The sequence below is a fragment of the Lytechinus pictus genome, chromosome 6, assembly GCF_037042905.1.
Source record: "Lytechinus pictus isolate F3 Inbred chromosome 6, Lp3.0, whole genome shotgun sequence".
In the NCBI taxonomy this organism is placed as follows: domain Eukaryota; kingdom Metazoa; phylum Echinodermata; class Echinoidea; order Temnopleuroida; family Toxopneustidae; genus Lytechinus; species Lytechinus pictus.
Genome location: NC_087250.1, coordinates 6,339,010 through 6,464,678, shown reverse-complemented (window position 1 = coordinate 6,464,678; position 125,669 = coordinate 6,339,010). Strand labels below are relative to the sequence as shown.

At 37.8% G+C, this 125,669-nt stretch overlaps 3 protein-coding genes and 1 long non-coding RNA gene across 4 annotated transcripts; 1 reads left to right on the top strand and 3 right to left on the bottom strand.

The window, feature by feature from the left end:
- Nucleotides 1–21,274: 21,274 nt before the first annotated feature.
- LOC129263005 (uncharacterized) lies at nt 21,275–84,867 on the bottom strand. Its single transcript, XM_064100779.1, has 6 exons — nt 84,812–84,867; nt 76,250–77,832; nt 75,123–75,658; nt 55,557–55,587; nt 53,903–54,393; nt 21,275–21,481 (listed from the first exon to the last, which is right to left on the bottom strand). The coding sequence occupies exons 2-6, from the start codon at nt 77,675–77,677 to the stop codon at nt 21,412–21,414; spliced, it is 2,556 nt and encodes an 851-aa protein (XP_063956849.1). The 5' UTR covers nt 77,678–77,832; nt 84,812–84,867; the 3' UTR covers nt 21,275–21,411.
- On the top strand, nt 63,132–70,323 carry LOC135154512 (uncharacterized). Its single transcript, XR_010293854.1, has 3 exons — nt 63,132–63,301; nt 67,313–67,429; nt 67,967–70,323. It is a non-coding gene; the product is annotated as an uncharacterized LOC135154512 (long non-coding RNA).
- A 4,463-nt stretch (nt 84,868–89,330) lies between the features above and the next one.
- LOC129267190 (uncharacterized) lies at nt 89,331–99,670 on the bottom strand. Its single transcript, XM_064100532.1, has one exon. The coding sequence runs from the start codon at nt 92,966–92,968 to the stop codon at nt 91,958–91,960; it is 1,011 nt and encodes a 336-aa protein (XP_063956602.1). The 5' UTR covers nt 92,969–99,670; the 3' UTR covers nt 89,331–91,957.
- A 22,540-nt stretch (nt 99,671–122,210) lies between these two features.
- On the bottom strand, nt 122,211–123,281 carry LOC135154485 (uncharacterized). Its single transcript, XM_064100684.1, has one exon. It carries the CDS (start codon nt 123,279–123,281, stop codon nt 122,211–122,213), a length of 1,071 nt encoding a protein of 356 aa, XP_063956754.1.
- Nucleotides 123,282–125,669: the final 2,388 nt, after the last annotated feature.

The window sequence follows — 125,669 nt, the reverse complement described above, 5'->3', positions numbered from 1 at the left end:
AAACGAGATATGTCGATGAGGGGACATCCCGATAGACCGCGGGTCCGATAGTCCGCGAGTCCGCAGTGTGTGTAAAATTATGATCAGATACATCAAATGTCATCGAGAGGTCCAAAGGTCAAATGATACGAGACCTGGGGTTCTAACAGGTGCGGATCCATGGGGGCCGAGGGGGAACTGCCTCACCCCCCCCCCACCCCCAGCTCCAAAAAAAAGAGGGAGGGGGGAGGGGAAAAGGGAGAAAATAAAAAGAGAGAGAGAGAGGAAGATGGAAAATAAGAGAATAGAAAAAAGAGTAAGAAGGAAAAAGGAATGGATAAAAAAGGGGGAAAGGAAAGACAAAGAAAAAGGTAGAAGAAAAGGGGGAAAGAAGAGAAAAAAAGGGGAGGGAAAAGGAAGAGAATAAAAAGGAGAAAGGAAAAGGAGGAAAAAGAAGAAGAAAAAAAAAGACGAAGGAAGATAAGAATATTTAAATAGAGAGAAAGATGGGAAGAAACATAACAAAAATAGAGAGAGAGGAAAAGGGGAAAAGAAGAGAAGAAAAAGAGAGGGGGAAGGAGAGGGAGAGAAGAAAAAAAAATTAAATAGAAAAAGGGGGAAAGGAAAGAAAAAGAAAAAGGGGGAAAGAGAAAAAAAAGAGAAAGAGGGAAAAGAAAGGGGGGGGGGGGGAGAAGAAGAAAAAAGAGGAAGGAAGAGAATAATATTTAAAAAGAGAGGAAGATGGGAGGAAAGATAAGAAAAGAGAGAGGGTAAGGGGGAAGGAAGAGAAGAAAAAGAGAAAAGAGACAGGAAAACAGAGAAAGAAAAGACGGGGAAAAAAGAGAAGAAAAGGGGGAAAGAAAAGATGGGGAAAAAGAGAAGAAAAGGGGGAAAAGAATTCAAGAAAAAAGAGAAGAAAAGGGGAAAATAAAGAGAAGAAAAAGAGAGAGAGGGGTGGAAGGAAAAAAAGAGAAGAAGAATAGGGGAGAGGAAGAGGGGGAAAGAAAGAGAGAAAAAAGAGAAAGGAAGGGGAATGAGGATAAGAGAAAGAAAAAGAAAGAAAGAAAAGGATATGGGAAACGAAAGAGGGAGATGTTGACCCGGACGTCGATTTGATGTTCGAACTAGGCGGCGCCAAAATGCCTTTTCGAACTATAGGGCGCCGAACTGATGTTTGAACTGGGAGGGGGGCGCCAAATTGATGTTCGAACTATGGGACCGCCGAATTGATGTTCGATCTAGCGGGCACCAAATTGACGTTCGAACTAGGGGAGCGCTAATTTGAATTTTGACCATAATGCGACAAATACATGTTTCAGAGGGGGGGGGGGGCAAAGTTATATTTCACATGGGGGCGCCAAGTTTATGTTCAACCCAGGGTGCCAAATTGACCTTGAACTTAGGGGGCTTCATGCAAATTTATTTTCGACCGGGGGCGCAATATTGCTCGTATTGCCTGTTTATATTGAAATATATGTCCTGCCCAAAAAGCTATTATTAATGCGGCTGAATTAAAATATCCCCTTTTTACGATAATAGACAAAAACTATGTTTTCGAGTTTGAAGTCTGTTTAGCGAGATAAATATCCTGTTCAGGGTCACAAAAAAGGGTTTTTATCAAATTCAGCTCACGCTACGCGCTCGCAATATTTCATCAATGAGGTATGCATCCTCTCATTAATCTCACATGTAAATGTTAGTGTTTTTCAAGTCAACCTACATAGGCCGATCCAAGGGGCAAATATTTGCCCCCCCCCCATGGTGGCGCAAAAAAGGGTTAAGAAACAGAGAAAAAGGAGAGAAAAAGAACAAGCAATTAGAATAGGAATTATACCTTAGTCCTTTATTAAGTCAGTATATAAAAAAATGAGCTCGCGCTTCGCGCTGGCATCAATAAATTGTTTAGTTATATACGCATCCCGACCTCATAGTTTCTTTTTTATTCAAATGAGAAGCACAAGCTGAAAATATTTGATATTCTAACCTGACAACTAAAAATGTATTTTTCATTTCGTCATTATAAAAGTTTTCAGCTAGCGCTCGCATTCATTTCTTAATAGATATGCATCGTGTTCATCATAACAACTACTAACATAGGCGGATCCAGGGGGCCCGAGGGCTCCTCCCCCTATTGACGGTGCAAATAAATTGGGAAAAACAGGGAAAAAAAGAAAAAAAAAAGAAGGGGAAAGATACGAGAAAAAAAAGAAGGAAGACGAGTGAATAAAGTAAGGTCATGAGAAGACTTGGAAAATGATTTTTGAAAATATTTAATGTCACTATACTAAAATTTTGCTCGCGCATCACACTTGCATTGCCTGTTCGATGAGATGCATATCTTGGTCAATATAGCCTGATATATAGTTCAAAATATGAAGTTTTGAAGTCAATATACAAAACATAATTCAGCTCGGACATCGATCTTTCATTTTTTTTTCCAATTTTTTTTTTAAGTGCTCTGGAAAATGTACGTTTTATGGTGTGAATCAACATTTGCAATATTTTGTGCGCTTGCATTATTTGCTAAGTAGGCCCACCTATTTTTTTTTTTTTTTGGTATTTCATATAAGATTATCTAAATATTCTTTTTCAGGTGTCACGATTCTAAAAATAATGAAGGCCTATGCTTACGCTGTGCTCTCGCATTTTGGTGAGTTATGTTCACCTATATATTAATTCTATAACAAACTACTTAAATTCCCCCCATTTACAAATTTTGGATCGCGATTTGCGCTCGCGCTATTTGCTAAAAATATATCAACCAATGAATCCTTTTTATGATTACAAAAATACTTAAAATTTCCAGTTTTCAGGCCCCATACACTGTCAACAAATTTCGCACACTCATTAGGCTTATTAGATTAAAAAATATGAAATAAAATTTTTATGAATTCATAATAACTAAATTGTCCCTTTTTTAAAATAAATAACGACACGTTTTAGGAAAAGAAATAGAAGATAATCATTATTTTTATATGATGACAAAATATCCTTAGGCCTAAAATGTCACGATCCTAGGTTAAAGTAATAATAAAATATCAGCTCACGCTTCGCGCTTGCATCATTTATTTAGTGCTATCCACATCGACGTCACAATTTCCCTATTATACACAGTGCTGTAAATAGTGCTTAAATTGACTCATTTCATATCGGAATTTCAAATATTATTTTCAATTCGCGCTCTGCGCTTGCATTATTGATTTCCATGATGAAAAATAAAATGTATTCAGAATGCAGATTCTGTCTAACTCTAAAACACGCGCACGCATGTTTTTGAGATACGCAGCTTGATCTTATTCAAAACGTACTAAAATTATCCGGTGAATATCAACAATTTTTTACTCTCGCTTTGCTCTCGCATTATGAAGATACCAAAAATTACCCATCACTTTCTTGATTGACAAAACAAGACTCGAGTGTCCCGTTGGGGGCTTGAAATCTCATCTTTAACAGGTCCCTTTTCTACTAGGCCAGAATGCATATTTAACACTTCTGATCGCGCTTTGCGCTCATGGTAATTATCTAGTTACATAACGCGTTCTGTTCAGGTTCACAAACATTGCCCAGAAATTTCAATTTTCAGGACAAAATACATGAAATTTCATTTTTTTTTTAGCTTGCATAGGGCTTATGAGATTATTACACATTTAGGTTTTTTATAAAGTAAAGCTAGGAAATGACTGTTAGGACATGGGCATTTTGCCCCCCCTCCCTCAAAAAAAAAAATAATAATAATAATAAAAGAATCACGACCAAGAAAAAAAAGAGAGAAAAGGGATCAGGATGAAATATGATATTATTTTCCGAATATTATGTCAAAATATATCACAACCTTGTATGGTTGTAAAAAAAATGTCAGCATATATTTCCTTGCTCGCTTCGCTCACTGGAAACTTCTTATTAATTTTATGTGATACGCCATATCGAACCCCCTTAAACTTGTTGGCTCATTACGCCACTGGAGCAACCCCTTCAAAGAAAAAAAAAAAAAAAAACAACAACAACAACATTAAGCGGCCGATCGAGGAAAATATGGGTGAAACCCCCCCCCCCCTCCTTATTTGCGGAAGCAGGGTCCGCCCCCGAAACTGATCTTTAAGGATAAAATACATGAAGAAAAAAAATACAGATCGCGCTTCGCGTTCTCATTATTGATTTAGGCCTGTGAAATACCTCAATGTGTAAAAAAAAAAAAATCTCAGATATTGTTTAACTTCTACCCCCCTGTTGCACCCACAAATGTAATAACGCCCACAAATGTAATAACACTCTACCCACAAATGTAATAATTTCACCCACAAATGTAATACATTTGAAGGGATTTTTGGCGAATCCGTTCTAAACTAAAATCCTATAGTAATTGCGTTCATATAGCACAAAAGTGCAAAGTCTTTTTTCCAGACCCGGTTAATAAAACATTATAGTACAAGTCCAAAGTCTTTTTTCCAGACCCGGTTGTTAAAAAAATTATATTATACGTCCAAAGTTTTTTTTCCAGACCCGGTTGTTTAAAAAATTATAATATAAGTCTGAAGTCTTTTTTCCAGACCCGGTTGTTTCAAAAACTGTAATATAAATCCAAAGTCTTTTTTCCAGACCCGGTTGTTTCAAAAATTATGATGTAAGTCCAAAGTCTTTTTTTCAGACCCGGTTGTTTGAAAAATTATACTATAGGTCCAAAGTCTTTTTTCCAGATCCGGTTGTTTAAAAAATTATAATGCACGTCCAAAGTCTTTTTTCCAGACCCGATTGTTTTTAAAATTATGATATAAGTCCAAAGTCTTTTTTTCAGACCCGGTTGTTTAAAATTTTATAAAATAAGTCCAAACTAAGATACAATAATGATATTCCAGTGGAAAAAAAAGAGAATCGAGCTTAGTTTTTTCTCCAGACCCAGTTAATTAAAACTGGTGGAATTAATGTCTTTGTTGTTGTTTCAACTTATACGACGTATAAATTTGAATATATGCGCTAAGAGTAAATTGAGAATCAAGCGTAGTCTTTATTCCAGACCCGGTTATTTAAACATTATGAATAACCGTTTAAAAACAGTACAAAGACCCCATAATCTTATTAATGCTGGATAACATGGTTGTATAGCGTAGTCTCTCAGCCCGACCCAGTTTTTTTCTCAAAATAACGCTAATAGTAATAATAAAAAATCTAAGTCTAAGACCAAACAAACCTTCAACCTAAGGACCTGTTTTAAAAAGAGGTTTAGAGTGTTGTCTTTATTCCAGACCTAATCATTAAAACGGTTACGAAAAAAAATCTTCTAACATAAGACCTTATCATATTCTTATTTTTGTGGAATAACACGAGTTTTAAAACGTACTCTTTCCTCCAGACCCGGCTATTCAAAAAATGAATTAAAAAACTTCAAATCTAAGACCAACTTTTCAAAGTTTCACCCAGCAAAAAAATATGTCTTTACCCCACACCCATTTAAAAAAAAAATTATACGACCCCTACAAAACATTGTAATAACGCATGGGTAAAGCAAACATCCTTTCTTCAGACTTGGTTATTATTTGAAAAATTTTTTTACAAATATTCTAAAACGAATACCCAATAATCTAATTACTGTGGATAACATGAAGACCGATTGTCGAAGATCGACTTTCCTCCAGACACAATTATTTTAAGAATAAAAATCAATAAAACCCAACCCCCAACAACGAATCTAAGAACTAACAATCCTCCAAATTAAGACCATGCATGTAGAAAAGCAAATGTTTAGAGCGTTGTCTTTATTCCAGACCCAGTAATTTAAAAATGATTTAAACAATCTTAAAAGCAAAAGACTTTGTCATATTCCTTTTCTTGTGGAATAACACGAGTATTATGCTTAGTCTTTCGTCTAGACCCGGTTATTTAAAAGATAAACAAATATAGGAAAAAAAATCACAGCTTAGACCAATCTTCAAAATTAAACCCACTTAAAATGCTTGGGCTTAGAGTGTTGTCTTTAAATTGAGGAAAGACTACACCATATTTCCATGTTATTCAATGTTGATAAGATGGCAGGGTCTTTGTTTTGCTGTTGTTGTGTTTTAAATGACTTTTATAACTGGGTCTGGAGGAAAGACTACGCTATATTTCCATGTTTTTCAACATAAAGAGGATTATGGGTCTTTGTTTGCTTTTTTTTATTATTACTAATTTATTATTATTATTCATCATTTCTCATTTGAAATATCTGGGTCTGGAGGAAAGAATACGCTATATTTCCATGTTTTTCAACATAAATAGGATCGTGGGTCTTTGTTTGCTTTTTATTATTACTAATTTGTTATTATTATTATTATTCATTTGTTATTTGAAAGATCTGGGTCTGACGGAAAGACTACGCTATATTTCCATGTTATTTATTTTTTATTTTTTATTTTTGTGGGGTGCGCGCGCCTGGTGGATGACCTCCCACATAGCTCTGCTTGTTATCTATTTTATTTGTTTTCCTATATCATTAACTGATTCTTAATTACTATATGTGGTTTTTGTATGTCTTCAGGAAGCTACTAGATCGTTTTGGTGAGATTCTTACTCTTAGTTCCTTTGGTTTTTAGTCGTTAAGATTTTTGGCTTTGCCTATTGCCCTATGTTTAGTGGCCATGTTGCTGGTTTTGTACACACAGTACATAGATAGCTTACTCTTTCACTGTCAGTGATCTGGCTTCACGCCTGTGCGAATCTTCACAATGAAGGTCTCCACTCTCATAGCCTTTGTGTCTATTGTATACTCATGTTGCTATTGTATCACTCTCTCTTGTTCTGAATTGAATGTTAATTGTTGCAATGCATTGCCACTGGCACAACCCAAATTTGAACGCAAGTGCAAATATATAGGTAGACCAGTTCAGCGATATGCTAATGCCCTTTCAAGTTTTCATATTCTTCTACTGATCTCGGGAGACATCAACCCGAATCCCGGACCCTCTTTACAAGTATCAACCCACCCTAATAGTAATGATTCCTGTGATTCCTCTTTACAATCTCACAATTATAGTAATCATACTCTTCATGCCATGAATGCTCATGTCAATGATAGACGTTTCTTTTTAAAATGGCGTAATGAGAACACTGGTGTTTGGGATCGCTTGGTGTCTCTCGGAATCAGTAGATCATGTCGAAGGCGGAGGACACATCGTGGGAGTAGGGGTGGAAGTGATCGTTTAAAGGAGCATTTAAAGTTTGGTTCTCTCAATTCTCGCTCCCTACGCAATAAGTCTACAACTTTCCAAGATTTTGTGTTAGATCATAACCTAGATTTAGGCTGTATATGTGAGACATGGCTCTCACCCGATGCCGATGCAGTAATAGCTGATCTTCGACCAAGTTCTTACAGATTCGAACATTGTCCTAGAGCCTCCGGGCGCGGTGGCGGAGTGGCCTTCCTCTACAAGGATAATCTACAAGTTGCCATTAAACCTACATATAGGTACGACAGTTTTGAATGCATGTGTGGCACCATCTCCAGCGACTCCGGTTGCATCGACGTCGCGGTAATCTACAGGCCACCATGCGGTCAGAGCTTTTCCAGATTTTTGGAAGAATTTTCAGACTTTCTTGATGGCAGCATGTATAGAACTACACTATTGATTATTATTGGCGATTTGAACATACATCTCGACAACGCTTCTTCATCTTACACGCAGAGGTTTGACACTCTTCTCAGTAGCCACACCATGTCTCAGCTTGTCAGTTCTCCAACCCACGATAAAGGTCACCTACTTGATGTTGTAATAGTGCGGGATTCAGATGACCGATCTCTGTGTTCTAAACCGAATGTTGTTCCGGGCATCTCAGATCACTCTGCAATTGTTTGGAGGATTGGTTTCAGCAAGCCCAGTCGGACTCGATCAAGATTTATCTCCCGCAACATCCGAGACATAGATAGAGCAACTTTTGCCCAGAGTGTGGCTGATAGCAGCATTATCCTTTCTTCTACAGACAACGACGATACCGCTGTTCTTCGCTACAACAGTGAGCTTGAGAAGCTTCTCAACATCCACGCTCCACCAACGCCTAGAAAGGTAAAGAGCCATGTGGACTGTCCGTGGTACAGCTCTGACATCACTTTACAGAAGCGTATTCGACGAAAACTGGAGACGAAGTGGCGGAGAAGTGGACTACTGATTGACAGGGATAATTTCCGAGTTCACCGCGACCTTGTCAACTCTCTCGTCAAGAGGTCGAAGCGATCTTACCTCGTAGGTCTTGTTGAGGAGTGCAAATATGACTCTTTGGCTAACAGACTCCTCAATCGTCGTCAGTCCTCACCTCTACCTAATAATACAGATAGCCACGAACTTGCCTGTAAATTCTCACATTTCTTTAAAACTAAAGTTCAAAGGATTTGCAACAGTCTAACTCCTGACCTCACACCTCTACAGTCTTCCACCTCTTCTACTTTGGACATCTTACGCCCTACCTCTCCTGCTGAGATTCTGTCTTTATTTCGAAAATCTCCTCCCAAGTCATGTCAATTGGATCCTATACCTGCTAAGTTACTAAAGGATTGTTCATCCACGTTCGCTCCTATTCTTTCTTACCTTGTTAACTTAAGTTTAGAGCAGTCGCATGTCCCGTCCTCTCTGAAATGCGCTCATGTTACACCACTGCTAAAGAAACCCTCTCTTGATCCCGATTCTCTCCAAAATTACCGACCGGTTTCTATCTTACCCTTCCTCTTTAAAGTCCTTGAAAGGGTTGCTTTCTCTCGTCTTGCTGAATACTTTCACGACAATAATCTGTTCGACCCATTTCAATCTGCCTACAGACCACACCACAGTGTGGAAACCCTTCTTGTGAGCACCTCAAATCATATCCTCCATGAGATGGACAGAGGGCGTGTGACTGCTTTACTCTTACTCGATCTATCCTCCACCTTCGACACAGTAAACCATACTATTATGCTACAGGTTTTGGTAATAATGCAGTAAACGTAGATGGCGCTATAGCTTTTGGTGCGTTAGAACTCAATTATCAACTTACGCAACGCACTGCGTAAGGCAGCTCTCGGAGACTATAAATTGCGGAGTTTCGCAGTGATCTCGTCACTTCGACGCTGGTGGAGGTCGGAGTCGGACGAAGAACTCCCTGCGCTCCTCTCCAACTGGGCTGAATCAAGGAAAGGTTTGGAAATGAACATTGCTCGCTTAATTTCTACTACTGCAAATGCAATTCTGGATAATTGGTGACGGTGTTAATGGTGATAACCTGTACAAATGCTGAACAATGATGTATAATTAAATTATGACCGTTGTCATACACCAAATGTAATCATCGTCTCCAACCTGTGTGATCTATGGAATCCAATTGACTACTACAATATAAGCCTACCCATACAAAGTATACAGCTCCAATAGAAACCCCCTGTTATTCTATATTTCACCTGTTCAGACTACCTCTCAACACTCCACCCCATATATTTTGGGAAAACGGAACACGCCCGGGTCTCTACATAAGGCCATATATACGGAAAGCGCTCGTATTAAGGATGGCTAATAATTCATCAACATATGACGGTGATAGAGGCAAGGGACAAGCCGGCCCCCAGCATCCAGGACCCGTTCTAAGACGGAGGGCCGCCACACAAATGGTGTCAGGAGAGGGATGAAGAATGTGAGGATGTCTGGAACAGATGGCAGCAATTCTACGTCAGGGGATGAATCAGTTTCTACACATTCTGGAAAGTTACCTACCAGTAGGAGGAGGAGGAGGCAGAAGACCGAGGCTCTGATGGAGATCACACAGATGATGAAACATCAATCTAAGGCTCAGGAAGAAATGATGACACATCAATCCAAGGCTCAAAACGAGATGATGAAACAGCAAGCCAATGCCCAGGTCGCGATGATGCAACAGGCACAAGCTATGCAATCACATATGGAGAAGCTGCTTCTATCAATCTCTAATGAGCAGAGTAGGCCTACCAGACGGAGACGAAGAAAACTGAGCACTCAGGGAAGCACAGATAGGTCTACGAAAACAGCATCATCAACTGAGGAGGAGGAAGTTCCATCCAATGCTACGTGGCGGGATAGGATAGGCATTCCTATTGATTCATCAGTACGAAATGCTGCCAAGGAAACGGCATCACCAGCGGTGCAACCAACTGCTGTGCGAGACCCACCAATTGATGACAGTAGGCTCCAGGCCATAATCCAGCAAGCATTGGAAGATACACTCGAACATGGGCAGACGTCAAAACCAAGGTCATCACAGGATACCAAACAGAAGCCTAGAGGTACCCACTTTATCAAGCCAGACAAATATGATGGATGTTCATCATGGATTGATTACAGCCAGCATTTCGACTCATGCCGAGCAGTGAATGGTTGGGATGATGAAGAAGCAGGGAGGATCCTGGCATCATACGAGGTCAGGCACTAAGGCTGCTACGGGAACAAAGGCAGATAGTAGGCTTTAGTGACCTGAAGAGAATGCTGGCCAACCGGTTCTCGGATAATAAACAGGCAGAGAATCATCTACTGGAGCTGAAGCAAAGACAGAGACAGGAGGGCGAGACACTCAAGGAGCTTGCACAAAGCGTCAGGGAGCTCACTGCATTGGCCTACCCAGAACTGGATTATGATGTCCGGGACAGATTGGCGAAGGGACACTTCATGGATGCCCTTGTAGAACCCAAGCTCAGAGAGGCAGTGTTCAACAACCAATGTAAGACATTGGACGAGATGGTACATGCTGCAGTGGTAGCGGAGGCCTTCCATCATTCCGAGGATCAGAGAAGTAGCAGGAAACCCAAATACAGCAGGGCAATGACAAAGGAGGATGAGGAAGATAAACCAACTCCTGAACCAATCTCTGAAGTAAAAGCCATGGTAGCTACCTTGAAGGAAGAATTGGAGGCCATCAGGACCGCATTACAGCCACAACCTCATACTGTGGTACCCAGTGACAAGCAGCAAAAGCAGCAGAGAAATTCAGATAAGTTTGATGGTAGCTGCTACTACTGCGGAAAGAAAGGCCACATGAAGAGGAAGTGCAAGAAGAGGATGAGAGACGAGGCTCAGATTCATCAAGCCGAGCAACAACAGCAGGGCTCAACAAACGAAGTAAGGTCGCCCCAGGGGGGCATGGCGCGGCCGTGGAACCTGGAAGCACCAGCCCCTCAATACCAAATGCCACACAGCCAATAGTTACAACTAGTTACAACTGGAGAAATCGACAAAGGAATTCTGAAGGGCATGTATGTGCCAGTCACTATCAGTGGGACACAGCTGAGTTTTCTGATAGACACAGGAGCAACAGATACATACATCTCCAAGTCAGGCTATGCAAAACTACAAGAGAAACATGCGATTCAAACTACTACAGAGAAGGTTATGCTTGCAGATGGGTCACAACTGGAGGTGGACGGAAAGATCCACACAGAAGTGATAATAGGCCAGGGGAAGGCAAGAATCACCCTGATTGTCGCTGATATCTGTAGCGATGGAGTCTTGGGCATGGATAATCTTCTACAGTTAGGAGCAAGGCTTAACTTGGATACTGCTACAATGGAAACCAAGTGGGGTTCAGTTCAGTGTCGCCATGAAGACAACACTAGAACTTGCTTCCGCATCATAGCTACTGAGATGTACACTATACCGGCTGGCCGAGAAGGCATCATTACAGGAAAAGTACTGGACGGGGTTTCAGATGACGTTACAGGCATTGTTGAAGCATCAAATGATAGACGTCAACTTACACAGAAAGGCATCATCTTGGCCAGAACCCTCGTCAGAACTAGTAATGGAGCAGTCCCAGTTAGAGTGTACAACCCTACAGGATCACAACGTGTGATAAAGAAGGGGACAGAGCTAGGATATTTATCGGCAGTATCAGAACCAGATATCCAATCATCTCAACTTTCCAGTGAGGAGATTGATCTACCAGAGTACTTGACTGATTTGTACAAGCGGAGTATACAAGAGGTGCCAGAGCAGTACCATACACCTATTGCTAAGCTACTGACTACATACCAGGATGTCTTTTCCAAAGGAGACTATGATCTGGGGAAAACCAACCTGGTGAAGCATACAGTTGACACCGGACAGACCAGGCCAATCAAACAGAGGCCACGGAAACATCCGTTTGGACAGAGAGATGAAATCAGGAAGCATGTCAATGACCTTCTGGACAGGGAACTCATCGAGCCTTCAGACAGTCCATGGGCAGCCAACATCGTCTTAGTCAGGAAGAAAGACGGCTCCCAACGCTTCTGTGTTGATTACAGGCAACTGAATAGTGTTACCATTAATGATGCATATCCTCTCCCTCGTATCGACGAGACCCTTGATGCACTCTCGGGAGCCAAATGGTTTTCAACGTTGGACCTTGCTAGTGGGTACTGGCAGGTAGAGCTTGACTCAGATGCTAAGAGGAAATCAGCTTTCCTAGCAGATGGGGGACTGTATGCCTGGAAGGTCATGCCTTTCGGCATGTGCAACGCCCCAGCAACGTTTGAAAGACTCATGGACCAGCAGGGACCTGTCCACGGAGGACTAGTCTATTGTTACTGGGGGTGCTGAGCATTGTCACAGCACCCCCAGTAACAATAGATAATCCTCCGTAGCCAGGTCTATGTGGACCAGGTACTGAGAGGACTGCACTGAGAGACGCTATTGGTCTACTTGGATGACGTGATCGTGTTCGGGGAATCCATTGATGAGGAGATGGCGAGGCTGCAGCAGGTGTTCGAACGCCTAAGACAGACAGGGCTGAAACTGAAGCCAAAGAAGTGCAACTTGTTCAAGACTTCTGTTTCATACCTCGGGCACGTCGTCTCTGCAGAAGGCATATCGACAGAGAAGGACAAAACAGAAACAATCAGGACATGGCCCAGACCCGAGTCAGTGAGGGAGGTCCGTGGATTCTTAGGCCTTGCATCTTATTACCGTCGCTTCGTTGAAGGCTTTGCCAGAATTGCTAGACCTCTGCACCAACTGACAGAGAAGGGACGGAAGTTCGAGTGGAACCAGGAGTGCCAAGAAGCCTTCGAGGAACTGAAGCACAGACTAGTCACGGCTCCAATACTGGTGTACCCTACTGTGGAGGGAAGGTTCATTCTGGACACAGACGCCAGCAATGATGGTATCGGCGGTGTACTCTCCCAGATACAGAATGGCTAGGAACGGGTCATTGTCTATGGAAGCCGAGTCCTAAGCAAACCAGAAATGAACTACTGTGTAACCCGTAAGGAACTACTTGCTGTAGTAGTGTACCTCAAACACTACAAGCAGTATTTGTATGGTCGCCACGTCCAGGTGAGGACTGATCATGGAGCTCTGAGATGGCTGGTGAATTTCCGGCAACCTGAAGGTCAGTTGGCACGATGGCTGGAAGTCATATCAAGCTACGACATTGAGATTATACACAGAGCTGGAAGGATTCACAGCAACGCTGACGCTCTATCTCGAAGACCATGCAGGCAGTGTAAGCGAGAAGAAGGCTGCATCTATGGAGGAGACACTGGGAATATCAACGTCATCACGTTGAGGAATGACAACCTAGCTGACATCCAAGAGGCCCAACAGGAAGATCCTAACATAAATCCGGTCAGGAATGCACTGGTGGAAGGGAGGAAGCCATCCCGGGAAGAGACGACGGCATATCCTTTTAAGGTCAAGGTTCTTCTGGATCACTGGGACCAGCTACAGGTCAAAGATGGTGTTCTCTATAGGAGGTGGGAATCAAGAGAGGACGAGATGTCAGGTGGCGTTATGTACTTCCTAAAGCTCTGATACCGGAGGTGCTACAGGACCTTCACTCCTCTTCCATGGCAGGACATCTTGGTTTGACGAAGACTCTACACAAAGTACAGGAACGTTTCTACTGGGTAGGAATGAAGGAAGATGTCAGATCCTTCATTAGGCAATGTCCAGACTGCGCTCGCCGACAGAAGGCAGGACCAGGGAAAAGAGCTCCGCTACAGCAGAGGCAGAGTGGATATCCGATGGAGAGGATTGCCCTGGACATTATGGGACCATTGCCAGTTACTGATGATGGAAACAAATACATTATTGTGGTAGCTGACTATTATACCAAGCATGTCGAGGCATATGCAATACCAGATGAAAGAGCTGAAACAGTGGCACGGAAGCTTGTGGACGAATTCATCTGCCGCTATGGAGTTCCTAATGAGATGCATAGTGACCAGGGCAGGAACTTCGAGTCCAACATCTTCCAAGAAGTGTGTTATTACTGGGTGTCAGAAAGACAAGGATGACACCGTACAACCCAAATAGTGATGGGATGGTTGAAAGGTTCAACCGGACACTGATCAACATTCTTGCTATTCTACTGGATCCAGAGAAGCACCAGCGGGACTCGGACAGGTACATACCCTATGCCGCAGCTGCATACAGAAGCTCCACGCACGACACAATCAAGGAGGCTCCAAACATGATGATGTTTGGCCGAGAGGTTTCACTGCCTATCGATTTGCAATTCTCCAAACAGGATGGAAGTGAGTGGACTGATTATGCTCAGCAGCTGAGGGAAAGAATGGACGAGACGTACCAAAGGGCCCAGGAACGTAAGGGTGTTGAACTGAGACGCCAGAAGAGGAACTATGATCGGAAATCAGATGGGAAACTCTATGAAGCTGGACAGTTCGTATGGCTCCGCAACAACGCCAGGAAGAAGAGAGTCAGCCCCAAATTAGCACCCAAATGGGAAGGTCGCTACCAAGTGGTGTCTAGACTTTCCGACGTGACCTATCGTATCCAGAGATCCCCCAGGAGCAAACTAAGAGTGGTCCACTTCGACCGCCTGAAGCTCTACAATGGATATGATGTACCAGAGGCCTGGAGGACTCAGCCAGCCGACCTAACAGACGAGGTGAATATCGATTGTGAACCAGATGTAGTGAATGATGGACAACCTACTCAGGCTTCTACTGAGACTACAGTAGAACCAGGAATTCCATTACCTGATGATTCCAGTGACTCAGACGTCAACACTTCACGCTATCCAAGAAGGCAGAGAAGACCTCCAGACTATTTCTATTGAACACTCATAACTTTCCATTTGCAGATAGATGTGGAACTGTATTCTAGATGTTGAACTGTTAATATAAATCTATCTATGGATCTACTGCGTGGCATAACAGAAGACGCAAGGATTCTGACTGTTAAAGAATGAACTATTCAGATAGAAGCACTAATCCACACGAACTGTTGAACCAATGTGGAAACAAACTCAATTTCTACTGGACTTGTATATATATACATTTTTCGCCATATTTATGTCGTAGTGTAAGTCATTTATTTGTTTTGTGAAACACCACACCATTATCTTTTCGGATAATATTGTTCAAGGAGGTGTCCTAGTTGTAAAAATGCTTATGAAAATGATTTAACATGGAAAGCACTCGCTGTAATGTTTATATTCAGAGTTAATGTCCACAGAGTGAATTCATTCAGCTAATGAGAATGATGATTATGTTGCTATCAATGAGAGTTTACAGAAATAAGTTATGGAAGATGCAGAGAGACCGATTGTACATAGTATCCATATAAGGAGTGTATACAAGAGGACATAACTCTCAGTATGATTAATACAGCGATGCATATAATTCAATACATTTTGGTGGCTTTGTCAAATTGTTTGGAATCCCTCTGCTAATGTGAGGATAAAACAAATGTGAGGACACATTCCTTGAAGAGGGGGGCTGTGTAGCGAACCAGTCCGCTACAGTTTTTGGTTATAATGCAGTAAACGTAGATGGCGCTATAGCTTTTGGTGCGTTAGAACTCAATTATCGACTTACGCAACGCACTGCGTAAGGCAGCTCTCGGAGACTATAAATTGCGGAGTTTCGCAGTGATCTCGTCACTTCGACGCTGGCGGAGGTCGGAGTCGGACGAATAACTCCCTGCGCTCCTCTCCAACTGGGCTGAATCAAGGAAAGGTTTGGAAATGAACATTGCTCGCCTAATTTCTACTACTGCAAATACAATTCTGGATAATTGGTGACGGTGTTAATGGTGATAACCTGTACAAATGCTGAACAATGATGTATAATTAAATTATGACCGTTGTCATAAACCAAATGTAATCATCGTCTCCAACCTGTGTGATCTATGGAATCCAATTGACTACTACAATATAAGCCTACCCATAGAGATTATACAGCTCCAATAGAAACCCCCTGTTATTCTATATTTCACCTGTTCAGACTACCTCTCAACACTCCACCCCATATATTTTGGGAAAACGGAACACGCCCGGGTCTCTACATAAGGCCATATATACGGAAACGCTCGTATTAAGGATGGCTAATAATTCATCAACAGATGAAGGTGATAGAGGCAAGGGACAAGCCGGCCCCCAGCATCCAGGACCCGTTCTAAGACGGGGGGCCGCCACAATACTTTAAGTTCGTTTGGTGTCAGAGGTGAAGCATTCAAGTGGTTTGAATCCTATCTTTCTTCCCATTCACAGATTGTGTGTATAAATGGCTGTCAATCAGCTGATTCACCTCTGACCCATGGCGTACCGCAGGGCTCTGTGGGCGGACCGACCCTTTTCTCAATGTACATGATTGGATTGCGGCAAGTGATGCTCCGTCACGGAATTGACTACCATATTTATGCGAATGACATTCAACTTATTATCATTACGAAAATACCCCGTTTGAGGTTTCACCGCAGTTGGGATCGCAAACTGCGGTATTAGACCCCATTTTTCATTTGAAACTCTCATTTCTCATTTGAACATTTCCGAGCCCCGATAAACCCGTCTTGGCCAGGTAATCCCTGTTGTCTCAATTTCACCTCCACAGGCCAGTAAAGCCAAGGACGAAATGATAAACAACAGCTGTGCTATTACGTAAGACTTCTCTGCCTGTAGAAGGAACTTCGGAATGAAATTATTGTCTTCGATATTTAATCACGTTTTCAAAGGCATATTGTATTCAAACATCCAATATTAGTCGTTTTTCAATTTCGAACGAAGAAAATCGACCTCGAAATAAGGAAAATAAGCGAATAAAAATTAGGGTATGCTTTGCATGCAGGGACTGCCCTCAGCGCTGCGATGCATCCCATAGTTTCTGTCCGTCCAGCAAGAAAATATGGTATGCATGCCGTTCACTCGCGCATTGATACAGTCCTAACGTTCGAAAAAAAAAACAACTGCCAGACAGAAAGAAAGAAGGAAAGAAAGAAAGAAAGAAAGAAAGAAAGAAAGAAAGAAAGAAAGGAAGGAAGAAAGAAAGGACGAAAGAAGAAAAAAGTTGCACTTCACCGCGTGTATACACGGAACTCCATAGCAGGCTCTTATAGACACGTTGCAATCCATCGTGTGTGGCCCCCTGCTGTGTGTGCTGGACTGTCGTGTTATCTTCGGACCGAAGTCAAGAAACAGGTGTTTTGATACTTAGGGCTTATAGTACTTGGAGAAGAGAATTGGTGAAAAAGAAACTGGGATATAGTGTTCTCAAACGGAGGTTTTTCGTCATGTTTCTTTTGATTCAACTCAGCAAGCAGCTGATAATGCTATTCGTCGTCTTCAATCAAGTATGATTGATGTTCACGACTGGATGCAAACCCATTCCTTGAAACTAAACTTAGATAAGTGCGAATTTCTTTTGTTTGGCTCTAAAGTGCAGCTCAACAAAATTGATGTCAATTCCTTTTCATTTTCTGGCCACACAATTTATTTGTCTCAAACTTGCCGTAATCTTGAAGTAACTTTTGATTCACATATGACAATGTCTTCCCAAATTTCAAATATCTGCAAATCAGTTCGGTATCATCTTCGCAATCTCGGATTTATCCGGAAATATTTATCTAAGTCCACGACCGCAAAGATAGTACATGCCTTGATTTCCTCCCTCCTTGATTTTTGTAATGCCCTTTTGTTTAATTTACCACAGGCTCAGTTACATAAGCTTCAGAAGCTTCAAAATGCAGCCGCTCGCATTGTCACTCTGTCAAGTAAACACTCACATATCACCCCCATCTTGTATTCGCTGCACTGGCTCCCTATCAAAAACCGGATTATCTTTAAGATTTTGTTGCTTGCCTTTCATAGTATTCGTGGATCAGCACCACAATACAGTCTTTCACTTACCAATCACTACAGACCAGGCAGATCTTTGAATTCATCCACCTCTGGCTTCCTTGTCATTCCGAAAGTTTCAAAAAGTTGGGGGGGGGGGAAGATCATTTGCTTTTGCATGCCCCACTTTGTGGAATAGCCTTCCTGAAGACATAAAAAATGTACCTCTATCGAAACTTTCAAAAATCTTCTAAAAACTTTGCTATTTAACTCTTAGCTCTTTATGCGCCTTTAGCACTCTACAGAGTGGATTTGGCGCTTTACAAGTCTCATTATTATTATTATTATTATTATTCAACATAATTAGGATCGTGGGTCTTTGTTTGCTTTTTTATTATTACTAACTTATTATTATTATTAATATTCATTTGTTATGGGTCTGGATGAAAGACTATGCTGTATTTCCATGTTATTTAACATAAATAAGGGAGTTGGGGTCCTTGTTACTTTTCCACCAGTTTTAATTAACTGGGTCTGGAGAAAAGACTAAGCTCGATTCTCATTTTTATTCCACTAGATATCATTATCGTATCTTAGTTTGGACTTATATAATAATTTTTGAAACAACCGGGTCTGGAAAAAGACTTTGGACGCATATTATAATTTTTGAAACAACCGGGTCTGGAAAAAAGACTTTGGACTTATATTATAATATTTGAAACGACTGGGTCTAAAAAAAAGACTTTGGATGTTTATTATAATTTTTTAAACAACCGGGTCTGGAAAAAAGACTTTGGACTGATATTATAATTTGTGAAACGACCGGGTCTGAAAAAAAGACTTTGGTCTTGCATTATAATTTTTGAATAAACCTGGTCTGGAAAAAAGACTTTGGATGTATATCATAATTTTGGAATTAACCGGGTCTGGAAAAAGACTTTGGACGTATATTATAATTTTTGAAACAACCGGGTCTGGAAAAAAGACTTTGGACCTGCATTATAATTTTTGAATTAACCGAGTCTGGAAAAAAAGACTATATTATAATTTTGAAACAACCGGGTCTGGAAAAAGACTTTGGACTTGTACTAAAATGTTTTATTAACCGGGTCTGGATGAAAGACTGCACTTTTATGCTATATGAACGCAATTACTACAGGATTTTAGTTTAGAATGGATTCGCCAAAAATCCTTTCAAATTTATTACATTTGTGGGTAAAGTCATTATTACATTTGTGGGCGATCAAAAATTATTACATTTGTGGGTAAAGTGCGTTATTACATTTGTGGGTGAAATTATTACATTTGTGGGTAAAGTGTTATTACATTTGTGGGCGTTATTACATTTGTGGGCGTTATTACATTTGTGTGTGATTATTACATTTGTGGGTGTAACAGAACCCCCCCCCCCCCCACCCCCGGTGCACCCATGCTGAATTGATACGCCACTAATGAGGAGAATGAGTCGAGTGCTTCGAAATTGCATTATTCCCAAGAAGTTATCATTAATATTATTGAAGGCTATTCTAAAACAACTAGTAAAGAAACTACAGCTCCCGTTCACACAATATTCTAGTAGGGCCTACTCTCACTGGTGAGAAGTTAAACCAAATTGAACCCCCCCCCCCTCCCCCCAAATCGCTCGCGCTTCGCGCTCCCATTGATATTTCATTATATATTCATGGATTTTTTTTCAAGAACACATTAAAAGAGTGGTCTTTAATTGCCTTTTTTAAAATGTGATTATAAGATAATTCAAAATCCATTTAAGGCACTTAAGTGAGCCTGGCTGGTAGGGAGTGGGCGCCATTTTTCGAAAGGTACACATGGGCGTCAAGAATCAGGTCAAATTTGGGCCGCCTTCTCACGAATTCTTGGATCCGCGCCAGGGTTCTATAACACAATAACCCAATTAGGACAATCATCCCCTGACAACTACTTCAAGGAAAATATGATCCCCATATTTTTACCGCCGGGGACTGTTACCCCCGGAAATTTATCCTCCAGACAATTACCCCGGCTCAGTACCTTTAGTACTGAGCCTTTAAAATGCCATCGACGTGACGAAATGGCGTGATACTTTATCTTGCCATGTATAATTAATAAGCTTATTATTTCGACATGGCGATATATTCTATCTTGTCAAGTCGATATGTCGACATGGCGAGATATGAAGTGTTCAAGTCCTGGCGAGAATCCCGATATATCGCCATGTTGACATATAACTTGTTACAAGTCGACTTGGCAAGATAACATATCTCACCATGTTGACGTATAACTTTTTATATGTGGACTTGGCAGGATAATGTATCTCGCCATGCGGACATAATAAGCTTATTTAGTCGACATGGCAAGATAAAGTATCTCGCCATGTCGTCAAGTCAATGGCATTTGAAAGGCTCCGTACTAGGGGTAATTGGCGTCTAGAGGGTAAATTTCCGGGGGGGGGGGGAGGGTAACCGTCCCCGACGATACAAATATGGGGATAATATTTTCCTTGAAGTAGTTGTCGGGGGGGGGGGGGTTGTCCTTTGGGTCATCGTTATAGAACCCCATGGACTCGTATCATTGACCTTTTGACTTCTTGATGACATTGGATCTCACTATATCCTGATCATAATTTTACACACACCACGGACTATCGGACCCGCGGACTATCGGACCCGCGGTCTATCGGGCCCGCGGTCTATCAGGCCCGCGGTCTATCGGACCCACGATCGGGCTGTAACCGTGGATGATTTATCATAACTTCATCACAAATACAATAAACTAATAACTTACCACTGTGAAGCTTATAATCTCCACTTTCCCCTGAAGTTATTTACATTAATACTCATTTACGCATGAGTGAGCAAAACAATTTGAAGAAGGGATACCAAAAAGTCACTTGGCGGGCTGTATCTGGGTTTTTAAAAAGAAAACCACATGTTTAAAAAGTTGAACATCTGCTCTTTAATTTGATACCTCAATTACAAAAAATGGGCTATAAAAACCAAAGTTTATGGTTGTTTGAAAAACATGTAAGGCTTGAATTTCAAGTTTTTCAAGCTAGCGTTCAGGCTTACTCTACACTTTGATGACGATCAGTCATTCCTTAAGTCTTTTTTTAACCGTGTAATAGCTTCTGTGGGAAACCGATGAAAACACGTTTGTTTAATGCAATTATGGAAATACAAGCATTATTTTGAGGGAACATAACTTTTTAGTTCTTGACCATTTTTTTTTATTAAGGTATCAAATGAAAGAGCAGATATTAAACTTTTTAATATTTCCTTTTCTTCTTGGACTGCCAAGCAAAAAAAATAAATAAAATGATGACCTACATTTAGGAGCCGACCCCCAATCATCTTTACTTTATAAGTGACCTTTTTTCCTTGTCAAATGACCTTCAATTTAGAGTGAAACTATACTTCTTCGATACTAGACACAACTCATGCTCACCTCAACACCAGACGTTGTTTTGAAGTCGAAAGACCAGCCATCGAGAAATCTTTGAATAAAAGGGAAAGGGCGATTGATGACAACATTATGATGAAAATACCTGCCGCTGGAAACGTAACGATAGCCTCATAACGTTTAAAGCTGTTTTAATTGTGCTAACAAAGAATATCCAATACAAATCCCCCACTTCAAAGAGTTACTGTTTTAATAGATCCCATAGCATGTATAATATCAAGGAAAAGATGGCCCGTTGGCCCCTTTAATTCAAACCCCATTAAAACCTTGTGGTCAAACGTTTGTTAAGGTCTTAAAAGCGACCTTGGCTTATAACGCAACTCGACGGGTAAGTTCGCGAAAAAGTGTCCTATTGCAAATATAACGTACGCGCGCACACTGAATGGGGAGTTTATGCGAGAAAATCACTTCAGTACACGGCACCAATTTTCCATAAAATACGTGAGTATTATTGATAGAATCGTACTTTATCAGTTATGTATTGTTAGGGAATAATTATAATTGGCGTGAATTATACAATTTTTTTTTCTTCATTTTTTTTCTTCATTTTTTTAAATATGTTTTATTGATTTTCAAAGGTTTACAATCATCGAATCAATATACATGTAATAAAAAAAAGTTAAGCAGCAAAAAAAAATAACAATAATGATAAGAATAATAATAAGATATATAAAACACCAAAACATAAATACTGCAGCATAATATACCAAATAAGCATTACACACCACTTGTAAAGCAAAACCCAAAGAAAAGTCAATCATTAAAAAAAGAAGACAAAAATACTCCCATAAACATGATAAAGTACATTTAAATGAAGATGGAAATGTACACATGGTACATGTATAAATTTCATGTGCTAAATAGCAATATCAGTGGTCATATGTTAAATCTCCATTTCCGAAAATGCATGCTAAGTTTATTATTTTTTTTTGGCAATACCATATTCAAGTTTTTTGTTAACAGCAATAAAGGCTTTATAACCTTCAAAACTTAGTGGCTTATTTTGAAATTTGCATATATAAATATAATATTTAAGTAAGAGAAACCAAAAAGTTACGAATTTGTCGGACTCAAAACCAAACATTTTTTTCAAATATAGAGATAGTTTGTAGTTTATCACTTTTCTTAGCAATAGCCTTAATAGCTTCAACCCAAATGGGTTTAACAACAGGACACTCTATAAACAGATGGACATACGTTTCAGGAGCAGCTTTACAAAGAGAACAGTTAGGGGAGTCTTTTCTTTTAATTTTATACAAAAAATCATTTAAACCTATTGCTCTGTGAAATAACTTAAAATAAAAAGAACGAATGCGCATACTAATAGTACATTTGAAATTATTTAGATGATTTTTTTCCCAACTGACCTGACCAGTATCATCAAGGTCTTTTTAAAAAGTCATTTGTTTTTCTGAAAGACATGGTTCTAATATAACTCTATATGCAAATTTGGGGACCTTGTGAGTTTTCAATAGTTGGTTTCTTATTTTGTCAAATATCTTATCCGTGGTCAGGTCGGATGTGACCAACCAATCAGATGGTATATTTTTCAATAGAAAATTGCATTTCCTCCTATCGTGTTTACTGATATCATAATCTAATACAAGTTCTTCAAAGAGTTTATGGCCAGGATGGGGAGGGTTAAGCAAATCACTATTATAAACTATTCCATTGTCAAGCCAGTCTTGGTACAAAAAATAATGCTTTGATTTTGAACAGATATTTTTATTAAACCAAATGCACTGGCAAAAACCTATTGAAGAAAATGTTACATTGAATTCAGTTTTGACAAAATATTCTCTGAATATATACCATGTATGGAGTGATTCAGCCAATTGAAAGGATGTTAATTTATTCAAAATACTGAGAGGAGCATAGGATTTCCATAAAATATCACTTTTATCATTAAAATGACTTAAAGCAGACATTTCAATTGATTTCCACAAGCTTTCATAATTATCATCCAGGAGCTTTTTGACCCATGACATTTTTTGTGCCACAGAGAAAGCATATGGATCAATCATTTTTAAGCCACCTCCACTAAAATCATTCCATATAAATTGTCTTCTGACCCTATCACTGCCTACACCCCATATAAATCTAAACAAAATTGCATTCAATTGTCTAAACAATTTATTGGGTATTTTGATACACAATACTGAAAAAAATAAAGAAGTTGTGGCAGCAATAGGGTCTTTATGACACAGATCTTCCCAGCTAGAGATACATTTCTAGCGCGCCAACAGTTTAAAGTACTATCAATGGATTTAAGTTTCACCTTATGATTAAGATCATATAATTGTTTTGTGTTCAATGAAAAATGTATACCCAAAGTTTTAAAATAATATTTGTTCCATTTCAAACCATTCTCAGAAAATGGAGCTAAATGTGAACCCTTTTTAGATCCGATCCATATTGCTTCTGATTTGGAAATATTGAGTTTACACCCAGAACATTCAGAAAAATTATCAATTGTTTCAAATAATGATTTAAAGGATTTTTCAGAGCCATCAATAAAACATGTAGAATCATCAGCTAGCAAAGAAATTTTCAGTTCAGTAGATGTACTTTCAATAGGAATTCCATTGATGTTTTTATTTTGTCTAATAGCAAGAGCCATTGTTTCGATCACTAATAAAAACAAGTAAGGGGAAATGGGACACCCTTGAAAAATTCCTCTTTCCATGTTTATGGGGTTAGTCAAATGTCCATAATTAGTGACATAGCTTCTCCTGGAACAGTAGAATACTTTCATCCATTTAATGAATTTGTCGCTAAAATTAAACTGTTTTAATACATGGAAAAGAAAATCATGGGAAACACTATCAAAAGCTTTTTGAATATCCGCTACTCTGGGCCAAAATTTTGGAACAGTTTACCAGCCCGCCTACAAAACTCTCGTTCTTTGCAATCTTTCTCTTATAAAATGAAACTTTATTTAAATGCTAGCACTGACAGAGATAATCGACATGTTGACATGCTTGAACTACCTTCCATTTCTAATGTTAATTAATGCACATGCCTTACCTGTTGCTCTGCTAGACAAATGTCACTCAAGCTCTTTATACATGTACCAATGTTACGTAATTGCGACCAGTTTACTCTGTTATTCAAATGAACTTATCTTCTAATGCCTACATTTCCTCTCCCTTTTCTCCATCTGTGTTTCTTTTTCTACTCTTAACTTTCTTATTTATATGCAATTACATATTATGTCATTACAGTACATAACTTGTTATTTATTTGTATCTGGCGACCCCAACTCAAGCTCTGCTTTCCGGGTTTTCGCCTCCTTCAAAATTGTGTCGAAATATATACTGTATTCGTTACTATGTCAAATATTATTTTGTATCTGTTTGAAGAAAATAAATGTGATTTTCAATCCAATCCAATATCCAAAAGGAGAATTGTACCTGCAGTTTGGTTAAATTCTGTATTTTCTATTATATAATTAATTAACCTGATATTGTCCCAAATATTCCTGCCCTTTAGGAATCCGGATTGGTCAGGGTGAATCAAATATGTGAGACATTTTTTCAAACGATTTGCAAGAGTTTTGGCTAAAATGTTATAATCTACTGTGAGCAAAGATATAGGTCTAACATTTTTCAAATAGCGCCATTAATTGTGTGTTGCGTATTTTATGTGATAGCGCCACCTTGTGGTCGCTTTGGCTTTTTGAAGTGTTTTCACTGTTTTTGCTTTGTATGCACTTCGGTAGCATCTCCTACCTGCTGCGGTTCGTGTTAAATAAATAGTTCAAATTGTACGCCTTGTCTGTCGACTTGTTTGTTCTTTCGTGGTGGCAGCTTCAGAAACGGATCCTAGCCTTTTCACTGCCCAAACGGTCTTCGTGCTGGCTTAGCAGTCAGGCATCCAACTCTAGCTGGTTGGGGGTAAGTGTACTAACCTTCACTCACATACACGGCTCGGCATAACGGTACGGTATATCTATCAAGTATCATAGTCCCATCTATCCAATTTCGTGTCACTAATAATAAAAGTAAACTATGGCTACCCCCAGAGCACCCAAACAATGGTGTCTCACCAAAAACGAATCAGTCACATCTTTTGAGAATTGGAAGCAGAATTTGATTTACATCCTCACCCTCGATCCCAACTTTGCAATATTCTTAGGCACCGATTTTACATGGCATAAGAAAACCAAACGTGACCCACTACGTGGTATGTCAAATGACCCCATTTCCGAGCCGCCAGAGACAAAGCGGTCTGCCCAACAGAAAGCGAGCATGTTGGAGCTAATGGTTGGGCAAATTGCGAATTACTGCCCGATAATATCACGTAATTCTATAATCCGTGATTCTACTTCACTGGGTGACATTTGGGGCAAGATCAGGCTACATTATGGCTTTCAAAGTAGTGGTGCCCACTTCCTTGATTTTTGCGTTATCAAGCTAGAGGCGGATGAACGCCCAGAAGATTTGTATCAAAGGATTCTTGCCTTTGTTGATGATAATCTCCTTAAAGGAGAATGAAACCCTTGAAACCAGCTGAATCCATATCAAAGAAAAAATTCAAAGAAACATATTGTTGAAAGTTTAAGGAAGATTGAATGAATAATAAGAAAGTTATGAGCATTTAAATATTGAGATCACTAATGCCATGTAGATCCTCCCATTGGCAATGCGACCAAGATCTGTGATGTCACACACGTACAACTCCCTCATTGCTTAGTACTTATTTCACTTATATTCTCACTTATTATAGAATCTATCACAAGGTGAGGTGTTCTCTTTATGAGAGGACAAGTACAGAGGTTTCACAACATTATATCATTGATGAATCGTTTGTCATATGATAAGAATGAGCAAAAATAGATGTTTTGGGGTGTATTTTCAGTGTCCAAAAGGGGAGAGTTGTTCATCTGTGATATCATAGATCTTGGTTGCGTTGCCAATGGGAGGATCTCCATAGCATTAGTGATCTCGACATTCAAATGCTCCTAACTCTTCTATTGCTAGTCCTATTTTACTCAAACTTTTGTTGATCTTATTCTTTGATTTTTCTGCTTTCACAAAAGCTAACTTGCTCCAAGAGTTTCATTCTCCTTTAAGGTTAATGCTGGTATATCTCACCATGGTGAATTTATTTCAGAAGATGAAGAGTTGACTCCTACACTTGATAATTTTTTAGTCCTCCAATGGTTACAATTGATCCATTCTGATCTCCCTCGTCTGGTAAAGCAGAGGTATGGCACTGAGCTGCGTGCTCGATCTCTCTCGTCTCTCAAGCCAGAGATTTCTCAAGCCCTCAACAGCCTGCTCGGTGAGATTTACTCCACCGAAAACTCTCGTGCTATGCGTGCTACTGCCTCTTTCCCTCAGCGGAAGGGACGCATGAGCAAGTTTCCCACTCAGGCTCAACCACGCCGCACAACGAAATCACAGTATTCGAATAAACCACGTCATAACAAATACCGCCCTCTTTGCCGCGAGGCGCGCTGGCCCGATACTCATTACCTTAGCGATTGCACATATTTGCCTGAACAAGATCGTCGCTTCATAGCCAAAGCCCGTCAAGTCGCCAATATCTTTGGAGACGAGGACTTTGACGACGACAGTGATGCCAGGGAGCCTGAACGATCTCCATCAACCGTCAGCCCCACAGACGAGAATCCTCAGCAGTCTCAAACTTCTGCCCTGCGAGTACAGATTCGCCAGTCTCCGTATTTTGATGCGTTTTTTGGACACCATGCCACCCGTATTACGGTAGACAGTGGTGCCACAGGTAACATGATTCGTGCCGCAACTGTGCAAGCCCTTGGCGGCGAAATAAAACCTAGTTCGCAATCTGCACATCAGGCGGATGGTGTATCTCCCTTGGAATTACAATGTAGTAGGGGAAACATGTCTCACCTTCTCACGTGAATCTCGGCAACTTGTGTTTGAGGGCCTTTTTGTTCATGAGTTGGATGTTGAAGTTCTCGCTGGGACTCCTTTCATGGAATTCAATGACGTCTGCGTTCGGCCTGCTAAGCGCCAAATATGCATTGGCGATGACTTAGTGATTACTTATGGCTCAAAACCCTTGTCTAACAAGAAGTCACATTCTGTTCGTCGGGCACATGTCCTTCGTGCCCCTCCGCAGTCCACCGTCCTGTGGCCTGGTGATTTTGTTGAATTGACAGTTCCTGCTGATTTGTTATCCCATGAGACTGTTGCCCTCGAACCCCGTGTTGTCAGTTCGAAAGTTCCTTCTAGCGCTCGCCAGTCATGGCCCAATCCCTTTATCGTATCAAGCGTGGCAGGAAAAGTTCGTATCCCAAACCTCTCGGATGAGCCTCGCCTTCTCCGCAAGAACGAGCATTTTTGTCAAGTTAGGCCTGTGTATGTTAATGAGCCAACTAAATCTGGCACACTTGTACCTGAGCCGGTCAAGCCACAGCCCTCTGTGCCTAGAGTAACTAAACACTCTGATGCTATCTCTTTAGATCCGGATAGCGTCCTCTCTCCTAGCTTACGGCAGTACTTTGTCATGCTCCATTCTGAGTTTGATGACGTGTTCGATCCTGCTTTCACAGGTTACTACGGTTCTGCTGGTCCATTTGAGGCAGTGGTGAACATGGGGCCGGTCCAGCCTCCTCAGCGGAAGGGTCGCTTGCCCATGTATGCCCGCCCATCCCTCGTTGAACTTCGGTCGGTGTGGTGTGTTTGCCCACCCAGAAGATGTAGGCATTACTGTAGAGTATCTCAATCCCTCTTTCTTGGTGAAGAAACCCAATGGTGGTTTTAGACTCGTAACAGCCTTTGCCGATGTTGGACGTTACTCAAAGCCCCAACCATCCCTCTTACCTGACGTTGACTCAACCCTTCGCCATATTGGTCAATGACGATACCTTATTACCTCAGACCTTGTCAGTGCCTTCTACCAGATACCCCTTGCGAAGGTCTCAATGAAATATTGTGGTGTGGTAACCCCGTTTCGCGGAGTAAGGGTTTACACTAGGTCGGCTGTGGGAATGCCTGGATCAGAAACAGCTCTTGAGGATCTGATGTGTCGTGTTCTTGGTGATTTGTTACATGAAGGTGTTGTTGTCAAATTAGCCGATGACTTGTTTTGTGGGAGAAATACCCCCGATGAGCTATTGGATAATTGGACTCGTGTCTTACATGCTCTCCGTTCTGCTGGACTTCGCCTTTCCCCAAAGAAGACAGTCGTTTGCCCCAAGTCGACTGGCGTTCTTGGTTGGATCTGGTCTCAGGGCACTCGTCGCTCTAGCCCCCATCGTGTCGCAGCCCTGGCCTCTTGCGACCTACCCAAAACTGTCAAGGGTCTGAGGTCATTCATTGGTGCCTACAAGATGATTTCACGAGTTGTTCCTCATTGTGCTGTGTTGCTCAGTCCCTTAGATGCTGTTGTTGCTGGCCGTTCTTCTTCTGACCGCATTGACTGGTCTGATGACTTACACGATGCCTTACAGGCTTGTCGAGATGCCCTTTCCTCTCCTCGTACCATTACACTCCCCCATCCAGCTGATCAGATTTGGATCGTCACGGATGGCGCTGTCCGGAACCATGGAATTAGCTCTACTATGTATGTTACCAGAGCTGGCAAACATCATCTGGCTGGCTTTTACAGTGCAAAACTGCGCGGGCGACAGATCACATGGTTGCCCTGTGAAGTCGAAGCCCTGTCCATCACGGCTGCTTGTACTCATTTCGGCCCATATATGGTCCAATCCCGTCACCGCTCGTGTATTCTCACGGGTAGCAAACCCTGCGTCCAAGCCTTTGAGAAGCTGTGTCGTGGTGCATTCTCTGCAAGTCCTCGGGTATATACCTTCCTCTCTAATGTCAGTAGGTATCAGTGTTCTATCCAGCACCTGGCTGGTGCTGTTAACATCCCTTCTGACTTTGCCAGTCGCAATGCTACTCCTTGCACTGATCCCTCGTGTCAGATTTGCTTGTTCATCCACACAACCGAAGATTCCGTTGTCCACCGGATCACACCGAGTGAAGTCCTTGCTGGCCGAGAGAAACTACCCTTCACGTCCCGGTCGGCCTGGCACAGCATCCAGGTCGAATGTTCTGATCTTCGACGCACTCATGCCCACCTCCATCAGGGGACGCGTCCATCCAAGAAATTGACTGACATCAAGGATGTCAAGCGATATCTTCGCGTCGCCACAATAGCACGTGACGGTCTCCTTGTGGTGCGTAGAGAAGTTCCCCTCCTTTCCCCCACGTGAATGCATTATTGTGCCTCGGAACGTCCTTGCTGGTATCCTCACATCCATTCACCTCCAACCTGATCACCCAACACAGAGCCAGCTCAAATCTGTTGTCAACAGGCACTTCTTCGCCCTGGATATGGATCATGCCATCAAGCAAGTCACTGATCGATGCCACCAGTGTGCTTCTCTCCGCACTGCTCCCTTTACAATTGCCTCTCAGTCCTCTGGCGATCCCCCCGAAGTTGTCGGCGTTAACTTCGCAGCAGATGTTCTTAAGCGGGCAAAGCAGTTGATCCTTGTGCTCCGTGAATCTGTATCCTCATACACAGCTACTTGCCTCATTGCTGATGAGCGCCGGGATACTCTTCGTGAAGCTCTCATTCGTCTATGTGTTGAGCTCCATCCACTCGATGGCCCCCATGCTGTCATTCGAACTGATACTGCCCCTGGTTTTTCCTCCTTACGGGATGACCACCAGCTTGCTTCACTTGGCATATCCATCGAGCTCGGCCGCCCCAAGAATGCCAATAAGAACCAGGTTGCTGAGAAGGCCATACGCGAGCTTCAGGACGAGCTGCTCCGCCATGCTCCTCGCGGCGAGCCCCTCTCTCCTTTGACGTTGTCTCTGGCCACAGCCCGCTTAAACAGCGGTCTTCGTTCGCGAGGCCTGTCAGCGCGTGAGATATGGACTCAATGCGACCGATTCTCCCATGCCCAGATTCCCATTTCTGACGAAGAACTCATCGCCAGTCAGCATCACCAGCGTATGGCTAACCACCCCCACAGTGAACGTGCGAAGACCCCATCCGGCCTCCTTCCGGGTGATGTAAGTATTGAGGTCGGCGACCTGGTCAATCTTCGTGGTGATCGCACCAAGTCTCAGGCACGCCCCCGCTACCTTGTCGGCTCTGTTGACGGAAATTTGTTGGCTCCCAGCTCCGTGACTCATCTTATCGTGTGAAGACGTCAGACTGTCTGAAGGTGCCTGGTTTCCCTTCCCGGCCTCGATTGGACTCCGCGGATCCCCAACAGAGCGACGATGATGAGGTTGCCACTGGTTCTCCACCTGTGACAACGCTCCCCCCTCACCGCCCAGTAGCCCCCCTGTCCTGCAACGCCCCCAGCGTCGTCGACGCATGCTAGCTCGTTTCGAGGACTTTATTTGTGACTAATCGACCCCCCCCCTCCCCCTCCCTTTGCCCCGTTTATATGTGACGTTTACCTTTTTGGACTTACGCTTAGGATGTCACAGTTGGTTGTCGCGTTATTTTCCAGTATGACGGTTATTGTTGCCTTTCCGTCATTCACCCGTTCTTTTTGCTTGTGTTTCCAACGAACATTTTGTGTGAAGCATTCCCTTCTTCGCCAGCTCTATAGGTGATGTACCTATCTGGTGGTTATCATGGACAAACTGTTTTTCAATTATGTCATATTCCCTTTCAATATTGTGGTCATGATTGTACCTCATGCTTGTACCGGCTATAACTCACTCTTACAGGTTTTCATTTTTTCGGTTTATCTGTGTCTCCGCAATCTCTGTTATATCATACCCCCCCCCCCCCAGAAGGAGTGAAGAAGGGAAAGTGATCACGCCATTAATTGTGTGTTGCGTATTTTATGTGATAGCGCCACCTTGTGGTCGCTTTGGCTTGTTGAAGTGTTTTCACTGTTTTTGCGTGCTTTGTATGCACTTCGGTAGCATCTCCTACCTGCTGCGGTTCGTGTTAAATGAAGAGTTCAATTGTACGCCTTGTCTGTCGACTTGTTTGTTCTTTCGTAGGAAGTGTCCTTATCCTTCTTGGGGATCAAAGTAACAACGCCATTTCTTAGAGAGGTCGACATTAACCCATTTTGTAAGGAAAAATTGAATGAGTCTAATAGCATATCAGACAGATCCTTCCAAAATACAATATAAAATTCTGCCGGTAAGCCATCAAGACCTGGTGATTTGTTGTGCTTCATTGATGTCAGTGTATCATATAGTTCCTTTTTAGAAATAGGCTTCTCAAGAAAATCCTTATCGACATCACTTAGCTGTGGAATTTCAATAGATTGCAAAAAATGATTAATTACATTACTTGATTCATCTGAATTATCAGCATTGCATGGCTTCCTATACAATGTGTCGTAAAATGAATGAATTTCTTTCAATATAATGGGTTGATTGACAATAATATCATCGTTTTCGTTTTTTAATTTAAAAATACTTTTCTTCTCTCCCATTCGTTTTTCAAGATTACAAAAAATATTTGGAACTCTTTTCTCCTTCTTCAGCCCATCGGATTCGAGACCGAACAATTAAACCTTGAGTTTCTTCATCTAAGATGTCATTTAATGCTTGCAGTAAAAACTCTTTTTTTTTAAAAAAAGCTCATCATTGTCTACATCAATACTTAATTTATTATCTTTATCCTCTATTTCTTTCAAAAGATGTCTTTTCGCTAAATTCTTTTCTTTCTTTTTGCGTGCACAGTATTCTATACATGCACCGGTAATTGTACATTTAAGAGAGTCCCATAAAATATTGGGGTTACAATCACTTGCAGAATGAACTAATTTAAACTCTTCAATTTTCTCTTTAACACTTTCGATAAAATTTACATCATTGTGCAAGTACTTGCAATTCAGTTTCCAGAAGCTTGGACCCCTTACTGGCTGAGCGTCTTTAAATTTTAGAATAACAAGAGAATGATAAGATTGAATTCCTGGAACTATTTTAGATTACACACAATTAGTGACAAAATTATCTGAAACAAGAATGAAATCAAGTCTTGATAAAACTTTAGGGGATTTTTGATGCCTCGTATACTGCTTAAGGTTTGGGTGAAAATTACGCCAAATATCACAAAGATTAAACTCTTCTATCAATAATAATAACATATCACTTGCTTTCTTGTTTGATTTGGTGACCTTACCCCCTTGATAATCCAGAGAACCTAAGACCGCATTAAAATCGCCAGCACAAATCATTGAAGTGTAGTTAAATTGTTCTATCTTACTAAAAACTTGAAGAAAAAAGTCAGGGTCATCATTATTCGGACCGTATAAATTGACTAAAATAAGGGGCAACCCATTTACTTTTGCAGATATTATCAGGTATCTCCCATTAGGATCAGAGTAAAGTAATTCTATTTCCATGGATACATGGTTCCGGATCAAAATGGCTACCCCTCGACTATTTGATGCATAGCTAGAAAACCATGCTTTTTCACCCCATTGCTGTTTCCAAAATATTTCATCTGCTTTTAACGAGTGGGTTTCTTGAAGAAAAGTAATGTCACTTTGGATGGATCTTAAATAATGAAACACTTTACGTCTTTTCACATAATCTTGAATCCCTCGACAATTAAAAGTACATAATTTTAGATCCATAATTTTAGAGTGGGGCATAATAGTGAAATATTATTACCATTAAGCAAGATCTTACAGAATATGGGGATAACAGGACTGCATGAAACAAGATGACTGTCAACATACAAATAAACATTTCTTTGGGGTATACTATCATTTTGAAGCTGCATGCGATCGTAAACTGTGCAAAAAAATTTGAAATTTCAGTAAGAAACTACAAACGTATAATAAATGCTGCACTTTATTCAAAATCCATGTCATTTTCACCAAAATTTGCAGAGTTGTAGAAGAAGGTATGCCTAAGAGGTACAAACATTAAAAAATGGGGGTTCATGTGCTTGTTTTTAAACTATCAGCATTTTTATTAGAGCAAATGTGCTTTTTAAAACACCAAAAATGCGCCGAATTCTTTGTATCTATGTGAGAAAAAATCAAAATCACTACCATTTATTCAAACTCGGGGTAATATTCGTGATTCTTGGCAGCACTACAGAGTAAAGTATTTTGAAATTGTATAGATTTTTTTTTGAATGGTCCATGGAATAATTCAATTTTTTAGCTTCATGAAATAACGCAGCGGATCTGCATTTAAAGTGCAGAAGATGAGAAAAATCAGCTCGTACCCGCAGCTAGTTAATCACCTGTTCATCCATTGTGACGTCAGCGCGCAGAGTGTAAATTATGCGCAGATCATATCCGCACAAGCATAACTGTGGAACGTCCTTAAATGTGGAATCTTTAAGTAGATTCTGGAACATTTATGGTGGACCTGAGGGTGGGGGGGGGGGTTGTTACACAGCAAAAACTGTGGTGTTAATTGGCATACATAGAGGACCACACCAGTTATTTTACACCAGTGTTAAATTGGCAGTGTTAGTTTGACCCCTATAGGTGTTATTGCAACACCTTGGTTGTTATATTTATACCCTTTGGTGTTGTATTCAATTTCTAGTGTGTAATTTTAACACTTCAGAGTGTGGTCCTCTATAGACACCTACTGGTGTCAGTTTTAACACCACAGTTTTTACAATGTAGCAAGTTGAAAGTAGAAAAGTAATAGTGAGATGGCACCAGTGATACTTACATGACAATTCAGGCTTTTTATGCCCCCTGCAGACGAAGTCCAGAGGGGGCATTGAGCGTTAATTGCCCATGTCCGTCCGTTCCCCACTTGGTTTCCGAGCAATAACTTGAAAAATGTTTAATGGATTAAAACAATTTTTGGTGAATAGGTACAAGACACCAAAATACAGGCTAAGTTCGAATTCAGAGTCTGCAAGTCAAAGGTTACAGCTCATTAGATATGTGAGTTGGTTTCCATGCAATAACTTGAAAATATTTAATAGATTTAAAAAAATGTTTGGTGTGTAGGTACATAGCACCAAAATACAGGTTAAGTTCGAATTCGCAGTCCGTAGGTCAAAGGTCACAGCTCATTATTAACTATGCAAGTTTGTATCCTCGCACTAGCTCCAAAAATGTTTATTGGATTTGAAAAAAATTGGTGTGTAATCAGATGACAACAACATACAGGCTAAGTTCGAATTCTGAGTCCGCAGGTCAAAGGTCACAGCTCATTAAATATGCAAGTTGGTTTCTGTGCAATAACAAAAAAATTTTTAATGGATGTTAACAAATTTGGTATGTAGGTAGATGACACCAAAATACAGGCTGAGTTTGAATTCTGAGTCCAAAGGTCACAGCTCATCAATATGTGAGTTGGTTCAGAGATTTCAATCTGTTCATTGGTTTCTGCACGATATTAAGTTCAATCATATATATTATTTTATTTTTTTTTTAAGTCCACACCTAGTTTCCCAGAATGCATATTTTTTTTTTCTATTTATCCTCAATTGAGGTACTTTATCATTCATAAAATATCAAAAGATACAGGTTTTTACATTAACAAAATCACATCATATCACACAACACTATTTTACAAGAAATACAAAAAAATACAATAAAATATGGTACTTACACTACCAGTCACAATTCCTCGGGCCGCTGTCACCCGTCGAGAACCAGAGAACAATGCACTGTTCTCCGGCTCCAACAAGACAGCCAACAGCGGACCAAAAAACCGCGACTGGTAGTGTATTCACTCAAAGTAAAAACGTATCTTCCGCAACTCAGTTTCATTAAATCTTTTCTGATTATACTTTAAACTTAGGTGAAATCTTATTTCTGCTTTCAAATCTTTCAATAGATAGTTTCCATGTAACACATGTTTCTTTTGATCATTACATTCTTTGACATAATTCTTATATACAGTATATTGGGCATAATTAAGGATGAAATTGACGAGTTTTGTTTTTCGGTTGCCTATATCATATCCTATAATAATAATTTTTTCATTAATGTCAATATCAAGGCCAAAAATATTCCGAATAAGACACGAAACTATTTTCCAAAATAACCTCAGTTTTTTGCACGTCAATAAAAAATGACATATAGTTTCCTTGCAATTGCAAGTACGACATAAATTATCATTCGAAATTCCCCATTTGCATAAATTGTCTTTACTGGGCAATATTCTGTGAAAAAGTTTAAAATTAAATTGTTTTATTTTATTGTCATTAATTTGCTGAAATTTGAATTTAAATACTTCACTCCAATCAAATTCGTTTGACAAGTCTAAACGGTCTTGCCAAAAATGTAAACAAACGGGTTCTTCTTTATATTTATCCACTAACAAACTATAATAGTGTTTAGCTGACATTTTCTCGACATTTATTAAGTCACCTGTTGCTAACTCAATCACATTGGGTTCTTCTTTTTGTAGCCGTGGTGGGATTCTTGTATTACGTAATTTCTCTAACCAGAAGTGTGGAAATGCCTTTTTGAGTTTTGACAATTCGAAAGAAGTAAGCAATTGTCTGCGGTTAAAATAGTTGCTAATAAATGAAAAATCTTTCCAATTCCCATCTTCTATAACCTGTCCCACTGTATAAATCCCCTCTTTGATCCAGTTTTGAAAAAATAACGTTTCTTTCTCATGTTTTATATTACTATTATACCAGATAATTTCTTGGTTTACATTGCAAACATTAAACATGTGCATATACTTTATTTCAGACCACGATCTAAAAAGGTCAATGTAAAACACTGGTAATTGTTTTCTTTTGCATATTCTTATTATATCATTTTTTTGGCAATTAAATTTCAAACACATAGGAATGTCAGAAATTTTACTGATCCAACAATTGAATAAAATTTTCCATGGTTTTTTTTCACCTGAGATATACTTTTGAATCCATGATAAACGAAGAGAAGAAAATTTGTAAAGTAAATTGACCATTCTGAGGCCTCCTTCTATTTCAGAATTACAGCATACATTTCGCTTGACCTTTTCAACTTTGGAATTCCATAAAAAAGAGTATATTAATCTAATAATCAATTTGATTATTTTCAATGGTACTGGGACTGCTATTGCTGTATATACTAATTGAGAAGTGACTAGATGCTTTATGACCGTAACCTTCCCATACAAAGTTAGTTTTCGCATTTTCCATAAATCTAAAGTACTTTTTATTTTGTTCTCTTTTCCTTCCCAATTTAAGTTTTCAACTTCTCTATGAAATTTTCCAACATAAACCCCGAAACATTTTATAGCATTTTCTGTAAATTCTAAATCCTCGGTGTTTTGGACATTGATATTAAATCTCATGAACTTAGATTTTGACCAATTAATTTTGGGACCGGCATTTCTACCAAAATTTTCTACTTCTCTCCTTATTCTTTAACAGAGTTGACAGAATCTGCAAAAAATTGTAGTATCATCTGCAAACTGAACTATGCGAATATCTATGAAATCTGGACAATCTGATTCAGGGCTAGGTACTTGAATACCTCTAATTTTTGAATTCTGTTTAACTTTTGCTGCTAAAACTTCTGCCAAAATAATAAACAAAAGGGCAGACAATGGACATCCTTGTCTTACACCCCTGTTAATCGAAAACCTTTTAGATATCCAACCATAATTAATTATTTTACCACTGGCGTTATTATACAAAGTCTTAATCCATTTAATAAACGAATTTTTAAAACCAAGTTCTTCTAGTAAGGTGAATAAGAAATTATGATTAACGGTGTCAAAGGCTTTCTTAAAGTCTAATGACATAATGATACCAGGTGTCTCAGTACTTTGACAAAAATCAATTGTGTCCTGTACAAGTCTAATGCATTCAGGTGCAGAACGATTTTTCATAAAACCAAACTGATCTTCAGATACAATGCAATGAATAATTTTCTTCAATCTAACAGTCAAAACACGAGCTGCTAATTTGTAGTCTATATTAAGAAGTGATATGGGCCGCCAATTATCTAGAAGATTTTTGTTGCCCTTTTTATACAAAAGAGTAAGGATGGCTTGACTTTGAGTTGAGGACAATTGTGTTTTGTCATATCCCTGATTCAGGCTGGCAACTACCATCTGTTTCAAATCCTCCCAAAAGCATTTATAAAATTCAACACTTAGGCCGTCACTACCCGGAGACTTGTTCAGATTCATTGACTTTAGTGCGAGCCAGCATTCATTTTCTGTAAGCTTTCCCTCACATATATTTCCTTCTTCATCATTCAAAACATATAACTTTAAGTTACCTATATATTCTTTAAAATCAGATCTTACATCAACTTTTTGATACAGTTTAGTATAGAATTCATGTATATTTGACAAAATTTTCCCATCTTCCTTAATAATCTTTCCATTTATATCGATACAGTCTATTTCTTTCTTTTTGCCTTTTGCTTTTTCAAGCTGGAAGAAATATTTAGACGATTTCTCTCCAAACTCTAGCCACCTTGCTCTTGAGCGAACATACGCACCTTTACATTGATATTCATACCATTTATTGATCTCACGTTTTAAACGACTAATTTCGTCTACATCTTTGCTACGTTGATCTTTATCAAGTTTTTCACAAAGTTGATTATATCTTTTTTCAATGTGTGTTATCTGTTCCCTCTTCTTCCTTGACACATCAGAAGCATATTTAATGCTGAACTCCTTTATTTTAACTTTACACATCTCCCACTTCAATTGATTATCAAAATTGTTATATTCCATTTTGATCTTTTTAATAACATTTGTTATGCCTTTTTTATACATTTCATCACCAAGTAAGGAATTGTTCAATTTCCAAAAACCCTTTCCTCTCTTTTTTGTTGTCACCTGAAGTTTCATCGAAACAGCATTATGATCACACTTTAATACTGGTTTAATATCGAGAGAATGCACATACGGAATGCATATAGCATTTTCTGTTTATTTGAATACAGGATAAAAGAGCAGTGTCGATTAATTGCTTTGCTCACGGACATAGGTGCCGTGGCCGGGGATCGAACCCCAGACTTTCAATGTATAGTCGGCACCTTAGACCACTCGGTCACGGCACCTCCACATATCATATTCAATGAATTTCTGATCGCGTTAAGCAGGGGCATTTGTGTCCTTTGGACATATCAAATTTCTAGTTTAATTTTCTTGAGCTTCGTTTTCTGAAGATAAACCTGTATCTAGGCTGTTTCCGAGTTTGGTATAGCTATGTCAGTATATATGAATAATGTAAGTTAATCTCTTATAGCACTCTAGTGTCGTGAGCATGACAACATCCCAAACTTTTATTTGAAGAGGGTGTTGTTTTCCTTTTTTTTCCATTTTTGTCTCACCTGCATTGCAGAGTGAGACTACAGGCGCCACTTTTCCGACGGCAGCGGTGTCAACACCAAATCTTATTAAACCAAAGGTTAATTTTGTTTAAATGACAGCATAACTTGTAGTATATGGACCAAGTTCATGGAACTTAGACATAGGTCAATCAAGTATTACTGAACATCCTGCCTGAGTTTCAGGTCACATGACCAAGGTCAAATATCTCTGACAAGACGGTAAACGAATGTGTATTTTTTTGTGAAAAATTATTCAATAGCTGTTTTCTAAGTCAGCACTGCTGCTATATCGAATCGCGTAATGCAAGTGCATTCCACTCGTTTATTGTTTTTTCAAAGGAAATTGTCGGGGACTTTATTTTGACCTTAAACAAGACGAAATTAATTGATTTAAATTAGTAAAATAAAATTATTATACATTTATGATTTTTGGGTAAAAAAACCTACTTGCAATGGATTGGTACACAAATTCACATTTAATTTGCAATTTTGGGTCTGCGTTTAGAAATTATTGCCGTGTATTCGGGGTCTCAATCTTTGTCTCAAAAGCTGCGTGAGACGTGACAATTAAAAGAAAGTAAAGAGTCAGTGAGCGATGCGGTAAAAAAAAATTGTGCAGCAGATTACTCTCGAAAATGTCTTATTAGGGCTACGAAAATGTTACTATTATCATTTTTGCATAATAAATTACCATCGTGGCCTTGGAGAATGACATTTGATGTACATGGATACAATTCATTTTCACACACTTCTGTATAGAGCCAATGAAACTACTACAAATGTTAACCAATATTAAGGATTTTTAAAGAAGGGGGTTCTGTGGTAGTTTATACAAAAAAAATGAAACTCTTAATCTGTTAACTATGAAAGTTTGGTTTTACTTACACTACAGGTAAATCATACAGATTGTGAGAAGAGATAAAGAAAGAAGAACAAACTGGAAGGAGGCAGAAGTCCAGGCACTCTGCTTATTTGCAGCATTGAACAAGAAATCTCTCTTTTGATTTGGGGATCATGTTTCTAGTACCAGGGTGAGTTGTTATATATAAAGTTGTGTTTTTTAACAAGCTACTTGTATACAAGCAAACTGTACTGTGATATAATTTTTTTTAATTTGTTTTTAAACATCCCTATTCATAGTGATGCACACTTTCAAATAAAGATCTCTCGTACAAGTCACCGTAAAAAAAATTACCTCCAAATTAGGGATTAGCAATGTCATGAAAGTTAAGTTTCAATTGCCATTCCATATTGCTAGGTATGTCATTTATTTATTTTTTTTGTTACTTGGATATCTTTGAACCATATTACTAAAAATTGGAAACAGAGACTTGAGCTTGAAACTTCTTTTATAATAGCATTAAAAATATATTCCCCTTAAATTCACCATAAATTAACTGAAAATGGAACATATAATTTTCATGAAAGTTTTTGGAAAGTCTAGATTTAATTACCAACTGAGCTTTTTTTTTCGATTTAATTGTTGGTAATACGATTATGAAACACATTGTTGCCAAGGAAAACCCCTTTATTTCTTATTTGCTTTTCACCCCCCCCCCCCCCATTATCAGCATTAATAAACTTAGCTGATAAGGTCGCTTCTGTTTTAAGGTCATCCCACTATGAAATCTTTGATCTTTCCCATGATCCACTGTGCTTCCAATTTTTTAACTTCCAATCGGCTACCCTCACCCTGACGCCCAAGCAAGAGGGTCCATGAGACTATGCGTCGGGGCGTCATGGTCTAGTGGTTAACCCAAAATAGACTGGGCTATTTCAATGACCAAGAAGACGAGGGGGGGGGGGCTTATTCAGCCCCCCTTTATGATCTCGGCCATCAATCGTGCGATTTTGACGAAAATTGGCATGCATGTTACTGTATCAGGACAACTACCCCCGAGCAATTACTCCCCGATGACAATTATCCCTGGACAACTACCCCTTGGACAATTACCCCCTTGGAAAATTACCCCCCGGACCATTACTCCCCGGACAAAGACCCCGGACAATTACCTCCCAGATAAATACCCACTGGGCAATTACCCACATACAGTTACCCCCTGAGGACAATAACCCCCACCCCCGAGGACAATTACCTAAGGGAACAATTACCCAATTTCCACCTGTTAAGGTGTCTTTTTAACGTTTTATCTATTTGCCTGATTTTTTCCTGAAATAAACCCCCCCCCCAAAAAAAAAAATCAGATCAGTAGGAATCAGAGATTCTCAGCATTTGTGATTGTTATGTCTACTCGTGTCCTTTCATGAATATTCAATTGTTTCATGAAAACTTAGTATGAGGGCCAGTTTACATATTTTGTTATGCATATATGCGTTTGGGGCGCAAGCCCCCCCCCCCCCTCCATTTTCCATGATGCAGAAGGCACCGCTAAACAAAAAGAAAAGGAAGATAAAAGTTGGAAAAGGAAGAAAAAGGGAAAAAGCACAGAAAAAAGAGAGTGTGAGAGAGAGAGAGAGAGAAGGAGAAAGATTAATATAAAAGAGAAAGAGAAAGTTATTTACATAAGATAAAGTAGAAGATATTTCGAAAACCTATACCACTGACCAAGACTTAAATGGGTCCTGCTTGATTCTAACATCGATGCCGGAGAGAAGGGGGGATTTTCCGGGGGTAATTGTCCTGGGGTATATGTCCATGAGGTAATTGTTTGGGGGTAATTGTCCGGAAGGTAATTGCCCTCAGGGGGTAATTGTCGGGGGGGGGGGATTGTCCGGGGGGTAATTGTCTGGGTTTTGATTGTCCTGGGGGTAATTGTCCGGGGGGGGGGTAGTTGTCCTCAGTAGGTAACCTTGGGGGTAATTGTCAAGGGGTAGTTGTCTGGGGGGGGGGGGGGGAATTATCCAGGGGGTAATTGTTCTAGAACCGCATATTACCCATGGCATAATGTACAAAACTATTAAGTCAAATTCTGCTAAAAATCACATTGCTAATTAAGTAAGCTAATTTATGCATGAAATCAAATATTTGCTGTAATTAACTGAATAATGCCCGTAAAAGCTGATTTTGTTTTCTTTTTGTTTCACAGACTCTTTATAGGAATCTGATCAAAAGTATTTTTTTTTAAATTCAACTACACATATAGTTTGTTATGTATTCTATTGTTTTCTAAACATAGTTTTTCAACTTAAAAAAAAAAATTGTCAATGAAAATTGTTGGGGAGTTTATTTTTGCCATTAGTAAGTTGAAATTAATTGAATTTTATCAGTAAAAGGAGAAATAATGACACATTGATGAATTTTGTCTTTAAACACTATTTGCATTGGGTTTGCACACAAATTCATGTTTTTGAGCAAGTTGGGGTCTGCATTCACTTACGATATGTTGCATAATTTCGGAGCTATGTATGTGAGTGGAACAATTTTGGTTTTAAAAGTTGTGTGGGACTTGACAAAAAAGAAAGAGCAAATTGTCAGTGAGTGAAGCGCTCTAAAAAATTTTGCGCGGCAGATTTATTGCAACAAAATTCGAGGGGGGGGGGGCTGAATCAGGACCCCCAGCCTTTTCAGGATTAAGACTCTTGTCTTACAATCTGAAGGACGTGGATTCTATTCCAAGCCATGGAATGTTTTCCTTTTGCAAGAAATGTACCCACATTGCTGCATTTAACCTAGGTGAGGTAAATGGGTACCTGCAGGATTAATTCCTCACAAATTTGTGCGCACCAGAATCAGATCATATATTACTATTATTGTTTATATTTTGAATACATATACAATACACAATTGAATCTATGAACAAATTAAAAGTTAAAGTTGGTCTAGATAGACATTTTTTTTTTCAAAACCTCTTGTGGAGAGCACTGTGCGCTATTGCGATAACAGTCACAAACTGGCTTCAATAGACTCTATTAAGGCCATTGTTTCACCTGCATAGCAGAGTGAGAATATAGGCGCCGCTTTTCCGATGGCGTTTTTGAAATGACAGCATAACTTAAAAAGTATATGGGCCTATTTCATGAAACTTGGGCATAAGGGCACTTTCCCGGTAACTGATGTTACATGGCACAATTTTACACTGTTTTCATTTGTTGTTTTAGAGATAATCATACACACAATGAAAAGTGTGTAAAATTGTGTCAAGTAACGTCAGTTACCGTGAAAATGCCCATAAGGTTAATCAAGTATTACTGAACATCCTGCCTGAGTTTCAGGTCGCATGACCAAGGTCAATAGTCTTTTAGGGTCAATAAACTTTTACCAAGTTGGGGGTATTTGTTGAATTGCCATGATAACTTTGAAAGTTTATAGATATGATTCATAAAACTTGGACATGAGAGTAATAAAGTATCACCAAACATCCTGTGCGAGTTTCGGGTCACATGACTAAGGTCAGTGCTCATTGAAGGTCAATGAACTTTGGCCAAGTTGGGGGTATTTGTTGAGTTACCATCATAACTTTGAAACTTTATGGAAATTATTCATAAACCTTAAACACAAGAGTAATCAGATATCACTGAACATCCTGTGCGAGTTTCAGGTCACATGACCAAGGTCAAATGTCATTTAAGGTCAATGAACCTTGGCCAAGTTGGGGGTATTTGTTGAATTACCATTATAACTTCAAAACTTTATGGATATTATTCATAAACCTTGGACATGAGAGTAATCATTTATATTACTGAACATCCTGTGGGAGTTTCAGGTCATATGACCTAGGTCAAAGGTCATTTAGGGTCAATGAACTTTGACCAATTTGGGGGTATTTGTTAAAGTACCATAACTTTAAAAGTTTATGGATCTGATTCATATTACTTGAACATAGGAGTAATCAAGTATCACTGAACATCCCATGCTAGTTTCAGGTCACATGACCAAAGTCAAAGGTAATATAAAGTCAATGAACTTGCCATTTTTAGGTAATTATTGGTTGCTGTCATAACATTCAAAGTTTATAAATTGCGTTTATACAATGTGAATACAGGGGTAATCAAGTATCACTGACAAGTCTTAGGTTGGATGATCAAGGTCAAATGTCATCTATTGTCAATGAACATATTATTGTATTACATGAATTTTGTTTTTTGTGAATGATTATGTTATAGACAGTAGTATTCAAAGTCAGCGCTGCTGCTTTCTTGAATCGCGTGATGCAGGTGAGACTGCCAGAGGCGCTCCACTTCTTTTACTCTAATCTCGATAGTGCTCTCCAAATCATGAAGAAATTAGTGAGCAATGTAAGTATTTTTATAACACTTTTCATATCCTTTCATCCAACTTGCAGATTTAAGTTATCGGAACAAGGCATTGTTTATGACTGGAACATGAAGAAGGCAAGCAATGCAGAGGAAGAAAAATTATCCCTCATTGTGAACTCTTTGGACATCCTAATACTTTTCAGATGCCCCTAGTTAAGTCAACAATTGAACATTCCAAGGAAAGGGAAGAGGACCTATGGAAAGATATCCACCCATTCTTTGATGAAGAAAAGGCAGATCTTTCAGCACTACGGCCTTCCTGATTGTGGGAGGAAATGGAACACCAAATACATGTATTGTTCCTGATTGAATGGAGAAAATCAAAGAATTGTTTAAAAAAAATTAACTTTAACTTATTATCGTTCGCTGAGCCATGAGAATGATGTCATCGTATTGTGGAAAAGTTGCTGCTTTATCAAATTGTGTGTTAAAGGCAAAAACCCAAAAGGAAATGTGTGGTATATATCCATTTAAGTAAAATTTAAAAAGCAAATAGCTATTCACATCTCTGACTTTTGCTGAAATTGCTGTGTAGAAGAGAGTCAATTTTGATCCCTTTTGTACATGTATCTAGAGTTAAACTCTGACTGGTATTTTTTTATTGAAGCATATGATGTTTACAACTCATTGCCACCAAACATATGTATTAGTGAGATCAGATCCCAGTGTCTTTGTGATATTTGTTAGTTATATTGCCTGTCGTTTTAAAATGTGGAACCAAGTTTTTAGGCACTTAGATTTTTCTTCTTTTTAAATATAGTCACGAAAAAGATATATGAAAGCATAATATTTCAGTTGTTCAGATGATTGGCAGCCATTTGTGAAGTTTTTGTCTCACCTGCATAGCAGAGTAAGACTATAGGCGCCGCTATTCCGACGGCGGTGGCGTCAACACGAAATCTTAATCGAAGGTTAAGTTCTTGAAATGACAGCATAACTTAGAAAGCATATGGACTAGTTCATGAAAGGCCATAAGCTTAATCAAGTATTACTGAACATCCTGCTTGAGTTTTATGCCACATGACCAAGGTCAAAGGTCATTTAGGATCAATGAACTTAGACCATGTTGGAGGAATCAACATAAAAATCTTAACCGAATGTTAAAGCGACCTTTTATTCACATATCATGGGTAAATCAAGGCTTATTTCAGAACAGAGAAGGGATTCTAATCTTTCACTCGGCTGCATGCCTGGTGGTGTTACGTAATAGACGCCGGCATGTCTGGGAGATCTTGAGAGCAATAGACTAACCAACCGGATGTAAACTGTCTTCACTTTGAATCATGTAACTTCACAGTGGTTATTTATTTTGGTTTAGCAATCAAGAGACCTGCCATGAGTCTAGGAATTGGGATTGTTGGAAACTGGAACTGCGATGATCCGAAGTAAAAACCATCACCAGTTCGGTCAAATTCGTGCTGTCCGAACTTTTATCGCATTAGTCCAACGGGCGCTAACGACGGACGGATTATATTATGCAAGTCAATTGGCCTTTTGCAAATTTCGTATTTCCCCTTGATTTGTCAGTTGCTGGGCCCTTTAAGGACGTTCCTCAATATGTTTGTGCGCATTATGATCTGCGCATAGTTTACACTCTGTGCGCCGACGTCACAATGGATGAACAGGTGATTAATTAGCTACGGGTATGAGCTGATTTTTCTCATCTTCTGCACCTTAACTGCAGATCCGATGCGTTATTTCATGAAGCTAAAAAATGGAATTAGTCCATGGACCATTCAAAAAATAATTCTCTACAATTTCAAAATACTTTACTCTGCAGTGCTCCCAAGAATCACGAATATTACCCCGAGTTTGAATAAATGGTAGAGTGGTTTTGATTTTTTCTTCACATACAAAGCATTCGGCGCATTTTTTGTGTTTTAAAAAACACATTTGCTCTAATAAAAATGCTGATAGTTTAAAAACAAGCACATGAACCCCCATTTTTTAATGAGTGTACCTCTTAGCTATACCTTCCTCTACAACTGCAATTTTTTGTGAAAAGGGCATGGATTTTGAATAAAGTGCAGCATTTATTGTACGTGTGTAGTTTGTTACTGAAATTTCACATATTTTAGATTGGGATTTTGTTATCTTTTACGCCATTTTTAAGAACTGACAGTGCTTTTAAACTTAAAATTGCAAACAAATAGCACTATAAGTAGATTATCCATTCTAATGATACAAGTATTAACTCTCTTGTGAAATTTGATGACTTTTTCATGTATTTTGACTGAGTAATAGAGGTTTAAACTCATTGTAGTAGTCTTGGGCGCTCTTAAAATGCCAAATTCTTTTGAATGTGCAATTCTTAAGAACACCAGTTTGGGTGAACTTTGAAGCTCTGTAACAAAAAATCAAGCACATGGACCTATGTTAATTTTTGCACATTTCGAATATTAAAGTTCTAAATTATCTATGTGCAAAGTTTGGTGAAAATGACATGGATTTCACTTTAACTGTGGAACATCAAGGTCAAAGGTCATGTAAGGTCAATGAAATTTGGCCACGTTGGGGGTATTTGTTGAATTACCACCATATCTCTGTAAGTGTATTGGTCTAGTTCATAAAACATGAAAATACGAATAACCAGGTATCACTGAACATCTTGTGCGAGTTATAGTAGTTTTCAAAGTCAGCATTGCTGCTATATTGAATTGCATGATTCAGGTGAGACCGCCAGAGGCAATCTACTTGTTTAAGATGACTACTCTCTACAAGGAACAAATTAGGGCCCATTTCATAAAGAAGTTGTTATGATAGCAACTCTCACTGGAATGTAACGCATAATCTTTTTTATCAATAGGCCTACCGTACATATAGTTTGCGTCCTCTTGGCATGATCTAACCAATGCGGTGATGTCTTTCATACTGCAGGCAACTAGGCCCAGATTACACTGAAAGGTCAGGATACATTTTTTTAAAGCCAGGTTACTGTTTTAAGAAGGTAACACTCTAAAGCATGTTAAACTTTAAGGCCAGGTTACACAATAAACACGGGTATCAAACTCTAAAGCCTAGATTAAAGCAAGATTACTTTTTAATTTCAGGTTACATTATAAGGTCAGGTTACAGTAATACACTATAAGATGTTTCAATTTTAAGCCAAGTTGCTCTTTAATGCTAGCATACATTAGAGGGCCGGGCTACAATATCAGGCCATGTTACACCACGAGAAAGGTTACACAATGGGTTCAAGGGGTGTTTCACAAAGATTTAAGTTTGACTCATACATGATATGCAACGAGCAATATCATTGATCAATACCGTACACAGTAGTGCGCGTCCTCTCAGTGTGATCTTACCAATGCGGTGATGTCTTATACTGCAGGCAACTAGGCCCAGATTATGCTAAAACATTAGGATACATTTTTAAGGAAGGTTACATTTTAAAGCAAGGTTACTGTTTAGTAAGGTAGCTCTCTAAAGCAGGTTTAACTTTAAGGCCAGGTTACAACTTTAAAGCCTACTAAAGCTAGATTACTTTGTTATTTTCAGGTTACGTTATAAAGCCATGTTACATTGTAAGGTCTGGTTACACTATTAGATGTTTCAATTTTAAGCCAAGTTATTTTTTAATGCTAGCTCATATTACGATGCCAGGCTACATTATCAGGCCATGTTGCACATTCATCCCAGAAGCTACTTCTAAATCAGACTTTGTTCTTGTATTTAAAGTCTGGTGATAAAACTGTCTCGGACTTATGCGCAATTTTATACCTAAAAAGCCATTTGTGACTGAGGATTTTTTTTTCTCACTCTTATTTTTTATAATTTTGTTAATACTAAAACATCACGCTGCATCATTTCATGACTTTTTCTGCAAAGGAATACAATAAAGAATAAACCCTCTGCAACATACATATTTCGAATTATATGAAAGGGTCCTGTCATATATAAAACTTCCTCCAAAAATTAATGGTGTATATAGTTTTCATGCAATTTACATGATTTCTTATTGATGAATTTTAAAAAATGATCAATTCCAGGGCGTCACTGGTACCTATCTCCTGTTGGCCGCGAGCTGCTCATTGTTGGAAAGTGAATATTGCGCGTTGAATCTCAAATCAAAAGCTGTTTATTAGAATATCTCTTTTACAGTTTTATTGATCAAATTTGTATATATCCAATATATGGTATTCCTGTGGTAATTATGGAGTCAGAAGACATGAAACTTTAAGTCTGTAACTGTTATTTTGGCTATTTAGATCCATAATCTTTAATTTCAGGTTTCTGTATGTATCAGGATTGGGTTCCCGTTGGGTTCTGGCTTAGTGATCGAGCATTTGGGTTTGCATCCCACCCCACCCCACCCACAAACAAAAATATAATGCTGACTTGCCATATTAATATTGTAATTAAACAACTCGGGTATATGTTTTTTTCTTATTGAAATAATTTTATTTCATACATATTTTCCTTTACATCAGGGATATTATGCTTTTGTCTAGTTTTGTTTTTGGGAGTTTCATGGAGTATTCATTTGCTCTATAGTTTGCTTTATTTTGCTGTTTTGTTCTCCTTAACAAGATATAGCATCGTTTTGCTAGTACTTTTGTTTCTTTTGATTGCTCTTTCTTTTATTACATATATCTTATATAAACAGGCCCACTCCACCTCAAGTTAAAAATTGTCTTGTACACCTCGGATCGTGGCTTTCTAATCAAAATTGTTTGGTGTTCCTTATTACATGAGATATATGGAGTTTAATTTAAACCATTAGTTGAAGAGTTTTGTAGAGTATAGTATTTGTTGCCCATACAGTTAACATGACTTTTGTATTTCTTAACCTAAGAGTTTTATGAAGTATATTGACCACTTGATTTGCTTCAATAAAGTTACATCGGCATTTTATATGCACATGTGTTTCTCGAGTGCTTATGGTATGTACTGTAGTTTAAGCTTAATCATAATGACTTAATTTGTTCATTTTATAATGTTTAAGCCTGGTGATGCTTCAGTAGTTAATGTATGTCAAATTCATAGATACCTTAAAATTGATGTTGGGGTGTTGCAAGAAAATATTTGCGATCAATTGCAAATTTATGATGCAAATTTACAAGTGATTGATCAATGTAAACTAAAGCTAATCAATTTATACTTGTTGATGCAAGAAGCTGACCATCAATCAATTACAAGGCAATGAAATGCATGGATTTCAATTAATTCGGGGACCTGAAATTGATTTGCGATCAATTGCAAGTTTCTTGTGACATTCCATAAGAGTACAGAATATATGAATAATGTGTGTGAGCACTGATATGGGGCAAGTACAATTATTGTGGAAATGAAAAGATGTTGCGAATATGAGGAAAGATGAGCATGAGAACACTTAGAAACATCTAAAATTATCTTTTAACCAGGACGGCGATTTAGCTAATTTATAGAGAAATGCTATTCACTGAGCTGACAATTTTCCGGGGCCAAAAATCAAAAGAAATTACGAGAACGATATCTTTGCAGATCTCGCTTTTCTTCTTTTGCAAATAAACAAGTTTCCCCAAAGAGTTTCCCTGAAAGGGATGGTCCAGGCTAGAGATATTTATATCTCAATAAATAGAGTAAAATTCACTAAGCAAAATGCTGAAAGTTTGATCAAAATCGAATAACAACGAAGTTATTGAATTTTAAAGATTTGCAATGTGCCGGTGAAACAGTTCTAGGCATGTCTTCATGAATATTCATTAGGCGGGCCGATGATGTCATATCTCCAATTATTATTTTGTATTTCATTATATTAAATTGGGTCTATTAAAAAAAAATTATACCAAGAACTAGAACAATTGGATTGACAACTGATCAGTGCATCAGTTATTTACTGCCGCAACTTATTTCCTCATAATGGAGACACATTATTTACATATGTACGACAAAATGAAACATTTCTGATTTCATGTTATAACATAAGAAAAAGGGAAGCGGGATGTGACATCATCAGCCCACCCAATGAATATTCATGACGATGTGAATATAAGTGATTTTATTAACAAAATATTGATGATGGTGATCATGGTGATTGCATTTCATGTACAGACCTACTTTTCCTGTTAGTAATATTTTAAATAATGTTATGAAATGAAATTGAATATTTTTTATATAATAAAAGCACCGGTTGATGGAGCCATCCCTTCCACCACTTGATTTGACACTTTGCTGTGACTGGATGTAGGTTTTGTTAATGATGAAATGTTAACCTGCCCAAGGTAGCAACATAACTTGGTGAGAGGTTATCTGCTCTGAATTTCAGAAAATTAAGGCGACTCCTCCATTTCGAGGCCATTTTGTATTTTTTTTTTCAAATGTTTTGTATCTTTTATATAGGCACTCGTAAATGCAGTTATTATTATTATCAGTAAGGAGTGGTATTTGCTTTCTGAAATATACATTTGATACCTCAAAATATCTTGTAAATTTTGCGAAAACAAGAGAACAGAAAATGGCTGCATATTTTATTTTGCAAAAAAGGGCACTTTCAATTTTGTAACAAGTTATAGACTAGAGTGCGAATCCAAGAATCTTGTCATCGTACTCGCCAGATGTGCCAATTTATTTTCTTTACAGAACTTGTCTGTTTCTTAAAATAATACAAGCGAGCACAACGAACGAGGAAAGATGTACAATCTCTTTCTTGGTACCACACGTTGATTTGATTTAAGTGCATTTTTTTCATTTGATTTACAATTCATAGTAATAACTAGAAAATAATTATAATTTACAATAATGCATACATTATACATACATACATACATGATAAACAAAGAACAATTTTATTCAAATGTTAATTTGAAAAAGTAAATGTGTATAGAAACTTAACAAAGTATTGAATAACTAAGAGCAGTAAATCGGAGAAGGTTCCTAGATCCCGAAAATACGAATAGTAGGCCTATAATTATAATTTGTTTTTCATAAAGTAAAATGCAAAATTAGCCCAACACTGTTTTGATGACTGCATACATTGAACAATTACAATGTTACATATAGGGTGCAAATACAAATGTAACGCACAAATTAAAATTTTTGTTAATGTGCCAACAATTACCAGTGCAAAACTAAATAAAATGTAAAAGCTTATGTTAAAGTAAAAGAAAGAGAGAGGGGGAGAGAAAAAAAATATTCTTCAAGTCAGTCACTGTTGAGGTTTATGTATTTGGAAAACAATGTGTTTTTTTATATTTTGTTTAAAGCTTTGCAAGCTTTGGGGAACCTTTAAGCTGTCATCTAATGAAATCCAGAGTTTAATCCTAATAAACGGAAATATCTTATTTGCAAAAAATATTGTCATTTCATCGTTTAGATACACAAAGAAAATAATTGGATAACTTTCTCCTCTTTAATACTTCATTATCCTTATCATTTGTTATTTCCATAAAATAATCTATAAACAAATACATATTTTCATTGATAATTTAGGGTTTATGTTGATCTTTTTAGTTCCACTTTGAGAAATCACTATATCACAGGGAGGCAGGAGGCACATGCCCCCAAGTGCCCCCTTGTCCCCATCCCCTCAAAAAAAAAAATAACCGTAGGAAAAAGGAAATGTTTTTTCCAAATTGGAGACCTTTTTCAAAATGAAATATGTCTTTTTCTAACAAATATACTTTTTTAGAAGTAAAATAATACACGAAAATCACTAATTTTTTGGCTTGTGCTTCCCGCTTCATCACTTATTATTCATTAAGCTAGTACTTATCATATGATTATGGATTTCAAAATATCCAGAATGTCCAGTATCTAAGTGTGGAATGTTACAAAAAATTTCTCGCGTTCCGCGCTAGCATCAATTATTATTTACAAAAGTATTCATATTTATGGCGACAAAAAATGTTAGAATGTTCAGTTTTCAGGTTGGAATATCACAAAAATTCTGCTCGAGCCTCAGGTAAGCATTATTCGATTGGCGAGATGTGTAGGCCTATCCTATTCATAAGTCACTGAATGCAGTCCATAACAGGTTCCTTTTCTGATCGAAGGCCCTCTCTCTATATATACACACACACACGCACAAACACACACACACACACACACACACACACATATATATATATATATATATATATATATATATATATATATATATATATATGTATATATATATATATCAGCTCGTATACTCTGAGCTTGCATTAATTCCTGAGTTAGGTACACATGTTTTTCCATGATTACAAAAAAATGTTCGGAATGTTTAATTTCCATATCTTATTACAAGAAATGTCCGAATGTTTGAGGTCGCGATTCGCACTTAACTCGAAACAATGCCCTTTTATTTTAACAGTAATTAGCATCATGAAGCGGGTTTACTTCAGATTTGAAAATTTCCAAAGCGCTTGCAGATACTCTCTCGCGGAAAAGAACCTATATACAGTGCGTCCCACTAAAAACGACACCGAGATTTATCGATGATTTATCATAACTTAATCACAAATACAATAGACAAATGACCTACCATTTTAATGCTTAGAATCTCCTCTTTCATCTGGTATTACTTATGTAATTCCTCATTCACGCATGAGTGAGCAAAAACAATTTGAAGAAAGGATACAAAAAACTCATTTGGCGGGCCGTATCTGGGTTTTAAAAAGAAAACCGCATGACTAAAAAGTGCAATATCTGTTCTTTAATTTGATACCTCAATTACAGAAAATGGTCAAGAAATAACAAAGTTCTGGTTATTTGAAATAAGGCTTGAATTTTAATAATTTCATAAAATGAAGAGGTTTTACAGGCTAGCGTTCAAACTCACTCGACACTCCGTTTTGTTGACGATCAGCCATGCATTAAGTCTTTTGTTACCGTGCGATAGCTTCTGTGGGAAACCGGTGAAAACACGTTTATTTAATGAAACTATGGAAATACAAGCATTGTTTCGAGGGATCATAACTTTTTTACTTCTTGACCATTTTCTGTGATTAAGAATTCAAAGAAAAGAGCTGATATTGAACTTTTTAGTCATGTGATTTTCTTTTTGAAATCCAGATACCCCCCGCCAAATTAGTTTTTTTTGTATCCTTTCTTCAAATTATTTTTGCTCACTCATGCGTGAATGAGGAATTATCTAAGTAATAGCAGATGAAAGGGGAGATTCTAAGCTTTACATTGGTAGGTCATTTGTCTATTTTATTTATGATTAAGTTATGATAAATCATCGCTAAATATCGGTTTCGTTTTTCTGGGACGCACTGTATATCTCATAAATCAGTTCAATAAGACTCTCCTCAACCTATAAATTACTACAAAACACCCTACTTTTTCACGCAGATGGTATATGGTGACATGTATACGTTTGCACCAAAATTCAAATCTTGACATACTAAGTACTCTTTTTGTCCCCCCCCCCTTCCCTCTCCAAATGAAAATGTTCAACGCTGCCCCTGTTTCCCTGTTTTAAATTTTTATATCCATGTTATTCTAATTTGTAAAATATTCACGCACTAACACTCTGTTTGTTTTTTCAACTGGTTAAGTTTTTCTTTTTGGGGTGGGGGTTGTAGTCCATTCTAAAAAAATATCTTTCTCATCACAAAATAAAATAGATTTAAGACAAAAAAGTGCAGCATATTTTTCATTTAGAGCAAATCATTGGCGATCGTGTACGTGTGCATGCAGTGGATCCTATGCGTGCATCCGATGCGTTGGTGTACAAACAAATTGTACCAAGCACCACAGAGGTAGTACGCGCACACACTGGACACATTTTCAATAAGCTAGGGAGCGAGTTACTCTATAGCAGGAGTTTACAGTTTAAGACCTTAACAAACGTTTCAATCGTAATGATGACACAGAATGGTGCATAATACGCTATACTTTTCTAAGTCCGCGGTTTTCTCCTGCAATCGCTATGTAAGCTAGTACTATTGGAACTTGGCATAACGATTTCATAATTTGCCTATTCTTAATAGCTGACTAAATTTAATTCAATCTCCACTTCACTTAAGAAACCAACTATTCGTTTTCCTACCACCTGGATGCTTGGAATTTACAATGATTTGTTTGGATTTTATTGTCTAGAAAATAACAACTCACTCCAGTTGAAGATAAGCCAGTGATGCCAAAAATACCAACGACTCGAGGAGTTCAACGCATCCTTCTGCATTCATTTCTCCAGATCCATCCAATTTAATAATTTTCATGCTATCGGTATGTTTTTCGAACAGCAGACCTGGTCTTATCATATTCCGCGTCGGGAGTGATAGCGGAATACTGCGAAGAATGATGCCTTCGAGTCTCTGTCCTCCTGTCCGACGGAGAACGGCCGTAATCTGATGTATGTCTCCCTCTGCATCATCAATAGTGATTTCGATAATTACCAAACCAGGGAGAGATGAGATCAGACCTTCATAGCATTGTGACGTCACTTTCTCAGTTGATAGCTTTGTGACGGATAACAGTTCAATCGAAGATGAAGGGAAACTGAGAGATGAGTCTGAGATGCATAGATGGTTCAGTGAGTTGAAGGATCTCAGACAGGACCACAACCTGGTAGTCATCTCTTCAGAAAGCTTATATTTATTAATCTAATAAATGACAAAATGAAAATGAAAATTATGGAAATGATAATTAAGCTAATATGAAATTAAATAAATAATGAAATGTATTACACACGGAATTATTGTACAACTTATTAAGGGAATTTCTTCTGGTATTGTCAAAATGAGTAGTATATTTAAAAATGTGTTTCTCTTTTTCGGTCGCTATGCAACACCCCCCCCCCTCCTTTCCCCCGCTTGATATTTATAAATATTTTTTTGAGCCAGGAGGCCGGGGATTACCTGGTTAGGCACATCAATATAGTCTCTCACGTACATGTATGGGGATAACGACTTACCATCTCCATTGTATTTTGTATCAACATCGAAAATTGCTCTAGCCCCTTTGTGCACTACCAAGGTTTTGGGGTCTATAACCGCTTGAGTAGGCGAACCAAAATGAACCAAGATGGTATAACCTGAGTATTCAACCCTGATTTCAGCTAAGTTCTTCTCGACGTCACGCGACAGGTCGAAAGCGCCTATACTTCGGTGACACCATTCTTCAGCAGACTTCGTGGTTCTCCGATAACCTTCGACACAAGTCATTTTACGTCATCGGTCTTCAAGGTCATCGGATAACCGTTATTTCGGTCAACGTGTCATTTTTTCATCGACACCTTTCGGACTGCATCCATGGTTAATCAGTGAAGTCCTTTAATTCAATAAACCCTTAATATTGTCCGGACAAATTATTATGTCTCCCATCCACTACTGATATATATTTTTATATTCTAAATCTGAAATTCTAAATTGATAAAATCAAACTTAATTTTTTTAAAGATCTTTTAAAAGTCAATATCATGTATATGTGAATTTATGTATATATTTATTGTTGAAATTTTCATGGAAATTAATCGCACTTGGAGCGAAATGATATAGTTGTAATAAACAACTTTAAACGGGAATGATTATTGTGCAGTAGGTAAGCAAAACCCCAGGCTTGATCCTAACACATACACTTCACACCTTGCCAGATTGCGACAAGGCCCCCAGAATCCTGTCTCAGTACTCCCACCCCTTGTTCACACTGGCATTTTAAGCTAGACCAATTGTAATTTTCTGGAGAGGTGTTTTTAAATGTTGTTTTCATAGGGTTATTTACAGTAACCTTTTGATGTAGATAGTCTGAGCAAACAAAGCATACTTACACAACTGACAAGATGCGTTGAAGCAAGTGAGCTACATTAAAAAGGAAAGAAAACAACAACAAAATAATCATTGGCTTGTCCTTTTGGCAGTTTTTGAAGAAAAAAAATGTGACTCTGTCATGGATTTTTTTACAATGTTTGGCCTCTGACTCGAGTGTTGCACCGTGCAGGTGCAAATGAATGCAAGTTGACTAGATACAAAAGGGGTTCGTTCCACTCCCCATCACAGGCGCAATTACCCTAATTTCCATTCTTCCATGTCGCTTTGTTTTTCACTAGAGCTAGAAACTTCGTCATCATTAGTGGGTTTTCGCCCAGCGTCGTACGACGTAGAACGTACGTGTGCAAAAATCGCCAACTTTCATGGAAACAGAGGCCCGAGCGTTCTTGAGCTCAAATCACGGACGGTTCTTCCGCAAATTAGCGGGCGTCCGCATTAGAACGTAGGATTTGTCAACAGCCGTCAACAGCCAATCAGATCGCTTGTAGAGCGAGCAAGCTGAGCCGATCGATGTAAACACATTCGCCCATCGCGTGCATGCACATGTTGTACTCTACTCTGACTACACTGATAGCTGAAAGCTTCAAAACATGGACTCGAATGCGAGTTTTTCGGTGAGTACCATTTCAATTATACTAAAATCAAGCTAAGTATAATTTCAAAATGTTACAGTAGAAGTTTAAACGAGTATGATTATTGAAATATGATTGAAAAGCCGTTGCATGGCTCGGTCGACGACGCGACTGCAAGACACATGGCACTGCCAGTTGTGTGCACATAGTAGGAACATATACAATGCACATGTTGGCGTGTCAACATTACATGCCAACCATGCCAGCCGGTCGATCCGGCCGCGTTCAGCGATTTGCGAAACTGCTTACAAGCGAGAGTTGAGCGCGACGGACGCACGAACAAAGAGATCGTTCTACGTCGTAGATAGCGTCGTACGACGCTGGGCGAAAACCCACTAATAACTTCTTCTTCGACAACATTTGTTTCGAAATTCAAATCTAGATGTTACTTCCGGGTTTTCTTCCATTTCATGGTCGAACTACTAAGTGAAAGTGTAGAGAAATCGCACGTTCACTAGCATTCGCAATAGGTGGAGCTTGATGTGGGAGAGCCAATCACGTCTCTGGTACCATCATACACGTCATCAAATTCAAGTCAATTGCGAGGCATATTTCGGAGGGCCATTTTAGCGCTTTTTAATTGGCGATTTCCACCTTATGAATTATTTTCAAATGACCTAATGATAAATCCCCGAATCATAACATAATTTTCATTGATATATAATAAGGACATTTGTTCATAATCAATATATCTCTCCTTTAATTATTCAGGAATCATATTTTATTGGTTTATTTCCAATTCGTCTAATGCCAATTCGTCCATCTCGTCTACTATCATTTGGTCTACCGTCAGTTCGTCCACTGACCACATAGTTTACTTTCTTTTAGTATAATGTCATTCTGTCTGGTCCAATAGCTATTTAATTCATATACCATTTTATCCAATTAAACTTAAAGTGTTAATTGCTCAAAATGAATGCAAAGAAAATGGGTATCAGACCAACTGGTTATTTTTTTTTGTCGAAATGGTACTAGATGATCAAGTGATTAGACGAAGTGATGATTGGACCAACAATGGTTATTGGACCAAACGGTTGTTAGACAAAATGTTGACGGACGGAATGGCATAAGACTAAATGAAGGTAGACCATGTAGTCTGGTCTGTCAAAAATACCCTACTTGTAAACAACGTGGACAAAAGCATGATTTTTTTTTCTCCAGACCCCTGTTTATGATTAAGAATTAAAACTAGGATATGCTCAAAAAATCTGGCTGCAGGAACAAAACTAATATGGGTGAAATGTCAAAAGTTGTGATTTCTAATTGGTTTGATTTATAGACTAGTGCCAGTGCAAAACTCAATAGCAGTGCATTGTTCTGTTCTCGCTTAACCATTTGCGTGCGACGGGCTTCCACATAAGCCCAGCGAGTCCTTCACTTAGCTACGACGGGCTTCTACAGAAGCCGAGATTTGTTTGGTTTAATTCGATGAAGTTTTTCAGCTTTTTCGTAATTGTTATGTACTAAAACCTCTGCCACTATTTCCTTTATAAACCTATTTCGATGACCAAATTAAAAATATATACAGCTACGTGGGGAAAAATTCCCAAAATAGGAAATCATTTCAAATTTACCCGAATTTATTGTTGGAGTCAGACGGGGAGGAAAAATTTTGTGACGTGGACGTACGCGCGCGCATTAGACCTGATCACGTGATTTGTTCTGATCACGTGATTTGTTGTGATCAGGTGATTTGATCCATATCGTTGTGATAGATAAAAATCTTTTCTGCAAGATCGTCTCGTAATAAGCTACGCGTTTATTCACCATTCTCGTCTTATTTGTTTCATCAAGGAAATATCACTCTAGATAGAATGATATCGCCTTGGTTTCATCGATCGATTGTATTTTCAGAAAAACAAAAAGTTTCAGAAAAAAACTAAAAGCTTGTAATGTCTTAGTACTTTGAGCTTATCTCGGTGCACTTTTGAACTTTTTCCCTCCCCATCATCCATCTTCTCATTATTTTTGTCTACTTTTCTGAAAAAAAGAGAAAAGAAAGCAGTTAAGCGCACCATTCATCTTATGCTCTTTTCAAAAGGGAAACGTCCATGTAGTTCATGATATCGGCACTACCCAAACAAAAGAATGTCTGGGCGGCCACTCAAACAAATTCCTTCCGAAAAGAGCAGGATACAGATGGTCAACGCCCCGAACAAAAGGAAGATGAATGTTTATCGGCAGGATTACCTATTGAATGCTCTTCGTACTTAGCAATACAAAAAGTTTTTATGAATACCTTTTTTTTCGACCAACATACCGTATCTAAAAAAAAAAAAAGAGAAAAAAAAAGGTTTCAAATACCGACAACACAGGTGCTTATGACATTGGTCTGTGATTCATATTGCATAAAAGTGCTTCCCCTGGGTGATGATGCATATAAGGATGAAAGAAAAGTCATTTAGGGAAATTATAGAAACAAAAATGTTCAGATGTCACGGAGAACGAGAGAGAATGAGAGAGGGAGAGATAACAGAGGGAATAGACAAGTGCGCTTTTGCTAACATTCCATAAATATCTACTTAAACGAATAACAACATGACTTTATTTATTTTTTTTGTTATATTACTTTTTTTAAAAGTCCCAAAATGTTTGTTTGTCGCAGCTCGGTCCTAAGACCCTTGTCAAACTGATGAATTTGTATTATTATTCTTGTTTTTCACCTAGCCCCCTCCTCCCCGATATAAATGTTCTGACCTACACTCCCATATTGCTTATTTGTCCCCTCTCTCTTATTTTCTGTTTTAATTGCTATAGTAACGCGGTAGAAAAGATAAGAATAAAGACCATCCTGACATACACCCCCCCCCCCCCAAAAAAAAAAAAAAAAAAAATATACCGAACCCAATTTTATTGATTTTTCTACATTTCCGCGAATTTTTTTTTTTTTTTTTTTTTACCGGCGATTAGCGTGGTAGGAGAGATTCATATAGAAAAAAAAATGTTCCCGTTACTGCAAACATTTTGGGCACTTAACCTGGTTAGCATCAAAACCAAATTATCTTAATTTCAAAATAAAAAACAGGGGCCGCTGAGCGTTTTGATAATGAAGGGTTGAGCTGAATGTGGGAGGGAGTGGACTGGCCAAAAAAAAATCACAAATTTATGTAGACTTTGGATTTTTTTGTATGTTTGCTGAAAGGGGTGAGGACTGAAACTTCCTACCAATTCCGCAGCTTTTTAAACGGGCCCTTGGTACACTTTTGACCCCCCCCCCCCCGCTTTCTCTCGTTCTCTCATCTTATTGCTCTTTTTTCTTCTATCTTAAAGGAAATAAACAGAAAATAAAGCAATTTAGAACACCGTTTATCCTCTGCTCTTTTGAAAGTGAAAACGTCCACGCAGTTTTTAATCTCGGCACTCCCCAAACAAAAGAAAGTCATGGCGGACGCTCAAACAAATTCATTATAAACAGAGCAGGAGACAAATAGACCAGTTCGTAGTTAAATCAGGGACAATTTTGGTCAAATGACCTTTATTTATTTCATTATGATAGGCAGATTTCAAAGCATGATATAACATATGCATGTCTTACATAGCAGGGTGAAGAAATTGAATTATACCAGGTGACTAGAATAGCACACCATTGAAGACTCCATGAAGGTATTTGTTGCATTTATACTTTGAATGCATATTATTGCATGTTGTACAATGTACTTGGCAAACTGCAGTGAAATACCAGTCGTGGACGCATTTTTGTTCTTTGTGGGTGCAAATGAAAAACACAATTGAAAAGAATATATGAATAATCAAGACACCAAAGTTGGTGCTTATCTCATTAAATTTAAAACAACCATGCCACTTTAGTACAAATGACCTTTCTCTGATCATGCGCAGAATCTTCTGATCATGCGCAGAATGGAACTACGAACTGGCTTTTAGCCAACGCCCTGAATAAAAGGAATATTAGTGTATTTCGTCAAGATGACCTACTGAATGCTTTTCATATTTAGCAATACAAAAAGCACCACCACAGATCCAAATATCAGCAATGTAGCAAAACGGCTCCGCCGCACCCTTATAAAAATCGCCAATGGTATTTGAATGGTGGCGAATGGTAGTTGAATGGTGATCTGAATGGTAAATGGTACGCGAATGGTATTTAAGTGGTGTTTCAATGGTAAGTTCTTAATGGTAAGTGGTAGTTTATGGTAGTTGAATGGTGATCTGAATGGTAAATGGTACGCGAATGGTATTTAAGTGGTGTTTCAATGGTAAGTTCTTAATGGTAAGTGGTAGTTTATTTAATGGTAAATGGTATACCATATACCCAATGGTGTCTCAGTGGTATGTGTCTAATGGTATGATTGGTATGATGAATGGTATACCATACCCAATGGTGTCTCAGTGGTATACAATGGTGTCTCAGTAGTATGTGCCTCTAATGGTATGATTGGTATGATGAATGGTATACCATATACCCAATGGTGTCTCAGTGGTATTCAATGGTGTTTCAGTAGTATGTGCCTCTAATGGTATGATTTGTATGGTGAATGGTATACCATATACCAATGGTGTCTCAGTGGTATACAATGGTATCTCAGTAGTATGTGCCTCTAATGGTATGATTGGTATGATTAATGGTATACCATACCCAATGGTGTCTCAGTGGTATACAATGGTGTCTCAGTAGTATGTGCCTCTAATGGTATGATTGGTATGATGAATGATATACCATATACCCAATGGTGTCTCAGTGGTATTCAATGGTGTTTCAGTAGTATGTGCCTCTAATGGTATGATTTGTATGGTGAATGGTATACCATACCCAATGGTGTCTCAGTGGTATACAATGGTGTATCAGACTCTCAGTAGTATGTGCCTCTAATGGTATGATTGGTATGATGAATGGTATACCATATACCAATGGTGTCTCAGTAGTATGTGCCTCTATAATGATATGATTGGTATGGTGAATGGTATACCATATACCCAATGGTGTCTCAGTGGTATCCAATAGTCTCAGTGGTATATGTGTAATTGTATGATTTGTATCAATGGTATACCATATGCCCAATATGGTGTCTCAGTAGTATGTACCTATATAGTGGTATAATTAATGGATAGTTGTTGGATAATTGTAACGCAATTGTGGCTTAGTGGTGTGTGCCTAATGAATGCTATTTATGTTAATGGTGAATGGTATGCCCAATTGCATTACCCAATAACATAATTCCGAAGATTTAAAGAAAAAAAAGATCAAAGATTAAAAATTAGAATTATTAAAATTTTGAGTTGTGACTTTTATGCGAGCAGCTTCCCCATGCAAATCAGGCCCATTCGCTCATGATGGCAAACATGGTCTGTTGCATTCTTTTAAATTGTCTTTGTCTTTATTAAGTAAAAGGCCTATATGTGTTTAAATATTATTGAACCAGTGCTTAAAATACAATATTATTAATTTGTTATATTTTACAATTGTACATATTACCTTCTAAATTTATATCTGATGCATTGAGTGCAAAAATAAAAGGAGTCAATGAAATCTTATTTGATAAAAAGGGTTTTTATTGTACCTTAATATCAACGGACAAATTATTTCGCAGCCGCTCCCGAAAGGGAAGAATATAATCATCATTTACCGTAAAAATCTTGAAATTAAAACATGCAAGTTTTAAAGAGCATGAACAAGATGTGTATCGTACTAAATAGAAAATTGTACATTTCACCATCCTTTCTTTTCTCTTTTTGTTTCTTGGTATAATTTGAACGGCACACCACCTCTCCTATCTGTACGGTATACAGTTTTTTTATGTAACACCCCCCCCCCCCTTCTTGAAAGTTTTGTTCTATTTTTAAATTAATTTTCTTATTTAATTATGGCCACTTTTTATAAAGAGAGCTATGGGGTGTTGCAAGAAAATATTTGCAGTCAATCCCAAAATTCGGTTGCAAATTACAAGTGATAGACTAATTTCATCTAAAGTAAACCAGTTTATAGATTTATTGATGGAAGAAACAATAAATCAGTTGCAAGTTTGCAATGAAAAGTAAGACTTTCAATTGATTTTGGAGTTTGAAATTGACTTGCGTTCAATTGCCAGTTTCTTGCAATGCCCCATAGGTCATTATTTTGCTTAAAATGAATTTACTATTGGTTGTCTTCCTCCCCCAACCCCTATTGAAATTCCCATCGGCAAACCCTGATGTTGGTCTGCAACGACCAAAGCCCCCTCCCGGCCAATTTATATATCGCTACTACTGCTTTTGATCATAAAACGTTCCTCTTTTTTTTTCTTTACAAATTGTGTTTTAATTATTTTTTCTCACTCATGGATGGTGTTTATAAAGAGGAGAGCTATTCTAGGCCGTTCATTACATGCTTAATTGAAATGATTTGTCTGTTATTGTTATTGCCCCCCCCCCCCCGTATCAAAATTCCCTGCCGCCAGGCTAGTACAATATGTAACAGAAAAAAATCTAATGAACGAAATTCTCAAATGCAATCAAAACAAAAGCGAAATTAAACAAAGAGAGAAAAGGAAAAAATAAATAAGTAAAAAATATATATATCGAAAAACAGAAAAATAAATTTTAAAAAAGAAAATAAAAAGACTAAGACAAAGAAAGAAGAAAGACTGAACAGAAAAAAAGAAGGAAAAAGAAAAAAAGACAATGGAAAGAAAAAAAAGAAAGACATGGAATTATAGAACAGAAAAAAAATTGAGCTAAATGATTTTTTTCATAGATCCTTTCAAAGGATAAGCAGTGGCAAAAATTGACTGCATGGTTAATTGCCAACCCAGAACCAATCAAGAAAAAGACACCCCTGATTTGGTCTTACATGCAATTCACTCCTCCCCCATATCGGGATGTATCTTGGCTAAGAAGCCCCCTCCCCCTGATTTGGTCTTGATTTACCCCCCCCCCCCCAATATCGGGATGTGTTGGCTGCGCTGCTAGCTAGCTCGCTCTATGTATGTAAGTGCATGTTGTTCTCGCACGCGCGCGCGCACGTACGCATGTAACCGCCAATTGCAATATTTGAAAAAAGAACCCGATCAACCACTGTTTTGCTGTTCAGAAGTCCGTCTATAATTCATCATAAACTAAAGGAACACAGGTCAGATTCGGACAACGACTTCAAATTCATTCGCAGAATACGCTAAACAGTAAGTTATATAACAATTTTCTTTGATATTGTTTTCGTAGTTAGTGGCTCGGCCTGATCTTCTAGAATGTTACTGTTAGTGTAACTGTTAGATGTCGTTGTACTGCCACGGGGATTCACTGCCACCGCCACTGCCCCGTTGGCGCGGGCCGGGACGCGCCTGTCTCTGGCGAAATGGATTATGGGGTGCGTTAATATGCTTTGTATTGGATGAGGTGAGCTGAGCCGAGCATTGTCATTGAGTAGAAATTCGCTCGTATGGCCTGATATCTATTGTCAATGTTTTAATTACAAAACCATCTCTGAATACCGGTATGAATTAATGAATGAATGACTTGTTAAACTTAAATTAATGCTGTACAGTGCAGTACTGTCATGACATTGACTGTCAAAGTGTCAATTAGGCCATTGGTTACTGCACAACATTGACATTGTTTCACTGAAATGGAAACCTTGCCGAAAAATATTGCTCTGGAATGAGGCCTATAATTTGTTGTTGTTGGTAGATAATGTTGGTAAATTAAGATGACATGGACATGGTAGTATTCAGGTGAAACATGGTAAGGTGTCCTAAATCTTAAAACATAAAGTAAAGCCTTAAAGGCTACGCAGGCCCTAAAAAGCTACGCACCACTTATTGTGCATGCAATTTCAATGGTAAAATGTGCACTTTGTGTGCGGAACTGTGACTGGAGAGAGTGACAAACGATTCCTATTCAATTTTTCTAGAGAGACTGCGATAATTATTCAGAGAAAACCTACAACTGTTTGGAATTAAAATATTTTAGAAATTGAGGCAGAGAAATATTCCATGATAAATCAAGAAGTGTTCTGAAAACATGGCGGGATTTTGGTATTAGTGAGTTATGTGATATTTTCTTCTTGGTTAGGTCTAAGGTTTTTTTAGAATATTTATTACATATGAATACGATATAATTTGTTCAAATATAAAAATTGGCATAGTTTTCGACGTTTGTAAACAAAATTCGTAGTTTACATTATATGTAAATGTATCCCCCCAAAAAGGGCCTATACTAATCTGAACTCAGCCATGCCAGCTGACTAATATCACAATTTCTGAATTTTTTCCTTGGGATTTTTCCGTGGGATTGGGCGCTAATTTCGCACCGACCAACTTCGAGCAAAATTCACCACCAAATGTTGTTCTCAAATGTCATATCAAGTCTGAATTGCATTTGAATGTCCATATGCCCATCGCTTTTCCGAATATTGGGAACAGCTCTATATCGGCTTCGATCTCTACGTCATTGTTTGAATCCTCATGCGTTGCTTTGCCGTAAGTTTGATATGGACTGAAGTTCGTAACCAAATCATGCAAACTGCCGCAGGCAAATTTTTTGGTCGCTAACTTCAGTCCTTATCAATAATGGCAAAGCCAAGCAAAGTGATGTCTGACTGAGAATTTGAAAGATAACGTAATGTTTAATGTTGGGGCCCGCAAAGATAGCCTGGCTTGAGCCCGGACCGGAAGGTTTAGCAAAAAAAATTCTGGGTCCTGGATCGGCCCGGAACTCGGAGCCACCGCTCAACACCGCTGCTGCAGCCCTAAGAAAAACCTTGCCCCGCTAATCCCGAATGCACTTTCGTACCCTGCGATGTTAGCGAACTAATTTAACCTAAATATTTGTCCGAATCAATTCACTGAGCATCAGGAACATCTTTATTCCGGCTTCCACCATGATTTCATCATTCGAGTTATCAGATTTAGGGTCTCACTCCACCGTATATTTATTTGGATATTTGCTGAAGTTAGCGATTACAACGCGCAAACACGAAGTCAACAGTGTTGCTGCCCTCTGCGTTCGTTTGGCAAAATCTGACTAAGAATTTTAACTAAGACGTCAAGATCAAAGCTAAAATAATGCTGTTTCAACTGCTCAAAGTGGCTGAAATTCATGTAAAGGATAAATTAAGTTAGATTATTCGAGAAAATAGATGAGCTTGGTTCATGAATAGTGGTAAATGGTCACATTATCTTGGTGTTTATTTGGTATTTTTCAGAGACATAATAGCTTCTGATCTTCGCTGTTTTGGCTCTCAACCCGGACCGGCTTGGCCTGGGGAAAATCCCCCCAACTCACTGGTCTCTGAATTCCACCCCGGCATGGCTCCCACCATTACGATAACATCGGGAATGGAGCCAAAATACCGCCGTTCCCGATCGTGATGTTTGGAAAAATGGTGGGCATACTGTGTATTGACCTCAACATTTGTGTAGACAATTTCTGGTGGAAAATTTTGCTCGAAGTTGGCTGGTGTGAAACTGCATTAGTGCGGGAGAATAATCTGAGATCCTTTCATAGGGCTAGGCATATCTATTTTAAAAGTTAATTATATTCTTTTAAATTAAGTTTGTCCTGTGATCACTTTTTATCTGTGTTTATTTATTTACTGATCAAAAACTTGCCCAAAATAATGTCTAGAATTCACCCACTGGCATATGATTGTCCAGGAACGGATCCTGGATTTCTCAAGGGGGGGGGGGGGCACATTTTCCCAGGAAACTTTAACAAGCACAAAAAAAGAGATCTTTACTTGTGTATGAGACAATTACCGTGTTTACACTTGATCAGCTTTTGGTTCAGAACCAAAAGCCGATGCAGAATCGGCTTTTGGTTTACCTTGCACTGCATTTACACGCTGTTACAGCTTGCGGTGCAGAATCGGCTCGCGTGTCAAAAACCTCAATTGATACGCTCACCAACAATATACGTCATAATAAAGACAACGCTGGATCCGTGCGCTTACAATTATGCCACAATGGTAAAGTAAATGAAATGCGCACCAATTGCCGATGCAGAATCGGCTTTCTGTTTACACGTAGTAAAAAAGCCGATTCTGCATCGGCTCGCGGTTCTGAACCTACTACTTTGGTGGTGCAAATTGCTGATTCTGAACCGCGAGCCGATGCAAATTAATTGTGTTTTACACGCTATGAAAAAGCCGATTAAGTGTAAACACGGTATATATTTCCGTTAGAAATATTTGCTGTAACTTTCAAAAGGAGGGACACACTTGTGTAAAGACGCCATATTTACATTAAACACATTGGCCCAAATTCACAAAGGTGGTTTTGAAAACCCACGGTTGAGTCCATGGTGTATGCAGATTTCCTGTATAAATTACGCTTAATTTAGCACGTATCTGGCGCGTGTATAAAAAATTTCCAATTCTGATGCGCGCTTTTGTCGCAGTTCGCCAAATTGACGCCTGTTACCATGGTTAGATACGCTATTTTATTCATGAGTCCACTGTTTGAAGAGTGGACTCATTAATTCAAAACAGTGGACTCGTGATTAAAATACCGTGGATAACCACGGTAACAGGCGTCAATTTGGCGCACTGTGACAAAAGCGCGCATCAGCATTGGACATATTTTGATATACGCTGTAAATAAGCGTAATTTATACAGGAAATCTCCATAAAGCATGGACTCAACCGGAGTTTTCAAAACCACCTTTTTTAATTCGGGCCATTGACTATTGCTCTCAAGGGGGGGGGGGGGGGGGGGGGCACAGGTCAATTGTGCCCATCTGGATCCGCTACTGAGATTGTCAATACCAAGAAAAGAAAATCATATTGAATGTTATCAATTAATTGATTAGGCCTACCTTTTGAAAACTGCTGCTCTGGAAATATGACTTCAGATCATTCTTTTTCTATTAGATAATTTTCTCTTGCATATCTACATGATTGCTGATCAAAACACGTTACGCAGCAGAGTAACTGTGTTATATTGATCTATATATTTCCAGCATGCACACACAGAAAATCTTTGGTGGGGGAATTTTATTTCTGTGACATCAATTTCAAACATATTTTCAAGTGAATTTGCTGCATATGTTGAAATAAAAATGATCATGATGCTGTATATGAGTGAATCATTGCATTTTGGAGCTTAAAGAAAGTTTTACTATATTAGTATTATATTTTTGTTTTTATCTGCACATGCATATTTTCCAACACTCAAATTGATTCTATTTCATTTAAGATTGGACGACGGATACACTGGATGATAATGTAGATGGTCCAGGATTATCTGGGAAGGAAACTACAGGTGTTGAACACAGAAAACCGTTTACAAGAAAACAACTGGAGTTTGTGAAAGGTAATTGTGTAAGAATTCACTTCAGTGGAAAAAATTGCAAAGCTTCCTATAAATAAAACAGATTGTACTCCTGCAGTGGCATAGCTGAAAAAAAAAATTGTGAGGAATGGTAAAAATACTGAAAAAGGCCAAATGTCATCCCCATTTATAGGATTACACGTCCTTTCTAACACCCCCCTGGAAAAAAAATCAAAATGCTGGCGGGGGGGGGGGGGGGTGGACACTTTGGCCCCAGGTATGCATGTGGTATGGTATTTGTCATCATTTGGGCAACCTCCCATTAATATAACGGGTTATTTTCTGCTAATCTATGGTTAAACATGAATTTCTTTATCATATTGTACGAAATGTTTTGTTGATATTTGTTAATTGGTTCTATTCAATTGAAGGGTAGTGTATTATGCAAATTTCTCGATATTTTAGAAAAGTATATCAATTTCTCAAGAAAGCTTGCACGCACGACAAGCATTGATGTTTTGAACCCGTAGCTGACATACTGTCCTTTGCATTGTTTTCATCCCATATTCCTTATTACAGCTGCAAGAAATTAATCTTGCCGGGTACGCATTCACTTCACCTTGGTCGAGTGCAGCACAGTGGATAAATGCAGAAGCGGATCTAGAGGGGGGGTTGGGGGGGTTGCAACCCCCCCAAAAAAAAAAAATCCGGGGACCATTTTTTTAAATCTTATCTTTTTTTTTAAACTTGTAATTTTAGAAAACGCCATTTTCACACACAGATTTTCAAAAATTTTCCCTACTGTGGGAGGGGGGACACCCCCCTCCCACACCCTCCCCCCTCGCTCGCTCCGCTCGCTTGGACTCGGTCGCTACGCTCCTTCGCATACCACCCCAACCCCCCCCCCTTTATAAAAAGCTGGATCCGCCCCTGAAATGTGTTGCTGAATGAAAACACCATTGCTAGGATTCAAACCCACGACACTCTGTTGAAAGGTGAGAGTCAGAACCACTAGACCACGACGCACCCACAATTAACAAGCTGATGTCATACCCCCACTTGTTCTTTTGTATTTTATAACAAGAAGTCATGTTTATTCACATTTTGACCTCCAAGAACTAAAAAGTGGAGTGAAGATTTATTTAATGTAAATATGTTATATGTAAAATGTCCTCATGAATATACAAGATCCCAATTTATATATTTTTTTGACTTATATGAATTCAAATTTTGTCCAAGCTAGGTTGTAAAAAATTACGATTGACTACTGATTTACTGTGTAAGACAAAAATTATATTATTTCTCACACATAGTTGAGTTATTCATCTGATTCAACACAACAAAAATAGACAAAAAAGAAAAAAGTGGGAATCTTGTATATTTGAACTATGGGAAATAGTTAAAAAATAGATGTGCTACTAAGAATTATTTTCTATATGATTTGCAAAATATTAAAAAAAGATGTCGCTATTTTTTTTTTTTCTATTTTCATGATATATTCTTTATTATTCTATTCTATATATTCTATTTTTGATAATGATATTATTTATTTCTTTATGTATCTTTAATGTATTTATGATAAACTTTTGGCATGTTTCTACAGAAAATCAATAAAAACGATTTATCTTTTCCGGACTCGAAAAACCTTATCGCCCTTAAACCAACCTGCTTCTACAAACCGAATAATCTGATTAATTCACTTTTCGCGTAGCAAATACGGCGGAAATAGGAAAATTCAACCTATAACCTCACGTTGCATTGTACATATGTCCAAAATTGCATCTTCTTAGGAAAATTTTCAAAATTTGTGGTAGATCTCACTCAATGTAGCAGGTATACGTGTTGCACGATCAGCTGGCGAGATCGAAAAGGCCAGAATGTACAAATATATGTACTGCGAAATTGCACTTCCGGGATTAAGCACGTCCGCCAGACACGATACGCTATTTTGCCGTGTGTTTTTACAGAAAAGTTAAACGGATTAACATGGCAATAACCACCTCTCAGAGATGGTTATGAGAAACCATATTTTGCTTGAAGCAGTTTATCAATAAACCGCATCGCGTCTGTTTCTACAAAATTCTACAGGAAAGTTTTCCAGGATTCTGGATACTTACGCGGGTAATACCTTTTAACGATTCTATGTAGAAACAAGCCGTTTGATATATCTTTTAGGTGAAAAGAAAATAGAGAAATATTAGGAGGTTCTATTTTTATGGGGGTACTATTTTCCCCCCTTTTGGGGATATTTATTTCCTCTAAGTTTGGTACTCTTTACCTTTAATGAATCATTTGGCCATGTGAAGGCTATCACACATTTTGAGTTTAATCTTCGAAATTTGGTGTTCATCAGTTTGTTGTCCAAACTCTGTCTTACATGTAGATTTGTTTATAGGAAGATTAACATAATATCTATGTGGAGTGCAATCATTGACCTCTTGCAGAGTCGTGCAGTCACATGTATTCATAATGCTGGTGCTTTTATGCCATACATGTACTTGTCAATACTGGGTTCCACTCTTTTGTACTTGAACTTATTAGTAAAAAAAATATTTTATTAATGTCATTGAAGTAGCTGTGTGAAAGCAATTACACACAACAGATTTAAAATCAAGGTTATTGTATTACAAGTATCAGGTTTGTTTGCAGAACAGTGGTTTTGCCAAGTACTCAATCCACGTAAAAAGCCATCAGAGAGAACATGTTTATTCTTGGAAATGTTATTAATTTGTTGTGTTTTTCAATTAAACTCTGTCTTGATACATGTTTATTTTAGATACCAAGATTGACAGAGTATAGATGTCAACGAGGAGCAAAGTCATATATATTCATAACTTATGTGCTTTAATTATAAAGTCTATACTTGTGAATACTGTGTTCCATTTATGCTGTACTTAAACTTCTTATAGTAAAAACATTTGACGTTCTTGAAATAACTTGTTTTCATCATTTTTTTCTTGTGCATACTTAATCCATTATCAAACCTACCATTAACCCGAGCTATATATGCTGTTCACCATTGGTCTACCATTCACTGTACTTTATTGGCCTACTATACATTGTACACCTTTGGTCTACTGTCTATCATTCAGTGTAAACCATTGGTCTACCATTCACAGTACACTTGTGGTCTATAATGTATGGCCAATGGTGTAAATTGAATGGTTGACCAATGGTAAAGAGTGTATGTTATGACAATGGTGTACAGTGAACGGTAGGCCAATGGTGTACGGTAAATGGTAGGTCAACGGTGTATGGTAAGCCAATGGTGTACGGTGATTGGTAGGTCAATGGTGTATGGTAGGCCAATGGTGAACTGTAAATGGTAGGCCAATGGTGTACAATGTATGGTAGGTCAATGGTGTATGGTGAATGGTAGGGCAATGGTGAACGGTGTATGGTGAATGGTACGCGAATGGTGTACGGTGAATGGTAGGTGTACGGTGTATGGTGAATGGTAGGCGAATGGTTTATGGTGAATGGTACGCGAATGGTGTACGGTGAATGGTACGCGAATGGTGAACGGTGAATTGTAGGTGTACGGTGTATGGTGAATGGTAGGCGAATGGTGTATGGTGAATGGTACGTGAATGGTGTACGGTGAATGGTACGCGAATGGTGTACGGTGAATGGTAGGTCAACGGTGTATGGTGAATGGTAGGCGAATGGTGTATGGTGAATGGTGTAAGGTGAATGGTAGACCAATGGTGTCCAGTGAACGGTGGCTGAATGGTAAATGGTAGGCCAGTGAATGGTGGCTGAATGGTGGTCAATGGTAAACCTGTCTATAGTGGCCATAATAGATCAATGGTGAATGGTGTTTGATCAATGGTATATGAATGGTAAATGGTGCTCATGAATATGGTAATAGTAACGTCCCAATTATTTAAATTAGTTTGAATGGTATACCATTGGGGCTTGAATGGTATACCATTGGTGTATGATGGGTGCTGTGCGAATGGTATTCCAATGGTATATCAATGGTGTATGGTGTATGGTATTTCAATGGTATACCATTCAATTTTTTTTATAAGGGCAGAGAGAGGTATCCGGTTTCGCGGGTCCGCACGCAAAGGGTTAATTCTTGAATTCAGACGTTTTTTGAACAGATGTTCTCTATGTCCTATAATCTCAATGCACCAAAAATCTGAATGCAGATTCATAAACAAGCTGAAGGGGTGGTGGAGGGGGTGGATGTTGGTGTGTGTGTGTGTGTGTGTGTGTATTGTTATTTGGGTAAAGATGTGCAAGACACATTTTTTTTGCATGTGTTGGACATTATGTTGCCATGGTAACAGTAAATTATGACACAAAATCGGTAAAAATCGTGCAGTTAGAACTCCTTCCTCTGTTTTTAACTATTTCCTTGAAATTGTGCACACACATTGGGCTTCAGGTGACGATGTGCACGACACAGTTTTTGTGCGTGTTTCAGAAATTGTGTTGCCATGGTAACCTCATATTACATGGCAAAATTTAGGTTAAAACCTTGCGATTTGAACTCATGAATTGTGGCTCACACATTGGCCTTGAGGTAAAGATATGCAAGAACCATTTCTCAGTTTTAGCAAGTGCTCTTAAAAGTTCAAATATGGCACAAATATTCATTTTGGGTAAAGATTCATATTCAATGTTAAAGGGGAAATCAGCCTTTGTCATAAAATGTTGTGTTGGAAAGGGGAAAAATAAGTAAAACAGAATAATGGAAATTTAGAAGAAATCAGAGAAGCAAACTAAAGTTATGGCTGCTTTAAAATTAAGATCATAAATGCTATGTACATTTCAAATTGGCAACTGAGTAAGTAAATTATGACAAGGGGGCAAGAACAACTTTACCATATCAAAATTTGAGGTATTCTCCTAAGTACCCATTCCATTCAGGCCTTAATAAAAACCAAGTAGCATATTGTTGTATATCCTCACGAAAAAAATACAATTTGAAGTAAAACTACTGAAACAGGACATTTTGCATTTTTTTATGCATTCAAGTATTTAGTAGAGTAGTCTTTGCCTTACATCACTACGATATAACATACACAAAATAGTGCACTGCTATTAAGTTTTGTATTGCACTAGTCTATGAGACAACTTTAAACTTATAAATTCTTACATTTTAAACCATTTTTCACTGTTCCTCCTGGTAGATTCTGGAAAAAAAAAAATCTTGCTTATGTAGTTCTTGCCTTACATGACTATGATATCACATATGCAGCCAATTTGAAGTCTCCATGGGAATAGCGATGACTATCATTTACAACTTTTAAATATTCACAACTTTCTTCTTTTTGTCCAATATTGTGTTGAACTTTAACCTACAAACTTGTCTGATTTTTCTTTTTCCTCTAAAAACAAGTTTTTATTTTGGTTGAATTCCCCTTTAACGTCTTTAGGCAGTGTATTAATTCTCTTCAGTGATATTTCTAAATTCTTTTGAGGGAGGAGGAGGTCCTTAAAACTGACAACATATAGAAGGCTAAAGCCCATGACCATTAGGAACTTACATGTGAACACTCTTACAATAAACACCCTGCCACTTTTTTTTTTTGAGGGGGGGGGGGCTCTTTTATAAAATGACCACAAAAGAATAAAAGTTAGGAACTGAATCCCCGTCAAAAAAGAGGAAATAGTTTAAACCTCAAGATTTGTTTTAATTTAAGAACTAAGCGAATACAAAATAATGCACTGGTATTAAGTTTTGTATTGCACTATTCTATCAGACCACTTTAATTTTTTTTTCATTTTCACCTATTTTTTCACTGTTCCTGCTGTCAGATTTTTTGTTTTACATCCTCTGTTTTCAAAGGTCTGGAGAAAAAAATCTTGCTTTTTTCCACCGTGTCCAAATAATTTCACTAGCAGACCAGACTAATGTGGTGAGTGGACGAGTTTGCAGGGAATTTACTTTTGAGTTCACCCAAATCTATGTTTCCTTTCAGGAAGTTATTATACTATGTTCAAGAATCATTAAAATACGTAACAAAAATGTAGCTTATTTCAGATGACTCCTTTATATTTATCATTTTGTCTCGCCTGCATAGCAGAGCGAAACTATAGGCGCCGCTTTTCCTACGGCGTCGTCAACATTGAAATCTTAACCAAGGTTAAGTTTTTAAATGTCATCATAACTTAACAAATATATGGACCTAGTTCATGAAACTTGGACATAAGGTTAACCAAGTATTATTAAACATCCTGCCTGAGTTATAGGGCACATGACTAAGGTCAAAGGTCATTTAGTGTCTATGAACTTAGACCTTGTTGGGGGAATCAATATTGAAATTTTAACCAAGGTTAAGTTTTTGAAATGTTGTCATAACTACAAAAGTATATAGACCTAGTTCATAAAACTTGGACATAAGGGTAAAGCTGTATCACGAAAGATCCCGTGCGAGATTCAGGTTACATACTTTAGGTAAAAGGTCAATTTGGGTCAACGAACTTCGGTCATGTTTTTATTTTATTTTTAGGTAATGTCATCATAACTTTAAAAGTTTATGGATCTAGTTCATAAAACTTGGACAAAAGAGCAGCAATGTATTCCTGAATACCCTGTGTGCGTTTCAGGAATTTGTTGTAGATCAAAGGTCATTTAAAGGTTAATGAACTCTGGTCGTGTTTGGAATATGTGTTGAATTTGCATCATAACGTAAAAAGTTAATTGATCTTGCTCATTAAAAACATAAGGGTAATCAAGTATGAATGATTTTTGCACATGTTTTAGGTCACATGATCATGGGTCAAAGGTCATTTTGGGTCAATGGAAATAATAATTTATTATCATATTAGTTTTTTCCTCGGTAAATAATTATTCATTAACTGTTTTCAAAGGCGGCACTGCTGCTATATCGAATTGCGTAATGCAGGCGAGACTGCCAGAGGCGTTCCACTTGTTTATGGATTTAGTCCATTTTGCATAAAAACTGATTTCAAGTTGTTATGTCAGGCAAAACCTATACATGTAGCTAATAACAAACCAGTAAACCTTTTTCAATATCTTAACTGGCAATATGAAGGGTAGGGGAAACGAAAGGGACTATCATATTAATATCAAACCTTTTACATGTTTTAGAGATCCATTACCACTCTGGACTTTTAATGCAAAGGAACTTAATCCAAAAGTATATAAAATTCATATAAAATAAAAACAGTCTGAAGGACCTTTTTAACTGGCATTTTTGAAACGTATAATCATGATTTTAAGCAAAGGAAATGCTTTCTGAAAGGAAACATTGATTTAGGTGAAATAATAAAAGGCAGCGTTTTATGAAGATTGGGCAAAGGGAGATTGTTTTACTTTTGCATGAAAACGTATATTTCACGTCCATTTTTAATAAAATTCTTGAAAAATTTGGGAGTTGGATTATAATCAGTATGATGAACATGGTGAATGTCCATTAAAACATGCAATAAAATGCCAAATGATAAAAATGGATTTAGTCCCTTTTGCATGTTAGCCCTTCATAATTATATCTGAAAGATGAAACAACGACTTTATCAAAGACAATATCTATATCTGTTAAAAAACAAACGAAAACGAATACTGAACAAAGCAAATTAATAGAAATACATAAAGAGAGTCCACGACACCCACAGAAGCTTTCTCTTAGTCTGTTTGGCTACATTTCACGCATGGAGTAAACTAAGATCTGAATTGGAAAATTAATGTAGATGAGGAAAGGGGTAGGCGAGAATAGAAAAGTGATCTGGTTTTTTTAATAAGAGAAAAAATACTTACGGAGAATTCAAGTTGGTAAGTTGTGTCGTCTTGGCCAACAGGTCAACCAGGGTTTCTCCGTATCTGCCCATATCACCAGAAACAGATAGTAGGTGCTGATTCCGAGATTGTCCCCCAAATAGAAGGGCGAGCCCTCTAGATTTCAATCCCAAATTGACTTCACCCAATGACTGTGACACGCATTGTTGAAGTGTCACATTGATCGTGTTGATATCGTGTTGACGATATACAATTTGTTGCATACGCTTGGTATCGGTTGTTATCTCGAAAGTGTTGCTCGTATCTTCGATCGCGATTGATACATTAAGGCCCCTTGCATTAGGTAGAGACGCGAGTACGTTTTGGTAACAGCTAGGCGTCATTTTGTCGGCTGACAGCTTAGTAAATGACGAGAGCTTAGGAAGAGGTGATGGAACACTTAAAGAAGTGTCTCTGATGCTGATGGTATGTAAGTTAGGAAATGTTTTGAGACAGGACCACATTCGTCTGGTCACGTCAGCCGTAAGCACAGACTCCACGAACCTCATTGTCCTCACCTAGTATGAGATGGGGGTGAGTGAGAAAAACATACATTATGAACATGGTACACTCTAAAAACACTGAGTAGAATTTTACCCAATATTGGGTATTAAGGGAACATGCATGTTTGCTGAGTATTTTTTTTTACCCCACATTGGGCTATTTCAACGCAAAATTGCGTAAAATTTACAAAATATTTGGTATCTTTTTACTCAACCAACATGCATGTTCCCATTTTACTCAGTATTGGGTAAACCTTTTTTAGAGTGTAGTATTAACCCTTTGTGCCCTGATGCTGCAATCTTGCACATTCGTATAATTAAATTCCAACAATCGCAATGATTAGTTTTCTCCCCTACTTTCAAATTAGATGAGTTAATAAAAGGCAATACTTCTTTCATAATATCTATATGATAATAATAACTATCAATGGTGCAATATGAAAATTTTAAATTAAAGAAAATAACATGGAAACAATTTCATTATAATTCCCCCAAAATCATATTCAACGTGCAAAGAGTTAAGGGAAAAGAAAATGTGAAATTAAATGACATTCAGGTTTGTTTTTCTTTGTTGAAAAGAGGAATGTACATTTTGGCTTTAGATACCTCATGTTGCAGTTGCTTCGGAAGGTTTTTAAGCCCAACGACAGTATACATAGTTGGTGACTTCAGAATGATACTCTGTGCAGTGACGCATCTTTGAACCAACGAAGACATGTTTCCTCCACTATCCTTGGACTCTGATGAACAGTCAAGTAGAATGCGGTACCGTTCCTTCCCTTCCAAATGCTCGTTTGCAAGGAGTGCTTCCATTATTCGTATTCCTAGATGCCTGTTTGTGCCAGCAGCAAATCGGATGAGTTCCTCATAGTCTCCGATGTTTGAATTAATCTTCCACAAGATTCGGTCCAACTTAGATACTCTTAACCGTAATAGTAAGCGCCGTGTTGCACTAGCGATGAATTTACCCGCCGAATGTTCTTGTGCTAATTTGTGATAAAATTCAATTTGAGTGGAAGTGGTCTCGTCGGACTGAGGAAGGTTTGTGATTGGCACTGTCGTCTTGGAAATTATTCCGAGCTCGCATGCCTTATCAAGGATATGAGGAATTTTACGGAAATCTGGAAGCGTAAAGATTAGTTTCTTGGCATCATCGAGTAGACCGTAGAGCGCAACTCTGCCAATTTCCTTAACTATCCTATTTAAGTTTTTGTGAGTGTAGGTTAGCCTTGACGTGGTTGACCCTAAGCGAGCGTTTGCATGATGCATTAAAAATTTATTCACGCTGTCAAACAAATCTGTTTGGGTACTGACATCACTACCTAGTTGATCTTCACTCCACAGGTGACAGATCATAAGACAAAAGAGAGGTGTTTTGGCAAGTTCACCGAAGAGTGGTTGGTCTTTGAGGTATTCTTTCAGCTGTTCACCCTTTTCGTCGCTCAAATTCAGTTTGAAAAATCTGTCGATGTACTTTTTGGATCTCTCCATCGAAAATCCTTCGATCCACATCTTAGTGTATACCCTCGGAAGGTCATCTTGATTGAAGTAGCTTTCTAGATGAGGGCGTGTTGTTACAAGCACGCGGCATTGTGGAAACTCGTCACATCGAATGACGCTGACAATATTGTTCAGTGACGAAATACCTGCATATTCATCCAGTCCGTCTAGGATAATGTGACAGATCTCTTCATTTTCACGGATGAAACTCTCTATACCATCCGGTGAGAGATCTTGAACGTCGCTTAAAAGCTGAGTTTTGATGGCTTCCCCAATCGATGTCCTGTGGCTTGTGTTACGAAATTTAACAGCAAATAGAAGTGGCAACTGCTCCAATGCTGATTCTTCTTTTTCTTTTGCCCAGTCATACGCTATCTTTGCAACAGCTGTTGTCTTCCCTACTCCAGCTGGAGCTGAAATGAGGATTCGAGATGGCAGTCTCCCGTTTACTTTCGTAGAAAATATTTTATCAACAGAGCCTTCCAATTCTTCTTTCTTTTTGGTATCTCTTCCACTCGAGTCTTTCCTCATCATTTTTACGACCGTATGCAAATCTTTGAGCTCAGCGTAATCTGATTTATCCCAGGGCTTAAGTTGAATTTTGCACAGTTTATCGAGGTACTTGTGTCTCAATTTCTCACGACATCGTCCAACGGTCAACGATTCTGAGATCTTCTTGCCAAATATATCTGAAGGAAAATACAAAATAACGCGATATGTTAATAAACAAAACACGCCAGGTAAGTACATCTGTAATCTCGGAGCTTGTCTGCAATGAACATAAATAAATTTATAGTTTACCCCGGCGTAACGCTATAGGGAAAACAAACGTTAATGTTATCATTTAATCATTTAGCAAGCTGGTGAGAATATCAATGATAATCACAACAGCGTAGACTTTGTAAATAAGGCAAATAAGTATTATGTTCTATATAGCATAATACATATCAGAATAGCAAATACGACGTCGTCGCGTCACTCTATGATTTTACAATTCGTGAATTCGAAAATGGGAAAAGAAGAAAATAGAAAGGGTAGTAGAGAGAGAGCTAAATAAAAAAAGAAAGGTATGTGTCATAGAATTCACTCGTTCTGGTGCTGCACGTTGTAATGAAATCCTCACATTATTTCATCTAAAATAAATAAAATTAATTACTTAGAATGTGAGGCCATAGCTTTTAAAAGGTCAATGACCCTTTTACATTATACAGTGCGTATCAAAAAAAAGTTAACACTTTGAAAAAGTCCTGGGAATTAAAAAATATACGACATGTTGGTATTTTTCTCACTTGTAATCTATCCCAACTCCCAATTTTACACAATGCATATTTTACATAATTTAAAAGATCATTTAATTCTCTTTAAAATGATACCATGCTTGTTATGATTATGCCATCGTAAAAAGAGCAGGTTTTAAAAGTGTTGGATGAGGTCTGAATTGAAAGCTGCAAAACGAGCAGAAATAGTCATGAAGGGTCAATACAGAACATGATTCTTTTTTCTGTGTCAATACAGAAAAAAAAATCCAGTCAAATCTAGCCCCTGTTTCTGTCGTGATGGTACTGTGAGATAACATGGTTTGAGTCGTGGTTTGAAATACCTATGTTTGTTTGTTTGTTATGTGTTTGCTTGTGCAGAGGTGTGTTTGATTCCATGTTAATGTTGATGGACCAAATGGACCAAAGGACACTCCTGGTGCTCTAGAAACATTACGAGTGTCAGACTTATAAAACTGTGAAGTTAGGATCAGGCTTAAAGTAACTTTACAAAAAAAGTTACTATAATTTACTTTCACCAGTTATATCAATCAATCAAACAAATTCATAAAATAACAATACAATGGATACTTGTTGGAAGTATTTTCTCTGTATATTCGAGTCAGATGCTCACTTTGACTTTTGTATTGTTAAGCAGTAATTTATCTTGAAGGCATAATACATAAACTGTCCCTGCTCTCCTTTTGAACCTGAAAGGGAATTAAATTGAATCCTCTTGTAATTTTTTTCTTAAGCGTGCATTAGTATAAATCTACAATGTTCGTTTTTTATTCAATGTTTTACTTTTTTCTTGTTTTTTCCATACAATCCTATAAGTCTATGATAAAATCTTAACTCTTTCTGAAGAACGAATATGCAAGTTTATTTGTATGTAATTCCATGCATAAATTCATTATTACTTGTAGAATTATAAGCATACTTACAATCTTACTATGTTATGACAGAAAATGTAATTGACATAAAAATATGCACTCTTAACGTGAGAGGGTTAGGCAATTCTTTTAAAAGACGATGTATATTTAATTGGATTAGAATCTCTGATTTTCATCTTATCTTATTTCAAGAAACACATAGCACTCTAAACACTGAAAAGGTATGGTGTCAAGAATGGGGTTATAAAATTGTATTTAGTCACGGTAGATCGGACAGTGCAGGAGTATGTATGTTGTTTAAACCTTCTGCTGCTTATGATATTTTAAATGTTACACGTGATGATTCGGGAAGGATTCTTATAATTATTTTGAAAGTGAATAGTACACCGGTTACCGTGGTCAATGTGTACGGCCCAAACATTGACGATGATGTATGGAGGATGAGGATTATTGTAAATATAGAAATATACCGGGTGTTGCACTCTGTATAGATTTCGAAAAAGCATTTGACATGGTTGATTGGAAGTTTTTGTATACAGTATTACGAAAGTTTGGTTTTGATGAATGTTCTGTACGTTGGGTACAATTGTTATACTCTAACATTGAAGGATGTGTCATCAATAACGGATTCTCCTCAAACCCTTTTCCAATAAAGCGAGGAGTAAGACAGGGGTGCCCCCTCTCTCCCTATCTTTTTCTTTTGGTATTAGAAATTCTAGGTGTAATGATTCGTCAACATAAGAATATAAAAAGGAATCTCCATAGAAAATAAAGAATTAAAATTAAGCCAATATGCAGACGATACTGTGATTTTACTCCATCCCACCGAATCCAATTTGCAGATGTGTTTTAAAGTTTTGAATGATTTTAACTCTATGTCAGGACTGAAAGTTAATATTGATAAATGTAACGTCGTTAGACTTGGTAATTTTGAAGGTTTTCTTTGTCGAGATACTCCTTTCTCATGGCCAAGTGATTTCATTTTGTATCTTGGTATAAAAATTCCACTAAACGATTTCCATAATTATTATGAACTCAATTACAAACAAAACTAAAAGAAGTGAAATCGACACTTCGCATTTGGAATCTAAGAACTCTTACCCTATACGGCAAAATTTGATTATAAAAACGCTTATAATCCCGAAATTTATATACGTATTTGCAGTGGCGTAGACAGGTCACTACACCTGGGGGGGATGACTGGGCTGCCAACGCTAGTGAGGGCGTGAAGCGCCCGAGCGAGGGAGCGAAGCGACCGAGCGGGGGGAGGGTGTGGGGGTGTTCCCCCTCCCACGGTAGGGAGCTTTTGCAATTTTGAACTTGAAATCGTGCAATCTGATGCATACTTAATGAGGTAAAATAACACACACAAGCGCGCATGCACACACACACATACTCACACACACACACACACGGGTGCGCGCACCACACACATACTACGCCTTGAATGGACAGACATACATCGACAAGATCTACACACCGTGGCATATACGAATACAGAATGGACTGACACATAGTATTGCATATTGAACCACACTACGTATTTATTTATCTCTGTGAATTTTGCTGTTACACCTCTTCAGAAAAAAAACCAATGTCAACTGTGTACACGCAGGTATAGTCTTTGTTGTCTTGATATGGGTATGTGGTTATGAATGAAAACAGCCTCTGTGGCCATTTGTGAAAAGAACACATAAACAACAAACAAATAACAATATGTCTGTTCATTATAAAGCATAATGAATACGTATATACTATGCTTTTTTTTTACCTCAAAGAAACAGGCATAGTATCCATAGATGGATATTGGCTGGCGGCTCATTAACATACAGATACAAAAACATAAACAGTATCACTATGATCCATGGAGTAACAATACTGCTTTGTAAGTTTGTGAAGAAATCGGAACCATAACGGCTAATAACAATAAACACAATTACAATAATGATGAGGATTATTATTATCATCATCATAATTATTATTATTATTAATATTATAATTCTTATCATTATTATTATTACTATTATTATCATCATTATGACTTATTAAGTAACCAAATATCATTCCCCAAAACCTGGGGGGATGATTGTACATGCCATCCCCCCCGTTGTCTACGCCCCTGTAAGTATTTGGTATAATACCGAATCCACCACACCCCTTTTTTGTTGAACTGCAACAACTCTTATTTAACTTCCTATGGAGTAACAAGCCAGATAGGATAAAAAGATCTTTACTTTACAACGATTATAAAGAAGGCGGGCTTATAATGCCGCATGTGTTGAATTTTAATTATGCAATAAAAACAGCTTGGGTAAAGCGTTACTTAGACACGGACAATAATGGGAAGTGGAAACTGTTTTTGAAACGGTTACTTGACAGGTTTGACGATGTTTTTTTCTTTCAATGTAATATGAAGTCTGTTGATTTGCATATCAACTTTGATAATGTATTTTGGAAAGACGTTCTTTATGCATGGACTTTTTTATAAATACTACAACCCTGTAAAATTAAAAAAAAAATTATCTCTCAAACTCTTTGGCTTAACTCACATATCAAAGTTGATAAAAAAATTATTTTATACAGAAACTGGTTCCAAGCTGGTATGCGATATGTCAAAGATGTTTTAAATGTAGACGGTTCATTTATGACATATGAACAAATATGTAATAACTTTGGAAATGAATCGTTTTTATGCTATTTTTCTTTTTTACATGCTATATCTTTAGAATGGAAAAAATTAATAAAAAATGTCCATGACATCAATCACGATGATCACATGGTAGATGAAAGATTAGGACATTTTACGAAAAGTAAAAAGGTTACGAAATTGTGTTATAATACTTTTTTAGAAAGGAACATGTCCCTTTCTATGAACCAAGAAATCTAATGGCAAGATGATTTGAGTGATAATTTGTCAGACTCTCATATTTGGAACTCTCGCTTCCCTCTTTTGTATAAGTCATCAATTGACAATAGACTTCGAAACTTCCAATTTAAATTCATTTACAGAAGAATTTCAACACAAGATTTTTTTATTTCAAATTGGAGTTAACGATTCTCTTTTATGTAATTTCTGTGCAAACCACGTTCAAACAATTGCTCATCTATTTCTTAGATGTAAATATGTAATTTCATTTTGGAACGAAGTTCACGAGTGGTTGAAGGCGAAGCATATAAGAAGTACACAATTCAGTGACATTGAAATTTGTTTTGGAGTTATAACCCTCAATAATTTTCATCTTAGCAATATTATTGTGTTGTTTGCAAGATATTTCATTTATTCTTGTAAATACAGAAATATAAAACCCACTCTTGCTCTTTTTATGCTTGGTTTGGAAAAACTTGAAACAACCGAGAGAATTATTGCTTTTAAACGTAATTTGATGAACGTGCATCGAAAAAAATTGAATATTTTGTATACAAAATGAACCATTTATTTGAATTGTTTTAAATGAATGCTATTGTTTTCAATTACGATGCATCCGTGCATATGCTACTTATGTATGGAATGAGTTGAGAAATAAAGAATCTTGAAAAAGAAAAAAACGTAACTGTGGAACGTCCTTAAACCGACATTAGAGAGTTGAAATGAAAATGATAACGACGATAACAGGTGGAACATTACATTTTTTTAATACCACGCTTAGTATTGTACAATATGTAATCTGAACAAATTATTTTTTTACAACCTACATGTATAGTGCTACGAGCTAGGGAGGCCCTAGCTGGATGCAGTATTTTCCTGTAGGGGGGGGGGGTGGGGGTGGGGCATTTGTTTTCTCTCTACCTGGGTCACCCATACCCATTGGTAATGCCGAAAAATGTCTCTGCAGGGAATCAAACCCGGGCCCCAGCTTTGAACGCCGGTGCCTTAACCACTAGACCACAGAGATGGGTTAGTGGCTAGGGCGACCCGATCCGATTGACCGTCAGATAGACAGATTTTCGACACTATACCAATTATAATTTCCTTTGTTGGGTGTAGATAGGTTTTGAACATTCGATTCCCTGCAGATACATTTTTTCGGCATTGCCAATTTTTCTAAAGGGTAGATAGCTCCGGGGAACCTTGATTTAAGCTACGCCTACCATTGCTCTCTTCATCCATCTCTTTCACAAAATATTTAAATAAATGAGTTGCCAAAGCTGTTGTATATGAATAATTTCACACATTTATATATATATATATATTATGAAGAGCTCACTTGCAAAAGGGGTTAGGTCCATTTTTCATCAAATTTGATTTATATGTCTTAATGTATAGATTTTTAGTAACTCTATAAGATGATACCAAAGAAAAGTTGAAATTCAAATAAAAACGTGAATGAAAGTGGCAAAGAAAAATCACTTTTTTAATCAAAAGAGATTTGATTCATTTCAGTTTACTTGCAAAAGGGGTTAGGTCCACAATGATAATTTAAAAAAATATATATAAATAAAAAAGTGAAGACAGGTAGATTTCAAAAGTGGACATAACCTCTTTTGCAACTAAACTTTTCATATATATATATATATAAATATATATATATATATATATATATATATATATATATATATATATATATATATATATATAGAAAATGTCTGCTTCGACTGTTGGCGGTGAGGCCCTTTTCAGATTTTCCTGTTTCAGAGCCGGAGATTCGCCATCGTCATCTTGCAGTCATGGCAACGCGTCTTTAGGTGCGTCTTTAACAGTGCGTTTCTTCCATATTCAGCGCATTGATTTCTTTGAAAGGTGAGTTTCACAATCTGTATGCCCATGAACAGACCTGTTTCAGAAACGGATTTTGAATTCTCTTATTTGTCACATCATGGGCACTGACGAACAGTGTAACTTTACCTTTCATTTTTGAGAGCTATGCTCCTTTTAAAATCTACGATTTTATTTCTACGGCATTTTTTAAACCATTTGTGATTATACACACACACACACACACATATATATATATATATATGTATATATATGGGATTACTCATTACAGACTGCCGCTTTCATTGTATCAATTTCTTTAATTATTGCTTTAAAAAGAATCTAAAATAGGAAGTGCATCAAAAAGTGTAAAAATAAAGTACAAAAATAACATAAAATTGCAGAAGAAAAATACGGCACCACTAACTGATAAGTCATCGATTGTATAAGAACAATGAAGAGAGGTAGATGGGGGGGATCATTTGTTTACTAATCTTCTAAGTTATGGAATAGCCTCCCTGAAAACATCAAATAGTGATTGACCTCTGAAACTTTCAAACATTATCTTAAAACATTTATCTTTAATTCTTAATTTATTTTATTACTTCCTAAAAACCGCCTTGAGCACTCTACAGAGTTGATTTGGCGCGATATCAGTCTAATTATTATTATTATTAGTATTATGTAAAATGGAATGGGGATATATATTCATGATGATGAATATCTGCTTTATCGTAGTGCAAGTTTTTTATTAAAGGAAAGAGAAACGTCCATAAATTTCGAAAAGGAAGGCTAAGAAATGAAAAAGACAGTCTTTCTAGTTTACCTGAATCGCCGGGTACTGCCTCTTGGTTGCTCAGTTCATCTTTAGATTGTAAGTATTTACCTATTAGAAAATAGAACATTAAACATATTTCAAAATTGAATGCCAACTAAGGGAATAAATGACACGTTTTGAAGCAAGTATACATTTATATATTTCAATTGCAAATTGCTAGAAGAAAAAGTACATTTCCAATTGGTATATATCTAGTTATAGCATGAAACCATAGATATCTTATACCTCAGTCACAATTCCCCCGCGGCGTTTTTACCGTTTTATTCATTTTGTTTCGTCTGCATAGCAGAGCAAGACTATATAGTCGCCGCTTTTGACACGGTGGTGACGGCGGCGTCAGGATAAAATCTTGACCAATGGTTAAGTTTTTGAAATCTTATCACAACCTTTGAACATGTTAAAGGTAGATAGGTCTACTTCGTGAAATTTGGACATTATGGTCATCAAGCATTACTAAAGGTCATTTAGAGTCAATGAACTTAGATCGTGTTGGGGAATCAGGGTTAAGTTTTTGAAATGTCATTAAAGCTTGGAAAGTATACGAACCTAGTTCGCAAAACTTGAACATAAGGGTGATCAAGTTAATATAAACGTCTTGTCTATTTAGGTTTCAAGTCACATGACTAAGGTCAAAGGTTATTATTGGTGGTATATGTTGATTCACACCACAACTTTGAAATTTTGAAAAATTCCTGACATATCTCTAATGTTTCATCAAGATGGCTGCTTTGTCCCAAATCTTGGACTATCTGGATACAAATTTTCTGAATGTTCAAAATCAGTCAGCCTACCGACGTGACCATAGTACAGAGACTGCTTTCTTATAGTTCATCATGACATACTCCGAGCGATAGGCAACAAACTTGTTACAATTGTTTTCTTTCTAGACCTCTCTGCTGCATTTGACTCCGTCGACCATGTGTGAGATTTGATTACATCAAGAATTGAATATGCAAACTCTCTGTTAGTTGGTACACCTTCGGCAAACATCCAACGGCTTGAACGAGCTCAGAACCGGGCAGCCAAATCAGGGTACTAATGGATAATTCGTTTTTCCTTTCCAATCATCGCAGAGCAAAAACGGAAATCAGCACCGCGGTTCGGTCTTTGAAAACACAAAAAACGAAATCACAACGAGAAAAACCTGTTGTGATTTCGTTCTTTTAGATCAAAAAGAGAAAATTTAAATCAAAAATACTTTGGGGCTTTTTCTGATTTCTCATTCTAGATTTGTGTTTTTATATATCATAAAAAAATAAGAATACGCTTTCCGCTCGGTGATTTTGTTTGGAAAAACGCACACAGCGAAAACGAAATCGAAAACTTGCGCTCCACTTACTGCTCTGTGATTTTGGTTTTCGCACAGCCAACGGCCATATCGAGTACGGTTTCTGCTCGTCTCTGAGCCGACTTGTCCTTTCTTTCAAGTATATTAAAGAGCGCCCTCTACGTTTAGATCGTTATACACGTGCATTCCTTTATTTCTTTAATTTTGTTAATTTGAGCCCCCTAAATGTGCATGTGCAGGGTCATGGTCATTTTTATCTGGTTGCCCGAATTTAGTTTTACAAGTTAGAATACCTGGTTACCCCGGCTAAGCCGTCGGGATATCCCTGGGTTCCAATGAAAAAAAAAATCCTTTTTTGAATAAAAAAAATGTTCATTTTTTTTTGGTTATTTTTTAGCCCCTAAATGTGCATGCAATGGGTCAAGTTAGTGTTTATCTGGTCGCCCGAATCAAGTTCTATAAGTTAGGATACCTGGTTACCGCGGCTAGGCCGTCGGGATTTTCCTGGGGACCACTTGAAAATTCATTTTTTTTTTAATGCTAAAAATAACCCTTTATTCCTTTAATTTTGTTATTTTGAGCCCCCTAGTTGTTAATGCATCGGGTCAAGCTAGTACTAATCTGATTGCCCGCGCGAATTTCTACAAGTTAGAATACATGGTTGCCTCGACTTGGCGGTCGATTTATCCCTGGGGCCTTTTGAAAAAATATTTTTTCAAGTTAAGAATGCTTTAAATAGTCCTTTATTTCTTTAATTTTGTTAATTTGAGCCCATGCACCGGATCAAGCGAGTGTTTATCGAGTCGAGTTCTAAAGTTATGATACCTGATTGCCTCGTCTAGGCCCTCGGGATATCCTAGTTGGGCCCCTCGAAAAAGACATAAAAAAAGTATGCTATGTTATTTACTAAAGTTGGTCCTCCAAAAATCTCCTCACACTTGGGCATGCCAGTGTTTTTATGGTTGCCCGACACGCGCTTTACCTGTTAACCCCCCTAGCTAGCCTTCAAAACCCTTATTCTTTTTTTGATATATAATATCGAATATTGGTCCAACTTCACACGCATTTTTATATCGAACCTGAATATCAAACTGTCCATCTTTACAGTTTAAATATTGAATATCCAACAAGCCGGTCAACATGCATGTACTGCGCTGCATCTTTTTTTTTTAATAATCTTTTATTCTCTTCTCTCATCAAACAAAATTAAATATAGTAAGATATTAGATTCATAATCATAAATTAAAGAGCGATATCAAATCAAATTACACCATAATTACAAAGCTTGGTTTGAATGTGCATATATTGTGATCAACGCATTCATACACTTGACAACTCTTAACAAAAACGAAGGAAAACATTTTTATGACTAAATTCTAAATAAATTCAATTTGTTCTCAAAATACAGGATATACATCTTTTTCTAACAAGATTGATTCTTTAATTATTTTAAGCTAGGAATATATATTCTTGTTTTATAAAATTTATATACATACATAATATATATGTCTAATTGAAAAAGAGTACAACGTAAAATCAAACAAATTATTCACCATTTCTTGATGATTGTATCACAAAAAATCTGTAAAGAAACATGTAAGTTATTAAAATACTACTAGTACGATTCATGAGAGAAGATTTAATATTCACGCATGTTGTTGTTGTTGAATATGATGGCGCTCTTCAATCTCTCCAGATTATACGCGCCAGTCACTTTCGTAAGTAGGACGTCGTCGGCAAAGGCGATCCATACGACGTTAAACCATTGGTGACGATTATATGACATATTAATATAGATTAGTCACCCATCCACCTATTATATTAGTAGGTCCTACAAGATTAAACATCTTCGGGGAATAACACTTCAATACAAATAGACAAATTAAATATCGCGCGTGTAAATGATTGTTCGTGAAAAAGGGCACACCAGCTAACCAATCGGCTACTAGTTATATATTTATAGAATTTCTTAAAATAAGGACACACACCTAACTATAAAAACGGTTAGTGGCATATATAAAACATAGTAGTTCCCGTGTATAATCGGGATTAATTAACAATTGTTTAAGATTCGGGTCATTCATCTTAAGTTTATTAAACATAATGCGTTTCTCCTTTACATATTTTGAACAAAATGAATTATAATTTTCAATAGTCTCAATTCTTTGCACACCTCACAGAGGCCGGAAGAGTGCTGTTTAATTTGAAACATATAATAGTTTAATTTGCACTTACCTACTGTGATTTGATGAAGGAGGCATTCCTCTTTCCGAGAAAAAACCTTTTCTATATGCCTGCTTAAAAACATTATCATGAATAGCATATAAAAATGTACCATTTCTAGACGCATTCCAATCTGCTTGCCAGACACTTTTATAACTTTTATAAAATGTCATGCGTGAGCATGTGAGTTCATTTATAGTGTTTGGTAAAACGATGTTCACAAAATGTTTCGCGGCTCCTTTCTTGGCAGCTTTATCGACGATCTCATTGCCGTTAACATCACAATGTGAGGGAATCCATTCAAAATCAATACAGATATCTTTCAAACTGAGTTTATGAATTTTAAATAAAATTTCATTAACAATGGAGCATTTAATGAAATATGAATCAATCACATTCAGTGATGACAAAGAGTCGCAAAAATTACAACTGAACATGGTTTATCAAAGGAGTCTAACCACTCAAGTGCCATTAAAATGGCCAGGAGTTCCGCTTTCATGATACTAACGTTGGATAACCTGAAATACTTTTTTATTTTATATTGAGGAACATAATATGCTGCCCCCGTTCTAAAATGTTCCTGTTTGGATCCATCAGTATATATATGTAAATAACCATTCCACACAATTCCAATTCTTTATAAAACGATAGCTTTCATCTCGGCCGTTAGCATATCCTTTTTTCTAATTATACGATGAGCACAAAACGACACAGGAGGGCGGGACAAACGCCATTCCGGGATTCTTCAGGCAGAATCATACATTTCACTTCCATAGTCTAAAACAGATAAAATAAGACCTTTGTATATCATCATCAAAATTTCATACCTATTCCCCCAGGACGTACCCTAAACGCAACGTAATAAATTTAATCTTTTCTTACATTTATCAATAATCGCATTAATGTGGCTAGACCAAGTTAGTTTCGAGTCTAACCACATACCAAGAAATTTGAACTGCTCACAATGAGGCAAAACATGCCCATTTATTTTTAAAGTAATATCTTTCTTTTGTTTATTGGTAAAAACTAAAACTACAGACTTTGTGTGAGAGATATTTAATTTCCATCTCCAGCACCAGATTTCGATTTCATGGAGGGCTTCTTGCAGCTTTTGGCGAACCAGATCTAAGTTTGAGCTAGTAAACCAAATCGCGATATCATCTGCATAACATGATAATTTTACTCCACTTTCTTTAATCATTAAGTCATTTAACATCAATGTAAAAATGACAGGACTTAATGAGCTCCCTTGCGGGATTCCGTGCTCTAATACATACTTTTCTGACATACTATTGCTAACTTTCACGTTACAATATCTTTTTCTTAAGAAAGTTCTAATAAAGAAAAATAATTTTCCATTAATATCTAACATTGACAATTTTTTCAAGAGACCTCCTTTCCATAACGAATCATACGCCTTTTCCAGGTCTAGAAAAACTGCCACGGTATATTTTTTCTCCTTCAATGCTAAATGAACATCTGTTTCAATCCTGACTAAATGATCTTTGACGCTACGATATTTGCGGAATCCTGATTGAAGTGGGTTTAACGTTTTCTCATTATCTAAAAACCAATTCAGACGGTTTTTAATCATTTTCTCCATGACTTTAAACAGGGTTGATAATAAAGAAATAGGTCTATAGGACGACACTAAACTAGGATCCTTTTCAGGTTTCAAAATAGGTATTTGAACAACTTCATACCAAGGACAAGGGAAATGTGAGGTTTTCCATATGTCGTTGTACAGATCTAATATGACATCAAGCGCTATTTGGGGTAAGTTTATTAACATAATCGCATGAATATCATCCTTACCTGGCGCCGAGTTTTTCAAATCTTGTAAAACATTCTTCATTTCATTCATGTTAAAATCGTCGTTAATGCAGTCATCATTCGACATTTCCTTACATAAATTATCTTCATTTTCACCATCATCATGATCATTATTATCAAAAGATCTGTCAATAGACTTGAAAAAACGGGCGACCGCATCAGCCTTATCTTTAGATTCACTAATGATATTGCCGTCAACGATTAAATTGTGGAAAATATGAGTGTTCATTGCGCTATCTCTCATCCCTTTTACTTGTTTCCATACTTTTCCGATATCTGTAAATCTATTCATTTTACCGCAGTATTTAGACCAATAGTCATATCGTGCTCGCCGTTGCACCTTCTGAGCAAATGCTTTCCTTTTCAAGTATAGTTGAACATAATTTCTATCATATCTTCGTAATCTGTTTTTAATATGATTTCTCTCCGCCACCGCTTTTTGACATGCTTCGTTCCACGAGGGAGTTACTTTACCTCTGTTTTTTTCCTCCTATTCGCACTCGACGAATACACCTCTTCGAAGCATTCAATATTACCTTAACTAGTATACCATATCGTCCTTGAATATCCAAATTACATGCCGAGTAATGTCTCTTGTAATTTAGATTAAGTAATTCATTTTTAATTGCTTTTCTATACTCTTCCCAGTTTACGTTTCTAAAACTCCATCTAAAACCTATATCTGCGTTTTCTTTAATATTTACGTTATTTGTCTGTATTAATTTGATCACGATTGCATTGTGGTCGCTGCCAAAGTTATTGGTCAATACTTGCCACTCCATACTACAAGCTAGTTCCTTGGAGACTATAGATAAATCCAACATGGAATAAGAACCAAAGTGCGGGTCTAGTCTTGTTGGTGATCCGTCATTGAGTAATGCTAGATCATTAACCTCCATGAAAGATTCAACAGTTCTTCCGTTGGAATCAAGCTTGCTGCTCCCCCATAGAGGATTGCGGCTATTAAAGTCACCTAGAATAAGAAGCTTCCCTGGCACATTTCTAATAATGAAGTTTAATTCTTCTAGTTCAATCTTTTTACAGGGATTATAATAATTGATAATGGAAATAATGCCTTTCTTTGAAAAAATATCTACCCTTTGATATTCGATTAACTCTTGAACTTTCATAACCTGGAAAGCGATGTCCTTTTTAAATACATAGCCAGACCACCTCTCCTACCATCCTGTCTGTTTCTACAAACACAAAAGTAATTAGGAATGAACGACACATTAAAATCATTAAACCATGTTTCCTGAATACAAATAATGTCTGGGTTGGAACCCAATAAATTATTATCAAAAAGAGAAGTTAGAAGTCCGACCCATGCGAAACCATGCCTTGAGCATTCCACTGGACAATTACTAGATCAGAGACAGACTGTTTTACTTTAAGGTGGCACTTGACCATTTCCAAGGTTATGTCTGTCTTTAAGAAATAACGACTAGCATGTACAACAGATTCCAAAAACTGATCATCGTTTTCAGACTGTTGTAACTTACGTATCACAAATAGAATAAACATAATGAAATCCAGGGGTGCTACACTCATTAATGTGTTGACATTATCTTTCTTTTGGTTATTCGAATCAGTTCCTTGCCCCGACTCCTTCTCTCTTTCCCGCCTTCCTTCATTGTTCCTTTGTTCTCGGATTGGGCGCGGAATCTTTGATTGTTGGATTGATTCGTGGTCAGATGGCATTGAATTTGAAATGGGACCAACATTCTTTAGTTTCCTTTGAGTGTTTTCTTTAGTGTCGCTAGTACTTATGGTCTTACTTGCCTCTTCCACTATTTCATTTTTTTAGTGCGATACACCCTAGTCGCTTGTGCGTATGTAATGTTTTCCTTCAATTTAACCTTTTGTATTTGTTTTGCCTCTATGTAAATTTTGCAACCTTGATACGCCGCCGATTGTTTATCTCCACATCTAAAGCATTTTCGATTTTCCTTTTGTGGGCACTCTTCAAAATCATGTTCCCCTCCACATCTCACACAGCGCAATTTACCCTTGAAGTTTTCCTTCATGTGCCCAAAAAGTTGACATTTGTGACACCTTGGCACCGGTGGACTAAAGTTGTCCACACGTTTAAGCTCATACAGAAAGTTTACTGTCTCGGGTTTATTCTTGCCTTTGAAGGTGATGAAAACTGATGGGCTTGGTACTATTTCACCATTAATTTTCTTCATAAAACGCTTAGCATGAATTACCTTCTGATCTTTCAATACTTCTGCAATTTCCTCATTACTTATCTGTGTATCTATTCTGTGAATAAAACCTTTCGTTGTGAAATCATGATTATCTTCATAACGCATTGCTTTAACGTCTATAGCAGCAAGCTTGGTTATTTCCAACAATTTCATGACTTGTATGTCATTCTCACATTTCAAAATCATCATATTTTTCACTTTTACTTTCCCATTCAGATTGCCTACCAGATTATGAATTTCTTTGAACACCTGTACTGGGTTTGCTCTGCAAATATTCTTATTTTCAAGGCCAACAATGACTACCCTCCTGCTTGAATGCGTGGGAGTAGAGAATTTAGGCATTTTACTGTTCTTCGTATTTAAAGTACTATCGCTATTGCTCCTAACCCTTGCCCTTTTCTTAGCCGATCGGATAGAATTTCTGTTGATCGCCGTTTTCCAAGAACAATTCGATTCATCATAACTGTCCTCATCATGGACAGTATGATCATCGGAAGATACCACTAATTCATCTGGCGCTTGCCTAAATCTATTACTCGCTGCTGCTAAATAATCCTCTTCGCCCGAGGATATCGAAAGGTTATTCGCCATAATTGCTAATTTTACAAGAACATAATAGTCTGTAGGCCTATTGATAAATTGAAATTAGTCTCTTACCCGTTAACGTAGTGTTAACAAGGTGAGTATGAATGAAAATGAGTGCATGTCACCATGGGAACGACTATATGGTAACCCAAGCCTCCAACTCTGCTCACTACGGCAACTGGACTGTTCAATCCTCGATCTACTACAACTGGAGATCAATCAGAAATCAATTCCATTCGACAGAAAAGGGGGAGCAGGCCGATGGACTGGAGATGGCTAGGAAGCGGCACAGATGCCGGTGAGGAGCCGGGTGTAGCCGACTTAGTCCAGGATAGAAGAGGCATAACCTTGTTTTTTTATATATACAATATTTTTTGATGGTTTCTTGTCAATTCGAGGGTGCTGATTACGAATCTGGATGATGCCACTCGTGTAGCCTTGAGCATTTTCCGCAAATTGGCAAAATCCAATATGGCCGCCAAAATATGCAAATTACCCATGAAAAGCATAAAATTGTCCACACATTGGCTATGAAATGCATGAAATTGTGTGGCAGGAGTGAAATACTCTCTGATAAAAAAAATTTTGACGAAATATTTATTTTCCTGATATTCAAAATGGCCGCCAAAGGCCCTTGTATACTTTATCATGTACAATATGAATAGGGAGAACTAATTTTCACATAAATGAGCACTAAAGTGCAAAAAATCGCAATGTATGAACGAAGTAATATATGCAAATCATCATTACTAACGAGATATATCATTTATTATGTCATATATGGGAATATTTCTGTATTTTGATATCTAAAATAGCCGCCACTCGCCCAAACAGTATTGCGTACAATGGCAATGGGGGCCAAACAATTCACAAGAGTGATCACTAAAATGCATATTATTAAGATTAAACGAGTGGAATACTGACTAAAAACATAATTGTTAACGAAATATATTATTAATATGCCATGTATGTGATGAATGTTTTATTTTGATATTTATGCTTTTCGTATTTAGCAGTACAAAAAGCTCTTACGAGTACTGCTTTTCATATTACGACAGTAACATTTGAACAATGTAAATGTCTACTTGTTTATTGACAAAACATGCAGGCGCTTAAGAAATGGCAAGAACGTTTTCTTCTTGAGCATGACAGCACTTTATCAAAAAAGAAATGCTTCGCCTTTTTGTATATGTTTCCTGAAGGGGGGGGGGGGTGTGGACTGCCGCCTCCTACCGACTCCAACACCCCTGTACTGTTTTAATTGAACGATTTAAAAGAAAGAGACAAAACGTGATACAAATCTTTCATGATTTATTTATTAATTTTGTTTTCGATTGTGAAAAAAACCCAGAACGGTTAAAAAATGAATAAAATGAAGGAACATAATAAAACACTTTTAATTTAGATGTTACAATTTCATTAGATGAAAATATTTTACTTTCTCTCATTGTGACGAACAGTAGTCGGTAGCATGGTTATTTTGGAGGGAAAAGAAGATAAAGAAAGATGAAACGTAGAACGAGACGAGGAGAGCGTTGGGAGGTATGATTTCAGATCCACTATATAATTTGAAACTTATTTACATCCTTCACTCTTTGAAATTGCAATACAAACCATAATTTATGAAAAGATACGAAAGACAGTATTAAGTGAAACGTTGAGGCCACCGCCTTGAAGCCCCCCAAAAATCACAAAATAGTTTCGGACTTTCGTTGCGCGGTGTTAAATCATCATCATCGCACTTGCAAGGGAAAATTCGCGCTGACCTGTCCGCGCGTGCTGATTGCCCTTACGCATTTTTGTACACAGTGCCGATTGACTTGGGGGAAAAGCGAAGATTTTACAAAATAACACGACCTTTTCCTCATAAATTTCTTAACTATTCTATTGATTTGAGAAGCGAAACCTGTATTTCTAGAAAGAAAAATGTCTGATCTTTTACCTTTACATTTACTAAAAATCCTGAAAATACATCAGTTTGGCGCAATTAGCAATTGATTGGGAAAACACCGCCACAGATCCAATAACCAGCAATGTACCAAAACGGCTCCACCGCAGGGAGAGGTATCGGGATTCGCGGGTCCGCACGCAAAGGGTTAATCATATGATCTGAAACTCGCACAGGATGTTTCGAGATAAACTTGTAAGATTACTTGTATGTCTAAGTTTCATGAATGAAATCCATAAAATTTTAAAGTTATGATTGTAATTCAACATATACCCCAACTTGGCCAAAGTTCATTGACCCTAAATGACCTTTGACCTTAGTCTTGTGACTTGAAACCCAGGCAAGATGTTTAGTAATACTTGTGTCCAAGTTCCATGAACTAGGTCTATATATTTTCAAAGTTATGCTGACATTTTAAAAGCTTAAACTTAGGTTAAGATTTTGATATTGATTCCTTAACATGGTGTAAGTTCGTTGACCCCAGATGACCGTTGACCTAGATCATATGACCTGTAACTCAAGCAAGGTGTTTAGTAATACTTGATTAACTTTTTGGCCAAGTTTCATGAACTAGGTCTATTTATTTTTTTAAGCCATGCTGTCACTTCAGTCTCACTCTGATTTGCAGGTGAGACAAAAATGAAGTGTTAATTTAGCACCTAATTGGCTTGTATAGTGACTGCATATTGAGTGCCGATTTTCTAGTTGCAATATGAATGATTTAATCAGCACTCATGGTGCAGTCACTCTACAAGCCAATGAAGTGCTAAATCAGCACTTCATTTTTTAGAGTGTGAGAGTAATCAAGATTCAGTTAGCATACTGCGTGAGGTGATGCTAGGGATCAGCAGGCTGATCGCCAATCATACTCGGATGCTACGCTAAGAGAGATTCTCGTCCTCGTGCTATTTGGGACCTTTCGCAATCCTCACGGACGCTAATATTAGGGTCCCCTAACACAAAAGTTAACGCTTAATCATAGACTTGATTTTTAAGATTGATTGTGCATTATAGTCAATAGAATCAAACGTAGAAAACTGCTCTACAATCAATGCTAAGCTTTGTGTTACAGGGGTTTACAGGCCCTACAGATCTGCTTTTCGTGTGCAAAATCCTTTTCCGCGACACCCGCACCAAACATGCATGTATATTACGACTGATGGCTGGAGATATTCGAAATGCAGACCTAAAATAGATTATGACATGGATAAGAAAGTGGTTTTTCAAACAAATCGAGTACATATTGAGTGAGGAAAAACTTACTGAATGAAGGCTTAGATATATCATTACAGTCCATCGACTCGATATTACATTTGATGTGGATTATTGATGTATCACTGGCAATTGATTTCATGGGTCAGATCAACCTCTCCATAGTCGAACATTTCGCGTGAGTTGATATGTGCACAACATATGCAATACGTTTGAACTCGTTTCTTTTTGTTTCTTTTGTTTCTTTTGTTTCTTTTGTTTACTCCTTCTACACAAACGATATGCCTCTCGCACACGATGTAATGGGCATTATGTTTTACTTTCCCCAGAAATGGGGAATTAGATTCAAATTCCGGGGGGACCACTTCCATTAATGAGTGGATACCAGGCACGACCATGGGGTTTCGAAAAGTACCCTAAACAAGGGAAGTAATTCTTTTCCAGATTATGAAAATGCATCTCTTAACAAGAATTTGGCTTGTGAAACCCTACAAGTATTTGATATATATCCCTTTTTGTCAGCATTTTAAACATCGTTTTGACACCCTTATAACGTTACATAGGCCTATACGTAACGTACCTGCCCACTCTGTCCCCTTTTAAGCGTGGTCGCTCCTGGTATCCACTAGTCAATGGAAGTAGGCCCCCCGGGCGGCCTCTCGAGCTCCAGGAGGAGTCAAATGTGGCTTTGGAAAGTCGTCCTCAATCGGATATATCGCTGTTACCATAGTAGCAACCAAAATTTTGCACACGAAACGCATATTGAATGTTTCCGTCGCAGATGCGAAACTAAAAAAAAATCTCATGTCACACAATTTGCATTGCAGGACAGAGTTTTACGACTATGATGACGGGCCAAAAAGTATCTTCCAAAATCAACTAACGTCGTAAATAAGCAGGGGCGGATCCAGCTTTTGCCAATAGGGGGGGGGGCCGAAAAATATTTTCATCAACATTTTTGTCGATTGGCCGCTATGATCTGATTTTTTTATTTATTTATTTTTTTTTTTTTTTGGGGGGGGGGGGGTTCAGGGGGTAGTCCTAACTAGAGACTGAAGTTTTAAGTATATGTTAGTTTTTATTGTTATAAACAACATAAGGTATCTCATGTGGTCTTAATATATAATGCGAGCGCGAGCTCAAATTCTTTGATATTTTATGTCCTTAGACCTGAAGATTCTGAGGAGATTTTATAATCATGAAAAAGATAAGTATCCAACTAAACAATGCGAGCGCAAAGCGCGAGCCGAAATTTTATCATAGTAACGTGAAAAGGGACTCAATAGGACTGTTTTTAGTGATTAATGAAGAGGATACAAGTATCACCAATTAAAGAATGAGAGTGCAAAGCGCGAGCTCAAATTTTTTGATATTCCGACCTGAAAACTGGACAGTCTAAGCGCGTTTTTATTTAAATACAGAAAAAGCTGTGTGTCTCAAACAATTAAATGCGAGCGCGAAGCACAAGCTCAATTAATTTATATACTGACATGATAAAGGAGCATTTTGAAAAATTTTGGTAAGAATTTCCAAAGAGGATAGGTAACTCACATATCAAACAATGCGAGCGCGCAGCGCGAGCTGAAAATTTTGATATAAACAATTTGTGTAAAACAAACAAAATAATTAAAGGTTGATGTGCGAGCTAAAATATTGTGTGCAAATTGATTTCAGATCTGGATATATAAGTGTCATTTAATCCTCTTGAATGGGATTCATTGGCACAGGCAATGCGAGCGCGAAGCGCGAGCGAAATTTTTTATATAAAGTTCTTTTTCCAATTCTTCCCCTCACTCTTTTATTGTTTCCTTTCGGGGTCGGGCCGGCCGTTACGAGGTTGTAAATTACACATCCTGGGTATGATACCTCTTTCCTACGTTTCTTTAGTGTTTTTCCTATAGTACACTTTTTCTGCAGGTTGTCAAAAAATAGGGGGGGGGGGGCCGGGGCCGGCTCGGCCCCCTCCTGGATCCGCGCCTGATAAGCGTGCGCGTCCTCAAACGAAAGGTCGGGATTATCGTGAAATTCACCACGTATGAATCTAAGTATGTCCTGATAAAAATAAATGCAAACCAAAAGGTTCAGGAAAGGTGATAGTAGAGAATCTCCAAAAGCACAATATGGACCTACTGAATGTAGCTTCGAGGAAGAAAGAGAAAGTTTGTGTTTCATGGTGCATCGACGGACGTAATGTAGCATTTCTTAATTTCACTGTTTGAAAGAGAGTAATCACATGACTATCAGTCTTGAAGCGTTGGATAATCACTATTCATTTATTTTTAGCTGCGGCCTCCAGTCAAAAATTTCTTTACTAGACTTTTAGCGGATTGTTGAGTGTATTGTCTTTGCAATCAATCATGTAATGTCGATTTGAGTATAGTTTCTCAGATTTAATCACCTATGATTAGAGATGGGAGTTTTGGAATAGAGCAGTCTTTTACTCGCCTAATGGCCTTAATAGTACTTTCTTTTTAATATTCGATGAATTCATCTACCTTCTCCATGATGTATAATAATTGATGGTATCTCTACTTTTTTTTGTATAGTTTGAGTTTGAAAGAAAACTTTTTTTGCGTGTGCAATATTCAAGGATTTCACTTAACTGCTTAAGTTGCATATAATATCAGATAAAAAATGGAAAAGGGTGGGAGTTGGTGCTTTTGTAGGAGAAGACCTGTTTTACAAGCATAAAACTGATTAACATATAAAAAAGAGTACTTCAGAGTGTATTTATTGAAATAGAGAACATAAGTTATAAGAATAAAATGATAGATGTAATTAATAGGCCACCTGATGAGTCTGTAAAAGCATATTTATATTTACCTAATTCAGTTTTTCATTGCATATACTAGTAAAATAAACGCATAAAAGGAGATGTTATTTCTCAATTATTACATGCCACATCTTGCCATGAAGCTAATAACTTTTTGAATTTGCTGGTATGTCTTTCTATGTACCCATTTAATTCATTAACCTACCCGACTGACTTATCATTATATTTCTTTGTTATAATATACAATTGCTACAAATGATGTCATTAAAAAAATAAAATTGTGTAATTTTAGTAGTTTTTAAAGATAATTTTGCTGTATTCACTGTTTGTCTTTTGAAGATTAGATGAAAAAAAAAAAAAAAAACATAAGGATAGGAATACAATGGAATTCAGCAAAGGATTGCAGAATGTCAGTTGAAATTCGATATCAAATGACCCAAACGTGAGTTACGGTTGTTTTTTTCTAAACATACTAGTATTTATGATGAATGTTTTCCGTTTCAATAAGTAAGTAGTAATAAACGCAAACATAAGCAATGGTTTGATACAATTTCAATAAAAAAAGAAGTTGAATAAAAGGGCATTGAGAACTCAAAGGAAGAATAGAATAATAGTCCAGGATAGAAGGGGTCGAACCTTGTTTTTTTTTATATATACAATGTTTTTTTATGGTTTCTTGTCAATTCGAGGGTGCTGATTCCGAATCTGAATGATGCCACTCGTGTAAACTTGAGCATTTTCTGCAAATTGGCAAAATCCAATATGGCCGCCAAAATATTAAAATTACCCATGAAAATCATAAAATTGTCCACACATTGGCTATAAGGCGTCTTGTCAAAAGTGTGTGTGCGTCTTTACCTTTATATTCTACGGCGAACCCGCTGAGCGTGCCATTGTCCATTTTTCTTTCCTACGGGTCAGTGCTCTTGCCATTCAAGACGCCAGCGTGCCCTTTTGCAGCGAAAACGGAAGCGTCCGCTTTTATCTTTTCTTTTGACACCCCCGGTTGGCTCTCCGAGAAGATGTTTTTGCATGAGCGCCCTCTATGTCCACGATATCGGTGTTTTAGGCCCGATCTCTAGTCACTGATCTGAATATCGTTGTGTCCTTGTATCGGTGTGCCTAGTCCAGTGGGGTATATATTTTCCAAAGTTACGCTTTCACAATTTCTTTTGATAATTTTTCGTTTTGGGTTTCAGTACATGACAAAGTTCAATTAGATTTAGATTTCATTTCTTTAATAAAACAATTAAGCTTTAGCCCTTTAGCACGAGCATTTTGTTTTATTTTGAAGAATATACCGTTAAGATATTGACTTTCTAAAAGTAAGTGTTCAGGCGCGGGTGAGATTTTATTTTATCACACTGAGCCCACACAGTCAGCATTGTCGGGTGAAAAATATGGAGTTGTCCTTAACATCTTTGTAAACGAAATGCAAAGCCCCTAACAAAAGATGTAATATAAATCATACCTGGGTCCAAAAATGATGGCATTTAAATTTATACATTGAAACGCTACTGTGACAAAAAAAAATTAAATACATAAGATGCAAGCGTTTTTTTTTTGTGTGTGGAAAAAAGATGAACACTAAGGACATCGTTGAAATTCAAATTTGAGCTAAACATAGGCCTATATCTAATTTAGCCGAAGTGCACATCAATTTTACTCTTATTATACATGTTTAAAAATTGCCATGTTAGAAACTAATATATTCACACATAATACAGATGCCGTGCAAAACAAACGAATAAAATATCATTAATTTTAACTTTAAATATCAAATTGGATGCTCAAGCAGTCATATCGGTCATTGTAGATTAAATGCACAATTCTTGAATTTCATTGCCCGAAATTCAGAACAAAAAGTACTTTCGTTACTTTGTAAGACAATTACAAACATCTTTACCTTCGAACGAAATCAAAAGCACTTAACAAATAAATATTGAAATGATCAAAGTTGAGGTAGTCTTGGCCATGAATTGAGTTGAGTGTTAATAAAGGAATCATAGCGTCTTCTAATGAATCCCATTCTAAACTTTGAATGACCGATAAAAAATATCGCGTGAATTAAAATGCAAATTAACACATTTAAGTGACTCCGACATGATATTGGACATGAAAACCTATATTATCTTTTTACCTGGGATCCGTCTTTATTCTCTTATATAAATTTCCCCTGTGATCTACTATGTGACCTAGTGTTTTTTATTACCATCCAGGAGCCACAGAACCGAAAGGGGTCTGGGGCTGAGGCCTCCACAAGTACCATGATTTTATGCATGATGTAGTGAATCCGGGAGGAGGGGGTTATCCGGCCCGTGCGCCCCCCCCCCCCCCCCCCCATTTAAATCTACCTTGACAATGGGGTAAGCCGTTAAATACAGCTTGCAATGCGCTGGCCCATGTCATTTTCAACGTCCGGCTTTCGGGGAATTAAAGGCATTAAATGTCGCCCCTTTGAGAGCCTTTGAGAGCCATTATCAATTGTGTTAATGTAAATATGCAATTTTTACACAAGACTAGTGTGCCCCCTTTGAAACTCACAGCATGTATTTTAATGAGAATATGTCGTTCATACACAAGTGAGGACCTTCACTTTAGCCTGGTAAACACCTCTTTTCCAAATATATTTGGTTATAAAAATGCACAGAGAGATGGTAGGCAAAGAATATAACTCGAATGTTCATATTAAGAGTCAACCTATCAAGAGGGAAGTTACATGGTTAATTAAAAATGTGTTGATAAAATATCACTCGAACGTTATGTTATAATCTGCTTCGCCAAACAGTTTTTATGTAATATTGCTCTTTATGAAGGCAAGTATTAAACTACATTTAATGTCGAAATGTTGATAATATAATGCACATTACGAAAAGAAACAAAATCAAGGTTCTAGAATGGGGACAAAAAGAGAACAAGAAAACTACCAATTTGATGCTCATTTTAATTCCCCGAAAGCCGGACGTTGAAAATGACATGGGCCAGCGCATTGCAAGCTGTATTTAACGGCTTACCCCATTGTCAAGGTAGATTTAAATGACCCCATTCTTGATTAGGGAGATTACCCTATATTCTTGAACATAGAGGTGGTCTGACTGGTGGCGGATTTCAATAGAAATGACCCCTTGATTGGTGGGGGTATTTCAATGGGAGATTACCACTTTGTCAGCGCGGGTGACTGTCTTGATACTTTGATGTTCCCCGATGTGTCTTCTATTCGAAAACCGTGTTTGCAACTAATCCCAATTATGATACTATTTGGCATCAAAATGAAAGCCTAACTGCACCCTTTTCATAGATATCGTTTGAAAATAAAATGCTTATATTACGTTTAAGGTAAAATTGGAATATGAGAAGGCTCTTTATAATATGTAAACCAAATATGATTTGTTCATAAGCATCTTTATAATAAATGTTACAAAATCAAGTTTCATAGAACAGATGTTATACTCGATTTAGTTACAGCCAAAATATTTCAAAGTCATCGAGAGGGTAAGTATCAGACAAAATAATGCAAGCGTGAATTGCGAGCTTGAAAAGGGATCATTTTTATCAGGGCGGATCCAGCTTTCATCACCAGAGAGAGTGCGCAAAATGCCCCCCCCCCCCCTAATCTACCGCGCAAAGCTTATTTTTGTTGGTTTCTTTCAAGGGGGAGTCCAAACAGTGAAAATTCTTGTTTGGGCCCTGGAAATTAAACTATATTTCAAAGAGAGTTTGTAATAAAAAAAATATGCGTATACATAATTTTCTTTTATTGGCGTGATCATTGGCGTGACCCGTTTGCCACTGGTATGCGAGCGCGCAGCGTTTAAGGTTTAGATTTCTGAAAAGTTTAGACTTGCAGTAAAGCGCTGTAATATTAAGCATTTATTAGGAATAAATTCAAACTGAAACGTAAAAAAAAAACTATAATACATCACGAACCCGGCACCTTAAACAAAAAAGAACAGACCGTGTTGACCATCTAAAACTTAACTCTTAAAGGACTGGAGGGCATGATCCCCCCCCCCCCTCGACGCTTAGCACGATGTTTCCAAAACACAAAAAGAGAGCGCCGCAAACTTTTATGACTAGGTTTTTTTTAAGTCTCGCGCAACTTTTGAGACCAAAGTTTTAACATACGGATATAGCATTGCGACGTCACATGACTTTTTACGAGACAATATCATGCCGAAAATGGCTAATTTTTATACTTTGCGTACTGAGTCTGTGGGAGATGAACTTCATAAAAGGATGATAATTTTTCGTTCTAATGTGTCTGTTTAATTGATTTAGTTGTTAAATGGTCTGTAATAGTTTCCATTAAAAAACGATGAAAAACAAGCGTTTAGATACATATTTTGTGCTTCACTTGTAAGTGGTATACAAATAATGTAAATTACTATTAATGGCGTGAGTTTCCCGATCTCCTTATCGAAATCAATATCAATGAGAGAGCACAATATTGTTCTCACTCTAAAGGAGGGGGGGGGGGTCAGTGTTCTATCAAGCAAAAGACGTAGGCCTATGTGTGCATAAGTTCATACCATTGGTGTAGTGATAAAGAACCTAATGAATTCTGTTTTTGTATGTCGACGTTATTATAAAGTTAATACAAATGACATTCAATATGATTCAGGCGTACACCGCTTTAACTGCATGGTAACATGCATCCAGAAATCGAAATATCCGATGAATTAAAAACGTACGTAGCAGGAATGGCATGCAGTTCGGATGTTACAGCACTCTAAAATTAGAATAATCTCGTATTACAAATGTCAATTTTGCTAAAAATGCACACAAACTCATAACTTGATAGACTCTGGGGGATGATGTCGTTGATATAAAAATCGCATCGACCTCGATATGCAATCATTTTTTGTACTGCATCGGACTTGACAACCCGCAAAATCTTTTCCAAAATTATCTCTCTTTTTAATCTAAATAATATAATCTATGTATTTCAGGATCATGATATGAAAACCCTTTTATAACAAACATGATAAAGGAAAACGCGTCTCAAGTTATACATGGTTCATTGCCCGGCCGCAAAATATACCAATCATCTTCATTTGTTAATAATCATCAACATTATCACTGATATTATTATTCGTATTATGTCCGTTAATATCACTTCAAAATTATGATTATCACTATCATCATCACAGTTATCATCATTATCTACTTCCAATCGTTCTCCAGTATCAATCTTATATTTTATATAATTAAAAATATATGAAAGATAATAGTAATGATTATGGTGATGCTGGTAATCATGACCATTAGATCCGTTATATGAGATAATTTATGCGATTATACACGCTAATCGCTACTCGATGATGTTGAAATAATTCTTTTAAATAGCACAAAAGAAGTCGGGACGGTACATGTAGTTAGTGCATACACGTACTTTAATACACTATATCATTACAAAAGATTCCCCATCAGACGGGCCAACGGTCTTTTGAAGTAGGTTCATCTATTGAAATTACGACAATAATCACGACAGCGGATATGGGGAATTAAAGTCTGTGAGCATCTCTCCCATTGTTTTCTGTGGCGAACCCGCTGAGCATGCTATTGTCAATGATTCTCTACTATACGGGTGAGTGATCTTGCTTTTTCATGATCATAGGCCTGGGCAATGACTAAGAACAGTTCGATGAGTATCAATGCCAAGCAATCCCGAAAGGTCAATAATGTTCAATTCTCTTGATGGAGAAGACTATATCATGGCCCTATTTTCTTTATCTTTCTTTTCCCTCTTCGTATCCTTCCTCATCTCCCATTATTATTCTCATCCCTTTTTACTGCTCCCCCATTCTACATGTACGTCTGCTTCTCCTTGGTAATTCTTCTCCTCCTCCTTCTCCCACCTCATCGATTTATGAAGATAAAATTATAATGAAATAATAGATATGTTAATACTTATAATAGAGAAATGAAGGTGATTGCGATAGTAACAGCGGTGATGACGATATCGATAATTATGGGAGGTCATAGACCATGTACAGCACAAAGTATCAGACGCAATTTCAAATATGATTACATGACGATTTCGATACGAAATATTTATCATAAATCTAGATCTAGTACATTAATATACACTTATCTTTATATTTGATTATACGGCAAACGAGTGTCCGTCTGCGTTTTGTTTGCTGCTAAGTTTGTAAATGTTTCGTTTTACATTCAAATCCTAATGTGAATTTTAATGCCGTAACATTCTGTACATACGTTATGCATTTTGTAAATACGTTTATTGTTATTCAGGGCCCCATGGAAGACCACTTCTTATTGGTGAATGGGCTACCCTGTCAAAATATCAGAAATAAATAGGGGGAGGGTGAATTTTTTTTTCACCCATATTTTCCCTGATCGGCTGCTCAAAGTTGATTTTTGTTTATTTCTTTTAATCGGTTGTCCCAGTGTTTCCCTTTTTTTTTTGCTCCACCTATAGGGGGGGGGGGGCGGGCCCTATGTAAATGTAAATCTAACCAAGAATTGGGTCTATACAGCATAATGTCTAGAGGTCAGGGGCGGATCCATGACAGGGGGAAACAAGTTTCGCTTTTAAGGGGGAGGGGGGCACACTTCTGTTTTGGCGGCATTTTTACATTACAATTTTTAATTGTGCCTCTCATAATGGGGGGGGGGGGGGGCAAGGGGCGGCTTCCCCCTTTGAATCCCCCAGTGATCGAAGGGTACCGGAAATTTGAGGATGCTGATTCATTCATGGCATGCAATTTTCTTCTCTTCTTTTCCCCTCTTCCTCTCTCTCTCTCTTTTTCTTATCTTTCTTCACATCTTCCTCTCTATTTAAATATTATTCTCTTCCTTCCTCTTTTTTTCTTCTTCTTTTTCCTTTCTCCTTTCTTTTCTTCTCTTCCTTTTCCCTCCTCTCTTTTTTTCTATTCTTTCCCCCTTTTATTCTCTCCCTTTTTCCATCTTCCCCCTCTTTTTTTGAGCTGGGGGTGGGGGATGAGGCAGTTCCCCCTCGGCCCCCCCCCCATGGATCCGCACCTGATAGAACCCCATGGTCTCGTATCATTTGACCTTTGGACTTCTCGATGACATTTGATATATCTGATCATAATTTTACACACACTGCGGACTATAGGACCCGTGGACTATCGGACCCGCGGTCTATCGGAATGTCCCCGATGTAAGAGGCCCAGAGGGTTTCCTATTTGCAATTCTCCCTCTCCATTTTTATCACCTATCTTTCACCTCCTCATTTCTTTATCCCTTCCCCTTGTCATGTTTCCTTGCATTAACTCTTCTTCCTTTTATCTTTGAATCTTTAATCCATTTTTTCGCCGCAAATAGGAGCCCGCTTCAACCCCTATAATCATTTTGGTTTTGTTTTCTTTCCTTTCCTGATAATTACTGATGTGGTATAAGTGACTTAGGTTCCTACATTAACAATTCGATATCTATATTTCTTCGGTACACGATTTTCCCTTTCTCTTTCTCATGTTTTTTTCTTAAATCTTTTAGTTATTTATTTCGTTTTCTCTCAATTTATTTTCACTCATTTTCCTTCTATCTTTCCTTTTTCATTCACTTATTTTGCTCTGTATATATTTTCATGAAATATTGCTAGAAGGGGTTCGGAATCAGATTAAAGTTGCGGCCAATTTAATTCCGAGCTTTTAGGTTTCATGTTTTATTCATTCTCTTCTTGTTACCTGAATGAACAATGAACAAAGAATAAAGAACCGTTTCAGCATGGCCACTGCATGTCTTCCCCTCTGTTCATTTCGATATTCCAATTTGTCCCCCTTCTCCCGTTGATTCTCGATCCTAACTTTCTTCCCCTTTCAAATTTCCGATTTTTTTTCACCCTTCCTCTTCTTCCATCCCAATATTATTTTCTTTCTGTTTCCCCTTCCTTTTCTCTCCCTATGACTTCTTAGTTTTCTTCTTCCTCTTTTCACCTTCCCTTTGGTCCCGCTTCTTTAAAACAAGGAGATAAAGAAAATTAAGAGACAATATGTTATCCTCGGGAAATGGTTGCCCGTCCAAAAATTGAACAAACTATTCAAAATAGTTTCTAATACATCTTTGATCTATCTATGCCTAATAGTGCCAAGCTGTTCCAGTCATATTTATTTTATCATTCTATTTCCTTCTCTTTTTATTTGGGGGGGGGGGGGAGTGCTCCCGAAACTTGTTTCAGATGCGAGTAATAATGAATATTCCAAGTTGACGTGAATTCTACGAATGGCTTGGGCCTACGAAACGAAAATGTGTGGAATCTTATTTTCCCACCTAAAACATCATGAATTGACTCTCTTCCAATTGCAAAAAAAGAGGTTTTCATCGTTATTGTAGCAAATTCGAAAGATCAGTAACGATTTATGACACGTGCGTGATTTTTGATTAAGCTACCGTGGCTTTATGAATGCACCCAAACTTCCATTATAGATGCGAACCACAGTTCAGAAAACTGATCCGAACTCTCCGATCCGACAGTCAATATGAAGGCACGCATTTGTTTTGGTCGTAGAGGGAGCTATTTAGAATAGATTCTTCGGTCTTTCGACAGAAATTAAGACATGCAGGAAAGACGAACAAAAGAACGGTGGCGTCAATGGGCCTTTGATGGCGGCCGTTCCTTTGAAGACAAGGGAACGTTGGGCGGGAAAGCCGAAGCGAAAACCCGGATGCGGTAAGAATGGTAAAGAACGGTGCATGGACTTTTGACAAGCTCCCTAAAGTACATGCAATTGTGCTGCCGTAGTGAAATAATATCTGAAAAAATAATTTTTGGCAAAATATTTATTTTCTTGATATCAAAATGGCCGCCATCATAGACCCCTGTACAATATGAATGGGGAAAATTAATTTGTACAAAATTGAGCACTGAAATGCAATTAATTATGATCTATGAGTGAAGCAATGTCTGAAAACATGATTGCTAACGATATATATCATTTCTTATGTCAGTTATGTGATAAATCCTGTATTTTGATATTCAAAATGGCCTCCAAAAGCCCTAAAACTATTATGTACAATGTGAATGGTGACACAAAAAAAATCACAAGAGTGAGCACTAAAATGCATTTTGTTAAGATAAACGAGTGGAATACTGACTAAAAACATTATTGTTAACGAAATTTATTATTTAACATGCCATGTATGTGATAAACCCTGTATTTTGATATTTAATATGGCCACCAAAGGCCCTAAAATTATGATCTACGATGTGAGAGAGGACAAAAACAATCACAAGGTGAGCACTAAAACGTATTTTTTTGTGGTAAATTAGTGGAATACTGTCTTCAAATATAATTTGCAACGAAATATAGTATTCGGAATTCATATTTGTGTTAAATATTGTATTTTGACTTTCAAAATTGCCGCCAAAAGACATTGACTGTATTATGTACAATCGATCTGGGAAACCAATTTTCACAGGAGTCAGCACCATAACATGCATATAATTGTGATTTAAGAGTAAAATATTGTCTGAAAACATAATTTCTAACAAGATATATCATTCATTCTGCCAGGTAGGTGATAAATAATGTATTTTGAAAGTCAAAATGGCTGCTACAGGCCCTAGCGGTAGGCCTATTATGTACTTTGTGAATGGGAACATATAATTTTAACAGAATTTGGCTTTGCTTGACTAAATGGTGTTGCATGTATGAGTGAAATATCGTCTGAAAATATGATTTCTAACCAAATAGATCATTTCTTATGTTATTTAGGTGATAAATGCTATATTTAAATTTCAAAATGGCTGCAATATGTCTCTTCGTGGAAATTATCTTTCCCCATTCAAATTTTACATATTAAGATAAGGGACTATGGCGGCTATTTTTCATTTTTAAAAGGCTGCATTCATCACCTCTATGACACAAGCTATGATATATTTCGTTAGAAATCATTGGGTTTAGACAATACTTAACACATACATCAAAATTAAGCCATTTTCATAGTAAAAATTTTGTCAAAATTATCTGTCCCCAGTTACAATGTACATACTACTTTGGGCTATGGCAGCAATTTTGAATTTCAAAGTAAGGCCTTTATTACCTTCTCAACCATTATGTGATGTATTTAGTCAGAAATCATGTTCAAGATCAAATTTTACCTATACATCACATAGTTACGTGCGTTTTTGGTTCTCATTCTGGTGATGATTAGTTTCCCTATACACATGTTACAGAATTTGTAGGGGCTTGTGCGGCCGTTTTGAAAGTCAAAATACAGTATTTATCACCTACATGGGAGAGAAAATGTTATATTTCATTAAAAAAATCACGTTTTCAAACAATATTTTCCTTATACAACAGAATTATATGGATTTCATAGTCAGGCAAATCCTAATTCTTTCATGGGAATTTATCCCCATTTACATTGTAGATAATACTGTAAGGGCCCATATGGGCCATTTTGAATTTTACAATACAGCAGTTATCTCATGCATGAAAAAGGAAATGATATGTTTCGCCAGAAAACATGTTTTTAGACAATATTTCACTCGTAGATTACAATTACATTCATTTTATTGTTTTTACTCTTGTGAAAATTAGTTTCTTCATTCGCTTTGTTCATAGTACAGATAGGGCCTATGGCAGCCATTTTGAATGTCAACATGCAGCATAATTACCGAAATTGCAAGGGAAATTATATGTTTAGTTAGAAATCCTTGTTGTCAGACAGTGTTACACCAATATTTCGCAGTTATTGGCATTTTAAAGTCAAACAAATTCAAAGGTTGTGAAAATTATTTGTCCCCTTTTATATATTGTACACAGTATAAGGGGTCTATGACAGCCATTTTGAATATCATAATACAGCATTTATCACATTAGATAGTATACAAATGACATAGTTTTGTTAATAGTCATGTTTTCAGACAGTAGTCCACTCGCAGGTCACAATCACATGCAATAATAGTGCTCTTGTTTGAAAAAATATTTTTCCCCATTCATATTCTACATAATAAAGTATACAGGGGTTATGGCGGCCATTTTGAATATCAATAACATAAATATTTTGTCAAATATCGCTTTTCCAATTGGTATTTCACTTCTGCACAACAACTACATGCATTTTATAGCTAATGTGTGGGCAATTTTATGATTTTCATGGGTAATTTGCATATTTTGGCGGCCATATTAGATTTTGCCAATTTGCAGAAAATGCTCAAGGTTACAAGAGTGGCATCATTTAGATTCGGAATCAGCACCCTCGAATTGACAAGAAACCATAAAAAAACATTGTATGTCTAAAAAAACAAGGTTCGACCCCTTGTCTATGGGGCCTATCCTGGACTATAGGTTTCTACAAACAGTACAGAAGCAGGAATACAAACGAAATTAAGAAAACTAAATATGAATATTATAAAAATATATCTAATAAATATTAGGGTAATAGTAAGTTAATTTTGAAGACAATGCTGAACTCGATATGAAATTTGTTAAACAATATGTTGATAAAATTCAAACTACTGGCACCATAATACAAAATATAGAAGCTATTTCTAATCATTTAATTATAGATAAAAAAAAACAGTGTGCAATTTACCGATAGTAATCATAATGATAATAATTCGTTTGTTAATGGTGAATCAGTATACTTTACTCCAACATGTAAATCTTGTAAATAAATCATTCATATTGTCCGATGTTTAAAGAATGGTACCAGTAATGGCTTTGACAACATCTTTGCTCAGTTTTTTTTATTCGCGTTTGACAGCAAGTATGTTTCCTGACCAAATGAAAATATCCAAGGAGATTCCTCTTTTTTTTTTTTAATGGTAAGCCGACCAATGTACAGAATTTTCGGCCTTTTCTGTTTTTCTATTTTCCCCAATTTTTTTTTGGAAAAGCGATTACATTCTCTCTGAATTTCGTGCAAGATTTTGTGTAAATATCAACATGGTTTTCGAATGGGACACTCAACATCGACTGCTCTTCTTATTCGTTTCCATTTAGTTTTTCATGTAGCTGATTATCAGCAATTTACTATTGGTTTAGTAAAGCATTCGATACCCTAGACCACACATTGTTGTTATATAAGCTAGAGGCTTATGCTTTTCGTGGATTTTTCTACAACTGTTCAAAGATTATTTATAAGATCGTAAGCAATTTGTTAATATTCGAAATCATCAATCTTCATATTGAACCATTCGATGTGGAGTGCCCCAGGGTTTATTCATTGCCCCTTTTCCTTTTCTGATTTGTATTAGGGATATTATTAGTTCATCTGATTTGCTCCAATTTACACTACTCAAAAAAAGTTAAGGACCACTTTTTAATGTGTGTATACAATTTTCAAACCGGGTGTTGTATTTCTAGAAATACCCGAATATGGCTGTCTTGAATCTCCTCAAACACCCTGTAACAATTTCACACATGGGTGGTTTCAGTTGTTGCATGATGTCTCTCGCATTATTGCATATCCTGAAAAGTGGGCCCATTGTGAAGTGGTACAAATGTGGATTCAAATGCATTTTCTGTCTTTAGTCTCTACAATCAACAAATTGCTGACAACAGCAATGCCAAGATACAGCTGTCCAGGATGCCATCAAACACAATGAAATCAATTTCACACATGCAGATCTTTCATGTCTCTTGCATCATTGCAGTGGGCCATAAGACAAGTGTCTTCCAAAGCATTTTCCGTCTTTAGTCTGTACAATCAACAACTTGCCTACAACAGCAATGCCAAGACACCACCTAAGTGAAACAGATGTAGCCAGAGCCCTAGGGATGCTGGAAGCTGGCCTCAGTCAGCGAAGAGTAGCCAGAATGATGTGCGTGTCACACAGTGTCATTAGCAGAGCAAATCAAAGACACCGAGAGACAGGGCTATACTCCGAGAGACCCCGCAGTGGCCGACCAGTTTCGACAACCCCTAGAGATGATCGCTACTTGACGAATCTCAGCCTCCGCAACCGCTTTCACAGTGCACGCCGCCTCAACAATGACTTCGCTGCAGCAACTGGAGTGATTGTTTCCACTCAAACAATCCGTTACCGACTTCACAGAGCCAATATGCATGCCAGACGGCCAGCTCAGTGTGTCCCACTCACCCCTGCTCACAGAAGAATTCGTCTCAACTGGGCCCGGGAGCATGTCAGATGGACCAGACAGCAATGGCGTAGAGTTCTGTTCACAGATGAGAGCAGATTTTCCCTTGACCACAATGATGGACGTTCGAGAGTCTGGAGGCGACCAGGAGAGAGATTTGCAGACCCCTGTATTGCAGAACATGACCGTTATGGGGGAGGCAGCGTCATGGTGTGGGGAGGCATCACCTACGCCAACCGTACTCGTCTCTACGTGGTCCCAGGGGGAGCAATGACAGGAGTGAGGTACAGGGATGAGGTCCTTGAACCTATAGTGGTGCCATTTGCAGGAAATGTGGGACAAAACATCATTTTCATGGATGACAATGCCCGTGCCCACCGAGCTAGGGTGGTGACCGAGTTCCTTGAGGGCCAGGGGATTGAGCGTATGGAGTGGCCAGCGAGGTCCCCGGACTTAAACCCGATAGAGCACGTCTGGGACATGATGGGGAGGAGTCTCGAGCAGCTCGAAGCCCATCCACTTGGACTGCAGCAGCTGGGTGTGGCTCTGGAGGCTGCATGGGATGCACTGGACGTCAGAGACATCAATCGCCTCATCAGCTCCATGAGACAGCGCTGTGAAGCCGTTATTGCTGCAGGAGGTGGTCACACTCGTTACTGAACTGCCTGAAAGACACTCAGACATTCGTTTTTACCACTTCATGTCGGTAGCTGATACCCCTCGGGGCCCACTTTTCAGGATGTGCAGTGATGCGAGAGACATTGTGCAACAACTGAAACCACCCATGCGTGAAATTGATTACAGCGTGTTTAAGGACATTTAGGACAGTTGTACTGAGGTATTTCCAGAAATAAAACACCTTGTATAAAATCTTTATGTACGTTTTAAAAAGTGGTCCTTAACTTTTTTTCAGTAGTGTATATTGTGTGCTGATGACACCAGTGTGTTTTTTTCTTATTATAATCTATGTATATCAATCATTTATTTAATTCTGAAATTGAATAAATTGAATAATCGGTTTATTAAAGGTAAATGCTAGTTTTGGTAACGATATCAAAATGAGTTCGTACAGAATCCAATGAAATGACCACCAAAGTGTCTGTTTGTATAAATAAAACGTATGTGCCAAAGGATTCTGGAAGAAATTGTGTAATTGCTGAGAAATCAGCAAATAACCACAGGATTCGGGGAGAGCGTCGGGCACGACATTCAAAGCAATAATTATACACTGTCCCACGTGCGCTTATCTGTGTTGGGGATCTTCAGTCTGAACATTTTCCAGCGTAGATTTCAAGATTTCACGAAGTTCAGTTTATGTAACTTTACCAGATCTAGACCCTCGATGATATACTGACAATTAAGCATTGTTTTACAGACTTTCTCGTGAAATCAGTGTTTACTGCAACTACTGGAATTTCTCTTTAAGTTAATTTTGATCACTGCTAAAACCCAATATAGTTTTTCACCAAACGTCACGTTGATAGTCGATTTGACAGTCCCATAGACTCAGTACACCAACCTAGAAATATTCTTTCCGATTTAGTTTTTTTTTCTTGAATCGTGTTCCTATGGTGTCCTAGAGCAAGTTCAGCTTGGTTGCCCAAACGGCAACTTTTGGCAATTTTGCTAATTTGCATAAATCCAAAATGGCCGCCAGATACCAACTTAAAAAGCTAACTTTTGAACCCCTTGCAGGAAAATGATGAGGAAAACCGCTTTTTAGGGGTTTTAGTGTGTATACATGTAGAATCTATTTCTATTATAATTTTTGCCATATAAGGTCATCTTCAGGTCAAATTCAAGATGGCCGTCAGACGCCATCTTGAAAAATTAGATTTGAACCGCTTGCCCCAATATGATGAGTAATACCTCTTTTTAGGGGTTTTGGGGTGTGTAGAATCCATTTCTGTTATCTATTTTTCAATATAAGGTAATCTTTAGATTAAATCCAAGATGGCCGCCAGGTGGACGCCATTTTGAGAAATTAACTTTTGAATCCTTTGCCCCAGAAATTAGTAATACCTCGTTTTAGAGGTGTTGGGGTGTGTAGAATCAATTTATGTTATAACTTTTACAATTTTTATAGGATTATCTTCAGCATGTTCAGGTCTTATTCAAGATGGCAGCCAGCTGTCATCTTGAAAACTTGAGCTTATGACCACTTATCCCTGACTGTAAATATGTAATTGCTCACTTTGAAATGTTTTAGTGGTGTGCTGAATTTTTCTCGAATAAGTGCGAGCAAGCTCGATAAGTTTTCTCGATTTTCACTCGTCATCAAGGTATTCAGGGACATCATCTTTCTTGTTGCCTTTACCATCCTGATCTAAACTAGGCTAAAAAATCCCTCTCCCTTGACATTCTCCATCTCGACTCTTTTATTATTTCCCCATGGTGCCCCTCCCTTAGATCTGGTCACACCTAATTCCCAAGGACGTTTGAGTCACTATACATTTGGAAAAAGAAGAGTGTTCTTTTCAACTTGTACAAATGCATCTCTGCCAAGGATCGTATAAGAGAACGCGAAGGGCTGCTGAAGTTACTATAGACTATAAGTTCTCCATCACCAGTTATCTGCCTACGAGATATGTCATCACGAAGAGCAAGAACAACAAACGGAGGATGACAAGCGTGTAATTGAGTACCTTCGGTCTAGGCATGGACCTATAGGTCCATGGTCTAGGGTAGCAGCATACAACATTGGAGGCGCTAGATGGTGGTGTGTTTGCTCATGATGAGGTTCATATTACCGTGATTTTGCAGCAAGCTGTGGGCAGAATGTGGTTCGTGAGCTAATAGCGACGATACAGACGTTTTTGTCTGCTTGGTATATTGGGTTTACCAGGCGGAGCTATAGTGCAAGGTACAAATGGAGCGGTGAGGTGGTATAGTACTGGAGGTTACACTTCGTAATTCCGAAGGTTCAATTATCCGAAAACGAAATAAGGATCGATGTTCCGAAGGTTCGTCAATCCGAAAACGAAATAAGGTTCGTTGTTCCGAAGGTTCGTTAATCTGAAAACAAAACAAGGTTCGTTGTTCCGAAGGTTTGTTAGTCCGAAAACAAAATAAGGTTCGTTAATCATTAGTTTTCGGACTAACAAACCTTCGGAATTACGAGCCTCATTTCTTTTTCGGATTAACGATCCTTCGGAATTACGAACCTCACTTCGTTTTCGGACTAACGAACCTTCGGAATTACGAACCTCATTTCGTTTTCGGACTAGCGAACCTTCGGAATTACGAATGTATGCGGTGCTGGATATCAATGAAACCTGTATTGACATGGGACAAAATTTTGTGCATGTTCATGCCCTCAGTTCATGGATGCGACACGAAATCATGCATACGGCAAAGGCAAGATAAATGCACATAACAAACTACTAATTGCCGGGGGTTGCCCAGGTTTTTTTAATGTACTTGGAAATGAGGTGTCAGCTCGCTGGGCCATCTTCATCAAGAAGAGAAAGAATCCTAAAGTAATGGCCCTGCTTCCAACAACTCATAACCTGTTGCTGCCGGGGTTGATGCATGTGCTTTGAGCTCATTTGATAGCTGTAAATCTGTATCAGCCCCTAGATGAGCCGGCGGATATAGCTCACTTTGGATGGGAGATGTGAGATGAAATCCCCGTTCTGTCATTTTTCAATGTGACCCTACTCCGCCTGAACTGATCAGTGTCATTCGCTGTCAGTGTTCGTCACAGGTTAAGAAATGCAGCACTGAGATAATTATGTGGATGCCACAAAGAGCAGTTGTCCTGTTCGACATTCTATAACAGTTCTGGTAAAGTGGAATGCTGCAAAACATACACCGTCAGTCACAATAATAATAATAATAATAATAATAATAATAATAATAATAATAATAATAATAATAATGAGACTTGTAAAGCGCCAAATCCACTCTGTAGAGTGCTCAAGGTGCATAAAGAGCTAAGAGTTAAATAGCAAAGTTTTTAGAAGATTTTTGAAAGTTTCGACAGAGGTACATTTTTTTATGTCTTCAGGAAAGCTATTCCACAAAGTGGGGCATGCAAAAGCAAATGATCTTTCCCCCCAAGTTTTTGAGACTTTCGGAATGACAAGGAAGCCAGAGGTGGATGAGCGCAAAGATCTGCCTGGTCTGTAGTGATTGGTAAATGAAAGACTGTATTGTGGTGCTGATCCACGAATACTATGAAAGGCAAGCAACAAAATCTTAAAGATAATCCGGCTTTTGATAGGGAGCCAGTGCAGCGAATATAAGATGGGGGTGATATGTAAGCGTTTACTTGACAGAGTGACAATGCGAGCGGCTGCATTCTGAGGCTTCTGAAGCTTATGTAACTGAGCCTGCGGTAAATTAAACAAAAGGGCATTACAAAAATCAAGGCGGGAGGAAATCAAGGCATGTACTATCTTTTCGGTCGCGGACTTAGATAAATATTTCCGGATAAATCCGAGATTGCGAAGATGATACCGAACTGATTTGCAGATATTTGAAATTTGGGAAGACATTGTCATATGTGAATCAAAAGTTACTCCAAGATTACGGCAAGTATGAGACAAATGAATTGTGTGGCCAGAAAAAGAAAGGGAATTGACATCAATTTTGTTGAGCTGCACTTTAGAGCCAAACAAAAGAAATTCACACTTATCTAAGTTTAGTTTCAAGGAATGGGTTTGCATCCAGTCGTGAACATCAATCATACATGATTGAAGACGACGAATAGCATTATCAGCTGCTTGCTGAGTTGAATCAAAAGAAATAATAAGTTAAATGTCGTCAGCGTAAATGTGGTATTCAATTCCGTGACGGAGCATCACTTGCCGCAATCCGATCATGTAAATTGAGAAAAGGGTCAGTCCGCCCACAGAGCCCTACGGTACGCCATAGGTCAGAGGTGAATCAGCTGATTGACAGCCATTTATACATACAATCTGTGAATGGGAAGAAAGATAGGATTCAAACCACTTGAATGCTTCACCTCTAACACCGAACGAACTTAAAGTATTCAGCATAATAGTATGGTTTACTGTGTCGAATGCGGAGGATAGATCGAGTAAGAGTAAAGCAGTCACACACCCTCTGTCCATCTCTTGGAGGATATGATTTGAGGTGCTCACAAGAAGGGTTTCCACACTGTGGTTGGGTCTGTAGGCAGATTGAAATGGGTCAAACAGATTATTGTCGTGAAAGTATTCAGCAAGACGAGAGAGAAAGCAACCCTTTCAAGGACTTTAAAGAGGAAGGGTAAGTTAGAAACCGGTCGGTAATTTTGGAGAGAATCGGGATCAAGAGAGGGTTTCTTTAACAGTGGTGTAACATGAGCGCATTTCAGAGAGGACGGGACATGCGACTGCTCTAAACTTAAGTTAACAAGGTAAGAAAGAATAGGAGCGAAAGTGGATGAACAATCCTTTAGTAACTTAGCAGGTATAGGATCAAATTGACATGACTTGGCAGGAGATTTTCGAAATAAAGACAGAATCTCATCAGGAGAGGTAGGGCGTAAGATGTCCAATGTAGAAGAGGGGGAAGACTATAGAGGTGTGAGGTCAGGAGTTAGACTGTTGCAAATCCCTTGAACTTTAGTTTTGAAGAAATGTGAAAATTTACAGGCAAGTTCGTAGCTATCTGTATTATTTCGTAGAGGTGAGGATTGACGACGATTGAGGAGTCTGTTAGCCAAAGAGAAGAGTTGTTTAGAGTCATCTTTGTACTCCACAACAAGACCTACGAGGTAAGATCGCTTCGACCTTTTGACAAGAGAGTTGACAAGGTCGCGCTGAACTCGGAAATTATCCCTGTCAATCAGTAGTCCACTTTTCCGCCACTTCGTCTCAAGTCTTCGTCGAATACGCTTCTGTAAAGTGATGTCAGAGCTGTACCACGGACAGTCCACATGGCCCTTTGCCTTTCTAGTCCTTGGTGGAGCGTGGATGTTGAGAAGCTTCTCAAGCTCACTGTTGTAGCGAAGAACAGCGGTATCGACGTTGCCTGTAGAAGAAAGGATAATGCTGCTATCAGCCACACTCTGGGCAAAAGTTACTCTATCTATGTCTCGGATGTTGCGGGAGATAAATGTTGATCGAGTCCGACTGGGCTTGCTGAAACCAATCCTCCAAACAACTGCAGAGTGATCTGAGATGCCCGGAACAACATTCGGTTTAGAACACGGAGATCGGTCATCTGAATCCCGCACTATTACAACATCAAGTAGGTGGCCTTTATCGTGGGTTGGAGAACTGACAAGCTGAGACATGGTGTGGCTACTGAGAAGAGTGTCAAACCTCTGCGTGTAATATGAAGAATCATTGTCGAGATGTATGTTTAAATCGCCAGTAATAATCAATGGTGTAGTTCTATACATGCTGCCATCAAGAAAGTCTGAAAATTCTTCCAAAAATTTGGAAAAGCTCTGACCACTCGGTGGCCTATAGATTATCGCGACGTCGATGCAACCGGAGTCGCTGGAGATGGTGCCACACATACATTCAAAACTGTCGTACCTATACGTAGGTTTAATGGTAACTTGTAGATTATCCTTTTAGGAAGGCCACTCCGCCACCGCGCCCGGAGGCTCTAGGACAATGTTCGAATCTATAAGAACTTGGGCGAAGATCTGCTATAACTGCATCATCATCGGGTGAGAGCCATGTCTCACATATACAGACAAAATCTAGGTTATGATCTAACACAAAATCTTGGAAAGTTGTAGACTTATTGCGTAGGGAGCCAGAATTGAGAGAACCAAACTTTAAATGCTCCTTAAAACGGTCAATTCCACCCCTACTCCCACGATGTGTCCTCCGCCTTCGACATGATCTACTGATTCCGAGAGACACCAAGCGATCTAAAACACCAGTGTTCTCATCATGCCATTTTAAAAAGAAACGTCTATCATTGACATGAACATTCATGGCATGAAGAGTATGATTACTATAATTGTGAGATTGTAAAGAAGAATCACAGGAATCATTACTATTAAGGTGGGTTGATACTTGTAAAGAGGGTCCGGGATTCGGGTTGATGTCTCCCGAGATCAGTAGAAGAATATGAAAACTTGAAAGGGCATTGGCATATCGCTGAACTGGTCTACCTATACAGTGCGTATCAAAAAAAAGTTTACACTTAGAAAAAACCCTGTAAAATCGTACATTTGTCATATCCTGAAGATTTTTCCACATTTTAACATTGGTACAGATCTATTTTAGCAAACGACGATATAACTGTCGAAAAATATTTCCGCTCGAGTGAGAACCACTTACTTTTGAAAAGTTAGTGAAAAATGATTTGCGCAGAACTTTGAGATAGTTATGCGAATAAAAGTAGACCATGATCATGAAGAACACATGGAATTTTGCTAGTAAAATTGATTTGAAGATTTCTTTGACCCTTTTTTTAACCTGTTTCCTTGCCCAAAACACTTCGAAGAGTGCATTGCACCCCACCCCACTCCCCCACACACCGAGGCCATCGTGACGATATTTGCTTTACGCTGAGCTGGGATTTACATGAAATGGCTTAGGCTAAATTTTCATTTTATTAATCATTGTCAAGCTTGGAAAAAGTGTGGAGAAACAAGTATTAAATGAAAGATGAAATGTAAACACACTTTAAATGAGAAAAACATAGTGAAAACATGCTGGAGATGTCTGATATAAACTTTTGGTCAGATTCAGTTATGTCCTCAGATCCAGCTGGCACAAAAAAAAGATGAAGGTTGTGCTTACTAAGTGTCGAAATTTCAATTAGGGTGGCAAAATTGTTACAAAATGCTTGAATGTATCCGTTTTATTTCAGTTGACTAAAAGTGCAAGGGAAATGTATGTGAAATGTTGTGCAGGGTAAGTTTGATTTCGCCCTTTCCCCTTGACACAGCGTGAAAACGAGCATTTCTGCGCAAACAGATTTCTGCGAGCTTTACAAAAACGGACAATGCTCACTCAAGTGTAACATTCTGTCAAAACTTTTACTTTCATTGGATAGATGAGACCTAAACCCAAGATTATATGTGAACAAATTACCCACATGTTGTATATATTTCAATTCCCAGGGCTTTTTTAAAGTGTACACTTTTTTTTGATACGCACTGTATATTTGCACTTGCGTTCAAACTTGTGTTGTGCCAGTGGCAATACATTACAACAATTAACATTCAATTCAGAACATGAGAGAGTGATACAATAGCAACATGAGTATACGATAGACACAAAGGCTATGAAAGTGGAGACCTTCATCTTGAAGATTCGCACAGGCGTGAAGCCAGATCACTGACAATGAAAGAGTAAGCTATCTATGTACTGTGTGTACAAAACAAGCAACATGGCCACTAAACATAGGGCAATGGGCAAAGCCAAAAATCCTGGCGACTAAAAACCAAAGGAACTAAGAGTAAGAATCTCACCAAAACAATCTAGTAGCTTCCTGAAGACATACAAAACCACATATAGTCATTAAGAATCAGTCAATGATATAGGAACAAGAATAAAATAGATAACAAGCAGAGCTCTGTGGGAGGTCATCCACCAGGCGCGCGCACCCCACAAAAAAGAAAGAAAGAAAAAAAAAATGTCATAGCTGGAAATGACGAAAGTGTCGAAATGGAGGATGTCGAGGAAAAGTTTACATCAGGATGGTGAAGGCTGCGAGGAGGATGTCCCTGAATACCTTAAGGGCGAGTTGGATTAAGAATGATCAAATTCGCTTCATTAATTTGTCAAATTAGAAATGTTATGTTTAAAGGCGGTACAAATATACAACTTTGCGACAGATGTTCGACAAATTGTGAGACACCAATAAACAACAAGTGAAAAGAAGTGCTTAAATCCTTCCAAAGAGGTCCTATCAGCATGCTGAAAAGTTGTTTCAGAAGTTACATTTCCAGCTTGGGCCTGTCAGCCATCGTACTATACATTATAGGCCATTTTCCCTGATTCAGCATACCATTTATTGAAAAAGCGAAAAAAACTTACAGAAATGAATTCTACACACCACCTAAACCTCTTATTGTGGGGCTGTTATATAGTACTATGGGATTAGTGATTCAAAAGCTCAAGTTTCCATGATGACACCTGGTGTCCATTTTGAATTAGACTTGAAGACGCTTTTACATACTAAAATTATTATCACAAATGGATTTTACACCCCCTAACCCCTATGAAGAGGTATTTATTATCATCCTTGGGAAAGCGGTTCAAATTTAGTTTTTCAAGATGGCGTCTGGCGGCCATCTTGGATCTGGCCTGAAGATGACCTTATATAGTAAAAATAATAATAGAAATGGATTCTACCCACCCCAAAAACCAAAAAGACAGGCATTCCTCAGCATTCTATGGCAATGGATTAAAAAGTTAAGTTTTTAAGATGTTATATGGCGGCCATTTTGGATTTATGCAAATTAGCAAAGTTGCCCAAAGTTGCCGTTTGGGCAACCAAGCTGAATTTGTTCCAGGACCCCATGTGAACACGAATCAAGAAAAAAAAACTTCATCTGAAAGACCATTTCTAGGTTCGAAAAATGTCAAATCGACTATGAAGATAACTTTGTAATTTATTTCAAGGGTTAAAATGCACTTCATGTGTAAAACTATTAGGTGTTCATATGATGAATTGATGAATTGATAAATTGAATCCATGAAACATGCTCCGGCGACGATTGCTCCGGTGCCAAATGCTCCCCAAAATGTTACATTTGCTCTGCCGACAGTTAATCCGCCGACATTTGCTCCGCCGACAAATGCTCCGCCGACAGTTGCTAAACCTTTTTTTTTTATCTTTGCAGTTTTTATTCGTCATAAAAATAATCAAAGTATACAAAACATATAGTTGCACTTCAATCAAACAGAACATTGTATAAGTACATACAACATAATCTTAATTTACAAGAAAATTGTACCCTAGCGCTGCCGACAGGACGATCCATTAATCGAAGAAGAAAAGGGGTATTTTCATGAATTAACATGACCGGAAAGTATGACATAAAAAACACCAATACAACATAAACAGAAGATAAAACAAAGTCACAAAAAAGCGATTTTACAGCATATTAATCTACAGTGGTTACAATTTATGCAATGGAAAAATACTTGTTTATATTTTGCCATTTTACATTGTGTTTATAGAGTTTTTTTTTTTTTTTTGCAATAATTTCTTCAGTAACTTTATAAGATAAAATATAATAATTAAATTCATGAAAGTTCATCTGTGTTGGTAAAAGATAACGATTTTGTTGAACTTTGGTTCACAACACAAAAAACAGAAAATAACGAAGAGTTACCTCGAAATTTTCGGCTGCTAACTGCAACCTTCGTCAGCGATGTGACCCGATTTGACCTTAGTGACGTAATGGTCGATGATCGGGTCGTAGACATTCGGAAGCTTGTATCGCCCCCCGTCTCTGTTGAGAGAAGGTCTGAACGCCCGGATGTCGATGGCCTCTTTCACACCTCTCTCGAAGTACCGCGGTTCCCTGTCCAGCACTTGTACCTTGTTGATGTCAACACGATGGCCAGGGGATTCGATGTGGATGTGCTGAGATACCTCGGAGGAAGTGGAGCTAGGGCGTCGGTGTTCAAGGAATCTTGTCCTAAGGGAACGTTCTGTTTCTCCTATATAAGATACCTGACATAGACCCTTAGTCGTCTGTCCTTGACAAGGAATCAAATAAATAGGACCGGTGATATCCTTCTTCTCTGTCTTATCTTTCGGCGCAACCAAGTACTGTCTAAGGGTCCTTGTTGGTTTGTAACACACCCTAATGCCAAATTGACTGAAATTCCTACGAAGGGCTTCCGATAATCCTTTAACGTATGGAAGTACAATCTGTCTTTTGGGTGGCTTGGGGTTGTCCTTTCTAGGCGGAGACTTTCTTTTAGCTGAGTTATCGATCTTGTTGAAGACCCAACTAGGATAGCCGCACTTGGAGAGAGCCCGTTTAACGTGTGCTTTTTCCTCAGAAACGGTGACTGGATCTGTGATAACCGCTTCCGCTCGATGGAAAAGAGTCTTGATCACACCAAGCTTATGTTCAAGTGGGTGATTAGAGGAAAAGTTCAGGTATTGGTCGGTGTGCGTAGGTTTACGGTAAACTTTGATGTCCAAGTTGCCGTCTGGTTGAATAACCGTCAAAGTGTCAAGAAATGCCAGCGACCGTCCTTCCTCACCTTCAGTGGTGAATTGAATGTCCGGATCAATCAAGTTCAGATGATCAGTAAATTCCTGCGAGAATTCTTTCTTGAGTTTAGTGTGTGTATCATCAACATATCGAAACCACCATATTGGAGGATGAGGTGCTGACTCAAGAGCTAATTGTTCAAAATGTTCCATGTACAGATTACAAACAATGGGGGAAATTGGCGATCCCATCGCTGCTCCATAGATCTGCTGATAATATATGCCATTGTGAACAAAATAAGTACATCGCAGGCAAACATCCAACAGTTTCACAATGTGGTCCACTGATAAGCGAGTCCTATCTTTCCAAGTGTTCACGCTCTGAAGTTTGGATTGGATAATCTTCAGGGCCTTGTCAATAGGAACTGAAGTGAAAAGAGCTGTCACGTCATATGATCTCAGTTCCTCGTCTTCCTCAACACGCGCATTCTTAATACATTCAGCAAAAGATTGAGAATCAGTTACATGGTGACAAGTCTGACCAACTAAAGGTGACAGAATGTAGGCAAGATGCTTGGCACAGTTATGAGTAATTGATCCAATACTACTTACAATCGGTCGAAGTGGAATGTTCGGTTTATGGATTTTAGGGAGACCATAATTCCTTGTCAAGGACAGACGACTAAGGGTCTATGTCAGGTATCTTATATAGGAGAAACAGAACGTTCCCTTAGGACAAGATTCCTTGAACACCGACGCCCTAGCTCCACTTCCTCCGAGGTATCTCAGCACATCCACATCGAATCCCCTGGCCATCGTGTTGACATCAACAAGGTACAAGTGCTGGACAGGGAACCGCGGTACTTCGAGAGAGGTGTGAAAGAGGCCATCTACATCCGGGCGTTCAGACCTTCTCTCAACAGAGACGGGGGGCGATACAAACTTCCGAATGTCTACGACCCGATCATCGACCATTACGTCACTAAGGTCAAATCGGGTCACATCGCTGACGAAGGTTGCAGTTAGCAGCCGAAAATTTCGAAGTAACTCTTCGTTATTTTCTGTTTTTTTGTGTTGTGAACCAAAGTTCAACAAAATCGTTAATAATTAAATCGTTTTAAACTAGGGAGAGTCTCTTGGTATTTACATCGCAAAATGAATTGTTTACCAAGTAAAATTAGAAAATTAAATGCTAAGGTGGATGGACCAAGAGGTTCTAGTAATCCAAATAAAACAGTATCTCGTGAAAGGAAATAATTAGGATTAAAGTCAGTCACTCTCATACGCAACACATTCCAAAAGGATGCTATTTTAGGTCATGCAAAAAACAAATGATCCAATGTCTCGGGTGTCGCATTGCAAAAAGAGCACAATGCATTGGTTTTCTTTCCTATTTTTGTGAGCCATTCATTTGTAGGTATTAAGTTATTTAAAATTTTATAGTGTGTGATTCGAAGTCTGGTGTCAATAGTGATTCGTAATGGAATAGTGAACAATTTGGAAGTCTGTTGCCTATCGATGTTGTAAAGTTGATTAAAGCGAGTAAACACCTTGGAGGTTTCAGAATTATTAATGTTTAAAAAAAGTGCGATAACATTTCTTTGTCGATATATTCTGAATTTGTCTAAATGCAGATTCACAGAAAAGAGAAGGGAAATCCTCAGATTCTTTTACAAGATGATGGTAGTTTTGTCGTAAAAAGAAAACTTTCCATTTCCCTGGCATTATTTTATAGCAATCTAACAATTCAAAATACTCAGTAAACTTTAACCCCCTTTCCTTCGCTTCCCTCCAGCGTAGTGGGCGTCCAAATTCATCTAACATATCAGTACTTTTGGTGAATCCCTTTTCTTTTATGTTTGGTATATAGATAGATTTTCCTTTAAATGTGATATAGTAGAGCGGATTAGCCGAACAATTGTGCAAATTATGACTAAAGCATGAAACTTTCACAAGTATTAGTATATGCCGTAAGATTTATTTTAAAGATGGGAGGTAAATTTTAAAATGCCATTTCGGCCGTTGCCATGGCAACGGATTAATTTCTCAAAAATAACATGCATTACCATGTAAATGGTAAATAAACATGGTATAGATGACCAAAATAATAATTTCAGGCTCCCAATTGAATACATATGATATTTAGAAATATTCAATATCATCAAGATAGTTCCAATTGGTCTGTTGCCATGGCAACGGCTTGTTTTTCCCCAGCAAAGTAAAAAATTGATAAAAAAACGTTGTAGAATATGATTTATCTTTAATTTCCCCTAACTTTACAGTGCTTATCGGAGATATTTTGGTTGCTAAATGTGTAAACTACATCTCAAGCCATTGCCATGGCAACCAAATAACATCTAATTTACAAAAATAACATGGTTGACAAGACCATGGACAGGTAGAAAATACAAGTGGAATTAACTTAATATGTATGCTTAAGTTTTGACCCCTCTCATTTGAACAAAAAATACAGAAAGTGTTCTGCAGGAGTTCTTTAAAAAGATAAAAAATCATGTTGCCTTGGTAAAGCTTGAATTAAATTTAAAAAGAAAACATTTTGCAAAGGGCCCTTTGCCATGGCAACAGCTTATTTCCCTCTTGAAAGGTAAAAATATTGATAAAAATGTAGAATACATGTAC

What these genes read in the sequence shown, in the direction of transcription:
- LOC129263005 (XM_064100779.1), bottom strand. Translation starts at nt 77,677, where the DNA reads ATGATGAGGAAAGACTCGAGTGGAAGAGATACCAAAAAGAAAGAAGAA. An exon ending in CGAAGCAACTGCAACATGAG is followed by an intron (nt 75,659 to 76,249) that starts GTATCTAAAGCC and finishes ATCTCATACTAG; the next exon opens with GTGAGGACAATGAGGTTCGT. An exon ending in CTTACCAACTTGAATTCTCC is followed by an intron (nt 55,588 to 75,122) that starts GTAAGTATTTTT and finishes TTTTTAATGTAG; the next exon opens with CTCACTTGCTTCAACGCATC.
- LOC135154485 (XM_064100684.1), bottom strand. Translation starts at nt 123,281, where the DNA reads ATGGGATCGCCAATTTCCCCCATTGTTTGTAATCTGTACATGGAACAT.
- LOC129267190 (XM_064100532.1), bottom strand. Translation starts at nt 92,968, where the DNA reads ATGGCGAATAACCTTTCGATATCCTCGGGCGAAGAGGATTATTTAGCA.